At 36.2% G+C, this 144,179-nt stretch overlaps 1 protein-coding gene across 2 annotated transcripts; it reads right to left on the bottom strand.

Annotated features, from left to right (window-relative positions):
* Nucleotides 1-27,632: 27,632 nt before the first annotated feature.
* GABRG2 (gamma-aminobutyric acid type A receptor subunit gamma2) lies at nt 27,633-96,648 on the bottom strand. Of its 2 annotated transcripts, XM_055719171.1 has the most exons (10): nt 95,822-96,647; nt 72,984-73,132; nt 71,282-71,349; nt 70,029-70,249; nt 65,619-65,701; nt 64,795-64,932; nt 35,262-35,414; nt 33,054-33,259; nt 31,145-31,168; nt 27,633-29,629 (listed from the first exon to the last, which is right to left on the bottom strand). In XM_055719171.1, the coding sequence occupies exons 1-10, from the start codon at nt 95,926-95,928 to the stop codon at nt 29,354-29,356; spliced, it is 1,425 nt and encodes a 474-aa protein (XP_055575146.1). In that variant the 5' UTR covers nt 95,929-96,647; the 3' UTR covers nt 27,633-29,353. The 2 variants fall into 2 exon arrangements, with proteins under 2 accessions (XP_055575146.1, XP_055575147.1); XM_055719172.1 differs by lacking the exon at nt 31,145-31,168 and having other exon boundaries at nt 95,822-96,648.
* Nucleotides 96,649-144,179: the final 47,531 nt, after the last annotated feature.

A 144,179-nucleotide genomic window follows, 5' to 3' on the forward strand; every position in this document is an offset into this window, starting at 1 on the left:
GAAGTATACTAAGAGCATACTTACAATGATTAATAGTGGAGCATAACTGATTAACTGACATATTTATTTCACCTCTGTGCAAGGCATTTTATAAAACTAGCTATTTTCCCAGGCCCACAGTTTGCAGTGTTCTCTCCATAATGATTTGGTTTTTGCTTTTAGGGTTTTTTTAAGCAGTACTATGTACTATGATTCACTCACCGATTTGCATTTGCATGGTTGCAAAGATCTCATAGCTGTTAGATTTGAAAGAGACTATAGCAAATCCTGTAAATTTTTTGTTTTGTTTTTCTGGTCTGTGTCCTTTATGGTAGCTTGTTACATATGGTAAAGTAAGTTGCTTGACATAAAAAGCAGCCCAGAACTGAATGAAGTTGACTTCATAAGCTAATAAATAGTATACGGATTCCAACATCGTATCTTTTTGAAGTTGGATTCCCAATTAAGAGTTTACTGTATTTTTTAATGTACGTATTTTCTATCTTTTGATGCTAGATACATATTTTTATCTGGAAGTTCTTGACAGAGAATAAAGTGAACTCTGCCTTGCAAATAAGTAGGAGTGTAGGCTGGAATGACTAATGACTCATCTAAGTACTCAAAGACTGAGATACAACATTGACAGCGGCAAGTATATTTGAAAATGTGAACTATGTATAGATGAGAAAACGCACCAGCAAGAACTGTCCTGTCCTGTTATGAATAGCATAATCTGTGAGCAACAGTTATCTCCATATTATTCTGCTGTGCACATTATGAAATAATATTAACTTGAAGAAGTCTCACAGCTGGAAGTATGCAGCCTTGTCTGTACATGCTCTATAGATAATTGTTAATGTGCAGATAGATGAGAACAAAAAAAAAAAGTATACATCAAAATATTTTGAGGCATCCATCAGTTTTACACAGATATATATATATATGTATTTTAAGTCAGTATGAAATGTGGTGGGCAGGAGGACTTAAACATTTTTATAAAACATTTCCTCTTTGGTAATCATCTTGAACACAAGTTCACTCTGAGAAATACTCCTTTAGGCAGGCAAACAACTGTAAGCACCAAAGAGATTTTTATAGTGACCAAGTTGAGTCCCATTACTAAGAAAATGAGAATTTGGCTTTGCAGTCAAATCAAAATGTGCTTACTGTAGCACTGGCACCCAGATTTACTGAAAGACTTTTAAAGACAAAAAGTTTAAATAAGTTTGTAAGTTATCTTCTTGTGTATGCAGTATCTCCAGGCAGATTTATCCACTTCAAATTAGATGATCCCCTTTTAGTTCTTTTCTTAATGGGAATGGTTTTTATTTTTTTTTTTATTTGGTTGTGAAACATTTGAATTTAACTACTTATAAAACAGGTGAGTCTTACAAGTAAAACTCACAGTAAGATTACTTTCCAGCTTGTGATGGCTATGGGTGCTACTCAAGGCATAGATTTAGACCAACTCCATTCCATTACAGAACTAAGAATGGTGGATGTATAAGCTAAACTAGAAATTATAACATAAACATTATCTTTCAAGTTGTGTTAGTGTAAGGTGCTAGAAAAGTGACTGAAGCTTTTATTTGTACACAGAAGATTAAAAAAAAAAATAAAGCTTGCAAGCTCAAAACTGCATTCTATAGGGCAGCTGAGGAGGAAAAGGTACGTTATCTGGTAGTGATAGTAGTTCTGTTAGGGTGCTAATTAAAAGTGGTTTATATATACTTATATAGACAGATCCTTACTCTTTTACAAAGAGGAACTGTATTTTCAATGGTATTTTGTTTTGAAAAGAAGACTACCTTATATTTTTCCAGAGTAAAATTCAAAAAATTATTTAGAGAAGTAATGGGCTGGGATATAAATGGCCTCAAACTGCACAGCAGAGTTTTTGACAGATATATTACAAAATAGGCATGGTCCTGACCAAACAGGATTTATGACTGTGAAGGTCAGCAAACTTTGTAATAGTTTCTCTCTAATTTGAAATTTATTGTGCTTATCTACATTGTTCTGGCTTCCATATAGATTATAAATGGTTAGTGTACAGATGTTATCACTGATTGTAATGCACATTATCTCTGAGATTATTCTAATGTAATTAACAGAGGTATAAAACTATTACAAGATCAGTATGAAAGAGCATTGATTCCAGAATTTCCTTCCTCCTTGGTCCAATTACAGATTAAGAAGGTACTCTTTTTACAGACAGATGAAGAATAGGAGAGTAAAGATGCATTGACTTGATGTTTGAAAGTATTTTATAATGTGTTTGCAACTGGTAGCCTTGTTGGTAACCAGGTTTCTCCTAGGCAGCCGAAGCCTCTAGTTCAGTTGCCCCAAAACCGTTCAGTTAGAGAAAACTGGCATCAGATTAATTATCTGTGACTTATGCGTCCAAATGTGGATTTGCATACCATACTCCTTCTAAAAGGACTTGCAAGTGACTGTTTCCATAAGCAATGAGCACCCAACTATTCTAATTCAGGTCATAACTGCTATCTGAGAGCTTTATCTCATTTGCATATTGTTAAATCATGAGATATTTTTTAATGCCATAAAATTCATCTAGCATGTCGGGATATTATCTGTTCACAATCACAATGGCTTTGTTATAAACTCTCAGAAAACAGCTAAGGAAGTGTAGGATACTCAGCGTTGCTTCTCCTAGTGAATTGCTTTCTTATCAGCTGAAACTGTGTTCTGGCACCACTGCCCCTTATGGATCAGAAATAGTGTGGATTATTGTGCTGCTTTTGGCTGGGATAGAGTCAGTTTTCTTCGCAGTAGCTAGTATGGGGCTGTGTTTTGGATTTGTTCTGAAAACAGTGTTGCTAGCACAGGGATGCTTTCATTATTGCTGAGCAGCGCTTAAACAGCATCAAGGCCTTTGCTGCTGCTCACCCCACTCCATTAGTGAGTAGGTTGGGGATGCGAGATAAATTGGGAGGGCATACAGCTGGGACAGCTGACCCCAACTGACAGAAGGGATATTCCAGACAGTATGACGTCACACTCAGCAATAAAAGCTGGGGGATGGAGAAAGAAGGGAGGGATGTTCAGAGTTAGGGTGTTTGTCTTCCCAAGTAACCATTAAAGTGTGATGGAGCTCGGTTGTCCTGTAAATGCTGAACACCTGCCTGCTGATGGGCTGTAGTGAATTAAATTCTTGTTTTGCTTTGCTTGTGTGTGCAGCTTTTGCTTTACCTGTTTAACTGACTTTATCACAACCCACAGATTTTCTCACTTTTACCCTTCCAGTTGTCTCCCCTCGCCTCACTGCAGGGGGAGTGACCAGTGGCTGGTGGGGGTGTCGTTGCTGACCAGGGTTAAACCACAATGTTTATGCAGGTAGCTACCTTGTGCATATCTTTCTGAGAACCCTGGGTGGAAATAAGTGCTATTACATTGACTTGCTGGCAATACTGGGAGAGTTATGACGACTTTCAGAGCCTGACAACACACGAGCAATGCTGCAGCTTTTGGGACCAAGATCTGCTTAGACTTCCAGGGAATCCCACTGCACCTGAAAATAGAATCCAAGCTTCTCAGCTGTAACCTAGCAGTCTGGCAAACAGACATCACAATGACCTTTTTTTTTTTTTCCCATTTGGAACATATAAGAGGATGAGTTTAAAGACAGAAATAGTTAATGATTGGGATAATTATGAAGGTTAAGATAAGGTCCTATAGAAAAAGTTGTGGTCCTCCTGTAAATTCTCAAATATTTCTTTTTCAAACAGGACAAGTAAGGGAGATATTAAAATAACACGTCATATGTTATTCTGGCAGCTCTAGCACTTACACAGTCTTTAACAGTCCCTCGGGTATAGCACTGGGATGGCAACAGCACTGTTTTCTGTTATGCACTATCTAAAGAAAAAGAAGAAATTATGTTGGACTTGATACTGCATTTTTAAACACTGGAAATAGATTCTTTTCATTTAGAAAATAACTGCAAGACTCGAAATATTTGGCTAGTCATTTGGATCAAAGGTTTTATTAAATAAATCATGTTGAATAAGCAGCATAAAAATAAACAAATCTTACATCCTCACAAAGAACGCTTCAGAGAGGATATCATTTTACAGCAGTCCAGAAACACCTTTACATTACTAAATAGGCTACTAAGGTGAGAATTGGGTGATCACCTGGAATCAGTAGAGTTGCTGATGGCTTTTGAAACTTTTCTCTTTTCTGCCTCATTTTCTGGTTTTTATATAGCCTACCCCTTAAATGGTCAAAGACACCTTCAAGGACTTAGCAATAGAATGATATGTTTGTCAAAAGCATCTTTCAGAGAGGTTGTCTGTTACCTCTAAGGTTGAGGATGTTTTAGTATTAGTCAATAGCTTTTTTTGGTAGCTTTATAAACTATCCATGTAAACTCAGGATGTTTTGATAATATTTGAAATGAGGTAATTAGAAAATATCTGAATACATCTTCAGAGCAAATGTCACCATTTGTAAAAATTGTATCATATTATGTATGTCTGTCTCACATTTTTATTCATAAGAAAAAGCTCTGTAGAGTTTTTTCATTTGCTGAAGTGCATAGTGTAAGGAAATTTACAGAGAAAAATGAAAATTGAGCTACATGTCAGTTTTAGCAATCAGTTTTCATTAAAAATAAACATTGAGTCCTGCCCAATATAGGGCAGATCTCTCTTTACTTGCACAGCTTTTTTTTTTTTTTTTTTTATTGCCTATTTTCTTCCTTATTTTAGGAAAGAATGGCACCATGGGGATTCAACAAAATGTTACGTTTAAGGGTTGTAATTAATAAAATGCAAGAGAATTCTGGCATTTGAATTTTACTGATCTGTTTTCCAAACACAGTATTTCTTTCTGTGACAGAGGAGTCGTTTGTCTGTTCCTAGTTAGTAATATGAAGAATTCACTTCTGCTTGCTTATTACGGTCTGAGTTGCTGGTCTGGTTATGGAACAGACTGAACTACAGCTATGAAGTATACTATCATTTGTCATATGAGTAAAAGCTGCAGTTTGGTAATAAAGTTGAGTAAAAAAGAGAAAAGTAGAATATTATTCCTACAAGTAGAGTTCAATCTCTACAAGCTGTTTAAAAGCAATAATTATGTATTTATATGTACTTTGAAAAAACCTGCTCTTTTTCCCAGTATTCAGCAAATACTCTTCCCAATGTTCAGCAAAGCAGAGAGGAAGAAACACAGGTAGACATGGTGAGCTAGAAGTGATAGTACTGAGGAATTATAAAGTTTTATGGACTACAATGATAAAACTAAAATGCAATTACTACTTTCCTAATATTATTTTCCCAAATGACACAGGAAAAATAAAAGATTATGAGCAATGGGGTAGTGGTTTATTGGGTCACATGGGCTAGACCGCTGCAAGGCAGCTCAGAAGTAAACACACACACAAAGAGTATCCAAGGAGTCTTGATGTGAAGTGAATGAGCAATATTAAGTAGATTTGGACAAAATCTACTTACGCATAAGAAGCACTTAGCCATGATAAATTTTCTGTCCTGATTTTCATTAAATAGGGGGCAGTATGGGAAAACACTTACATACTATAGTTTGATCCAAGAGAAATATCAGAACAAGTTACAGAAAAATATTGTTATATCTGATGTTTTTATATTCCATATCTTGTAAGTAAAAGTTTATTGCATTTTGAATCCTGCAGATATTATTTAGGGCAGTTTTCCTAAAAGTCCTTTAATACCAGCACAAATCTATTTAACTGTAAAACAGTTCCAGAGAACACACATTTTACGATGATAGTAATACCTAGACATGCCAAAAAATGTTAATGTTGTTATAAAACATTTCTTGACTGTTATTTTTATGATTTTGTAGGGTTTATGTTAATGCTGCTCTACCGGGACACTTCTGCGTACAAAGAGATTTAGAAACTTACTGACTTAGTGTCAGAGTAAATATTCGGTGGTGAATGAACAGGTTGGCTGTATTCTTTTCATAACAGGTATCAGTAACAGTGACAGACGAAGTCCAGTATTTTCATAGCACAACACTGAAGATTATTCTGATGTACGAAGAAACTAATTTTTTCCTCATTTTCAAAGCTTGAGCTAATTCATAAATTACAGAGTGTAAGGAAAAAGCAGAGCAACTGAAGAGGATAAATAGACCGCACTGATGTGCAGTAAGAATGCTATGGGGCTGCTATACAGCCGGGGCTCTAGCAGAAGGAGGTTTCTGACTGAGAAAAAAACCACCACAAAACCCCCAAACTGTATCCTGAAGAGAGTACTGTGATAGAGGGATTGGAGTCTCTTAGTAACATACATTATATAGGTAGGACAAATAAGTAATTTTATGATTTAGAGGTAACGCCATGCTGCTTCTGCAAGCTAAGATAGAAATCAGATTCATGAGCACCTATAGGCAAGACAACACATAAAAGTCAATCATTTTAGTGGGAGGCTGTTGCATCACAGCAGTAAAAGCATAAAAAACAGCAGCTATGAATAACAAAAGGAGGAAAGGGGATAAATCATATGACACGTTATAATAGTGCAATACTATCTGGGATTAGGGATTATACTGATGTTACTATCTCAATTAAAATGCCCACAACATTCTTAACTGGAAAAGCTACACTAGTGCAACAGTTAGTACCTTTCCAGTAACAGGAATATCTTCTTTTTATTTTCCTTTCTTTATGCTTTTTTCTTAGTACCTTTTCTAAATGTAGTACTAATGATAGAATATACTTGAGTTTATTCCAGTGCTCATGATATGTACTATAAATCCTTTATTTTATTTTATTGCATTTAAATAAGCTTGGTTTATAGAAAAGCCAGAGGTGCTGATTAGTATTTTCCTATAGGTCCTCCCAAAGTAAAAGAAATTTTCTCAAATTCTTCAAATACCCAGGGTAGGAAGCTTCTGAAGTCCATTCATTATACCAGTCTTGAAAGGAGAGTGCAGAGGTATCTTTTCCCATTAGAGTCCATTAACAACAAACAATTCAGGGATTAGGACAGACTGAAAAACTCATCTTTGTTGTTGGGCTGAAAGCAATGGAGCACGGAGTGGGAAGGAAGCAGTGCAATACCATTGCACTGAGACAGAATAAAAGGTGAAGGATGTGAAACAGCAGATTGAGAAGATATTTATTGTAACCGTGGAATGGCTTTTAATAATACAACATATCTAATGCTGCTCTGCACTGCTAAACTCAGCACCGCGTTAGTACTGTTGGTACTGTTCGCATTTAAACAGGAGATTTCTAGCAGGAAAGTCTCTTTAGGCAATCAGTCTCTCATGTAATGGGATAGGAGTTTATATTGTGACAGCGCAACTGGGGACTCAGTTTGATTTGACTTCCTAAATATGTTGATATGCTTTCTCGTAACCAAAAAATAAAGTGAAGGTGCACCAGATGGCGTTTAGACTAATATTAGTTGCTACTTGCTAGAAATATTTATGCTTTGTTATTGAAAACTAAAGTCCCAGCTCAACTTCTGTTATTTAACAGAGTTCTCCCCTGGAAATTGCCTGACACATGGCATTTTCCAGAGGCAAAATAGTTGCTCTTTAGAATTACTTTTACCTGCATCAGGAACAAAAATCATTAGTGGCAAAGGTGAGTCAGTACTGAAGGCAATGACTGAGCAGGTATTAGGAACTGGGAATTTGCCACAATACTCCCTTTTCAGTGTTACTTTATGTTAACAGAGGATGCTCAGAACTTTGCCCCAGCACATAACTGCAGTTCCTGCAAGAAGATTTGGGACATTGTCATACCTTGGAGTTGATCCAGCCTAGCCATCCCAGTAATCTAACCAAACATTAAGAAACAAACTATTTTGTGTTTCAGAATAAGAACTGGGAGCTTAACTTGAAAGAGAAATAAAACCAGAAATGCTTTCTCATATTTCGAATGCTTGCCTACTGTTTCTTTTTTCTGTTAACTTTTCTCTAATGCTCAAGATAAGAAACTTAATGTATACTCATTAGATCTAAATGTTAAACCAAAAGTCCACAGAAATGCATTTGCAATTGAAATGTAATTTGTAGCAAAGAGAACGCGCTCACTTTAAGCAGTATTGGTTATTTTTATAAAGTACCTAATCAGAATTTTAAAAAATGACATTGCATTACTTAGTTTATTAACACCTCATACATATTTTGAACATGAAGCACTTGTGATAACTATGCCAAATGAGATTCATGGACTCAGAATGCTAAGGGATAGGATCAAACATTTCAATTGATAAAGGAAACCAGAGGCATCTTGAGAACAAAAAGAGAAAAAAGTAGTTGACTATCTTTACAGTTCATAACAACTTTTAAAAAAATGATTAAGAATTTACAAGCTAAATGTCTACTTATACTTGTTCGTTAGGGAAACAGGAAACGTGCTTATGACAAGGGAGTTGGAACTAGAAGATCCTTAAGGTCCCTTCCAACCCAAACCATTCTATGTTCCATGAAACATCAAAATAAAATTTGCAATAGGACCTCAAATCCCACATTAGACTGAGGTGGCTGCTAGCAACTTTTTTTTGCCATCATTAGGCACGAGATACAGTTATAGGAAATGCTCTGCCAGGACAGAGGAGAGAGCCAGCCAAACTGCTGCCAGTGGTCATGCCTTTTTCCTTGACAAGAAAGCAGAAACCACTCGTTTGCTCCTGCTGCTTAGGAAATTATTTTTTTTATTATTTTTTTTTTCCCCTTTCCTTTCTACTACTACTATTCTTTTTCTCAATCCTCATGCTTGAAGCTCTGAGACCTGACTTTGAATTTGACCTGTGATTAGGGTTAGGGAAAGAGTTGGTCTTTTCTGTGTCCAGGCAGCCTGTATTATAGCTAGCTGTCAGTCTCTCAGTTGGAGGACCATATCCATATTTAGCTACTCTCTATCAGGGAAGACAAAGAGGAAGTGCAGAGATCTAGGAGAGATCTTAGACCTCAAGAAAGCCAGAACTTAAAAACCTCACAGTACAATTGGGAGTGATTAAATGGAAGACTAAGACATTTTTTTTCAACCTAAAGATTAAGGTGACAAATTCTGCAAGGTCATGAGGAGTTATGAGCTTAAAATATGGAGTGGAGTTTCAGGTTTGACAAGAGAATTTTTTTTTAAGACCAAAAAAATGAAGCATAGAAATGCAGTGTCTTTGGATTCTCCATCACTGCCAATCTTCAAGAACAAATTAGATAAAAATTTTATTTGAAGTATGTAGTTAGGCATAGCTGAGCCTGCTTTGGGGCAGGAGAACAGACTATATAATTTAAAGGAATCCCTTCTTCCCTTACTTTTTTTTTACTATGTTATGACTCTAAAGTTGACTTTGCTGTCATTGTTCTTGTCAGCCCAAATACAGTGGGGTGTTTTCCTACTTTGTTTCACTTTATTCTTTATCAAAACAATAAAATGCTTTCTCCGTGTCTTAAAGGAAGCATGTTTCTAGATGTTTAACAGAGGTTTGAAATCTGTCAGAAGAATTAATCTAATATCAAAGGAAAACTTTACAGAAGGAGTTATGAGCGTACATGTTTGTTCAACCGCATAGAGAGTTTTCGAATGTGTGTCACTGAACAGATTATGTATCGTATGGAGATGTAGATGTTTTGAAAGGAAACAATTAGTATTACCAAAGACACTCTTTCTCCCAAATGAATAGTGATATTTATGAGGTAAAGGGAATAAAAAATGTTTAGGTTTTCTTTCTGACATGTCTGTTTGCCAGTAAGCAAACTTTAGTGCAAACATAACTTCTCTGAAGCTGGCAGCTACATCTGTCTATTTATATACTGTGCCAGCTATGGTCATCTTGATGCTATGCAAGAAGATGTGTGAGTGGGCTAGCAGAAAGCTATCTTTTATGATAATGAAGTGTAACAGATTGGGAAAATGCCTTTCTGTGGAGTTGGGTGGACTGAAAACAAGCCAAGTACATCAAAGGAATTAAATCCCTGACAAGGGGGTTGAAAAATAGGTCTGGGCACACAGAGGACCAAGAACCTGGCAAACATGGAAAGGAATTAAAGTCTAATGGATAACGTCCAAAAAAAAAAAATGTTTGAGAATGGAGATCTCTTTCTAAAATTCAGTTACTGTTTTACTGAATGCTTTCTCTTAGAAGGGTTTCAGAATTGGTATTTTCTGTCAATGATTCCTCATATACAGCTGCCCCTTTCTCTCTATTTATTTCTGGTTTTAATTAATCTTTTTGAAAATACCTTTTGAGAATTAGACTGTCTTGTATAGTTTGTCACCTTCAAGAGAATAAAATATTTTCATGTGTTAGGAATAGTAATAAAGGATGAAGGCTAGGAATTGGGAAACTGGTATCTTTTTCTTATTCGTTGTTTTCTTCGGAGACTTCAGAAACAGAAACATTTATGAATGGGCATGGAAACTGGTAGGAAGAGGTCTAGGAGCAGTAAACCACTTTACAAGGTAACTCTAGTAAAATAATTAGATTTTTGGTCAAGGAGTTGAATTTAGTATCATTTTGGGGTCGTGCCACAGTATATTTGTCTGAAAGTAGAAGTAAGAAGTGATACTTGGATTGAAAATACTCAACCAGTAGCAGTGCAATAAGGGAGACATCTAAATATGCCTCCCTCCTCAAAATTAAACATTAAAAATATACATACTCCACTGGACTTGGCTTTAAATCTCCATTTCATTTTCTTGTGGTAGTTCTGGCAAAATGGATGAAAAGAGAACTTGAAAAACAAGTTAGAAAACTGACTTGCTATGTTATTTGAAGTAGTTCTGACTGCAGAGACGCAAACAGGAAAACTGTGTCCTTATTAATCCAGTATATTTTGCAGAGTTTCCATTTAGATCTACAAGCCCTTGTCTTGAAAACAGTGTATAATCTTTAGTGTGTTCGTGTTTATGTGTAAGGGCATCGTACTTAATCATTTAAGGAAACATGATTCAATCTCAATCTTCCTGGATTTTAAAACTTTTTTCTTTAAATATGGTCATTGTGTCTTTTTCTTTTCTCCAAAATCGCACTCTATTCTTTTCATCCAATAGTTTTTCATTCATATCCATTCCATTGTGAAAGTATTTTAGGCAACTTCCCAGAAAGTTTAAGATTTTTTTTTTTGCAGCACTTATTACTGATAATTTCTCCAGCAGATCCCTTGCTTCTGTCTTGCATCAGTAATCGTTTTTAATACCTAACATTCAAATTCAAACCTCAAGGCAGTAGAAGCTGTGGGGCTCAGAAGCTATGAAAAATGAAGACAAAATTAGCTAGGTTGAACATAGTCTTCTTAGGCTTTTGTCTGCAAAAACAATTTCAATTTTGTCTCCAAAAAACACTGCAGTGACTTGTCTTTCTGACTATGATCTGCTTTGTAGCGCGAGTTCCAGGCAGGGCACCAGCAGACCTGTCAATACTCTCCTGCCCTTTTTAGGTCACTGACAGCCCAGTAATTTGTGATTTTTCAGTCCCCCTCTAATGGATTTGTACACAGTTAATTACAAAGGGTGATTTTCCTGGACTACAGCCAGAGTGTAAAGCTTTCTGAAAACGACTTTTCTGTATGTGTCTGAACTTTTTGCTCCCAAAAGGTGAGGACTCTGAAGTTTGCTGTTCATCCACAAAGCAGATGATAGCAGTGGCAATTTCTATAGGACCAACTTAAATGAACCCTGACATGGAGGATCAGTCCTTTGGAATGAAAGGTTAATTAAATGTCTTAGGCTTTTGAGTCCTCCTTTTTCTAATGATAGTGCTGATTTAGTCTCACTGTAAATTCGAATAAAGCCAACTTGCCTGCAGCAGCACTTACGTTGTATCTCCATTATCTTTCAGAAGTCTAAGAGTCAGGCTTTCCAATTCTTCTAGACCTATTTCATTCTATTTTCTAGTGAAAAGTAGCCTTCAAGTTTGAAATATTCACACTGCATGAGGCAACTTTGGGCAACCAGAGATGCTATGAGAGGCATGTCTTGCATCAGCAAAACACATTGTCTGTAGTAGGAATTAAGGAGAGAACATGGTTACAACCTTTTTGAGTATAATTTTTGTCTTGAAAATGGAGAAGAAAAGCATAGTAGATTTGTGTTCAGTTGTATTTACTTACATAATTATATTTTGGAGAGAGGAGGCTGAAATGGCTATTCCCTACAATTTGGTTTTTATTTAAACATGTTGCTGGTTTACTGAGGCTAAGGCTTCTGACAAGAGCATAATTGTTGCTTAAGTTTTCAGCAGTAAGCCTGTGAAAGACCTGTGGTAGACTCCCAATGCGCTTTCACTGGCTTGGGAGTATGGGGACACAGCTGAGAAACCTGCCCATTTTCTTTCTAGAAATGTTGGGAATTATGACAACAGAAATTAAAACAAGTCTCTAAATTGTAAGTTTCGGTAAAAGTCATAACTCTTTATATCCTGTTTGTTTCTAAAGTGAGCTTAATCTTATGAGAGGTGATGGCTCATCTTATGACGGCTGTAAGACCTTTCTATCTTGTATTTCCATGCACCTGCTGAGATTCCCATCTCCCCTGTACCTGTTTGTGTAAGAATTGCCATTGTTTGCAGCGCAGTGCATTAAAATAACCCAAGTCAGAGCCTATTTGCTGTGTGATGATTCAACAGTGACTTCATAAACAGCTGAAAAGTCTCTGCAGGGGGGAAAAGAAATTTTCAGAGACAGGTAGAGACAGAAAGAGACAGGGTAAGCTTTTCCTCACTGGTAAGCGATAGCCTTGAGTAACCTTTTGATCTTGGTGTATGTCAATGCTGCTACCATGAAGCTGTGACTTATGAATTCTCAGTAAATCCATGCACTTTTCCACTCCAAAACAGTCCCTGATATTTGGGCTGGAGTGGTGATTCCAATTAATTCAAGACTAACAGATTTTAAGAGCAGAATGGACTACAGTGAGCTGATGAATGAGATCAGATGCTTTTCCTAAATTAATTCATCAATAAATTTGGGATAACTATTTCTTCAAGAGGGGGAAAAAAAAAAGGTGTCCTATTATTCTGGTTTAAAGAAACTTAAAATATATAGAAAATAGAAAAACATTGACATTTTCAAAATGAAACATTATAATTTTTTTTCTGAAAACAATTGAAATTAACTTTTAGATTTGTTTAATTAGTGTTTTGAAATATATAAAAATATGTGTACAAAATATTTAATACTCACACATACTGGAGGTCTAAGATTACACATTATGTAAAAGAACCTACTGTAAATAATTTACAGATCACAGAGACAATATTTGTCTTCCTGTTGATTTGGTTGTGAATACAATTTGCATACTTTCAACCTGAATAATCATAAGAAAAAAATTTACCTTTGGAATTTGGACAAAGTGCTTTGTTACAAAAGTTGCAAAAAGTTCCCTGTTGGCTTTTAGGAAATGTTTTTTTGTTATTCTTTACAACCTCAATGTTAAAAATTGGTTGATTTTTTTGTTTGTTTCAAGACTACTTAGAACTCCTACAGCCATGCCTCTTATTCTTGTTTCCAAACAGCTGTTACAGTAGGACTAGGAAAGTCAATAGCTGAATTACATTTTGGGGATGAATAATGAAGTATTAATCCTGAATTTAATAGATGTTTTATTTCTGTATTGGGACATGCCGTTCTCCGGCCTAGATAACTTTTAGTATTTCAGAAGTTTCTAATAAAAGTATTAGGAACTTCTTTGTAGGGTAGAAAGGGATGTAAAATATCAAGTCACTGCCTTCCTCTGGCATAACAGATAGTATTCTGAAAGGGGCACTAGCCTCAGAGTAGGGAAATAATAGGGCTGTATGGTGTACATTTCCCTTTTGAGAAAAAGGAAACTTTGAGCTTTGTGAGTACAGCTAATATATAATGGAGAAAAATCATTTCTAAATATTTTAATGTTAATTAGGATACTATATGCATCGTATTTGCCTCTCATATACTGCCTCTTCATAATCTCTTCTGCAAATGTGATTTGGTTTGTGTGAATGCTGATTAAACACAAATTTTGATATAGTACTAAGAATTGTGTAATCAAAACATGATTTTAAAAAGCAGAAATATTTTACAAAGGTCAGATCACACAATCGGGAACGGATTCAGTCTAATGATTACAGTTTGATGATCACAGCGCAAGGACTGAATACTTGAATAATCCAGTATGCATTCTGAGAGTTCTGTGTAGGTTGGAATTCACTACTTGTAATAAATTGATAAAATATAGTTTTGAGAGAAAAAAGTTAAATCAATTAAACTAATTGTTATCACAATGTTTGTGTATGCTGTTCCATTCATAATGTCACCACAGCATTTGTTTAATGATGTGTATTTAAGGAAAGAGATTTTCAGGGTTTTTTTCGGTTGTGACTTTTGGATAAAGTTGCCTGCATCAACATCAGAGAAGCTGGAAAAAAACAAGCTGTCATGACTTTACTAAACTTGTTTAAGAGTTCAAAGCAAAATATTAATGTCCAATACACATATAATTTTAGGTTAATCAATAAAGTTAGAGAGGTTAAATAGCAAGCAGAATGTTTCCTGGTGCCAGAATATTATATATGAATATTCTGCGTTGCTGCTAGAACACCCAACAATTTCTTGTTGGTAGTGGATGTTGAAAATTAACACAATAATTAACAATAATATGGGAAATTATTTCATTAATTTACATTTACAGTGGCAACGGATGCTATTTAGTTGCTTCATTAATCCTATGTAATATAAATATAACCTGTTATAATCTGAAAAATATGTTAATTACATTTATAGTAATTATTTTTCTTCAGGACTTGTGTATTTAAATTTAAACTCAAAAGTTTAGACTCCTAATTGCTACCAGACCTGGAGACTCAAAAAGGAGAATCAGTTAAATAGCAATCCACTAATCCTTCAAACTGGGGACTTAGGACAAAGTCTGCAAATTTCTGTATTCCTAATAATAGATCAGAGTGCTGTCTATACTAAAAACCTTCAGACATATGTGGTCTTTTAGTTCGATTCAGATTAACCCATGATAAACTTAAGACATCTTAGACTGCTAAGGAGTGCTCTGTGTGTAGGATGACGATTAAGGGTACTGCTTCAGCCAGAGACCTTGGAATAGAAAGGCATGTAGAGTTAAATAGCTCTATATTTAGCATTGTTAAATTACAATACAATGGAGCAATGGTTATGACCTGCTGACATATTGTTCAAGAGAAAACTGAAAACAAGTATGTCTGTAATGTTAAAAATTGATGTCAAAGCTTCAGGGAGCTGCGAAAGTATATATATAGAGAGATGTACAACAAAACCACAGTATGATCTTGGGGTCTTTAAAACTATAACTGTCCAAATGATGCTTTGTATTCCTGTAAGAGGAAACAGTATTTGAGACAGTGGTGGGTAATGTGAGGTCTCCTCCCAGTGTTAGGAGGCTGTCAGCCCAAACAGATGAATACCATAGTGCAACATCTTTTCCAAATCCCAGTGGAGGAAATAAGAGGAAACATTCCATCCAATCTCAGGCAACAGCTATGTATGTCAAGAAAACAGAGCCATGGGATCAAAAAAAATAAAAAAAAATGGTCTTGCCATCTTCCAACACCCCTAGGGTTTTTTAGCACCCATACTGTAAAGTGGAGAAGCAACAAAGACCTACAACTTGGAAACCAAACGATTAAAATAACTGTAGACAAACAGAAAATGTTGATTTGGGACAGCTTACCTTTCATAGTGTGTGGCCACAGTACACAACTAGTGATGTTCCACTGCATCTTCCAAGCTTTGAGGTGATATTGAGTAGAAAAGAACTTAGGGATTTGGGCTGGTGAACATATTATCAAACCTGATATATTTTATACTGTTAGTGAGACTTATTAGGATTCCATTCTGACCTAGGGTACATGCGGGGCTGAAGTACACTATCGGCAGGTCTGATAAGAGCATAACGTGGTAGAAGTGGGAACTCTTGGGTTTCCATGCTTTGTGACAGACCACTGTTATGGTCTAACGTACGCGAGAGCTCCTTATAGTTTTTAAGTGTATTAGTTGAGGTACGAGGCTCTGTATCGCGTTGCCTTTAAGGTGCTTCCTCTCCAGATTTGGACATTCCGGACATGGAGTCCTAACACATTTTATCCATGATAGATTTGCTTACACCTTTTCCCCCCTCCCACAGACTCTATTAAAGCTCTATATGACATTAAGGTACCAAGAAAAGGAAATGAACTTGCACTGCCTAATTGATATCATTGTGAATAATTTTAGGACTCGCACTGTGTCATTCTTCCCTTCATGAGTAGTCCCAGGGTAAATTACAAGAGGTGTGGAATTTGTTACAAACCACTCATTTATTCAGGAACATTTGCAGAAAATATTAACTACTCCTCTGTGAGGGATAACAAGATTTTTCACATATTTTTAATTAAACTGAAAACTTGCAAGTCTGCACCATAGGCTGGTTTGCTTGCTTGCTTGGTTGGTTGCATACTCTTTTTGCTCTTTTTAATTATTTCTTATGCAAGAATCCTCTTCACACCACATCTTTGCTCTCTTTAAGCAGTTTGTTGTTTTCCACAGTTTGATCTCCACTGACAGCATTTTTTTGCTGTGTTTTCAGTGAATAAAGAGCAACACATACATTTCAGTTTCAATGACTTTCATTTTAGATTAGGAAAACTGAAATACAAAGTGAGAACAAATATAAAATCTTCATGAGAAAGAAAGCAAAGAATCTGTAAGATACACAGTTTAAAAATCTCTGTAAAACCTTTCATCTCTAATCCTCTTATAATGCTGTCACTGGCTGACAGGCAGGTGGACAGTTTTTTCATTTTATGCATAAAAAGGACAGATTTGTGATTAAGGCATAGATTGGGTCTCAAAGGATTCTAGTTCAGTTTACATCTTTTGATGTAAACTTTGTACAGTTGTCGGTTTAAGCTTCACATTGCCTGTATCTTTTCTTTCTTTTCCTCTTCTCTGTAATGATAGCATTCCTCTGTCTATTTAGATGTTGTAATCTCAAAAATGTTGTTTGTTGCACTGGAATTGTTAACTTTGCTATAATCTGAAACTTAGACCTGATAAATGCCATACAATAACCCCAGTCCAGGGATGCAATTTTGTACATGCCTAATCCCTTTGGAAAGTCAGACCAAGAGCGTATTCAGTGTGTATCTCCATATGCTTACCTGGACAGATGTTGAAGAAGGAAAACCTATGGTAGTTCTCAGAGATATTAAATGTACCAAACAATGTGTCTATTAACAATATGAAATCAGCATAGTACAAACATCAAGCAAATTTGTCTTCAGCGATGTGAGAAGGATGGGGATATGTTTATTTTCCAGTGTGTTGCTAACTCTGAAATATAAGCACAAATAAATATTAATCTTTTTGATGCTATGCAGACAGCAATGGATATTTTAAGGGCAACTTCAGTAGAATTTGAAATGCATATCAACGTTTTAAAACACTTTTATTGGAAGCTATTACTATTTACTAGTGTAATTTGACATAAAGACAATTTAATGTTGTTCACATTTAGTTGTTATGGCTTTATATCTCATCTGACTTTTGTGCTGTTCGATGCATCATAAAGCCAGCTAAAGCTAACATGCTTGGGTTGATTTTAGCCTAATTTTTGTGCATTGGGAAGCTATACTAGCACTTCCATTGTGTTCAGTCTTGTAGACTTACAGTATCAGTCAAGTGAAGATTTCTGCACCAGTAAAAATGAGTTCGTGAGGGTTCAGCAAACAAAACAGGTGTTCTTTTTGCAACTTATGAAAGTCGCAAGTTGTTTTTTAATTACACATTAAGCAACCTTAAACGGCTCCTTGAAAACCATCTGATCAATCACAATTTTAATATCTATAGGAAGAGAGAGCTGTGACTCAAGCTTTTTCATCCATTGTCTGTAAAATAGGCCCAAGAGGAAAAGAATCAACCAGAAGAATGGAAAAGGAGAAGCATGAAGAGGCTTGAACAAATGGCCATTGCATTTAGCACTTCCCTCAAGAATAATACCGTCAGAAAAGTGCTTGGTAGGAAGAATTGCTTGGCAGTGTGAACCCATTTATCCACTTTTTGCTTACAGATTGTGGAGTCTGTATAGGAATATAAAAAGAAAGTTCTGTGCAGGTGTCCAGAATGGCTGCAATTGCGCTCTCTCCCTGATTCTTGTCATTCTTTCTTAGAAGGTATAGGTATATAGGTCATCTTCCTATTGTCCAGTGGGTTTACATTCATTTCGTGGTTTTATTCTCCTTCAAAAAAAAAGCTTTCAGAAATAAATTTTCTGTTCATCATTGCCTCCAAATATAAATTTAAGTCTTAAAAGGAGCAAACTCAGGAGATGTGAAAAAATTTCCAGATCAGCTGTAGAGTACACATTCTTAGTTTCTATGGTAGCAAAAGGAATTCCTTAGAAGATTGCCTGTAGAAGTTAATTCCAGGTACAATTTGTGTTATTAGCTGACTGTGATTGCTTAGAGGAGTCTGGTTTTCGCTGTTGTTGAAATAGAAAAATCTTGACTTTAAGTAACAATATTAGTCAATGATTAGGGAATGGTTATGGGATCACAGAGACTAAACCTTGGGATTTTCACTGCCTGTGGGTGTGTTGTACTGACATGCGAGATCATACTTGCCTGCTAGCAGCCAAAAATTAAGATAACTAATTTTATAAGAGTAGTAAGTAAGCTGAAAGAGCCTGACCATAGGTTATAGATTGGCGTGGGTTTTGTTAACATGAGGTAAAGGGGCTTTTTAGATTCAAAAGAAGGATTGATACAGTGTATCTTTATATCATTCCCCAACCTGTGAAAACAGCCCAAACCAAAAATAATTTGAGACAAGTAAGGGCTGCAGCTGTCTAGAGGTGACATTCATAGTGCTTCCCTCCCTAATGGGGTTAGGCAATTTTGAAAATGTAAAGCAGTGCTTCACCTATACTCAGAACATACCTAGCTAGCATATTTCCCAAAGAATACTTGAATAGCGTTTATGAATCTCATAAAATGGAACACTTCATTGTTTTCAATTTATTGCAAAATATGTAGTATGACAAAATCGAAGATTACTCAAGAAGATGGTATACCAAAATGGTATTTGTAACATTAAGTGGTAAAGCAAACACTTTAAAAGTGTGAGTGAGACACACGCTATTGAATATTGTTGCCTTTTTATACACCTTAATAATGCTTTATATAAGAATATGTGACAAAGAGAGAATGTGTCGCTGAACTGATAATTTTTTTGATTCTGTATATACCTGTCCAACAATCTGAGAAGAGGTACTCATTAACTTATAAAGAACCTTGTAACTGTCTCCTATGTTTCTCTTTTTATGCTAATCTATATATCTGTGAGCTTCGGTGTAGTCAGAAAAATCCCCAACAAAATTCAATAAGTCACTTCAAACAGATGGTTCTGTAGTTTTGGGGGCCACTTTTGCTAGTAGGTTAAAATATTCACTGCACTCATGTGCTGTGTAGTAGATGTCAGCAGGGATTTCTCTGGTACCTCGAAGCTCATACAGATGGACATGTGGGATCTTAGGCTAATTATAAAAATAAGCATGTAGCAGAAAGTAAATAGGCCCTTTACCAGTTTAAAGGCTATTCCACACACACCCCACACCCCCAGGTTTCCGACATAGGACAATGAAATGTCAATGTTTTCTCTATTAAAGCTCTGGCTAAAATGTCAAAATATGAATTCTGAAGTTTGCATAGATGGCAAAGTGATAACTCTCAAAATGACAGGATTTTTTTAGTGTACTAACTTCTTTCCTTAAGTTTTGGTTGTCTAAACATACTAAGGAACAGGTAAAATGAGATCTTTTTTTAAAAAAATAAAGTTTAAGGAAAGCTTTGGAGAAAGAATCAGCTTCTCCTTCTGAACAAGATATAACTAAATGAAGATACAGATCTACAGGGCTAAGTACAGATGCCAACTTACCTTCAGGTGGAGATGTATTCATTGATATCTGTGACATAACTCTTCAATGGTTCTGATTTTAGAATAATAATATATTTCAAACTAGGGGAAAAGAGGAATGTAAAGTTTTTCATGTATTAACTCTTCAAAATGCAGCTAATTATTTTTTAAATTTACGTAATGTTCCATTTTTTTACCATATTTTCAGAAATACAGTTCTTTCGGCTGCTTTCTTTTTATTTTCATTTCCTATATAATTGTTTTAATCTTTTTCATGAGAAGTAAAGGACTGCTTTTGTAATTTAACTCTCTGAAAAACGTATTAGTCCTCATAACTGAATAATTATTGCTGAGCATCTTTAGAAACTGGCTGTTGCTGTTTATAATAAAATGCATTCTCTTCTAATATATCATGAGTGATTTTGATTAGTATTTTGCCTACTACCTATGAATTAAACAGAGATTTAAAGTTAATAAGATTTTTTTTACTAAAATTAAAGAAACAGGAACTTTTGCTTTCTGTTTCAAAATGTTCATTGAATATATTTTCTAGGCAACATCAGGACAGAATGTCAATCTGCTTATTGGAACTGCGACAAATTCAGACAGGTTATAATTATTTAATTGTACTAGTACTTAAAATGAGATAGTGTACTTCTCACAGGATTGGTCATGATGGTCTTAGTCTGCCAAGATACGTTTTCTAAAATACTAGCACCTTAATTTTCTAAGATTTTTAGTAAGACAAATAAAACCCAGGAACTAGGCTAGCAATACTTTTCTCTTTCTTTACTTCGAAAACATGATTACAGAATTAATGTAAAGTTATTCTATTTTCCAAGTTCCCTAAATATGGCTTTTCACCTCTATGTATCTTTCCCTCCCTAAAGATCAGAGTAAAATATGGGCATCTTTGAAAAGAGGTATCTTCCCACATTGTACACTTCTTTTGCACCACGTAAGAATTCAAGTGTACTGAGGGCTAGCTCTTCCTTGTGCCGAGGTGCCAGGAATAGTGGGAGGGAAGGCAGAAGGAGCAATAACAGAATATTTTGTATTTATTTGGCAAAATCCTCAGAAGAATTTTTACAGTTATCTCAAATGTGCATGGTATGTGGACTTCAACTTGTTCACATAATCAAAGCCCATGTGTCTGCAATAACTGCTCAGCGTTACTGGTTGTTCCTTTTTGTATGGGTAGGAAAAATAAACTCTAGAGATTAAATTATATGCTCACACAGTGAGTTTGTATCCATCTCATCTCCTAGGAAATTTTACCATAACATATCTTATTTCAGGTTTGGGATGAAATTTAAGACTTCTCAGAAAGATCAGTGTTTTATCCTTAATTTCCCTGTAAAGAACAAAATCATGCAAAAAAAATGTATCACATTATTCTCAAATTTCAAACATCTTGACCAGATCTAGCCACTTAAATTTTGTGGGGCCAGTATTCTATGTTTTTGTTCACTTCACAATAGCTCTAAAATACACAGTTGCAGAGCTGATGCATGTTACCATTTACCATTTGGCAATTTTGGACCCAACTGATACCATTACTAAAAAGAGCAGCCAGAAGCTAAACAAGAGTAGTGTAGAGTAATTAACAAAAACTTACCATTCTTAAAATTATGTGTACGAACCAACTCAGTTTACAAATAACTATTTCTAGATAATAACATGGAATCATTAATAATTCTGTTTATCGTTGATGCTGTACCATTCTAATTATATTACTCTTTACATGTTGTGCTTTTATGTGCTGCCTAGAACTTGTGTCACTGCGTTGGTTTAGGAACACTGGACCAACAAACATGAGTCAGAAGGCACCAGTAGCACTTGAGTAATAATTTAGTAAGGCAATGGACAGGATATGCTCATGGAACACCCAGCTGCTGCAGCACACTTAATGAGAATCATTTTTTCATGATCTAAATTCCTTCATGGGCCGGTGAGATGGTTCTTTAGAGAATTTTGGAAGAAAGCTATGATTGTGTTTAAAAAAATATCTCACAAATTTTGGGGGAGTTTTGTTCAGTCGTACTGTGATATAATTGGGACTTGGTTTGTTTTTTTGCACACAAGTGATAGGATATGAGGGCAATGACAGCTGGGAGGAGGAACTGCCCTACTTTTTCTTTAAAATGAATGCAAAGGACGGAAAAGTCTTCCAATGCCTAAAAATGTTATTTTATTAAAACACAGACTAATGTACTAAAGTAATATGACTCTTAAAACAGAGAAAGTTCTGATCAGCTGTGGCAGGTCAAATGGAACATACTGTAGTTTGAAACAATTCTCTCCATGTGTATTAGTGGTTTGCAGGGTGGGGTTTTTTTGGACACAGTTTTGCTTTCTACTACAGATTTTGGATAGATTTGTGATTTGAGCCAATGTGATTCCCCACATAGCATTCTTCTGGGGAAAACACCTGTTTTGGTGATTTGGACCTGTCTGTCCAAATGCTCCAGGAGATCTAGAGGGGAGCAAAACAAATAGACAGTCACACTCCCTATTGCTCACCCACCTTTCTAACAAAGTCTAACTTAGGAGGTTTCTACAGTAAATTTAAACTAAACAAATTATTCTAATAAATCAGAATTAGAGAGGTACTTGATATTTGTTGTGGGTTTTTTAATACAGATTTTTTTTTCTTTTTGCTCTGGTATTTTTTCAAAATGATTGTATAAACAAAGGAAGAAAAACACTTGTGTAACTAAATGACTTTTTTAAGATGCTCTTGTAATTTCATTTTGTTGAGTGTTTTTATTCTTTAGACTTGATATTTCTTCTATAATCCAAGTTTTTGAGCTGAAGAACAAATGTTTTGTTTTGGTTCAAACATAATAACATTTAGTACTCATCCTTATGTAGCATGTACCTGTTATTCTTGGACATTGAGACTTTCCCAAGGGCCATCCAGGGTGTGCTCAGCTGGTGTATATTTTTCCAAAAGAGCTGCTGAAGACTTTTAAGAAGACAGCAAAGCTACTGGAACCACAGAGGGCAGACAAGAAATGCTCATGAATTGTTACACTTGGTATTTGAAGAATTAATGACAGCTATTTCAGAGTGACCATTGTCTTTGCTTTCAGAAATATTCAAGGAGCTTCAGTATCTGTAGACAGCATCCCCAGGTGCTTATTACTAGCCGGAGTGTTGCTATGTGGGGAGGGTACAGCTTTGGTGAGATTTATGCCACACCTAGATATTGTCAGGGTTTGCAAATTGTGTGAATGCGGGTACCCTCTGGGCTACAATTCAGTGTAGAGAGACTGGACCTTGATGAAAGCTGGCATCAGCTGTCCTAAAAACAAGTAAAATAAAAGCAAGATTGAAGTTAGCACTAGATCTGTCTTCTCTCTTTTTAGCTTAATATTGAGTCCGTTAACCTTACAAATTCACCTGCATTTTCTTTAAAAGTGATAGTTTTCAAATTACAATATTTTTTCAGAGTTGAAATGGAATTTCAAATTTGGGTGAAACTGTGATGATGTATTATACATGCAAGAAAGATCCAGAGCTGCTAGATCAGCAGGAAAACTATCAAATTCAGGTGAATGTTCAGTAAGGACAAAGGACTTGGAAAAAAGAAAAAGGAATATGCCTTTTTCTACAAGAAATCTCACTGTGGCAGCAGATTAAAGAGCACTGATCTAAGCAGAACAAGAATGAGAAGCAGGAAACTCAGTGAAATCTGAATAGGTTTGTGAGATTATAGAATTGCTGAAATTGTTCATCTAGTCTTTCACATCTAGTCTTAAGGGAAACACTGAAATGAATTCTGAGACTATCAATATGCATTATTTTGTCAATACAAACATGCACATGACTTTGGGGTTTTTTTGGTTGTTTTTTTTTTTTTTTTTTTTTTGTAAAGGCATGGTAAATTTACGTGGGTTTTTTACTTCTTTAATAAAGCAAATTATCCAGCTATGCTAAATCCTCTCTAGGTCTGTCTGACTTTAAAGCAGTTTATAGCCTCATCTATGATTTTTATAGACATCTTATAAATATATTATTAGCTGGATAGATGTCTCTGTGTGCTTGTGCCTCATCTTAGGAATGAAATGAGAAGTCTTGGTTTGGAGGTTTTTTTGTTTTGTTTTGTTTTTCCTTTCCGTGGGTAAAGGTTAGGCTTGTCACAGCAAAATGACTGAAACTGTAGCATGGCTTATAGCACATATCTGAAAATTCTGAAGAGTGATGGCTGACTAACCTCATCAGATATAGATTTCAATATGCCAGTATCAAAGAGCATGTGTCTGGTGGAAGTATCAGTGTTTCTAATACTTTTCATACTGGTTGAATTAATGCTATATTAATATTTTCTAATTTTGTATTTTCCCTTTTCACATTTTGATAATCAATATGAATTTTATGTGAGTCCAAATGAGAAAAACTTATCATCTTATCATACTGTGCTTTTTTTTTTCCTTACAAGAAAGACAATCTTTTTTTATATGTTTTTCTGAAGTAATTCAACATTCTGGAATGAATTATTCAAGTGGGTTTGCTGATTTGTAAGCAAAGCTTTTAGTTCATGTCTGTTACCCAAGATCTTTTAAAGGTCATGAACTTTCTTATACATATTCAAGGGATATGTTTTTCATAGTAAATCTTGACATTAAAAAGAAAAACACAGTAATGCGTAAGTAGGAACTCTAGATCTTTTCATCTGTAGGATCCCTCTAAATAAGGAGGGAAAGTGCATTGGCTTTCAGTTTTTATAAATGGAACAATAGGTTTCCCAGAGGTATAATAGACTGATTTACCTGTGAAGCTTTTCATAAGATTTAATTAAATTCTCTTTGCAAAGCAACTGAAATTTTGTTTGAAAGACAACACTTGCTTTTTAAAACGTCACTCTTTCCCCTGGGCTGTAATTAAGTTTAATTTAGATGGCTCTTTTATATTTTTACTTTTCTTCCTGTGTTCATACTTACTATTGGATTCTGCCTTGGATCCCTTAGTTTAAAGTAATAGGCTTTATTTTTCCATCTGCAGAAGCCTGTGTGAACTGGCTTTGTTTTTCACTAAGTCCTTATCTGGGACCTAGCTATTAATTTCCAAATAACATTAACTTTCTGCCACAGCATCACCAAAATCTGGTTCTTCATCCATGTAAATGATGATGAACCCTAAACATGCTTTATGCAGTTCAGAGAACTGCAACCTTCATTATTCTGGCCTTGAGACTTATATTTTCTATGGATCATGTTACCTCTGAATTTCTCTTCTTAGCTTATTGCTTTAGGCTGCCTCTTTAGTCCATTAATGTACATAATTCTTACATAATTCAGCAAATTCTTTTGTTTGCTTCCCTAGTTCAGTTCTCAGCTGCAGGGTGGATAGAGCAGATCAGGTCAATATTGACTTCAACCGATGTCGTAGTCATGCCTTAGTTACATTCCTCATCTATCAGCTTCTCCCACAAGGACTTTCTTGCTTAATCCTGTCTTTCCTCTGTAGCATGAGAAACACTTCAGCAAACCTGAAAAAATCCTTTCTTAACCTCTTTTAAATCCCAATTTACAGCTCATCTGTACCATGGTCCTACAAAGCCCAGATTTTGTGGTCAGGCAGATAATCTCAAACTGTTTTTTCCCAATTCTTTTTTTGTTTCCATGTAAAGTAATGCCACCTACTAAAATTTCTGCAGTTAACAAAGCTTTCTTATTCCAGGTCTCACATTATTTTGCAAGTATTCTTTTTCCTCCTTCTACCTGTATTTTCACACTGAAGGGCTTTGGCAGGACAGGAGGAAGGAGGTCCAAATATTTGGACCTGTAATATATGCCAAAATTCGCTGCTGTAGCTGTGGCATTGCAACTGGTACATTTTAGTATATTTGACTAGTCCATTCATGTTAGATAGATGTATATAATTGTATGAAAACTAGGTAGACATGATTGGATTAAAAAAAAAGACCACTTGCTCCCTCCTGGCCCCACTTTTTTTTTTTTTTTTTTTTTGTGTGCGTGTGAATATTTGCTGGAAACTGCAACTGTAGGAGTTTAGCACTTTGTATTGTACAGAGGCTAAAATTATTCAATACTGGCTAGTTAAAATACAGCCTTTCGCAGTTGCCCAACATTAAAAACAGGAGAACTATTACTGAGCCACAATGTGTCTTGGAATACCAGCTATTTATTTACAAACCGGAGATTGTAAATGTTATAAATATCTGAAGATTTATAAATGCTTTGAGAGGGTGTTCTCTTTTGATATGTACATATGACATAATCGCTGGGACAACAGTGCCTTGTCTCAGTCAGGGCATCTTGGAATATAAATAGCAAGTAAATAATTGTGCCACTAGTGTATACTTGAGAAAACTCTGAATGACCATCTGAACATATCCCAGAGCAGTAATAGCTATCTGCAGTGTTATGAGCTTGAAGATGTTTTAGTAAGTTTGTTGTATCAGGAATGAGCTTCTTCCCTAGAATGCAACTGGGAGATTTAATATGTAGAATGTATATATTAATGTAATATTTTATATAATATGTTTATGGGACTATGTCTGTATAGATAGATTTCTGAGTTTTCTTCTGAATAATAACCTTCATCATACCCAAATGGTATTAAGCTTACTATTTTGTTTGCTGTGGTGGCAGCCTGTCTTTACAGTACAAAGGTCACCTTTTGATTCTGTGCTGAACAGCTAATAGAACCTCTATTCAGAGGACCACTACACTTTTTGTTTAGTTAGTACTAGATTGTGCTTTGGTGTCATTTTCTCACTGGGAATGACATGTTTCTCCATGAACTGTCCTTTTGAATCTCATCCATTTTCCCCAGGAGGAAACGACGAGTCACCTAAATAACTGTGGCAGGAGTGGAGGTGTTGGGTAATGACTGATTAAGGGCTTATTTTGTTTACTTTGTGTAGTGATACGTAATGAGGAAAGTTCACTCAACTCCTTAACTGCTGGTGTGGCGTGCCCTACGATTTTGTGTGGTTTGCATTATTGAGATGGGGGTATATCTGTCTTTAAGTAAACTCCTCCTTTGCTGGAAGGAGAAGGCCACCTTGCACAAGTGAGGGATCTGACTATTCCTCATTATTGCATCTGATTCTTCGGTATCGTAGGCTTCCTATAGGCACATGTAATCTGATGGCTGAACTAGGGTAAAATACTTGGTGTCACCAAATCCTTAATTTTGCAGATGTTGACCAAAAAAAATCTATGCTATCTGAAATTCTGGGGGAATTAAAGAGCTAGTTTGGGCTGAGATTCATAATGAACAGTATAAAACTTATCTGGTAGCAGGGAAAAGATCCAGGTAAAATTTGAAACCTTAAAAGTACAACATCAGCAACTCCTATAAACTGCAAGGAACTAATAGAAAGCTGTTAAATCACTGACCACTGAAAATAAATAAATAAATTTACAAATTAACAATCTGTCTGGCACCAGCTGAAACACATTTCTGTATGAAAGATGGTTGACACTTATTCAGGGAGCAGAGACTCTTTAGGTAGATAAAGGTTCTCTCTCTTCATTAATACTTCTAATTCAGCGATTTATTTTTAAAATTATTTTTATTTTTAAGAATAAGATAATATTCAGAATTGTTTTAAAGAATTAGTCTCCATCCTTGAAAGTTATGTGGATGAGCCATTTGACTGTAAAATGAGACAGTGCAGAGGGTTATGAGAATTATAATTACTTATATTAATGGAGCTGATGAATCAAACTAGTCAAGCAATCTAGTCCTTCAAGTATGCTTTTAACAAACTAATCACAAGAAAAATGGAATTAAGTGCAGCAGTTTTATTGAAAAAGTCCACAGGTGTGTGCAATTCCTTTATTAAAATGTTTTCAAATACATTGGACAAGGAGCAGTTGATGATCAAGTTATTCCTTTTTTATACATTTTTATTTCCAAAACTATACAAACGTTGGAAAACTTTCCTTTTCCTCCATTTTAACTATTAATAATTCATTAATGATAAGTTATATATCTCCCTTTTCAATCTGCAAGCCCACTTTCCTGGAGGTGACATTTTACATCTTTGACAATTAAAAAAAAAGTCAGTCATATTTACATGTGCTTAAGGTTGCATAATTGAGCATCATACAGGTTCTGAAAACCAGTGGATAAATGGTTTCAAGATTCACCCAGGTGGGTTGAAGGATTTAAGTACATATAAACTGCATACATGTGATTCAGTAGCCAAGACACCCTTTTCTCCCTTTTATTTTCAAGGCTATGTATAACCTGTGTGCTAGCCATGGTAAAGGTTTATTTTTGTAAAGGTACTCACCGAGTGAAAAGCAGCACTGACAACACTATTGCTGATCAAGGACATGAATGGGCAGAGAAGTGTATGTGTATATTTAATACAAAATCTAATGTTTCAAAATTAACTTGAAGCTCTTATGTAAAAATAATGTCTAGAATAAGCTATTTCCTGGACTGGATTAAAGAATTAAAAAAACCCAACAACAAACCAAAACCACAAACACTTGTGTAAGGAAAAAAGTAGAGCTTAACATGGGAAAAGAACAATAGAAGCACATGGATTAAATTCGGAAGCTAATCTTGCCATGTATAATTACTGGAAATTCAATTGAAATATAGCAACATTATCAAGGGAAAATGAAGGCTACAACTGCAGCAGACACATACAGTATACTTTATGAGCTATTATATTGGCCATACATATTTTTCTACATGTTATTTATTTGAATCCTTAAGGCTTCTCTAATGTCTTACATGAAAGTGCTGTCTGCTTGGATCTTCCATGCATGAGGGAAAGGGGTAATTTTTCAAGGAAAAAAAATAAAATTGTCCACATTTCAATTACAGTAGCACATCCAGAGACACAAAATAAAAGACAAAATTTTATGGTACCTTTGTTTCATTTATTTTGGCCCCCAAAAGATGCATGCACTAGACTTTTATGTACTACAAGGTATTGAAATATTTACAGCATTGTACATGTGCTCTTAAAGGGATGGCAAAGGAAAAGGTCTATTTTTATCTTGGTGGCAGTAGGGGTTAACTTTCCTAGCTTAATAATACCTATTCAAAGTGAGAAATGACTCTTCCAAAAAGAAAAGCCCACAGAAAATAAAGCTATAGCGTAATTATAGCCAATGTTAACAAACTGTACAGCACTTTACCTGGGAATTCTCCTCTCTCACTCCTGTTTGAAATAGCAGTACCAACTATTTAGTGATGTTGTCATGCTCCCCTTGCCCTGTCTGCTCTGTTTCTATTCCAGCAGGTATAGCTGTATATTACCTTTTTATATGATTTTTATTTCAAATTATTTCAGCATGTTGAATGAACATTTAATTCACAATAACCTGATGGCAATTTTTGGACAAATGATATGATTGATATTTACCAGGTTATGGCACTAAAGAATTCAGACCACTATAAAGCGTGTCGTAAATACTTCAAGTGGACTTAGGGAACCATCTCTCTAAGAAACTCAGTGAGTAAGGCTCATATCACTGATTTCCTTCTGCTTTTAAAGGTAAAGATATGATACCCAATACACCAGGTTAAACAAACAGAAGGCAGTTGGGAAGAAGATGCGGGCATAGGAGTCCATTTTGGCGATGCGGATATGTATTCTTCCATGCCTCCACGCTCCCGTTCGACAATCCTCAAAGCAGCAAAAAAAACTGGCACAGTCCTTGCCATCAAGACACTCATAACCATATTCTTCATCCCTTTCTTGGAGGTGTGTAGCATTGTTCATTTGAATAGTAGCTGATCGAGGGCGGATGTCAATTGTAGGTGCCTAAGGTGGAGTGGCAAAAAAAGAAAAAGATGGCAGGAGGGAGAGACACTGTTATTATCACCAGACCAACAGAAAGATAGAGACTAATGGTCAACATGTGAATGATGGTTCTGCATGGGGTACATGGGAAACTGCTGAGGCGTTCTAATTGTAACGTTACCTTGAGCTTATTAAAATCAGTTGCGTCACACACTTCAACTTTACAGGAAAGCAGCACAAATCAATAGAAAGTTAACAGCTGTGGACAATTAGCTTTTAAGCCAAACTAGGTAAACATTAGAGGTTAAAGGAAACATTCAGGAATGTAATTGATGGTGTTTTGAATTTTTTTGTGGTTTATATTTTAAATAGCTGCTTGATATCTGAAGATATTTTGTACATTACAAGGAAGGAACTGAAATAATCTATTGGAAATGCAGGATTTTAATGTAGGGCTGGTTCGTGTTGAGACAGGAGCATATATACAGGAAAAAAGGCAAAAAAAGAGTCTTTTGAATAAGGTTAGGAGAATCTCTATAAGACTTTCCAATTGTTTTAATATATGCAGTTCACCATCTACTAATGTTCACCAACTAGAAGGTTCAACACGTTCCAAATTTTATATAGTAAATATAGTACATATTTATACATATATATATTCGGAATGAATTGAGCAATTCAGCATTTAAAACACGTTTGAGCACTTGGTGAACACTAGGGTAACAGGCGTTGAAATTTCCTGCTGATAGTTATTAGGGTAAAATAACAACAATTCCATTCCACAAGTATATGAATTTCTTGGCTTTTATTTTATGTGGTTTCTATTTTTCCCTGGGTGGTTGGTTTTTGTTTGGGTTTTTTTTGGTTGGTTGGTTTTGGTTTTTTATAAAATCTCTGCATTTCTGAATGAAGATAAGGTTTAGACATGGAACATAGCTAAATATATTTGATAATTTACTAAAAGTGTGTTGATCCACTGATAGCATTAAATATATATATGTGTATATGCATGTTAAACCCTTTCAAAACTCTGACTTTTTTGCATAAGGAACAGCATTTGAGTAACTGATGATGACACTGAATTTTTTTCAGGTCAACATCAGAACAGATTTGGTTTTATAATTTGGAGTGAAATCACAAAGGTTAAAAACGGTGGGGTCAGAGTTGAGTTCTAAAAGGGTGTATTGCAGGTTTCTCGTGCAGCTAATGCTATCGGATCCCATGGCAAAGTGGGAAAGAGAGGAGCAGAAATGTTTTAACATTAAACTCTCTTAATTCACGTGATCCAATATTGTTAGTCGCTCTTGAAATTAATTAAGTTCAGAGCCATAGTGAATCAGTATTTGGGCTGCTGAATCAACTCTACAAATTGTTTAGAAATATGTAACCATTCTACTTAATTCAGAAGTTACCTTGAGTAGAATGCTTAGATGTTTCATTTTTAAAAAAGCCAACAAAACACCACTTTCATATAAGCTCTAATAGTTAAATTCAGCAGTTGCATGCAGTGAATTTCCATTCCAAAAAACATTATACCTTGAAGGAAAACATCCGAAGAAGCTTTCATTTTGTAGACAGAAAAGAGAATCAGAGGGTTGTTTTAAATTAAAGAAAGAAAAGAAAGGAAGAAAGAGACAAAAATAATGTAAATTAAAAATATGTTTTTAAAACATAGTAAGTCAAAAAGAACTAAATTTATAGAAAGGTTGGGATAATAGCAATTTAAACAAGTATCTGTAATATAACCCCCCCACACACATTTTTGACTTGTCACTGCCTTGTAACTTTGTCTTGTATCTGGGCCAAAGGCATAAGATATCAAACTCCATTCAGATCTTTTCAAATTCCCGAGGGATTCCAATCTTTTATGTTAAACTGTTTTGAAAGACACCATTCATTATAAAAAACATTTTTAGAAAAAACTGTTTTTACTTACAAACTATGTCCTGAAAACTCTGCTTTTAGATTTTTTTGGACCTGTGATTAGCATCCAGGCAATCATTTATAGTTCTGTTTGTCTACAAACGCTCACATACAAGCAATGTAAAGAACAAGTAATCTGCTCTTATATGGACATCGTTAAGTGAGACAACTAAATCTGAGGTAGTTAATCTTTGCTACTTTTATTGACTGTGAAAGACACACACTCACACAGAGAGCCTTTTATTTGGGCCTAAGACAGGCCAGGACAAATCATCCTCTTAAAATGTCTCTTTATTTTCATCTGGAGAGAGGCCTGTGATCAAATCCAACTTTAGCATACCTAAAGTTAAGTGAGAATTCTTCCTCTATACTCTTAAGTCTTACAGATGTTTTTCTGGCTGTTTATTTTCTGGTTGTTTATCCACTAAAAAGTACATATTTTTTTTTTTTTTAGATTCAACTTCTCAACAGCTTTTAAAGTTGAAATTATAGCATTAATGTGTAATAAAAGATTATTCAATTACTATTTTTATATTCTTTTAGTACTGTGTATTATAACCAAAAAAGGATATCTTCAAAAGTCCTTGAAGATTTTAGCAGAGCAAATCCAAGTGAATTCATTGTTTCCTAGATGCCTGAAATTAATTTGAAAATACTCTCTATTAATGTAAAAAACTTGTTCTTCACATTTTTCACAGGCATATTTGGGGTTTTTTTGTAGACGATTAGGTTACTTTTCCCTCTAGGATTTTATACCAATTCATTTTATCTCAGGTTTTCTAGACAGCAGACTTTTCAGCTAAGTTGCAAAAGGCAAGGAGAAATCTGTCCTGGACAAAATAAGAAACAAACTTTTTCTCTATCTGGGAAAACTCCCCAACCCCTACTGAGGGTATTTCCAGGATATTTTATTGTTGCTATTATATATGCTTTTTTAATCTGTAGTATGCACCCATAAGTAACATCGTAAACTGCTAGCCAAATCTCTTTCTAAGGGAGAGAAATAGATAAAGAAGGTAAGAAATGTAAGAAAAAGAAGATAAGGAAGTGATGAAAAGGAAAAGATGCTTGAGGGGAAATTAGAAGAAGTACAGTCCGTAGTTTGAATATAAAAGTTTAACTGTAGTCCTGATAATAAGAAATACAGTCATGTCAATAATATGGGCAGAAGTTACTGGCAGAGAATATGGCTAAAGATAAGACAGAAACTGATAGTTCTTCAGTAAAGGTCACAGCAAGAGCTCTATCTATGATATAAACAATGCTTTTGGTAATAGTTGTGATTTGTAGAACGAGGTTAAAAGGATCCTTATTCTAAGAAATTGGTTTCTCTGGCAACCAGACAACTATCATATAGGAGCTTTAATTCTCAAGGTGAATGATTGCATTCTTATTAATAAAAAAGAAGAGTATATATGTAACAGCAAAGTCTGAAAATAAAGTACAAGCATAAAGAGGGATTTAAATGCTCTCTCAGAAAACCTAATTGAATTTTAAACCTTGCTGGTAAAAAGATACATACTGGATTTTTCTTCTTTTTGTCTTTATCCTTGCTTGGCTTTCTGTTGCTGACAAAGTAGTGCAAAGTTCCATATTCCACCAGGGCAGAGAAAACAAAAATAAAGCAGACTGACACAAAAAGATCCATTGCTGTCACATACGAGACTTTGGGAAGAGATTTACGAGCAATTGTACTTAGGGTGGTCATTGTCAGGACAGTTGTAATACCTGGTGGATAGAAAACAACAGAAATGTTATTACTTAAGTAACGAACTCGTTTTGAAGTGTTCGTGGAGTTCAAGTATATAGAAAAGATATTAAACAGCACATCCCAGAACTGAAATGTGGATTCAGTGACAGCTTTGAAGATTAACGTGTGGTATGAAATATTTTTGCATGGTGACTGCAAGTGCTGCTCTGCAAAATACTTTGGTTAAATGGATTATAATTCTAAGAAATTCAGGTTTTTAGTTTTGTAGTTTACTTCTAGGGGGGCTTTCTTTATTTTTAATTGAGAAATTATTTTTCAGAGTTTATGTGCTCAAACCTTTAACCAGAGCTAGAAAGAACTTGTGTCAGAGTAAGAAAATCATGGTGGAGTATAAAAATCACTTTACTCCATTCTTTAAAGTAACCTCAAGACCAATATCAAACTTTTTGTGCTGTTGGGATAAGTTTTGCTTGGTTTTGGTTGCAGAGTAATGGTACCAGTATCATAAAGTCATAAAAAAAACTTTTGCAGCCATTTTATAAGGTAGAAATTAATGAAAATTTTGAATAAAGCATGTAATCCAGCAGGAACTTAAGGACAAAACATGTAGATTTGTATGTGTGCTACATAAATAAAATTGTTTCTTTTCTCTTGCAGAAATGCATTCTGGTTGTATGCAAGAGATGCTAGCCCCATACAAATTGTCTGCTGCTTGTTAAGTGATTTCTTGCATATAAACTGGAAGGGAGAATACCTCAGGGCTCCTTACATGTGTAGCACTGTGAGGTCAGATGTGTCTGTGTGCCAGAGCAGTTCTCTCTTCTGCCTTTCATAAGTGCCTGTAGCCTATAACTGAGTAGTATTGTGACATGCCACACCGCCCCTTCTCCTTTCAGAACATTAGTCCCTGCACTATGATGTGAAGAACATTAAAAATGCATCAGAACAGTTAAAATCTATCACAGTTTATATGGCAAATTTCATACCACCGATTTTACCTCCTCAGTAGTACAAATAGAGTAATTCTCGACAGAGGGGCCAGTCTGTTTTCTGTCTCCTAAGTAAAATTTAAAATAACAGCTGAATGCCTTTATTAATTTTGTACTTTTTTAAAGCAGATTTTATAACATTTTTTTAAAGAGGGCATGAAAAAAGCAATGAAATGCTTAAAACTTTCTGTCATGGGAGCCACTGGTCCTCTATTCCGGTGTTTCTTTCAAGGGAGTTCTGGAATGAAAATGCTGTCCCTAATTTTGCACTTCAGTGCTCTGTGCTGTAGTTCTGTGAAGAAATGAATATGCAGAAGGAAAACCTAAAATAATTCTCACTTGTGTGGATTTAATGCTGAAGCAGAATATGTGTATCACTTTCTCTCATCGAATGTTTCTACTTTGCTAATTCTTACAGTTCCAGCTGCTTTGCACAAACAAGGTTAATTTGGTGTCTCAGTTTATTTGTGGAACAGTTGCTAAATGTATAAAAATTGCTAACTTTGATTAATTGCATGTCACATTTTCATGTATAGGATTTTGATACAAACAAATTCGGTTGATTTTGTAGCCTGAAAGCTATATTTGATTGTTGGTCCCTAAAGTAGAAGTCAGGGTACTTACATTCTCCCCTTTTTACCCCTGTGGCACACAGCCAACTAGAAAGATTGATTCCATCTTGGTATTTATTTATTTAGTATTGCTAGTCACCGTGATATGGAAGTAAAGCAAATAAAACTAATGTCCCTGCCTCTAATCCAGCAATGCTCCAAATCATCTTGACGTTTATTAAAAATATGCAAAAGTTTTTATTGTAGGCAATCTACCATACTAAGAGCTAGGATCTGACAGTAAAAAGAAAAGATGCGAGTGTAGTTGAGGCTGTTACATTCTTTGGAAATGACTACATCCTTTTAAACAAGGAGAGCTTGTGAAATTCTCTCTCCTTTTACATTTACAAACTAGTGATCTGCAGAGGTGTCAATTACACATCATAATGCTTGAATAAAAGCAGGAGGAAAAAACTTACCTAGTGATGTTCTGGCTGGAACTGCATCCTTGTTAATCCAAAAAGAGACCCAGGACAACACAACAATAAGTGTGCAGGGAATGTAGGTCTGAATAGTGAAATAACCCATTCTCCTGCTCAGGTTAAAGTAAACAGACATGACTACATAGTCCCCTGTAAAACAAAAGCATATTGAGATAGAACAATACGTTAAAAACCCAACATAGAATTTCTTTGTAATAGCTAGGGTTTTCCTATTCTCTGTCTGAGATATATATATTAAACTGATTCACCAGATACGCTGATGGCAAATACTCCTCCTAACACTGGTATAGCTGAAGAACTGGTGGATTTTACACACTATCAAAGTAAACAGTCTTGCAGGTTCACTTAGGTAACTTGTACTTTAAGACTTCAAGGGTAACTTCCCTTGCATAGCACAGCAGGCTTCTTTCTCCCCAAGTCATTCCTTATTATTTGCAAACACCTGGTATAGTCCTCTTACAGCAGCTAAGCACTCGAGTCGTGGTGGTGGTCCAGCAAACCTCCAGTCACCATGCTGTCCCTGTTAGCGTGCTCTCAGCTCTGCTCTCAAATAATGCATGCTTTCAGATGTACTTTCTAAATTATTCACGTTCTTAACTATTCTTCAGGGCTAGGTTGTGTCAATAATTAATTTTTTATTTGCCTGCAGATCTTCTGTTGTATTGTGGCTTCAAATCCTTTTAGAGGACGTATCTCCTAAGCACCCCAAAATATGTTACTCTGGTATGCATAACACATAATTCCCATTCTATAGTTTCACGATTCTTTTTCCAGGTTTTTCCGCTTTCAAACTATTAAGTAAATTCCATCTGGATTCAGGAATACAGCAAAGCTTCAGTTTTTGATGTAATTTTTCTAAACTAAAAAAAAACCCCAAACCCTAGTTCTCATCTTTACTTCAGATTACAGCACTCCTGGGAAATCTTGATTGCCAAAGAACTACAGAACCTCAGGCTTCAAAAGACTTCATTGCAATTCAGTGAAATGCAGTCCAGAGGAGTCTCAAACTGAAACAGAATAGGATTTGCAAATTTAGTGTGAGATAGCTTTCCAGTGTTACTAAAGAGACTCTGTGGCTAATGTGTATTCTGCTTAGATCAGTACCTTTAGTTAACATTGAGTTCTCTGTTTTCAGGCATAATTTTAATTTTCCCCAGAATAATCCTCTGAACCTAGTCAAAAGAAACTTCAGAGATAATTTTTCAGCTGGTGCTCCTTTGTTATATTACTTTTTTTCAATGTGAACATCCATATCACAAAGATTAACTGGTTTTAATTTAATTGTTATAATTAAACCAGAAACTTATAAACCAAATTATATATTGGTGGTTTACAAGGTGATATGGCTGAATACGAGCAGCCAATTCTAACAACTACAGCCTGATTATCTTCTTAATTCACATATAAGTTTGCATTACGTGTGAATGTCCTTTATATATCAAATAAACCCCAAACCAAAAAATCACCACTGATCAGAAACACTAAAACCTAAGCCATAAAATTACAGTATGACTCATTCTTCTCTGGATCATGTATTAACTTCCTGACAAGTGAATATTTTGTCAATTTTGGGAATTCACTTTTTTATTCATTCACCTTCATATACGCTATTAATAGCATTGGAGCTTTTTTCCTGTTACCTTATGGTAGAGGTTCCTTTGGAGCAGTAGCTGTACTACTTCTGTGGAAAAATTTTGAAGAAGGCTGTTTTCATGCTCAGTGTTACTATATTACTTTAATGGGGCAAAAAATTACCAGAACAAAGAGATGAAATATAAACCTGAACATAATTGAGAATGTAAAATGTAGAAAAGTTTAGCTCAGAATTGAAATTAAAACTGGATGTTTTCTTTCTTTTATTGCTTCTTTTTTCTGAACCTGCAACTGCTATAGACACTTCTGGAGTAGCTGAACAGATATATCAGATCCTAGGTATCTATTTTCTCCATATTTTTTGTCCTGTACTTGGATAGGTCTTTTTGTCCAACTCTTCATAGTTCTAGCAGTCTTGCCTTGTAGGATCTTCTATTCAAAAGAACAGAAAATATCAGAACCTAGTACAGAAGCCAGCACTTTCTTACAGGCATTACAAACCCAAAACTCAGCACCTGTGCTGAGAAAACAAACACATAAATCTAGATGACCTAGACCAAGGCATACTGCAAAGACTTCATGTATTGTCCATGTTCAAAACCAGTGTATGTAAACCAAGCCAAATGGTGGTTTGGGTAACATATGAATAAGCATACATGTGTCTAGAGAGATAGTAGCCTCAGTCCTTCCAGTTTATAGACCATTTCCACATATGTTTTTTAATAATGTTTTTTCTAGAAAGCTTGGTGGTGATCACCTGGTCTCCATTGAGGCTTGTGTGGATTTTTCCTCTAACAGAGTGTTTTTTAAACAGTAAGCTATTACAATAATATTTTTACAATATTTTATGCACTATTTTAAAATTCAAATATTTTTTGTTAAAAATGTAACGTATAAGAGCTTTTAAAACATTGACTAACTTATAAAGGCCTTGGCCCATTCAGCAGCAATGAAACATTATTTTGAATTCTCTATCATCTCAAAGATGCGCTTCAGAGGACAATCTATTTCCATGGAGCAACAGCAGTGTCCTGTCACAAAGTATTTGCTACAAAAACTGGAGACACTCCAGGTGGAAGTGGAAGAGTTTTATATCTAATTGAACACAATGCCTTCTGCTTTAGTTTCTCCACCCAATCCCCCTGCCCCGCTCCACCCCTCCCCGTTTTTGTTTTTGTTTTTTTGGTTTGTTTGGTTTTTTTATACTGGACTGCTTAACCAATTATGTTTAGAATAGCGTATCTCTACTAATATGTTCTAAAAAGTGATGTAATTGTTCTAGATTTTGTTCAGCTCTCACAAATATTATTTCACCTTCCTTTATGCAAAGATTTCCTTTCCTAATGGATGTAAGTATAAAAAAATTGAAAATGCTCCAGAATGATATTCATAGAAAACACTGTATCAGCTCCTGATATTTATAGAAAAAGTCCCCAGAATTGTCCTAGCAGACCTTATTTTACTGAAAGCTTAAGGAAATAAGGTACCGTATATACTTTATATAGGCTTTAAGGTTTCTATTAAGGGAGAAGTTAAATCAGAGGAAGTAAAAAATTCAGTGTCAACTATGACTTGCCAGGCAGTATGGAGTTGACCAATCTGAAGAATCATTCAAGGATGCATAAATTGTTTTAAATTAGATGTTGCATTCTAATCTGAAAGCCTGCTGGTGCTGTAGACACTGTTGCATCATGGAGTAAATTCCATTACTTCAGAGAATCTTAATGAAGGAAGGAATAATGTTAATACCCCAGAGAGGTGTTTTATTTCTTACCTTGCTTGGTTGGCATTTTAGGAAGTGGGATGTACTGATGATTTTTTTGCAAGGTAAGAGTGAGAATAACATATATAATTTAGGAAATGCCAAGACAAGGCAAGCAAATAATTCTGTAATGCATTGAGGTGGGTGTCAGTCTCTTCCTGGGTAACAAGTGATAGGATGAGAGGAAATGGCCTCCGGTTGAGCCAGGGGAGGTTTAGATTGGGTATTAGGAAAAATGTCTCCACTGAAAGGGTTGTCAAGCATTGAAACAGGCTGTGCAGGGAAGTGGTTGAGTCACCGTCCCTGGAGATATTTAAAAGACGCGTAGATGTGGTGCTTAGGGACATGGTTTAGTGGTGGACTTGACAGTGCTGGGTTAACGGTTAGACTCAATGGATGATCTTAAAGGTCTTTTGCAACCTAAATGATTCTATGACTATGTCTTCTAGCCTTGATGTAATATGAACAATTATACATAAAGCATTAAGGAAAACAGGACTAAGTGGTGGAATGTTCCAGAGAAGCTGTTGTTACCGTTTGTGTAAGTGATGTTGGAATGATGTAACAGCAGGCCTTCTGAGGTTTTGAATAAGAAAAGTATCTGAGCATAAAAACTGATGCAAGACCAAAGATGTGCAATTTAGGACCTAGTATCAGTTGTCATAACACGTACGTACAAAATGTAAAATGCATTAAGTCCTCTGTGGAACATGGACTTGACAGTACTTTGCTTAAATCACACCTTTCATGATGAATTTTGCCTCAGCCCTGTTTTTATCCACATTTGGGTTTTTTTCTGACTCTATTCATGGACTTCTCTGCTCTTCAGCTGGGACCAGCTTAAATACTCTCTGTTTTTTTCATATTATCTCTGTGCCTGAGGTGATTTTTCACTCCTGTGGTGATGTCTGCATGAAGCTGTCAAACTAAGACATTCTTTTAGTAAAAAATAGCCAGACTTGATCCTTAGCACAGTGTCATTCATTAGTCCTCACTTGGCAAATTGATAATCTTTTCATTATTACTTCATCCTCTTTCCCTGAGCGCTGGCTCTTGTTTATCCAATATTGTCTACTGCAGCAAGAAAGCTTCTCAGACTGCCAGACTGATGTTTGGAGGGCTAATATACTTTTGGATTTTTCTAGAAATGAATGATAATATAACCTGGCAGTATCTTTGTAAGACAACATACTTAAGTACTTAACATTTGGCACCCTAATTAGAAGATTTGGGATTACTTAGCCTTTCACCAGAGACCTTACAGTCCTGCCGCCCATTCTAAGATATATATAACTATTACATATGTCTAGAAAATAATACCTAGATAATTTTCAATTTTTAAAGAAATACAGAATTTCCCTGGAAAAAATAATCTTATTACATTGAAGAGCATAATAAGTCATCCTTAATGTATTAGCCCTCTTCTCTCTTTCTCTGTATGAATATATTTATTTTTCTTATTCCGTTATATTCATCTACGTTTGTAGATATAGATAGATAGACATAGTCTTCTTCCTCTGAAGATAATATAAACAGTTAACCAGTTTCTTCCATGACATATATTTAACCCCCAATGCAGTCCCTTAGGAAAATGCTATCCAGCTCATGTTTATCCTCACGTATAAATACTCATGTCATGTTTTCTACTAAATGCATATTCCTGCCAATTATGTTTGGAAGATCACAAGACACAGAGCAGGGTTCTGACTTGAGCTACAGCATCTTCATGCTACTCTGAACGGGAAGTCCCTGCTGCACACAGAGAAAGTACGTGGGCCTGAAGTGTCTTCTGGAGTAGAAGATATTTTGAAAAGGAGATGCATACCATCGGTATTCAGTGATCGTCACCTTATTAAGCCCTTACAAAAGGTTTTATTTTTAACAGTCCTGTGTCATTCCAATTAACCTATACTCAAAGCAGTCTATGCGAACTTTGGAAATTGGGAAGCTCGTCCTACCATACATTTGTGTGATACAGTAATTTGAACACCAGGATTCTGACTCTGTTAGACAGTCAGGAAAGTGAATTCTTGATCTGAGGAACCATCTGTGCGTACGTCCTGGCCTAAGTCCCAAAGGTTCAATAGAAGGAATCAGTCGTGCCAGGAAGCATAGCCAGGGGGAATGTACACTGTATTTAACTGATTTAATCAGCACAGTGGGTGTGATCCTTCATTGCTTCCTGGTTGTGGAATCATTTATACCTGTGCGAAGTGAATGGGAAATTATACCCATTAGTACTCTCTTTATGCATGTCTAAGTGACTGTGCAAAGTGTAAGTTACCGGGGAAACAAGCCTCTAATTTGTACTCAGAAGTGATTTGGAAGCTAGTACAAATGCTAGAGAAAAGAACAGCTTTCTAACATCACAGGAAATTGGTGTCTTAATTATAGTTCAGGTAGCAACACTTATAGCTGAGATTGTCTCACACTTGCTGTTATAAGGTTCTGTTTTCTGTTGTTTAAACCACTGCTACATTTAAATTATTAAAAGAACTGCAGAAAAGCTTCAAAAATTATATGTTGGCCACCTGGTCAAGTTATTTGTATGGCCTTTTTACATGTTAGCATTTCTGTGAAAATCTTTTTGGCTAAGTTAAAAGTTTTGGAAAACAACCGATGTGCACATAGGCATGTGTCCATAGAGATAAGAGGGGTTTTGAGACTTTATAAGATGACTTTATTCTGACAAGCCCTGTGCTATCTCTTTTTCTTACAAAGCTATGCATCACTGATGCATAGACAGATAGTAGAGATGGCTCTGTTCTTCTCCAACTTTCTTTGATCCATTATACAGTCCACTACCTAGAATCTCCAGAATTTCTGTATGTGCTGAACAACACATGAGCTCCTCGCCTCATGCTGGCTCCGTGTCAGGGAGCTTCATTGCGGAACTGTTCTCCTCTAAGAACTGGATGTGTTCTGTCCCAGGTTCTGAACAGGATTTTCCTTGATTCTTTGGTAAACTTAAATATTTTTGCCAGTGTTTTGTAGTATGAAAATCAATGTGTGTTTTAGTAATTCTGATAATATTTATAATGTAGCCCTTTTATGCCTAAAATGTAAAAATCTGTAGAGAAAATAAATTACATAGAATAATATTGATGACAAATTAATGGTTGGCAGAAAAATGCTAGCAAATATCTTTATTAATATTTAATATCTTTTTAAAATTTAAAGTTTTCCTCTACTAGATGGATCTGTACAACTGTCAAGGAAAAAAAAAAAAGACAGGAGTAGAGTAACATACAAGCCAAACTCTCCCAGAATTTCAGGCCATCATTTGTTCTTTAAGGACTGATCAAATGACCAACAACTAGGATTAACGCAGGTCACTGCCTGTTAGCACAATAGTGTCAGTGTGGCCAACAGCAGCCACATGGTTCATACAACCCAGACATGCACCAGCTGTCCAGATTTCCAATGGGTTTTTCTCTCCTAATTTTACACAGAAATCATACAGAAAAAAAAACCAAAAACCAAGTATTTGTAAAAGATTTACTTAGAGAACCATATGATGATATAGATGGAAATTAAACGTTTTTTCAAAATTAACTCATATAAAGCAGTACATAAATAAATGTCTTGTTCATGCATGGGAAACTCTATCCAGTTCATCCTTCTGGATGGAGTATATATGGGGAAAAAAGCAATAAATAAAAAATGTGCCACAGGAGGGCACTGTCACCTCAGAATAGAAATCAGAAATGATTGCAAGTTTGCCAGTGGAAAAGTGAATCTTAAAAATTTCTAATCATTCTTCCCGTGGAGTGTTTATGCAAACACTCAAATGGCATAACTGACTTCTATGGCTCCATTAATAGAGAGGCACTTGTAAGAACCAAACCGATTTGTATGACAGAAATATTACCAAAGTAACATCACCTTTGTGCTGTAAGTAATGAGTAAAAACTGCATAAATTGTTAATGAACAGCAACTGTGGCAGCAGAATTTATCTTCTTTTCCTCATTAATAACTAATAGATACATACTTGTTCTCTCTCTCTTTTACTGTTAACATGTCCAACAGTCTCATTTTCTGTTAGGCAGAGATCACAGCTAGCACTGTTGTTTGGGTTTTTTTTAAAAAGAATGAATATGTAAAAGTAGTTTTGTGGGAAAATAAGTGTTTTCTTTGGTTTTGTCACGGTACATGGAAACACTATTAAAATAGTAACATATAATTTCTGTAAATACCTCCCTTAAGGAGGGCCTTTCTTGTAAATTCGCTGTTATCAGTACTCTAAGTAAACTTTCACTCTGAATTAATCATATTTTTTCAAAAAAAGACACTCATGATGAATTTGAAAAAAAAAATTTAAAAATGTCTAAAATAGTTTAACAGAGCGGAAAGGCTTTAATCACAGACCAGTTTGTTTCATGATGTACCCACACGTAAAAAGTGATGATCCCAGACCCAAAGGTTTTGTTGGCTAAGTCTGCAGTGTTGAGATTTCCAGAATATGTGAAAATTATATTGTTTTTCTAGAGCTGGCATTATTGCATCTTGCTGCGTATTAGTTTAGTGCCTTATATTTCTGGGTTGGAGCTAAATACCGTAATCCCACTCAGTCCAGGTGAACTTCTAATTCTCTCTAGCTCTTAAAGTGCCAACCTACTGAACCAACACTAACTGTAAAAATAATAGCAAATAGGATCAAACCACTCCTAAATGTATCCTCCTTCTTTAAAAAGGAGTTAGGCTTGGTGCCATTTTTATTCAGATATTCTGTAATAATAAATGATAACTAGTTGGTAAACTTGTGGGGCATTGCCTGTAAACAACCAATTTCCTTCCCGTTGTATGCCCTTCTTCCACTTCTGGCACACTGGAGGGCAGCAGTGTTACCCAAAAACTACTATGAGTGGAGAAATAAAATAAAATAAAATAAAGAACGGTAAAATATGGACAAAGTCTTTTCTCTGTCACATCAAAACAGGTGATGATACCAGAGCTCTGGTACATGCTCTGCTCAGCAATGGCTGCATGCAGATTACTGCCCCCACGAAAGGCAGGAAAAGGGGAGAATGAGGGACTGGAGTCAGACCTCTATCTCCCAAGTCAGACTCTGGACTACATTGTATGGTGCAGCTCTAATCTAGGATGAAAAAATCATGTAAATAGCTTAAGACTGGTGTATTTGTCCTGATACATTTTCATTTGGCTTTTGTCCCCATCTCTTTTCTCGCCTTGACAGGGTCTATATTTGGAAATCTGCTGGTATTTACTGTCTTGGTGAGTGTACTGAGTCAGCCTGAAAATGTGGTTCAGTGAGATGTCTTGCACTGTTATGGTGGTAGGAGGAAAACATAATAGTTGTTCTAAACACACAGTTTTCTATGAGGATTCAAACTTAATCTCTTCAAATTATTAGCTTGTCTAAAACCTAAAGTGACATATTTTTAATGTATATTTTTCTTCTTCCAGCAGATCAGAAAGTTCTTAAGTCTGTCTAGTTCAGTCCTCATGAAACAGTACTTCTAAAATTGGTCATTTATCACATGAAGTGATGATATTAGCTCCTCCGGTGCAATATGCTTTTACATATATCACAGGAAAATAATTTTGGCTGGAGTATTTGATCACTGCGCACATGAGTGAATTTTCATAAAGACAGAAGAAAAATTTGATGCCAGTGCTGATCATAAGATGGTAAATTTATGAGATTGATTGGTATCCACAGCCAGAAATCAAAAGTCTGGGGAAAAAACAAAATCAGAAATTACACTGTCATCTAGATATCTGACCATGAGGCCTTCTTATTATCTCATTCTTTGCCAAATGCCCTTTTCATTGCTTCTGTCCTTCACAGTTTTATGTTTTCTTTGACTCACTTTTAGACTGCATAAGGGGCAGACAGTTTCAAAAAATAAGTACGTCTCTTCTTTTTCAAAAATGCTCAACAATCTCTTTCCCTCTGAGGTTTAGCAGCAAAATACCACTATTGTGTCACAGGGAAGTCATGATGTGACATCAAATACAGCAAATGTTTAGCCTTTAGGGCAAAGAAAGAAAGAAAATCTGCCATAGCATTGTAGATATTTGCTTGCAACAGACTTGAAGCACTTGGAAATGGTGCCACTCTCTACTTGACTGTTGGCACTCTGTCCGGGCATTACATAAAGAATGGGGCTATTCATGGTCATTGCTGATACAGCACAGCAACTGTACTAAGTGATTTCACCCCAATTATAAATATCCGTTTCTAAGCCATGATTATAACTTGATTATGTAATGAGGTAAACCGATATTAAGACTTTGACAAAGCTTGCACTATAGTCCATTTATATAAGATTATCTGTGGGATTCAGATAGCTGCAAGCCTGGTTTTCAATTTACATTCCAAAGCATGAATCCTAACTACATTGCACAGCAGGACAGAGGGCAGGGGATGGGAGGATATTTTCTCCTTTTTTTTTTTCTTTTTTTTTTTTTTAAGAGTAAAGTGTATGTCTGTGTGTGAATGTGTCTGACATCAAACACCTTGATTTCCTGTGGGAGCAGGGAGAAGGGAATTGGAATTAGTTTATGTTTGTGTGAAATGACAACCCCAGCTGATGAAACTCCTGCAAAATGAGATGAATCATTATAGCTATCCAAGCAAATGAAATTTCTTTATGTATGACATGACTTTCTGCCCGACAGTTCTGGATTTTGTTGGTCCTTGGCCGCTCATTCCATTTGAAGTGCTGTTTTCTCAGTTCATTTGACAGAATGTGTTCCACTTCTCATTAGTTTCTAATTATAGGAGGAAAGAATGTAATGACACTAGACAGTAATTAAAATCTATTACTGTTTTTCCCAACTTCCCTTTGAATTCAGAGAGACAAGATTCATCCTAAGAGGTTTGTGTTGCTTAAAAATATCAGGATGTGGAAATGCACTGAGGGCTTGAAGGTAACTTAGGTGTGTTTGTTTCTAAGGTTCCATCTGTGAATACTAGGTTTTGAAGGGAAATGAATGTTACTGATTTGCATATGATTTTTTCCTAGTTTGGGACATAATTACAAACAACTGATGTTTTTTCTTTGTTTTTGAAAGCAGCTAAGCTACTATATTGGCATTAGCAAACACAGGAGGACTTTTAGTGTGCAGGGTTAGTGTTCAGATGTGGCAGCAGCACGATGTTAATAGGTTGCAACTGCTGTTAGTGAACCATTAAGCTCCAGTGTGTAAATAATCTGCAAATTATAGAACCTTCTGCTCCTTTTCCCACTCCCCTCCTGCTTAGGAAGCATCAAGCCAGGATGAAAGCTCAGTGTCTCATCTTTGAGTGATTAGGAGTGGTTAGATTTCGAAATATCTTGTTTGCTTTACTGTGACAGAAAATTGGAACAAAGATGAGAAAATGTGAAGATGACAGAAATCTCAAGTAATGTGCAAAACTAAAGAGCCACAATTTCCAGGCAATACAACCAGTTGGGGTGCTGTTCTGTTAGACATCTTGCTGTGCCTGACAGAGTCAGGTACCCTGTGTCCTTGGCTCTTTTGGATGACTGGTTGTTATCTGAATACCTGAGGAAAAGCTGTCTGCTTCAAAAAAATTATGCACCTATAGCTAAGGGCTACGCGCATGTTTAAAGCAAATGTGAGATGTAAAGGTGGGTATGAAGTTAAAGGTGGCACTTTGAGGCCTAGGTTAAAACCTGCTAACATTAAGTACCTGAATAACACAGTTAAAAGCCAGTAGTCATTCAAAAGAGGCAAGACAACTCCAAAGGGAGTCAGATCTTAGGTGGACTAATTCCCTTCGTGGTGTAATCTCAGCTAATCTGATATTAGACGTTAGGGCTCTGGTTGTGGTCAGTGGATGAGTCTGTAGGCAGAACTGCCCCCATACTGGCTGAACAAGAGGCTCACATGCCATCTATGTACTCTATTGTAGGTTCCGTAAAATTTCAGAAGTGGTTGAAAACTAGATACTGGCCTATTTGCTGAACACCACAACAGAAGAAAAGAATTAAATGTCTTTGGTCTAAACAACAGTCTTACACACATGTTAGAATACTCCCTTGAAATTAGTACTGTTTAATGAGCTTTGTACATGTCCTGGTTGCTGCACAGTGTGACTGCACAGAACTAACGCAGTTCATAAAACACGACTTCTCGGATTTGCTTTTGCATCATTATAAATTGTCTTGCATGGCAAAGGTCATCCTGGAATTCCTCTGAAAGCCTTTCATTCTGAAAGAACAGGAATTTGAGGGTACAGTGCATCTATCTAATCTTTGATCTTGATGTTTCCAGTTATTTTCAGAGTCAGGAGACAGTATTACATAACCCGGGGCTGCAGTAAAACTTGATGTTTTCTTCTACTTCCTCTCCAGAAGAGAGAAGCTATGACTGCATGGAGGCAATGTTCTGCAGGGGAGCTACAGATTTCACAGATTCATTCTGCCTGAACCTCCCAGCAGAAGAAATATTTGTAGAAGAGAGTACCACTCAAACACCAGCATCTTGCTCCCACTGAATGCACAGGGAGATTATTGGAAAGACAGTACCATAAACAGAGCCCTGGGGATGCTTGGAGGAATACAACATGCTTTATTGCTCAACTTCCAGCACTATTTTTTTTTTCTTTAGGATTTCAAATCCATTTATTTTTGGCTTCCTTTAAATATTTTAGAAGATTTCATCAGCGACTATTTAGTTTTAACCCCCCAGGAAACCAGTTTAAGTAACCAAGAAAAGACTAAAACTCACCCAGGTGTGAGATCCTGGAAGGCAAAACATCAAGGAGGAAAAGCAGTACAGATCAAACCCAACTTTTTTCAGAGCTCAGTGTGATCAGCTACCAAATGTCATGGGCTTCAGAGAGCTAGGACAGCTCAGTAATAAAAGAAGATGACTTTGAGCACAAGAATTTTCAAGTAACAAGAAATATTCATTGATTTTTATTATTATCATTATTATTATTTTGGTGATTATAATAGTGATTACTATGATAATCTTACTATATGTGCTTAGCACTGTATGATCCATTTTGCATATGAGCGAAGTGAGCCCTATGCTCTTTCTGCTAATGTATGACACCTTTCTGAACCTGCAGCCAAATGTAGCTGCTGCCAGGGTTCCTGACATCAGTACTACTAGTTTATGGGCTAGCTCATTTTTCTTTTCAACTTATATCTAATGCCATGTTACTGTTTATGAGTGAATTATTACTTTTCTTGAGACACGAACACTGGTAGAATGACCCTTAGAAACAGTTCCCTAACAGAAGTACTGATTTCTTACAATATCAAGCACAAGGAAGCTTCTCACATATGCCTGTAACCTATAAAGCTACTTTGGTTTAGAGTCCCTCCCGTAGATGTTTTACAGTGACAATATGGATAAGTCTATGTAGATTGTCTTAGGGTCTTTTCAGAGGTGGACAAAAGTGTACTTGTTTTCCTCTCATTGTTAATATGTGGCTATCGAGAATTGAAGCTGAGATAGCTGCATTAAATATTACAAATAGGCTTTCAGTTGCATTTAACTCACAAATAAAGCCATGGTTAGTCCATGCTCAGAGCTTGGTCATTCTGTATAATGTATATTCTATTTTACCAACTTATGCATATCTGCAAATATGTATTTAAGCTTGTTTCACAAGTCCTATCTAGAATTTTGGCTTGTAAAATTCCTCCATAGCAGAGTAAACCCAGTCTGGACTGGTTGGAAGATCACCTTTTGACCTAAGAGAATGTGTAAATCAAAAGAAATCAGTTTCCTAATCTGAAATATAATCCTAGAAAATATAGTGTGTTTGGCTATTACAGAGGTCTATTGCTCAAAAGAACAAAACAATTTTCTTTATCTTGCATGGTCTGTTCAAGACATGCAAAGAACAGCCTTCTTTCTATCTCAGTGAATATATATCTGTTGCCTGCCTACTTTCTGAGCAATATGTGCTGTCTCACACAAGTACATTCTTTCCCACATGATCTGTACTTTTCTCCTGCTGTGCATGTAAATAGCTATAATGGAGCTGGTTACTCCCATTAATGTACATGTTTCAGGAAGGTATGTATGCATCTGCCTCAAGATAGTTGGTGACTAATAGGATTTAAAGATCTAGAGTTATAGTTTGCCATGAACTGAGCTTAACCAAAGATCACTTATTTATGTAATGTGCATGACACAGTCATGTATATTACATAAACAAGTAATATACTACGTACATGACTGTATGTTATACAGTCATATATCCATGACTTAGAAAGATTTTAAAATACCATAAATCCTACACACAAAAGCTTAGAATGATTTTCAGGAGAAGAATCTGGATATGCATGTACATTCATTTGTTTGAGATTAACTTTTTTTGGTCAACACTTTGTAAATATCTAAAAATTATTAGAATTATACTATAAACCTGTAACATCTAGGCAAGTCATTTACCTCTAAAAATTCTATTTTTCCAATGAGAAATGTGGAAGGATTTCAGAGACGTGTTCCGTATTCTTAAGTTATCCGTTATATTGCTGTAAGAGATTGCTAAATTACCTGGAAAAGAGTGCTTCAGAGTTTTCATCTATGACTATTAAAAATATAGTATTGTGACTCATACTTGTGGGGGTTTACAACTGCTTAGAACAATTTCAAATAAAAGTATTACAGGGGTATTTGTTTGTTTTCCAGTTTGGGACATTCCTGTAGAAAAGGCTATCATGGACTAATGTTTGAGAGGTAAACAGTGTCCTCATTCTCCTGGTATTGGTTTGCCTGAGGACAATGCCTGCTCAGTGTGCAGATTCCAAATTGTTTCTGGTTTCTTAAGCATTTTGTCTTGCAGGAGCCAGGTGCAGACCTTCAGTAATATGTAAATTAATCTTGTTCGCAATCACAGCTAACATGTAACAGCAGAAACATCTGCTGGCAAAAGTAGGTGTTGCAAAGTAGTCTGAGGAGTGATCAGTGAGGAAATGAAATGGAAAAAACTAGCTCTAATAGAACAGTTATTTATATGCTAAGAAAGGAGATGGCAAATGCGTTTGGGTGTATTTTTAACCTTTTGAGCTTTCTAGGAGGATATTATTGACATCAGGTAGAAATGAAAATCATTGAAGGAAAGAAAAAGAAGCTGTTAAACCCAGAATCTCTAGCTATTAGAAAGGGGGGGGGGGGGGGGGGGGGGGAATTATTTTTTAAATCAGGCAAGAAGAAGAAATAAAAGCACTGAAGCAGAAGGAAGTAGGTTATGGTTAAAATAGTAAATAAATGTAGAGTTAAAAAAGTAGAGGGTGTCAGAGATAGTGAGAAAGACAGAAATGATGAAAAATGGCAAAGAGTGAGATGATATTCTAAAATTATACTTAGTACCAAGAGCAAGAGTAAGACAGGCCATAGACCTGCATGCAACAGGCTTGAATGGAAGAATAGCAACGGAGAGGATGCTTAGTTTGAAGATCATGTCTCAGAAGAGACAGCTATGGATCATGAATAATTTATAACCAGTACTGCCATTTGAAGTCAAACAGATCAAGCTTAGGATGTAAAAAAATTCTTTAAAGTCTACAGATACCATCTTGAAATTTCAGTTACCAGCTTCACAGGAATAAAGGTAGAGCTTCTAGGTGTATGTAATCACTGTAGTCCAAATCCTACAAGGTATTTAAATGACTTGCCCTTTTCAGAAGGAGACCTTTGAAGAACTATTTATTTCTCAAATAGGCATACTCAGTATAACGTTCGCAGCTACTACAAAACAGGTTCCCCTGGGAGTCTCCATTCCACGTCGCAGTGTGAATACCATCACGTTGTATGTTTTCAGGCCAGGAAGTGCAACCTCTTAATATTTTTTTTAAAGTAAGGTTATAACACTGTGAATCCCAAGGGTTATGTCTTTTAAAGACTTTTCTCTTTTAACATTTGAAATGTTACATCCTGGAAAGCTTTTAAAAATGAACTGGCAATTCTGGGACTGAAACACTGTGTGGCGTACAGAGAAGGATGCATTTGGAGTCCCACAGGACTGTGATGAGGGAATCGTGGGCTGAGCTTTACCATGTAGGTTGGAGTGTATCCTACACATCAGTGATGTAATATAAAGTCACTGGAAGGTAGATCTCTGTAAGGTCTCCTACACGGTTTTTTAGAAGTTCAGCTGCTGTGTTTGCAACTCCACAGAGAGATAAGGCTGCAGCTGGTGCTAGGCACCAGAAAAGGTTAATATGCTCAAGAGAGTCATCCAAATCTTCCTGTGGAGGTTGCTATCTTTTATAAGACTTAAGGGTTAAGATGATAGGTTGGATGCAGAAATGATGCAGTTGTCATTCATATCTTGCAGGTATAGCTTGTTGTAGAGATTCTTTACGAGACAGTCATGACGTTGCCTCAGATACTGTAAGGCAGAAGGATATTCAAAGCCCAGGAGTTGAAGCAATAAAATTACCGGCAATAACTTCTTACACCCAACAAAACAATATTTGCTTTAAAAGGAGCTCATGAGTTTCCTGGAAGGGATGTGGATATGGAAATGCCATCCAGTTTTCTTCAAGAAAACAACACTCCCAGGAGGCAAATGCAGCACTACTCCTCCACGGCACTGGGCCCAGCAGCAGGCCTCCCTTCTGGTTCAGCTCTGCTGGCCCCCTTCCCTCGCAAGCTCTTTACCATTCATATGCACATACGGCAGGTGGGAGAGAAAGAGTAGCTAGAGCCAAGAAAGCATTTAAAATGACTTGGTAGAGTGAGAAAAAAAGAAGTCGGAGGTTTGGTTTTTTGTCATGACGTTCAGGTTTCACCATGGAAGTGACAGCAACGTTCCCAAACTGCATCCCGGCAGTCCCTAGCCAGATGAATTTTAAACATTTTATCATTTCTAGAAGTAGAATAAGTTCAAAAGAAAATGACTGGTGGTAGTTTTTGAAAAATACATGTTTTACTGATGTAGTTTCCACCCTGTTTCTTGATCCTAACAGCTCTATGTGAACACCTTTTTAAGCAAAGTGAACGTTTGCAAATGCGAATGCAGGCGTAAACAAAGTTCTCCAAGAATCTTTCAACCTGAAACAATTTATTTGGTTTTTAGTTTGTATTACCATGAGCTAGCAACTGTGATCTTGGATTAAAATTCCACTATCATAGAAATCATATCTAGAAGAAATAAAAAAGATTGTATCCCCCAAGTCTGCATTCCCCAAGTAAGTGAATTACAGAATTAGAACTTTGTCATATCAAAAGTAGTATTTCTCATTGCCCTTCTCTGAAAGGCTACTTTTTCCGTTATTTTTATATTGTATTTCAAGTTTTGTGCATGAGTAGTACCTGTGGTACTTCATTCAGATAGGCATATTAACAATCATCATACATATCTTTGATTTTAGCTAGTGCAGGTGGAGTAAGTCTCCCTAATTTAACTAACCTAGTCTGAAGTGTAGGGTCTGTATATGAAGAACTTTAGCTTTGGCTGGATTCCCTCATTGTTTAGAGGTGCTAGAATAAAATAATTACTTTAAGAACCTTTCTATGTACATTTTTTTTCTGAAGCCTGCTATAGAATCTTCATACAAAAGTTCAGTATATATTAGAAAATTACTGTCTTCTTAATTCCACACACCAAATCCAAACTGTTTATCTGAACTGTGCATAAAATAATTGCTATTCTTCAACCTACAAATATTAGGATGAACACTTCTCAGATTATTTATTTCCTGATTTCAGTTTATTTCTCAATATTCGCATTATGATATCAACTCATAGAGCTTGAGTCCCATCTGGAGGTTAGAATTACAATGGCTTGTAAAGTGCAATGCAAAATGAAACAAATAATGAATAGCCCTTTTTTAAAAGCCTCAGAAGTGGTACTGTTTAAGCTTTTGTTAAAACTTAGAGAAGCATATTGTTTTTTATCCCGTTCCTCTAAGATAAATCAAGGTTGTACTATCTCAGGCCCTCCTTGTTTATAATTCTGAAAATATTGATCAACTATAACTGTTTACAGAAGTTGCAAAGTGTCAAAAAGACAGGTAGAGTGATGTGAGGGACTGTCATAAAATGCTACCCTACCGCTTTCCACAACATCAGCCACTCCATACACTCTTCCTCCCACAGAAAGTTAGGGTGTGAATTTGGTTGTTATTAGACTCCAAAGAAATGGCTTAGGGAACACCTATGAGGAATGCTTCAGCTGCTGAAAAAGCTTAAACTGGCGTTTACATTTTCATTAGACAGTAAAGAATTCTGCCATGAGATGCAAATCTATAAGAAATCAACCCTTTTGCTCACAGAACTATTAATTTTTTGTACTTAAATTATCCCTAGAGAAAATACCACATCAGGACAAAATGTCCATTTAAAACTTTTAAGGATGTGAACTCTAGGAATGAAGTGGACCAGAGAAAAAGAAATAGATATTTTTTTCCTCGTAACTCATCAGCCTCATCAGCACAGCACTGTTTAGGAGGTATGGTTAATTGCAAAGCTACCTAACGAAGAAGAGGTGAGCACCAAAGCTGGCAAACTCAGCAGGGGAACATCTGCTTGTGGTTGCTTTTATATTGACTTGTTTCAGAACGTAACCTGAGTGATGGTAACTATTGCAAGTATGAAACGATTCATCTTCCGGCACAAAATAGGCACTACCACTCCTAATCACATGCCAGCTGGGTTATCCTAGATCAGCTGGCTGGTAGGGAGTTCAACATCAACAGTCTTAGTCATTGCAAAGCTCTGAAACACTACTACCATCACCGATGTGGCTATGTTCTAACATAAATTGCCATATCGTCTGTGGGAGGATACTGTGGTACCTTTTCTCTCTGGGCTACTGGTGGGATTTGCTCTTGACATGTAAAATGAACCAGTTCATGAGTTCAGAGAAATGTCGTACTTCCATATTCCAGTGTTCAGAGGGCTGATCTCCTCTTTCACTTTTCTTCCCTGATCTATAGAGCCATAATGGGGTTTTGATATTTGCACTGTTTGCTAGTAATAAATTCTCACAGTGAAATTCTTTTCTTTTCTTGTCAACAGAGATATGGTGTCTCTCTCTGAACTGAAGGTTATCATAGATTTCCTATACTTGAAAGCCTATTTCTTTTTTTCTGTAGTATTGTTAAATCTAGTCACACAGCTTTTGGCAATTATTATTTTTAAAAACTAATAATAGAAAAAGAAAAGTAATTTCTTTTCTTCATATTCAATAATGATTTTGCTTTTCCCAGGATGACAATAAAAGCTGAGAGTTATTAGAGAACTCTTATTTCAGAGCTCAAATCCTTAGCACTCGAGCAAACATAGCTGCAATTACAGTATGCTGTCATGAATTGCCCTGGTTATTGTTATTGCACTTGTACAACCAAAGTTAAGATATGCAGCTCCATGACATTGCTGTTTCACTTTATGGTTTTGCAACTGGAGCAATCTAATAGCTCTGTTCCAGACTGGTAGTTTACCAGTGATATAAGAAAGGAAATTTTGGTGAACTACAAGGGTGGTTGGAAATATTCAAACTTGGTTTATATTGTTTTAAAATAAATGTTACTGGATAACAGCAGCAAACATTCTAAGAAATCACCACCAATCCTTTATTGACTATATATTTTTGAATTGTGCTGTCTGTAATTTGAATGGACAGGGTGTGAACTCATTTTAGGGTTTTTTGGAGGGGGGAAAGGGAAGAGAGTTGTTTGGTTTTATTTTTTTTAACCTATACACTCAAAACAGAAGCAACCTTGTATGACTGTTATCCATACAGCATGACTGTACTCCCTCTTCAAACTCATAGTCTCAAGATAAAAAGAGAAGAAATTGAGCTACAATTAACAAGAACATATTTGCAATAGTCAAGTTTTTTGATAATTTTCTCCATTCTTAGAACTATGTATAAGAAAGAACAAATAGCAATTTGGTGACTAGTTTCATTATCATTTTTAGTCACTAGCATTAAGACACACAAAGGGTGTTATGGTACTTTATGCATTAAATCTTGAAAAATATTTCAAAATTCTCTTATGTAGGACATGATACAAGAAATATTATAACATAAATTTTATCCCGCAGCTCTTTAGCCTTAATTATGCAGTCTTCTTGAGAGAGTAAAGAACTCACTTAATAGACTGTATCACTTTTTGAGATAAGTGGCATATTTATAGCTTCCATAACGTACATCAAAATGAGGGCAATTATGCCTTGTTTAAAAAGGCAAAGTTAAAACACATGCTATTTACAATTAAGAATTTGTTTTAACAATAAAAATGAGGAAGTTAACGTTTGTGAAACATAAAATGATGACAAATATTTGAACATTACTACCATGCTTAACATTATGCTACTATATTCTTCTGTGGGGGTGTGTTGTCAACATTATAGGATGGTTTTGTGGAACTGTAGATAACATATCTAAAAATGTAAGCAGAAGATTTTATAATCACAAGGTACTGCAGAGAGTTTTAGAAGTTTGTACATTCTGTACACATTTTCATTTAACACCCTAGACTTTTCTTTTTGTTTCTACTGGTTTATTTAATACAAAAAACTAAAAATCAAAGCTCACTGGGAAGGTGTCTTTAAATTTTGTGGTGTTAAATTAGTTTGTTGGTTGGTTTGTTTTTTGTTTTTTTTTTCACATGGGATATTTGGCTGGATTTGAGCCTTGTTAGCTCCCATCAATGCTGCCTGACTCAGATACTTTTATTATACAGATTTGTATATCTTACTTCCACTCAGCATTTCAATTACATCTATTCAAATACAATGACAACCTCCCTCAACAAAACAGTATCTTAGATAAGTAGGTTACTAAAATGCTATGTAATGACATGAGACTGAGAGGCTAGAAATTGCACTTGTAAACTAAAGGGATTTAAGTGTGTAATAACAGCCTTAGAGGCATATGTTTATTAATTAGGACATATATGTGCCTCAGGCAAATCCAAGCTTATTTCTAATGAACCATCCCTACGTTATACACATCGTGAACATTAAGCTACCATCACCTTCAAACATCCTTAATGAATTTATTTTCTCTTACTGAAAGACTAGGAACGTGATGAGTAAAGTAATACCAAGGGGGGAAAATGTGAAAGAAATTATCTTAAAATTACTGTACTACAAACATATTTTTTGAACATAAAAAGGGTCTAGAAGTGAAATGTCAGTGAGGAAATTGACCACCAGTGTTATGCTGATCAATTAAGAGGTTACAGAGATTATTACCTTGTGACTCTATAGCTGAAAGGCTGAAGTGCTCTGGAACCCTCCAATTTATCACAGGATTGCTTGAAGTTTAATTATTTAAACAGCACAATAAAAAAATTATATATTTGCATTAGTAATTTAAACATATTTATTATGAAGAAAATTCTTCTTAGAAAAAGGTTAATATTCAGAGTTATTTTAATGCTAAAATAATTATGAATATACACCGGTTTTTAACTACTAGAGTCATTGTGTCTAATGCCTTTGAACCAAAGATTTCTCACCACAATTCATTATAATCAGATCTAGCTCCAGTTTCAGAGTGAATTGCAGTGATTTTCTCTTGTGATATTGCAAGCTTCTGTGAAAGCCAGTCAGTGGGTGGGTTATGATGATTTCATTACACAACAGGAATTTAAAAAGGGAGTTGGGATGTTAATACATTTTGTGTCTCAAAGAGTCATCAGTACTCACAAAAATATATTCATAGGGACATTAGAAGCATCACAAAAATTTGCATGCTTAGCTATTTATAGGAAAGTCTTTAAGACATAAATCTCCGAATTTGCTGATTTTATCATAAAACTAATAATATTCAAAATTATTTTCCCTTTATTTTTAAATAATTTAAATTTTCTAAGGGATCTAATTATTTTCTTCCTATTAAATGAACAAATATTATTTCTTAAAGCCACTGTTCTGTTATATCCACAAAACTATATTTATTACAAAACCAATCTTGCCTTTAACATCTGTGCTTTTGCAATTACCCTGCATTAGGTTCAATGGAAATGTTTGTAAGATTGCACATTATCCCCTATTCTTTGGTTAGTTGTATATTAATCCTTTTTATCCTTACATGACCTTTCTAAAGCTCAGTTTAAACTGTAGCAAGCCATGCTTTCAGATGCGACAAACCTTCAGAAAGACAAACTCAGAAAAATAAACTTAACCTTCAAGAGTTTTTGTTCGATTGGGAAGTTATACTGGGGTGGGTTGAAAGAAGTTTCAGGACACATCATCCCTTTTCTTCAGGGACAGTCATGATTTCGCTTTGCTGGGGTAACACAGTTGACAATGAGTCTCGTAAAAACTGTCAGTAAAAAAGGGCTGAATTACTGAATCACTGGAATTTTAAGAAAGCCTTTAACCCCTCTCAAAAGATAAAAAGTAATCATCAAATTGCCTTTCAATTCTTTAAATGATTAGTTAGAAGCAGGTGAACTTCAGTGCCTAAACTTGAAGCTATACAGATACAAGCCTGAACAGAAAAGTCAGATTCTTTCAATGTATAAGAATTTTGAACATACTGAATCCACAGGAATAGTGGGGTTTTTTTCCTGCCCGTTAAACCACTAAGATCTAGCCAGTCACTGTGAAAGAGTGTTAAGGGGTTAAGTTGAAAGTAAGAAAGGGTTAAGTTAAGGGGTCCTTGTGCTCTGGATGCTTTTTTGCATTAACCCCAAAGCAGCAGATGGCCCTTCAATCCTCATTCACCGCCTTGGTTTGGGGTTTCTCGCTGCTTGTCTTCAGGCGCTTTCTGAGGAGTCTTACAGCAGCTAAAAACGTTAGGGAAACATATTTCCTATGGTTGCACTGCACTTTACCCCATAAACTGCAAAGATCCTTTTTCTTGTGGTTGTAACTGAGCATGCAGCAGAAAACCAGGCCAAAACTAGCTGTTAATTATATGCATTACTTGGATCCACAGGCTTTCTTGTTGGGTATGTCATTTGTGTTAAATTCCCTGTTCCTCGCCTATACTGTTAAGGTGGCATGGATTTTCCTGTTCTGTGCTGTCATAGGAATAAGTCCATAGTGAGTTCAAAGACAACTACAGACCAGATGATGAACAGAGAGGTGTTTGGATGAATGGAGAAAGTGGGAAGGTAACTGTGCAGATTTGTTCAGGTCTTTTGGGATCTTGCTAACAGCTGAATGAGCCAGTACAGAAGAGACCCAAATGCAATTGCCTCGGGTCCTTCCCAGCCATTCCAGGGGAGGCCTCTGTCCCTCGTGTTTGCAACGCATTGTAGTTTCTCAGGAAACCTTCAGATTGTTCCTGTCATCTTGTCTGCCTCACAGGGATTATATAAGGATAAATATTTCTAAGGTGTTTTGATTTTGCAGTTCTGAAAAAGTGCATGTACATAGACCTTAGGTGTTCTGCATGACAAGGAGGATCCAAAAAGACTGCTTAGTGAATTAGTCCATTTATGCAGCCATGTGAATTCATCTATAAATACACATTTGCCATACAATTAACCAACCTGGATGAGAAAATGTGCAGTATACAACAGGTATGGGAGGGAATTGCACCATATCTTTACTCTTTGAAGACGTGATCTTGAAATATACACTGATTATTTTGAATTAACAAACTTTTCAACATTTGTAACTTTTACAAACATTCATTAATTGCTATGGTTTGATGAATGACAACGCGAGTATCTGGATTTGAGAAAAGTTTGTTATTCATATTTGATAAATGCTTGTTTTCCGTTATTCTTCAAAAAAATGTGTAGGAATAGTTACCTTAAACTGGTTTTATTCCCTGACAGCAATATCAAAATGCTGTAAGCTACCACCAGAACACAAATCTTCCTCCAGCTCACAGTATTGTCTGTAACCCTTTATAATTGTGGTATAGGAAAGTTAAATGACTCAACTCTTCCTGTATTTTTTTTTTTCAAATAATGATATGTTTGGCACAGTAATGTTAAACAGTGATTCATGTGAGTTAAAATAAGGGAGACTTTAAATAAAAAATAATAGTATGTATATATATATATATGTAAGCAAAAATACTCCCTGATGTTCTCTTCTGGACAAGTGATAAGAATATTTATATTAGCAGTAAAGTCTTAAGGTATAGCTAATATATTTTAGGGTTATCATAAGGATATTAGCTTAGAGCTGAGGATTTCCTTTGAAGGAGCAAACATAAAAATATGCTTTCAGTCCATTGTGTTTTCCTACTGCTCAAAATGTTTCACTGTCCTACAGAGACAGTATTCTTTTAGCAAGTATGTTTAAGGTAATAATTTAATACAGATTTTCAAAAAACAAAGATATTGGCATAAATACCCTCCTAAACCATAAATAGAACAATAAAGATACACAGAACAATTTAATAGTAAGCTAGGTTTTTATGACTTAAAGCTTATGTCATATGTGCTCCTCTGCAAAGAGGATACAAAGTATGTTTAAATACTGACAAAAGCAAAATGCAGGTACTAGTATCTTGTACATAATCACTAGGTAAAAATTATAAGATAGGAAATGTTTTCAATTCTCAGAGGGATCTCCCTAACAATACCATACGCTATAATCGACCCATACCAGAATCTAGAGTTGTGCATGGGGCTGTCAGGGAGTTTTAGGCACAGTGGAAACCCACCGTAGCCATTTTTTAATGTCGGTTTGCCCACACAGATCTTCAAATATGATATGCACCTGTCATGTCATATATTTTGACTTAATAAAGAAGCATAAGACGAAGACTCTTGGGTTTTTTATGCATTATGAAACCTCTGGGGAGTGCATGCCTGCCAACAGTTCAATTCATTATGATACAGCATTAAAATAAAGTACAAAAGTCTGCAGATATGTCCTCTTCAGAAAAATAATAGCCTTGACCACATTTTCCTGACAAAACAGAAACCAGACCTAGATCTATTTATGTGGCTTAATAGATGCATAGCAAGATAAATATTTAATTACCAAGTTTATCAATTATGAGCAATATTCTGTCTCTACTGCACAGCTCTGATTAGCTCTGTAAAACACAGAACAGGAAGAAAATAAAAAAGAATTTATAGTTATTGGCTCACTAGTTTCATGAATCCTGTGCAGCTTGTTGAATTGCTATTTATTGATTAGTCTTATAATGCCTTTGTATCTAATTAAAAATTCAGGACAGGCTCTGTGAATAAGCAATAGACAATGTCTGGTCTAAAAAAGGAACTACCCAGTCACAAAGAACTGGGAATACTAGAAGCTCCATCTGTCCTGAATAATTACACATTCACAAACAATTTTGCATAGTACAGTTTTTTGTATGTTCAAAAACACTGGAATAGTAAGTAGAAATTGAGTTTGTCTAGTAATTTTATGAAATTCATAGAATTGATAGAATTCATAGAATATTGATAGAAAGAATGTCAAGATATAAGCTAGTCCTTTCCTCCTGGTTTGAGGTATGATTTCATAAAACCTCTGATTTTAGGGTTTCTACAATCTTCCTAAATAGTATGTGTCAGTGACAATTATTGTTATGGTTGAAAAAGAGTATGTTTGGTTTAATCCTTTGATCACTAATTATATTTTCTTCCAGGCTAGTTCCATACTTCCAAATACTTCCATAGATCAAGTTTTCCAAACCCTTTACTTGTTTTTTGCTTTACCCTGTCTTTCTTAAAATGTTGCACTTAAAATGAACCTTTTTTAATCAAGCAGAATGCAGCAAGTATTTAAAATCAGTTTTTCCTATTTTCCTGTTCCCAAAGTGCAACATGTCCCCGGTTGGTGTCATCCACTTGTGCATTATATTTTTCAAATCTTATACTTGTGTCACTTCTTGTGTTGCAGCAACAATCAGCAAAATTAAAGCTTATCTTTCTTGCTAGTCAAATCTGTGTTGAGAGTTCTCTAGAAAAACTTCCCTGAAGTGTCTCCTAAGCAATAGGCACTTTTTGTTCTATAATGTGATTCTAGCTAAACTCTATAATGTTTTCATTTTGACATCAAAAAGTGAAGAACAGTAGCATTTGCTGATAAGATTCACAAGTGGTGGATTTGCTGGACTCTTTTCTCACCTAATTTGTTTCTTATTTTTATCCACAGTGAATATAAAAGGTCAGAAATTAGATATAGAACAGTTCTTAAAGCAAAAAAAGAAAAACTGACATTCATTTGAATTAAATGTATTGTGAGATACTAAATGAGAATATGGAGGATGGAAAAGTACATCCTGTGCTGGAGCAGTCTTCTGGTGTTCTTCCTTTTATTATTGCTGCTTATTGTATGATACAACTCTTTCTACGTGGTGTCCACTATTTGCCCCGTTTGCCACTAGGTGTACATTTGTCCCATGTATAGACCATGTCTCTAATAAATCACACCCCCTTAAACAACTGAAGACATTGTTAGTAAAACATGAACTCTGAATCTGTCAGTAAAGCAACAGATTTTACTATGCAACCTCAGCATTAGGTCTGAAGGAGAATTTTGTAAATTTGATGCTTTCTTTGTAAGGACTACTCACAGCAGTATCCATCTAATTTTCAGAAGTTGGTGAATTTTTATTCTCCTGACTTTTCCATTAGTTCATGTCTTTATTACTGGAGAATCTCACTACCATTCAGTGGATGGGACTTTACACTGTGTGTAAATAGGTCACACAAGAGAAATGGTCGTTTCTTAATAAATGAGAATTGTTTGAGCAGTGATTATGGACATCCTTCAATAATACAATAAATCTTAGATCCATCTCATTCTATAAGTGTGTGAGGTCAACTGTAGTAGCTTATATAACTCAGATGATATTGTGTCTTAATATGCACTTTACTGCAAATAAATCTGAACCAAACCACTGTTATTTACACAGCACAGGTTGTAGTGAAAAAGCAAAAAATATACACAGGTAATATATTATTAAATGCACAGACTATTTAGTAATTTTAATTAAATGTTCATAGGGCAGAAGGTTGAGTACTAACTGTTCTTAACAGTCCCCACTATTAATGGACAGTGGATTCCATTAGCTAAGTCCGTTCTTATGTTGCTTGGTCCGTGACTTCCGAAGAAAATTAAAGTCAGATGTTCATGTTCAGTTTGGAGAGAAACAAACTGACAGTTCAAGATGACTCACTTCAGATAAGAGAAAAGACAGGAAGGTTTGTAGTATTCCAGTTGCTTTTTTCTGATGTTATTGGGATTTGCTAACTGATCAGAGACAGAATTCCGACATCTGGCCCTTTCAGTTAATCTCACATTTCTGCAGGGCATGCAAAGGAAGAGCAGCAGATAAATGTAGTCAATTCAGCAAGTCCGTCAGATCTTATGAAGCTTACACTTGACTCAAACAATCCTTGTTCTCCTCTGCCCATAAATCAGCCCAGATCTCAAATGTTCAGCTATGGCGTGACAGAAAGAGAGGTAACTGAGTTTGTAATGACCAAGTCTCAGCCATCCTTTCTGATTCTCTTCTCTGCTCCAGTCACCAAGCAAGCATAGCCCTCAGGAACTAAAGTGCGTTAGTTACTAGGAAGCATGAAGCTGGGAACAAGTATTTGTTTTGAAATGGAGTAAATGCAGATATGGAAATTTTACTCCAGTTTCAAATACATTAACACTACTCCCAGTCTCCTGTTCTGTAACTGTTCAGTCTCATATTCTCTAATTCCCCCTTCTTGTGTTCAGGTTTCCTTCGTTTGTGTTGTCAACTAAATTTAGTTTTGAGGAAGAGTTCTTGGAGGTATAGTATTTCCAACATCTCGTTTATCTTTCCACTGCCTCCATTGTACGTCAGCTCATACCCCGGTGAAGCACTGACAGCGATCAGTTTGTCATTAGTCTGTACCTAGATTGTATTGTACGCAGCACTGCACTTAGATGCTTAAAGTCTCGAGATTTATTTTTGCTGTACGGGCATTCAAACATTGAACTTGTGTACTCAGGCTGCATATAGGTTGCTAATAAATCTATAAGCTTGGAATACTTTTCTTTTGGGCAAACTATTGAAAATGTGTGCATGAAAGAGAGTAATTACAGGTAGAGTAGGGGTCTGGCTGAGGAATGCTGGACTTCATGTAGCTCCCAACATGCTAATAAGGCACTTAAGTAAGCAATGAACACTCTTCAGCTCCACCAGCTTTAAGAAAATATTTGTAGGAGATAGACCAGATTTATGACAATCTCTATTTTGTTGTTTTGGGGTTTTTTTCTCACCTTCTAATTATTTAGATACTGCACCTAGATCAAAATCAAATATAACTTTCTTGCATATCTGTGGTCATAAAAACAAATCAAACAGAAGAAGAAATATATATGCAGGACATTTTTCCAATTTTTTTATACTCAGCAGGTCTTTGAAAGCAGCTCAGCAGGTGGAGTAGCTTTCACAAATATTTCTTCTTATGAATTGAGTGTTTACTAGAGTGACTCTTTGCTGCTTTAAAGTGCGTGCTAGCTGCTGATTTTTTTAAAAGTATATTAAAAGGGCTGGTGTGTTGTCATATTAAAAACTACTGATGCAACATTGTGATTAGTACTTCATTAATAAAATACTAAATTATATAAATATATTTTTATAAATACAAATAAAATACTAAAAATACTAGTATCTTATTGCTTTCTGTGTTTTACTATTTGTTTCCCAGTACGTACTTTCTTCACGCTAGCAGAACATTAGAGTGATTTTGATTCACCAGTGCAAGGTGAATCAGTGGATCTGAAGCTTGTAAGCACGTTAAGATTTTATTACTTTCTATCTCTGACAAAAATGTTTATTAGAGAATGGTTGAAGCAGAAAAGGAAAGAGAAGAGCAAATAAGAAATCCTCAAATTAAGGCTGAAATAAAATTAGTTTTCAACCTGGGCAGGATGAGACCTTAGACCACACTTGGGTACACTGCTGCCTTTTGTGCTTTGCCTGTTGCAGGAGCAGTCTTAGATGAGATGTATTGCTGTTTATATTTTTTGCGTTAAGAGCAATTTGCCACGTCATATGTAATGGTGGTTATTAGCAGCTATGGCTCCCACACAAACTGCTCTCTTTTACACCTTTATTTCTGTTTTCCTGGGAAAATGAGAAAGGTCAGGTGCTTTCTTGAATAGCTGACTAAATATCTTCCTCAGCTAAAATGGCAGAAGATGCCATAAGACAAATGTGGCTACAGCTGGGAGGCTTCATCCCATTTTTGCCCTGGTCATAAGACTGAACATGTCATTGGTGCTTAATGTCCAGTGATTCAGGAGCTGGAACTTGAACTAATGCTCATCCTCCTTGTTTGCACTCCAGTGCAATGCACAGCAGGCTCCTCTCAACTCTAGAATATCTCACTCTCCCTCTGAATACAATAGCAACCTGACCTTTTAGAAATAAAATGGATGGGGATATTTTTGAAGTCAGAATTAACACAGATGTCTGAATTTAAATCAATATATTTTTCAGAACAATAAAATAAGGTAACAATCAAAAGCAACCTGAAAAAAAAAACCAACACCTGCTTTCATTTCACTGGTCTTTTTGAAACTGAGAAATCAAAAGCAAAGGGATATCAGGCACATACCAGAATATTAATATACAATTCCTCTTTGTGTCCTTTCTCATATTCACTGATTTTCTTTCCACCGAGTAATAATATATATGTCTAGAAGAATGTATTTTCCTGCTTAGTTAGTAGGGTTAAAATTGCTATTTTTATTAAACGTTGAGTACTTCCTCATTTATCATGTTAAGTTCCATTACTTGTTTCCAAGGAGATAGAAATATGCAGGAAAATCACGTGAGACACTGATTTGTAAGGCTGTTCTCTTTAATGAGAGTAGAATGTGCCCTGTTTTCAGGAACAAAATAAACTTGGAGCTACTGTAGTAAAGCAGTTGGGATTTTGAATGTCATTTCTGTGCAGGCCTACTTTCTGCTTCTGAAGGGTGGAAGAGGATTGTAAAATATTCAAATCAGTATCAGATTGCCATTTAGTGGCTCAGCTGTGCTGTTTTCTATACTGAAGCAGGATAGAAACTCCCCTCACCACCACCACGACCACCACCACCCTTGTAGTAGTGGCTTTCTCTTGACAGTTTTAGGTATTTCTTGAAGAACAAGAGTGGACAATTTATTTTTTCTCCTGTGAGTTTTTCTTCAGAAATACTAAAGCCTGAATGGTTCCATAAGTATTTAAAAACCTGTAATGGTTCAGTGAAGTGCCAATGCTAAGTTTTAAACAGAGGCATCTTTTTTTTCTTTCTGTAAATAAAATCCTAACTTAATCTGAAGGTAAACAGATCGGTTGTCTTACCTGAAGTAGTCTTCACCACCTCAGTTGTATTCCTTAATCCTGTAAAGGAGAACTGGTAAAGCCTCCAGGACCTGGTGTCCCCCACCTCCACTGAGCTGCGCTTCCACTGGTAAATGATCTCTTCTCTTGGGTAGCCATCTTATTGCAATGGAAAATACAGAATGCTTTGTTTCGCAGTCATTGCTGGGATTTTAGTGTACTTTGGGGAGTAAAAAACCTATTTCCTATTTCTCAAAAAAACTGATGAAGCATATTGCAACTGAATTATAGATATATTTTTCTCAAGATACTTGGTAGTGTCTTTTATTTAATGTTACATTTTATTTTACTTATTATAAATTAAAATAACACTTGAGGTAATTTTTCAAGAATTAGTATTTTAGTTTTGCAGACTCAATAGGATACAATTTTGCACATTCTTCAATTATGGCCAAAAATTCTGCAACTGGACTGGGAATTCACACCTTGACCTGACTGCAAAATGCCAAACTCTTGGCTCCAACTACTGCAATAGTAAAACACCTCTGTGCAGAGAGAAAGTATCAGGCCATGAGGCTTTGACGCTGAAAGCAAAAATTTCTACTGTTATGCTAAGATATAAGCATAAATTAATCACGTAGATCCCAGAAATTGTAGCATTCCTTAGTTGTATTTGTGAACATACATGATTCATGTACTTGAAGATGAGGTCAAAATAAAACTGAAAACCATTGGAGTATATCTAGTTAGGAAGGTAACCCTCACTGATTGTAGGTATGTAAATATAAATGTATAATTGGTTCAGTATGGATCAGAAAAGGGGTATTTCTAGGCATATTACTTACAGCTTGAAAATTCCAGGGGGCAGGAATGGGCATCCATTGGGAAGTTGTGTAACTGTAGCTGACACTCAGCATCAATTGTCAGCCTGAGGAGAAAGAGATCAGGATATGCAGAATGTACTTGAGAAGTTTGTCCTGAAAACTACATCAAGGCAAGCAAAATGAGATTCTTACTAATATGGAACCTGACTATGAAACATGCAAATATAATATCTATATAAAGCAAAATGATATGTATGTCTTAATTTGGGTATTTCAAGCATAGGAAGACTTCATGGTTACTGATAAGCAGTGTTTCTTTTTTGGTTACATAGGCCCTGATCATCTATTTTCTGGATTGTGTGATAGAATAAGATATTAAAGTTCTGTTCCCATGCATCTGAAATGGCAGCATTACTCATGACTGGCAAATCCATAAGTAGATATACAGGTCATCTCATGAGCAATGACAAATCTCTGTGTCACAACATGCCATAATGCACTAGAGAAATGCATTTTACGTGACAAAAATTCTATTTCAAAAATGATGGATGGGAGTCCAGATTTAGACATCTGCATCCAAGACAGCCATCTAGATTGCCTTCATACCAGTGGAAAGGTGTTCTGAGGATATACTTAATTTCACTCCAAATTAAGACAGTTAAATGAAATCTGAGGAATGTACTGAAAGGTATTTCCACTGAATATCAGGAGAATCTCCATGATAACTCAGGTGGTGTAGGTGCTGTAGATCAGGTAGAGACATGTACTTTTAGAAATAAAAATTTATATGAGATGTATCCCTTGATTTGCCTGCTAAAGACTCTACCATTTTCCATTCAGTCCCTTAACTGCTGCTATCCTACACTTCCCCAGCCCTGCCATGAACTGCATGATACTTGGACTTTGGAAAGGGGGGAGGAGGAGGTGGGGTGAGGGAGGAAAAAAGGAAAAAGAAGGGGGAAGGGGAAGAGCAGAGTGGTGTTTTTTAGTTCCATGAGTCTCTTGGAAAGCTGTAGAATTCTGGTCTTTGCTGATTCCTGAGTGTCCAAATGAGCAACTGTGTGAGCTGGGTTTATCTGGTGGCTGTTGCATGTAGGTACTGCATGCAAATGACTCCCTGAGTCTCATACTGTGGGATGCAGGGGGATGCTGTGGTCACTAGCTATCAAGTTAATGAAGTCAAAAGGAAACTTTTCTGCATTAGGGATTTAGGAACAAATCTGATATCCTTTGAAATTAAGGGAAGTTCTGTTTGTGACACAGAAGGAGAGCTGATTCTGTGCACTAATATCATTGCCCTTTATTTCTCTTCTCATTCCCATCATCTTCAGTTTCATTTCAAGAAAATTATAGTATGGATCCAAAAAATTATTAAGTTCTGCCTTCAATATTGCTTTTTCTCTGGTGAACGTATTTAACACTTTTTGAATTTTGGATAGGCTCAGATTTACTGCTGGTTTTTATTTGTTTTCTCTTGTGAAATTGAGTAGATTTCATTCCTCAACACAAAGCATGATCCAGGCTCTGAACATCTCCAAGTGTGGAGTTTTCTGGGCAATCTCTTCTACTCCTTGACCATTCTCACAGTAAAAAAAGTTTCTTCTTATATTTAAACAGAATTTCCTGTACTTCAGTTTGTGCCCATTGCCTCCTGTCCTGTCACTGGATACCAGTGAGATTATGTCTCTGCCTTCTTTACCTTCCAACCCCTGCCTTCTTTACCCCCACCCACATTATCCACTTTGATAAGATCTCCTGAGCCTTCTCTTCTCTAAGCTGGATAGTCCCAGCCTCTCCCAGCACATCAGATGCTCCCAGCCCTTCAGCATTTTATTGGGCCTTCACTGCACTCGCTCCAGTAAGTGAATATCCCTTTTGTACCGTGTAGCCTCACACTGGACCCAGCACTCCAGATGTGTCTCACTAGCGCTGGGCAGAGCAGAAGGATCATCTCCATTGACATGCTGGCAACGGTCTTCCTAATGCAGTCCAGGACACTGCTTGCCTTTGCTTCACCAGGATCCCAGATCTTTTTCTGCAAGGTGCTTTTCACCTGATCAACCTGTACCCTGTACTGCTGCATGGGGTTATTCCTCCCCTGGCTCAGAACAACATTTTCCTTTGTTGAACTCCATGAGATTCCTGTTGGCCCATTTCTCCAGCATGTTGCAGTCCCTCTGAGAGACAGCACAAGCCTATGATATACCACTCACTCTTCCCAGTTATGTATTATGTGCAGACGTGCTGAGGGTGCACTCTGTCCTATTGTCCAGGTCTTAAACGAAGATGTGAAGATGTAAATTATTTGGCCCGGTACAAAACTGGGGAGTACATCACTAGTGACTGCTTCTCAGTTGGCCTTCATGCCACTGCTCCCAAAACTTTGAGCCTGCCAGTTCAGGTACATTTAATCCACCTTAATGTCAACTGTTTTAGCCCATACCTGATCCTCCTTCCTTGCTCCACTTTCATACTGATCTCAGGGGCATGGGATTGCTGAAGGCAGGGGTTTACCAGTAAAGACTGAGGCAGAGAAGGCATTGTGTACCTTGGCATTTTCGCTGTCCTTTGTGACAAGGTCCCCATTCATGTGAAGCATTGCACCCACATTTTCACTGGTCTTCCTTTTGCTGAAGGTATAAGTGTAGAAACCCCTCTTGCTTTCACGTCCTACGTCAAATCTGACTCCAGACAAACTTTGGCTTTTCTAACCCTGTCCCTGAGTGCTGGGACAGTATCTCTGTATTCCTCCTGGGTCACTTGCCCCTGCTTCCACCTCTAGTACATTTTCTTTTCACATTTGAGTTTTGTGAGGAGCTTTGTGCTGATCCATCCAGTCTTCCTGATAACTTTACATAAATTCCTGCTGGTCAGGATGGACTGTTCTTGAGCCTGGGGGGAGGTGATTGAGAAAATAAAGCGGCTTTTCCAAAGCCATCTTCTCTTCAAGACAGAATCCCAGATCCGTGATGATACTATCAAATTCCACTTCTGGATTAATGTAGGTGGAATCCTTACTGGTGCTTGCTGTGGCTCACTAGAACTACTAGGTATAAGTTAATAACAGATAACTGTTTCTAAATTCTAGCAGATATATCTCTTTCTAATGAAAGAAACTGAGGGGTTGGAAGTGAAAGGTAATGAAATCCAAAGACACAGTACTGTAGCTAAGTCCAAATTTAGCATTTCAAAAGTGGACCGAGGATCTTCTGTATCAGACTGACTTTGATTTGCACTGTATTTTAATTCTGATCATTCTGTTATCTCTTCTGGTGATGCAATATGTAATGAATGTAAAATAACTGTGAAATAAAACTTATTTTTGTCTTTCAGACAGTTGCAACATTAAAAGACTGTCTTAACCAAATCTTCAGATCTATTCATTAAAATTATAATGAGTATACTTTTTTTCAAAACTTTATTTTTGGCACCCAGTAAAAAAAAAAAGTGAAAAAAACACTGGAAAAATGCAGTCAAAAACTCAGATGGTCTTATATCAAATATCTTGGATTCTGTACTCTCATTTTAAATGATAAAGTCTCTTGAACAAATATTGTCTTTACATTTTACATAGAAGCAAATACTATATTACATGTAAGAAAAGGTAAAACAAAAATGCACTTAGGATTTTCACATTTAGGAAGTATCATGGTCATAGGGAATATGATATTTGAGTTGTTAGATACTGCATATGTTACACTTAAATATAGGTATATGCATAACTTAATTATTGAAAAGATAGTTTTTAAAGGTACTCTTTAAAGGCACTCAAAAGAAAAGCTATACATGTGGCTAAGAAATCTGGAGATGAGCATATCAAGTTCAGATTCATGAAGGTTTTAGTGGAACAGGGCTTATCTGTAGGTTTTGGAGTAAACTTTAAATGACCAACGCTGTGACGATAAATCTTATTTTCATAAGATATTTGAAGAAGGAAATGCTTTTGCAGGGTGGAGCTTCACCTAGCTAAATTGTAATCAATTCAGAAAAAGCAGCCTTGGGGGTATATAATATTTTTATACCTCTTTTTATACCGTCTACTTAATTCAAGGATATTTTGAATTAGTCAGTTTAACCCAATAAAAAGGTAAAAGGTAATATAGACCAAACCAGTGGCAAACAATACAACGTACCTGAAAATGAAGATTAATTACTATAACAATGCTTATATTCATTTTAGCATAGGAACATGACTGTTGTGGAGTGAGATAGTACAATCTATAGCAAGAATGAAAAACTCTTTACTGTTTCTATATAAAATAAATTGCATGCAGACATTCTAAATATTTCCCTTTTTCAGGGTTGTATGCATAAGTAAATAGGAAAAAACAATGTTTTTTCCTTCAGGTTAATATCAAATTACCTAAATTCACAGGGCCTTTCTCTTTGGCTTTCCCTAGAGAAACTGAAATTAAAGTCAGGTATAAATACCTCAATGTGTACAACACTCTGCCGTCATTCCAGATCCTGAGCATCCTGTTAGGAGTTGTTATCCAATGAGCATCAGCTTTCTTGGAATTACGGAAAAATGTGTCTGGTATCCAGATCTTCCCAACCATGTTGCTGTTTAATCTGAGCACTTTTATAGTGCTGTTGAACTTCAGACGTCTGTCATACCACGTTTGAGCGAAAAATATATCAATTGTATATTCCTGTTGTGTTAACCAGAAATACTGATGAAAACATAGCACTGAGCATTTCACGCAAGTCCTGATATGCTTTACTTAATTTCATACCAAAAAAAAAGAAAAAAAAAAGAACTACAAAAGGTGATACTAGAACTCATAAAAACAATTTTTAAGGGCATGGTTTACCAAATATTATTGTTTAAAAACAATTTATTCTGTTATTTTCCCACTGCCCATTAACAAGTACAACTAAGATGCAGTTGAGTGTTATATACACCTTTCTAATTCCATGTCCCTGCACCTCAACCCACACCTGATCAGGTCAGAGAACACTGGCTTATTCTCTTGGATCTAGGACAGGAAAAATTTGAGCTGACTTCTTGAGTGCCTTAATTGCCTGTGCCCCCCAGTTAATATCAGTAGTGGTGAAGTCACACTTTCCCTGGCACCACTGGGCAGCCAGAAGGTGCAAAGGGAAATGTTGAATGGAAAAGAGCAATATGACATTTTCTACACATGAAAACCACAGGAATGAAGTAGACATTGTGCTAAGGCTAGATCACTTTCCCTCGCCTGTATAAAGTTATAATTAATTTTTCCTGTAAGAACTCTGGAAAGAGAGAGGAGAGAGGATTTAGGCTTTTTTCTTTTTATATCTTGGTGGCAAGAGTGGCAATGTCACTGGTAGATGGCTTTCCTTATTTTGTATCAACCTGGAAACTCAGTTTTACAGGAGTTAAACTGTCAGAAAGTGCTTGGAAGTAGAGCGCATAGAAGTGTGAGGATATATTAAAAGTATTATTATTACATTCTTTTCAGCATATAGCTCAGTTTCCCTGTCTTGTAGAGATTCATAGTTCATATAATCCTCACATCCGTAATAATAATAATAAAATAATAATAATAATAATAATAGATTTTAAAAATAATATAGGTATATCACATTAAAACATTGATGTTTTGACAACATTAAAACTAATGGAAACTTTGTAATGTCATGAAGGAGGCTTTATAACAAAGTGAACATTATAGGAAAATTGGCAACCATTTACCTACCATATTGATAGCATTCACAGGCCCAATGCTATTTACATACATGTCAGTGTGAATTACCGTCGGTTTAACTGTAAGAGAAACAAGAATCAGAAACATGAGTGAAGGTCAAAATCAACTACATAAAAGTCAAACACAAGCAAAAGATTATTATAGTATCTCTTTTGTGTAGCTATGTTTGCCTCACATTTAAATGTGTATATACAACAAATATAAATTTGAATGATGCCTCCAGTTTGAAATTAATTAGAAACAGTCTGAGACAAATTTTATATCTTTTATTCTATCAGAGTGATTTCACTTATACTATGAGAACAAATACTAAACCCAGTGTCCTTACCTTAGACTGAGTCATATCTGACTGAGAGTATGTATATTTTGTGTCAGGTCACAACAACACACCTAACAAAACACTATCAATGAAAGCAAACATATCCTTACATATTCTTATGATGTCTTTCTTGCATCACTCATTTTACATTATAATGCCGAATGCAACATGACTGCTGTTGCCTGCAGAGATGGCTGTAGGTAAGTAACAATTTCATGAGCCCAAAGTGAAAAATAATACTCAGGGCTCTAAAACATGAATGAAAAACAGTTGTTAGATTAATTTACTTCGAAATTACTCAATTGTAGCTTTATTATTCTTATACACCTTGACTAAAACATGATTGTTTTTTTCCCGGGTGCCTTTATGAAGGCTTAATTCCTCTCTGTTCTCTAAAGTCTTGGACTGGGAGAGTAAGACAAATTCCTCTGCTAATTTACACTATATACATACATCGAAGGTTAAATACTCATCCCTCACTGTGAAAAAATCCTTAGTTTATAAACCTCTACAAACTTGTTTGAAACAGCTTCCTTCATTAACCTTGCTGCTCTCTGCTTTCCTCTGCCTGCCACATCCATGAATTCTCTTTGTGTATTTCTGTAATCTTATTACTACTGTATCCTCTTCTACAGAGGTATTGCCTGCCTGTTCTGTGCACACATAGTGCCTTCTCAAACTGACTTGCAGCAACGCAGGGAGATTTCTCTCTTTGAGCTGCCTCAGTAATCGGTGGAGGGGAAGATCCCTGCAAAAGTCAAATGAGACTGCCATGAGAAGTGCAGGCTTTGTTCTATCTACTTATTTTGGCTGTGGGGGAAATCTAGGGAAGTTGGCCTTACTCGGCTGCAGTTATCTTTCGTGGACCGCTTCCTCTGTATCGCATTCCCCAGTCACTTCTTGCCCTGCTGTGCAAGTGAGGGCCCCTGCTGCATCAGTCAATGCAGACCTGCTGCTTTTAGAGGCTCTGTCTGTGTTCATCGCATCATGCCAGGACTAGGCTGCGTTATTCTCATTTTGATCTTCCTTTCCAATATGTTATTTGTGATTCTGAGATATAAAAATAAGATAAAAACTTGCTTTTCTATTTCCCAGAAGTTAAATTCCACACTTTCTATGCAGGTGCATTACAAGCAGTCTGATTCAGCAAATCACAACAGTCTTATAAGATGTCTGAGGATAGATTTAGCAATCTTAATTTATGTCAGCTTCTAAAATCACAACGACTTTTCCTGAAACTGATGTTTTACTACATTGATTTTGTTTTAATAACTATTGTGAATGGATTCTCCTTCCTGTGTAGCATAATATGGAATGAAAATTCTTTCTCTACACTGCTCAATAAAAAGTGGTCTGCAAAGAAACTCAACATACCTCCTATGTCAGGTCTCAACTTGTTGTCATATCCTTCCAGCAGGCCATTTAAAATAAGAGTGACATCACTCTCATGGACTTTGGGAGTCAAAACCCAAGTCTTATTTGATGTGTAATCTTCATAATCATCATCTCCCTTTTGGGTGGAACTGTTAAAGATATAAAAATGAAGAAATGGAAAGCTTTGAAAAACATGAGTTTGTAGGCAATCTTTTTGGAGATAATACACACATAAATCAGGTTTTAACAGTACTGTACAAAACATTGAAAAATTGCTTGCTTTATGAAAGGACACTCACAACAAAGATGTCACATAACAGTTGAGGTTACAGTTCACTTCAGCAACATTTCCTTTTAGCACAGTTGAGATCATATTCTGTCTATTCAAAAGAACATCAACGCTTATCACCTTTGGCATACCTACTTTTTCTTCTCACTGACTCAGGTGGGACCTGCTACGAAACAAATCTAATTGTCACTTAGCTTATGTAACTCTCCACCAAAATATCACTTAGTATGTACACAGTGTTGTTGCGTTACTTCTCTTTGAAAGAACAGTTTTGATGCAAGACATTACTGACAAGACCAATAATTAGAGTCATTCAAACAAGCAGTCACACAGCTTTTCTCCACTCTGATGAACTTGAGCTTATTGTACATTTAGAAAGTTCAGCACATTTTTTTGCCAATGGTTTTCATTTCCACTTTTGCTAACCAAAACCCAGAGAGGATATAAAGTCTGTCTACCAGTTTTCTTTCTGCTGCTGGGTAGTATGACAGATCTAGTATAATTCAACCTGTTTGGCACAGTATAAAGGGCAAGATAGGAATAAGAAATGTATAGACTAGCCTTAATAATGTTCTGTTTTCTCAGAATCTGTGCCTCCAGTTCTAGAGAAGAACATAGAAACTATTTTAGAATATGACATCATCAGATTCACTTCAGAATGTCATCAGAATGAAATCAGATTAATTTCAGAATGTCAGTGGTAATCATCTAAGTAGTGCTAAGTAACTATAAGTTTTCTCCATAATATGCCAGTGCCCTTCTTTCTTGACCTGCTTCTGTGACAAAGTTTGAATTCTGATGGATGTGAAAAACCTAATAATACTACAAATGTCTTCAGCCAGTGGGTGGAGTTTGTATACACATGGGTACAAAGCAGAAAAAGTAACTTTTTTCCTGTTTCAGCTAGAATCTGTACAGAAATGGGAAAGAACAGAGAGAATTAGATTCCCGTGGGGGCTGGAACTCATGATTGGCAGGCAAGACTGAAAGCAGATGCAGCTGACCATGGCCATGGGTGCAATACTGAGGGGATGACTAGTCTCAGAGTGCCATTCTGTTAACAGAGATCTTCGCTCTATGAGGTCTGGCCCACTCCTCCCTACAGTGCTGTCCTGCTGCATCCTGCTTAGACCTACCTAGAGTGGACGGCCTGAAGGCTTTCCCATGCTGGGCATTTGGGAGCTGTAAGCCAACTGTACAAATATAACTGAAATATGAATGAGGCTTTAGCTCCTTTCTTGCCCATGGCACAGCCTACAAGGAAAGAGCCATGGCACATCTGTGCCTCTGTATAAGGCTCTGCTTCTGAGGAGATGCTGAAGGTACAGTGAAATTTGAAGCAGCCTGAGGCTGCGCATAGGGCTGTAACAACTAGGAATACACAGCACGCACAAGACAGCCAGTCTTGCATAGCATTGAACTGAGCCTGGAAGCTTCTAGTGAAGCTAGATTAATCTGTGCCTTCGTTACATATACTGAGTACCACTGACTGCAGCCTCCAGGTACCACGTAACCCATCCTGTGCCATTGATATGCCTCTGGGAGCTTCAGCTTCCCAGATTGGGAATAGGCAATCTGACCTCCTTCCTCTGGCTACACAGGCCTGAACTTGTAGTGTTTTAGAGGCAATCAGAAGCGGAGTTTTAATTGGCCATGTGCTATATAGTATTCTGCTGGTACTGACAGGCCAGGATAATTAAATTGGTGGGGGAAATCTGTTTATTCAGCTGTCTGGAGTTCAAAGATCTAATTGTAATTCAAGGGAATGTAACTGAAGCAAGGTTTTCCCTCCTGCAGGAAAGGAAATCCTTCTAAATAAAGTCTTTGCAAACAGAAGGTACTAGATTTTATGTTTTCAGTCTGTGCAAAGTGAATGAAAAAGGCTAGATTTCAGTATAAAAAGCCATACTTCTGTTTTATAACAAATTAAACATCCATTCTCTGGAAAGAATAGTTTTTTCTGAATGGGGAAAAAAAAGTAAATCAAATGCATTCTTTCACAAAGACAATGTGTTCCTGAATACTCATCTAATAAGAAAGCTTCAGAAGTCAAGCAGCTAGTTAGTAGAGTCCGATGTGCTGGATAGTGCAAGATTAGAAGATAAAAAATTACATTTGTATAGCACTTGTCTCAAATCTCAAACAACCTTATTGAACAGCAACCCACAGTCAGTAAAACTTCCATTTCTTCTTGCTAATTATTTGTAGGAAAGAAATAGCTATTTGTTTGCTTATCTGCCATTGTAAGTCATTTTGGTGCTCCAAATCTTAAAAAACAGCAAATGCTTTATGAGATTAGTGTGATAGAGGGGGAACATAGCCAACGTAACTAGGGAAAAAGGGCTCTGAATTCCAGCTTTTATCCAAATTCCAAGCGGATCATAAGTTAGCATGGGTATCCAATTGTCTAAATGTCTGTCTGTGTAAAACTGCACACAAGTCTGAACAATCAGAGGTGCATCTTTATCTAGATAAGCAGGGTTTTAGCTGCTTTAATTTCCATTAATGCTAATGAAAGTTATAATGACAAAGCCCTTTTCATCTCCTCAAGACTTTCAGACCAGTCCTTCTGATTATATGGCCTACATTTTCCAAGTGCTTTTACTGTCCAGAACAAATTCAATAAAGTCCAGATTATACCCAAATGCACATTAAAGTCTGGTTTTATTTTTATGACTGCTAGAATTTTTCAAATCTAGGAATGCAGGTATGCAAAGAAACATATATTTACCTATTTGCAGATTACAGTATAATTTTTTGAAAGTCAATGTTTCAGATACTGATACAAAATCTCATTGTGTGAAATATTCCCACTTCTGGCAATGCCATTCCAAGATGTCTGCAAAATTGCTCTATATAAATCCTGGTTCCCTATTTCAAAAAGAGGTGGCTTAAGAAGGTCAGAACCCAAATGTGAAACTTCAAGTCATATAGTAATTAAAGTCAGAAAGCACTTTTGAAGGACATGTGGTCCAATCCCTCCTCAATTTGCCAGCTAAGCCTGAATTAGGTGACTATGGTTGTAATTACTTACATATATATATTTTTTTTAATATATATATATATATATATGTAACAAACATGAGTGTGCTTAACATCTGGGGGGGCTCTTTGTAGGTGTCAAATTACTTGAAATACATGTTCACAAAGCAGATAGAGGGCAGAAATCTCTACAGACTAATAAGCGTTTACTAATTTAGGTCAGAAAGTGCAATAATTTAGGCTACACAAGTATTTGAGGGGAATGACAGCACAAGATTGAGTCATATTTTGAAAGGTTTTTTTGAAAAAATCTGTAAAGATCCATGAATTGGCATCTCACTCTACAATTACATACAAACCTCATTCTGCGAATGTGGTTTTTACCACAGCAAGGGCTAAAAAGAGTTTTAACTCATGTTTCTTATCTTTCTCACTATGAAATACACATACAAATCCTAATTCTGCTTTTAAAAAGTTGTTACTCAATTTACAACGTTTATATATCTGTTTTGAGCGCCCATTGGTGAAGTGTCACTTTAGCACAAACTGAGATTACACAAACCAAATGTTCAGGACCAGATTCTCCAGATCTTTGCTGGTGCATCATCCATTAAGTTTTTTGCAATACCATCTGGGCAACATATAATCATTGACGGAGCAAGGGTAACTTCTGTGGGCAAAGGTGCCTACTTTTTAGTAGTTAAGTAAAGTAGTTAAGCCTACAGGTTAAACTGGGTTCAAGCAAAGGATGAAGTACTAATGAAAGATACCCTATTTCATTGGCATAGCCTCTTTTACAGACTCCCTAATGTAAAGGCGTTATTTCTATTCTAGAAATATGTTGAAACATATTGAAACAGCAGAAGATTAGTTCAATCAGGCCAAGAGGATATCTCTGCTGAGGAATCATTGATGTGTTAGGAAAATAATTTTTTTTCTGAACCTTGTCCAGAAGACACAGCAAAGCCCATTAGTTACAGGTTTCATTAATGTAGCAATGCACTATTCTCTTAGCAGTCCAAAACCATGGAAGTCCACATTACAGTTTGGGAATCCATTCCTGTTTTTAATAGATTCAGTGTGATTTATAATTTCTTTTTTGTTTTGGCTTCCATGAAAGTAAGATTGATACCTATGTAAAAATAACCGTAACTTTAGTAACATTTAACAAATAATTATATTAATGTTATTTAGCTGTCTTACATTAGTATCCTTTCAAGTCCTTTTGTTTAAATTTTGTTTAAATAAAGCATGGATTATCCATTTCAAACTACTGTGTTTGTTAATTTTTAACAGAAAGTCAGCATTATAAGTTTTGATGATCTCTGCTGTTCTGTGAGATCTATATCAGAGACACTCTAATGTAATTTCCAGAAGAATCATACATCACATTTCTTGCAAAGACACTACCATATGTTGTTAAAGATACACTGTACATTATTTAAAATCACGGACAGCAGCAAAAATTTTTCAGTCTAAGCTGAGGGACAGATTGTGCACATCTTATTTCATTAGTGAGCAATAACTCACATAGGATATCTCTTTCAAAAATTTTGTAATCCACAGGGACATGATTTTCACAACTTTTTACAAGTAGTAGAAGGGAAATTATACTCTTTGATGCAAAAATCTACCAGGACTGCTCAGTCTTTCAACATTCAAATGTGAGGTCATATATTTAGCTGGTCAAAATCTCTATAATTCCTATGATTTTAAATAAGATATACCATTTTGTACTTGCTGTGGCTCAGTCCTTTAACTTTTCTACGTAGAGAATTATTTTTAACTATTTCCATGTGTTCTATTAAGAAACTTCACACAAAAGTCCATTAACCCTCCTGGAATCTGCTTGTTATTACATTGCTGTTTATAAGCAGAATCTGAGTAGCCACAAAGTGCCTGAAGAAAAAGACCTGTAGCGGCACTGAATAGCCAACAACTAATTAGTTTAACCCTAATTAAACACTTAAGTTTATTTGTCAAAAAAATCAGCCGAAACACTAAGATGGCATAGGGACTGAGCACACAAGTCTCAAAATGGGTATTCTAAACCCAGAAATTACTAGAGTAGCACAAACGAGTACTCCCAGCTGATTACTTTTCAGTCATTATAGCACATGAAAGTCCTAGATTGGCAGTAATCAAACAGTCATTTCTGAAAACAATGCCTACAATGAGATTTAAAGACTGGCTAGATTCCTGTGAATATTTACGCTGTTTTCCACTGAACAGGATGATACGCAGCAACACAGCAGCTAAGTATCATGCTGTGGATTTTACAAGCCTTCTGCTAGTCATTGAGCAGCTCTCAGTCTCCTCGCTGGTACTTGTCAGCCATTTTGAGTAAAGCATTCCAATTCTTAAACCTCTTCACAGCCTTCTAAAATATTACATGGCAATTATTTTTTTGTATTTGTCGCCATAAAACTTTCAATCATAGCAAACTGGTTTATCCTACAGCCATTCTACACCTTCCCCAAGACGTGCACTCACAGTGGCTGCACATTATTACTTCATAAATTTTAGCCCTTTGTAGTTATAGTTAGAGCATCTATTTTCCATACTTGCAGATTCAGATGAATGTGGCTACAGCAAGTGTTTACACAGAAAGGTTGAAAATTAAAAATTTAACTTGTTTTTTATTTCCTTTCTGTAAGTTTGTGAAAACTCTTTTTAAAAAAGCCCTTTGGAGTGCATTTATTGAGAGTGTTTTCAATAAAACCAGTTTATAGTATTTACTGTGTTTTCTAGTTCACTGTACTGAAAAATCGCAGTGCAGATTTTGCATTGCACAATTGATTGGTTTCAAGTCATGAGTGAGCATGAGGATTATTGTCCCTTTTTAAATATTTCCAGGAACAATAAAATGGGCTCATGGCCAATTGTCACCAAATTTACCACAAACAGGGACCAGCGTTAGCAGTCCTGGCAAAGAACCAAAAGCTGAAATGTTGCACCTAGTCTAGAATCTGTTTCTCCAGCAGAAAGTTCAGGCACGTTGGTTAAATAAAGGATTTCCATCTTCAGATCTATGAGAAAAGACCAATGCAGTTGACAAAAACTGTGTTATACCACAGTATAAAACTTGTGGGCAGAGAGAGGAAATCTATGCTACCCCCAGGGAGGACAGGAAAATGTAGAGGGATGAAACAAACTTGTATAGCCAGTATGGAACAAGAGAGGTAATTATAGCAACAAGCACACATCATTCACTTTGAACAGCCTGAGCTTGAAGTGAAGCATTTATACTTCTGAGAACTCTGGAGGAGTCTAAAATGTGATCAGATGATTCAGATAAGCCTCCATAACTTAAGATGATTATTTCAATTTTTTTTTTCTTTTTTTTTTTTTTTTTTTTGAGCTGGAACTTTGTATAAATATGTTTTCTTACATTTTGTTTACTGGAAGTTATATAATTACGTATCTCTTTTTACTAATGTTATGGCTATTCATTTTAGTGGCAAGAGAAGGAAAGGATTAGAAATAAAAGAGAGAAATAGATTCAGATATTCTTCTGCATCATGGGGTTAGTTAGAGTTAATTTTCTACTTTATTTTAAATTATCTAGCTATATCTAGTTGTAAAAAGGTATAACGAAATTAGGTGAACTTCAGTTTTATTTTTTGGTTTACCTTCCTCTCCCCTTCCATCTGCTTTTCTCCTCTTTCTTTCATTTCTTTTAAAACTGTTCTATGCATCTCTGCGTGTGAAATCTAAGGCACTTGGGGAATCATTTTTGCCTGTTGCTATTATTCAGCTCCTGCAACTTTCTGCTATAGCTGGGAGAGCTCAAGAGATGGAGTTAAGTTAATGGCCATTACTGAAATGCAATCCGACTAGGTCTTTTTTAGTGTGAACTCTCTTCATTTTTTCTGGCTGTATTTTATTGCATGTAATTGTCATCTGTTAACACTATATGTAATCTCTCTTCCCCAATAACGTACATCGCTTTTAGAAAAGATTGCTCTAAAATCTCACTATAAATTAACAAGAGGAGCAAAAAGCTTAATTCTGTTCTCAGTGAGTAAGATTAGGGAAACATGGATGCCCTCCAGCCTTCTATTTAAACAACATTAGCTCTAAAAAACCAATCCTATTGCTCCATTAGATTTGAAAAATGAAAGCATAAAGATTCTTGTTCTGTAATACCCTATGAAGCACTCATATTCATGGCTTTTCAGAATACTTGCACAACCTTTTTCTATGTTTTGCCAGCATGGCAATTTCACCCAGAAGGAAGTCACTTCTGGAACCGATCATTCATGATATAGTCAACTTCACATCACTATCTGTCAATGTTTATAAACAAACAAGTGAGGTGCTAGAAATGTTAGCATTTTGTTTATTGAGTAACCCTCCTGAACATATTTTTGAGGTTTAGAATAGATTTTTTTGGTCTACAGGTGTGAGCTTTAAAATTCGAGTTGAGCTCAATATAAATCCTCATTAGAATGAAATCTGTCAGGAAATGTTTTCATTCTCATCTTCTATGTCTTAGTACACAGCAAAACATTATCAGGTGGTGTTCCCAGTGTTGGGCTGGGAATCAGGAACATTGAATGCCTACCACAGTTAAAGGCCTAGTGTCCTACTTGCTATGCCAAGCCAAATTATATCATCTCTGCATGTAAGTGTAAACCATTTTTACAACATAAATAGGCACATAAATGTGCCTTATTATCTGTGTCTTGTAAACCATCTAATTATGGAGAAAGAAACGATCAATAACCATGCCTTAGGAAATGATGTTGCATTGCTGGGAATCACACTTCCATCGCACTTACCAGCAATGTTATAACCTGTATCTCTGGTAAACAAAATGGGTCAGTTAAACCCTGAATAACTAGGGAGTCAGTCAAAAATAATTTTTAAACCAGTAGCGGTTTTTTCTAAGTATATTCTTAATTCTTGATTCTTTTAGATCATGGAAATACCATTACTGAAATGTTTATTACATAGAAATGTGTCTTGAAGCTGAATGAACAGCAAATAGTTGCTTGATATGCATGTCTTTAATTAACTCATCATGAAGCTAACTCATTCACAAAATGAGTGTAAGCAAATGGTAGAAATTAAACTATTTTTTGCTGTTTTTTTTTAAAAACAATGCTTCTGTTTTAACTTCATTTTTAATGCATGGTAACCAATAGTAACCCATGTGTTCCCACATAAACCAAGTTAAATCATGCAAGACACTGTTTGCACTCATGCTCATAAAACAGACTGTGCAGGGGTGGATGTGGAATTTAGCTCTGATAACAGGGTAGATGTGTGATACATTAAGAATGTAAGTGGCAAGCTAATGTCTCTGTGTCAGCTGAGTAGAAAAACTGTCAACAAGTGTGCCTGAATTTCCCCTACAGAATTTATTTATTTTGATGAAATGGCCTGTGTTGGTTTTCTTGTGAAATTCTGATGGACTTTCCTCGGTGGTTGGTACTACCAGGATGGTTTCATGTGAGGGACTCCTTAACTCTGCAGGGCACATTAACATCCTAGCTTCTAGATAAGGATCGTCAGCACCTCTGCTGTAACATGCACCCGGGCAAAGTAATTCAATGGCAATATCACCCCGTGCCTATGCCCCTCCGTGTCCAATGTCCACTTCTCAAGGCTTCTGCTGTCATACTAAGATAGTATTTCTCCACACTACATAGCTATGTAAATAAGCCATTCTTCATGGAGTCACTGCTTGTTGCTATTGTGTGTATAAAACTATGGTTGTACCACGCAAAAAGTCACACAGATTAGCCATGGATACCTGGCCAATTACAGAAATTGCTGTGGCAACTGAAGAAATTAAGTAAAACAAAGCTCTGGGCAGGTCGAGAGAAGTTCAGACCCAGCAGGCCTGACCACCTCTGTCCTGAGGCCTAGCAAGTTCAGTGCAAATATTATGGCCTGCCATTAGCAATGCCGATGTTGTGTTGCAGGGCTACAGGCCACAGTTCACAAGTGTTCCTTCCAAGATAAATACTGATGCAAAGCTGCTACATCTTCCTTTCCTGTTCATGCCCCACTATAATAAATGTTTTGGAATACAATTTCAAAAAGAAATGCCTGGGTACAGAAAAAGATGTAAAACACATAGTTTGGATATTCATTGCACAGAAAGAAAATCTCACTATTAAGTATATTCAGCTTTTTATGCAAGAACTTCAAAATTCTTTTCTGAAAAATGGTAAATCATTTTAATGGTTCTAAGTAATAAATAATGTGATAAATATGCAACTTTATTTTAGTGAGAAGAAATTGTTTATGGGTTAACTCAGTGTCTCGTTTCTCTCTCTTTTTGGCCTTTCTATCAGTTTCTAATAAGTAAAAATGTAAGGCACATAACATGCAAATTCTACCTAGCTCTGAAATTTTTGACATTTGAGTGGGCTAGGCATAATGATCACTGCAAAGCCTATCTTCCCATCTCTTATATTTAAATGTGACTATAATAGCTAGTCAAAACACCAGGAAAATAGGAGCAATTTCTATTTCACACACATACAAACACATATCTCTCAGACTTTTCTTTTTCCTCCAGAAATATTTTGGTATACGTTTTCTGCCTCTCTCTCACACACATATATATAGAGAGTAGAATTTTATTTTGTAAATTATCATTGTTCTGATTATGATCAGAGAAGTTTGCTTTTGTAAGAAAAAAGGAACTTTTAAAGAGAAAGCTATTAGAAACTTATTGTATATGTAGATAGTATTCAGGGACAGAGAAAGGTGGATCCCTCATAACTCAAAAATAAGGGCAAGACTCAGAACAATAACTGAGTACAAGCAGAAGCTAAGAGTGGGTTTGATTAATGTGTGGAACTGACTACAAGGGTCAGAAATAGCAGTAGATGTAGCCATAAACATATTACAAAAACTTTATTTTGGAAAACTGCATTGGGAACCAAGTTTATAAGGTACAACTATTACCAATTTATTTCTGAAATTCCTGGAAGGGAGAAACCACATTAAGGTCTGGGAGATGTAGACTCATGTAACTGAAGTTTCAAAATACGTTTAGCAATGGAATAAAAATAAGATGCTACAGAGAATGATACAGAGCACAGAAAGACATACAGAGGTGGAATACTTCCTTTGGTACAGAAGATTATATAAGAGGATATGGTTTTTTTCTCCTCGCCTTCACTGCAGCTCTATGCTGTGGCTAAACCAAAGATCCACTAAATATGTCGCAGACACAGTTTCAGATGTAAACCAAACCTTCAACATATTCAGACCAAAATGTCCAGATCCCCAGCAGGTTTCCTTGGCCCCTTCTCACAGCTCTGCAGAGCATCCACCATGTTATGACAGCAAGAAGCTTTAAAGGTGAATCAACACAAGACCAAGCAGTGATAGGCAGCTGCTACCAGCGCCAGCTACATGTGGTGTCATTTGTGGAGATTTTACTCTTTGTGAGGACTGAAGCAAGATCCATGAAGATATTTAGGGGTCACACAAAGCATCATGGCAACTAAGAATAAACTAACTGGCAAAATACAGATGGTTTCGGACCCCATTTTCTATGGGTACAGATAAGGTACCATGATGCCTCAGACATTTTGCTGGTCCTTTGTGGACCTTATCCCAACTGCGCTATCAGGAACTTATTAAGAAAAAGAAAAGTCTTTTCGTGACTCGAGAAGATGCCAGATGGGATCATCAGGTGAGGATGGAGACCTCAAAACCTGGAAAGTGGGCAAACCCCTGAAATTCATGGAACATGACCAGAAGCTAAGGAAGGATATTTTACTAATCATAGCATATCTCCCACATGGATAAATTAATCTTCAGTTTCCCTTGCTACAGCTCCAGCAGCTTTTTATCAGTTACAGACTTATGCAGAAAAACTGACAGAGTATTGATGAGAAGAAATTCCACTGTAAGCCACTGAAGCAAAAGTTCTACGTACAATTTATCCTCCTGGATCCCTGGGGAATTTGGGAAACCTACCTTAAAATACTTTTTTAAATAAAGAACAGGTGCTATTCCAGGCAGTACAGTTTTCTAGGTGACATTACCAGTGAAATAATTTAGAAGAGAGGACATAATTGGAATATGCTTGCTGGCAATGTTGGCAATTTTAGCTTATATCTGTCAGATTTTCCAGAATTACGCTTTTCATACTGCCAACTGCTCAGTATTCTGATCCTCGTGCAGAAAGCCATGTTGGTAAACATTTAAACACAAGTGAAAATGCTTTCCTGGATCAATGCTTGAATGTTTAAAGCCTTGCAGAGTTGAACTGCGGTTCAGCTGCCTCAGCCAGTTTCCCAAGGTGTCATTGCACGTCTCTGTTAAAAAAATAAATTCTTCACATACTGTTCGGAATTCTTGCAGGTAAATTAAAATGAGAAGTCCTATTTAAAATATGTACTGTTTATGATTGGACACAATTTGACTATTAAGCTTCTGGCTTTTTTCATTAAGTCATTTTAATCGCTATTTTATTGAGGAGCTCAGGACATTACATATGCAGGTAACAATAGCAGATAATAAATGTTTCTCAATTTTTATTATGAATATATATTGCATGGAATTTAATCACCTTTGCTGCTTCTCTGCTATAGATAGACACATGAAAAGAGATAGTGCTTTGGGGACCATAACAGAAGAATTAATAATACAGATATAGTATGTTTCCTCTTTTTTTATTTTTTTTTCTTAACAAATTGTATAATTAAAGCTGCAAACGATTTTATCTTCTAGTACTCTCCAAGAGCCTTCACATACTTAGAACTTTTTCAAAGTTACCATGTGAGCTAAAGTTCTTGGTTACTGGCCAAAGATTAATTTTATTTCAAAGCTTAAAATAAAATCCACTTTTTGAAATCTGTAAGGCTAAAATTATTCCTATTCCCTTTTAAAATCAAATCTATATAGGGTTTGTTTTCCCTAGATGACTGAATAGTAAATTCTGGAACTCTTTATAGAAATAATCCTTATTAAGAAGTATATCCAGAGTAACAGTGATTGGATATTAAATGGTTAAAGTGTATTAAGGAGGTATAAAAGTCATTAAAAATGGTTGGATATTAATAGAAAATAATTTGGAATTGCTTGATTTAATTTCTGAGAAATTGCTCTCTCTAAAGTCAATGGTGGCGTGTTGTGAGAGGAAACACTGTCCTCACCTGGGCAAAATAAAGGTATCTTAGTTTTACAAACTTTTGACATCAAGGAAGCGGAGTTGTAGATTTGTTTCACAATAACTAGTGGCAGAGAAGAATATTTTCATGTTGGTCACCATTGCCTCTTAAATATGATCAGAGCCTTGGAAGTTAAGAATTTGCCCCTAAAAATTTGTGGTGGCTCTAATCTCATGGGCTGCATTAGAGCTTTATTAAGGTTTTAAGTTATTTTAAATGCATGATTTAAGTCTTTAAAGCGGCTTAGTGAGGTTTTTTAGCATTTCCATTAGAAGCCAGGGAAATAAAATGAAAAAAACCCACATTCTTAATGTAATGATGATTGTCTTTGCCCCAAAGAGCTTACAAATATCTGATAAGTTTATTCAATGCAATGCAGTCTTTGATGCTAGTTAATTATTTTGGTCCAATAAAAGAGCAGCAATATTTGTGGTTGTATTCTAAGGTTCTCCCAAGTGTTTTACCATTGGTAAGGTTCCCCTCTTCCAAATCCTTACTTTGCAAGAAAACAGTGATTCCTTTACTACTTTACAAAACAAAATTGTGATACTGAAATGTATTTGGGTTCACAGCCCTCACAGTCTGTAGAAGCAGAATGCATCATTTCAGTTACGTATATAGAAGCCAGAAGGTATCTTTTCAGTCTTCAAGTACAGCTACTAAGACATTTCTTGTCAGTGTTGATAATATTACATGGATCACACACCTCATCTTCTCTTCCAAGCCATCTTAAAGCATGACCACTCCTGCAACCAAAGTTACTTATTGTAGTAAGGCAGCTACTTTCTCTGCTTCTCTCCTGTTACTGCATAACTAAGAACTACTACCCGCTTTCTCACTTGTGTTCTTATTTGAGTGTGGCATTTCCCTGGCCTCTAACTTCCAAAACATGCACACAGGCTATCTTCATTTTATGCAAAAGGTTGCCTTTCATTTATCATCTTTGTTCATTTGATCATTAATAACTCATCTTTCTGAATCCCTGTGCTGATTTTCTATTTGAAGTAATAACAAGCTTGTTGTCACTATGTTAAAAAGTTGTATAATTCCAGCCTTCATAATTCACTTCCATATCTCCTTCAGTTCTGCCTTCTATTCACACTAACTGTGCAGCGTTTCTGGGCTCATAGCTAAAGTCCTTACTCTCTGTACTAAGTAACTCTAAGAGCTAGCAGTGATGCATTTATAGAAGGTCAAGCTGACTGTGATTTTAATTATGTATCAATTATTTGGTGGCATTCTTCATTCACTGGCGTTTTTGTGATTGTTTGCCTTTGGTGTGGTATCTTATTAGGGCAATGGTTTCACAGTTGTTTTGAAAATATTGGCCATTACCACAAATAAACATGAGCTAATGATGTGCATATAGAATTATATTATGGATTTTTTTGGGTCAAGTGATTACTTTTTGGCACACAGAGGCATTCGCCTGAATTTTGGAAGAATGGCTCTTAGGCCTATCAAAATAAGCACCAGAGACGTTTGGGATAGCAGAAAGGGAAAGACGTTTGTAGACTCCTTAATGAACTCTTCTCCCTTGCCTGCATCAGTCTCTGCTGTACACCTGATTTAAGTTTTTTTAGTGTTAATCTACAGTGTGAAGAATTTTGTGTCTTCATCAGTTTATGGAGAGGAAAAGCAGCATACATCCTATACCACCCTTTCATAGGATGTACAAAAAATGGCTAAGAGATGACTGATTACTTTATATGACCATTAAGAGTATAATTCATTCTGGTTTGGTGACACACTTTCTCCAGCTTTATCAAACATATGCACAGATCAGTAGGTTCCAGAAGTACATTATCACTTAACAGTATATTGAATAATACATTGATTAGTTTAGTAAGGCTTTGTAGCATTTTCTCATTACCATTAATTTCTCTTAATTGTTTTCTTTCTCATTCTTTCACATTCCATCTTTTTTTCTCTCTCTTGAAAAATAATCTAGGGGGATTAAATGAAAGTGGAATTCAGTAGATAATCCTCAGTCTGTTGCAGCAGGCAGATTTCTGTTTAGATCTGAAGATATCTTACTACAGATTAACAAAACCTTCATATGACCAGAAAATATTATTTGTGTTACACAATACAACATTGAATCACTATTGAAGGAAAACATTCATTTTCTCGTATCACCCACTGTTTTTCAGGGAACTCTATCAGAAGGTTATTTTGGGTATGCATGAGATCCTCTTTAAGATGCATTTCTCACCAATGTATAGAACCATAGGGTTTTTTCTGTAGAATATGGAGCATTCAAAAAGCTTAAGATGATAAATAGCTTAGAAGAATAGCTAGCCTTTCATCTCAAGGGTTCACACCAAAGTCCAAGATGACATTCAGTATAAAATACAATTTCATACATGATTACCTGCATCATTTGGAAAGAGCTAATGCAAGCATAAAAAAGTAGATAAATTCTTCTCCTTCCATTCCTTCCAAATGCTCATTACGATCCTTCATTTCTTTTAAATTTTTTTTTCCATGTATTGATGTTGTTTTATTTCTGGTAATAATCTGGGTTAGGATTTGTAAAAATTCTATTTCTTTAATATTTTGCTGGCTGGCTGTAAACAGATGAAAGTTCTGTCTTTTAAGAGTAATATTTAGTTTCATACACAATGGCCAGATTTCACAGCTAGGCCTACACATTGTGTTGTACTTTACTGAATATATGTGAAAATGTCTTTCCACTAAATCTGAAAAAATAGAACTGATTCTGTAGGTAAGAAAATCTGACTTACATATTAGTGATATTCTTCCTTGATGATAATCATTTGTTGCATTGAGATTCTTGTATAAATTACTGAAGTTCTATTACCTGTTATCACTTTACAGTAATTGGAATGATTATTTTGGGTCACATCAGCTATGTATTGTGCCATGTATTTTGCATCTGGCACATGCTAATAGTGGAAGCTAAGAGCAAGAAATCAGGAGGAAAACACAGCAATGCTTCTCTGGTAAAATGTCTCCACTTTCAGAGAAGTTCAGGTTGAGATTTCCTGTAATGAAATGTTACCACTGAGTTTAATGGATTTTGAAGTATTTTCTTTTTTTTTTTTCTTTTTTTTTTGAATCTTTGAGTTCTGTGTTACTTCACTGATTAGAAAGAGAACTATTTTCACGAGTTTTGAGGCAGCCAATGATAATTTCATTGGGTGCTCTATCCTATATATAGAAGACAACAATAATGCTTCTGCAGTCAACTTTTTCCATTTGCTTAGGGCATCACAAAAAAAAAACCATTATGCAGCTGAGGTAGTCATTTACACAAGAAGGTGTTTGCTGCATTTCTCTTCTGCTTATGCAGTCACTGGTGGTTTTCAAAGCATTAAATCCTCCCTTTTTGGACAGTAGTTGTGGTAAAATATTACCCAGTTATATAAATAAAAGGATATCACTGTGTGTCAGACTGAATATCCAATATTCAGTCTGACAAGACTCACATATTAGTTTCCTGTCACAACTATACAAATACCCCAGAATCACACTAGATGTAATCCTCACTGTTCTCTCAATGCTTTCTTCAACCTATCACTTTCTCCCCTCTTCTACCTCAATTTGTCTCAGACAGTTGGCAGGTGCTGGGACTTGTGAAAACATGTACCCACTATCTCCCTCTTCCCACTCTTTTTTCATATGGATGGGGGGAAAAAAAAGATAGTTTTTTGTAAATTTCTCACATTGAAGTAGATGGTTACACATTCTGATATAAATGAATATCTAACCACTTCATATGACAAGTTTAAAAGCAAGTAATATTATTTTCTTGTTTCCAAAGATAAAATTTAAAGTTTTTTTCTCCACCTGGTTTAGTGCAAAGCTGAATTTCTTTTTAATTGGAAGAATCAAAAAAGCAGGTTACTTTTGGACATCACAAATACAAAACTGGACCCAATTCAAACAGTGGCAAAGCTTGTACTTCACTGGAGCTCTTCTGAGCCAGGAGCTCACCTAAATAAAATGCCAGTAAAGGCAATACACCTCTACTGGTGTACACTCTGGGTGAATTCAGACTGTCATGATATGCTTTTCATTAGCATCAAGACAATTTGGGCCATAACCCAGTATCAAAGGAGGCATGCAATGAATGTTAGGTCATCAGAAGTCACTCATCATATTGAGTCTAAAGTCTAAAAATAATCAGTACATTTAGAGTGGACACTTTATGCTGTTCCTTTCTCATCTCTCCTTCAACTAAAACAACTCTTCAGCCTGTTTTTGGTGCTTTGGATATATTCACTAGGGGCAATTATGGTCCCAAATTTCATTAGTGCTCAACAAGTTGTTTCTAGTCTCATTCTATGAAATAAGTTCTTCTTTACCTAATAGTAATTATAGTTACCTGACTATGGTGATGGACTTTTTTTCCCTGCGATTTATGGTTCTTCTCTGATACTTTCGGTCATCTTTTTATTCATCATATAATGAATGTATCTTGTTCTAAGTAAACAGCCTCCACCTTTGAGCACAGAAGCATAGCTCTACTTACAGTGAAGTTACCTGTACATCTATTTCTATCTTCAGTTGTCAATTTTTTTTCTAAGAAGACATAAACAAACATGTCTCTTTCTCTTTTACTGCCACAAAGTCTCCCTAGTTCTTGTTCAGAACTCCCATTCACAGGAAACCACCTCTGTCCTTGAATGGATGAATTATATTATGTCCAGAGGGCCAGGACAAGACCTGTGCGCCACTTAAGATCAATTTACGTTACAGTCTGTGGACTGAAGTGGAATGTAAAGTTTAAGCTGATCTTCTATACAGAATGAAAAAGAAGAAATGAAGAAAAAAGTGTTTAGAGGTATTGTAAATCAGCTGGAATATAGGTTGAGAGCTCTCTGCAAAAAGTAAAAGCATTATGCAGTGCAAGATACAGTTCTTGAAGATTCATACTGAGTTATAATTTATCTTTGGGTTATTTCCCAGTTCTTACTTACGAACATTTAACTACCTGTAAGAATTTATAGTGTATAGGTCCTGGCTTTTCTCTTAGCAACAGACTGACTTCAGGGGCTCAGGGATTACTGAGAGGATAAAACGAGGCCCGTCATGTGAGGAGATTCCTAAAACTGCTGAGATTTAGGTATTAGCATTACGTATAGGATAGGGTGTTGATTTCTTAGCAGACATAACCGGGAAAATGGACAATCAAACCTTACCATCTGTGTTAAAGGGAATTTATATTGCAATAAACGTCCATAAAAAAAGTACAACAGCAGACAGGCTATGAAGCATGAAAACGAAAAAAAAACACCCTTCAGTTCTAACATCCCTATGTCAATCATTTCTTTATGTCTATATTTTCTAAGCCCAAATTCACACCAAGCAGGCCCCCAGCTAGTATTGTATCCTTCACTGCCGTTCTCACATAATCGACCTCCTTTTCCGTATGAGACTGTGAGTGGGGCTGCAGATAAAACAGTTTGAAAAGTAGCAGTCCAGACTGTACCAATGAAGCAAAGAAACACAGTACACTCGAGTTATTCTGTCGAATGTTTAAAAAAAAAATATCAAATTATCACCCTTATAGAATCTTTTTATCTAGGAATATATAGAACTTCTGTAGCTAGAGGGGCTGAACATAACAAGGGAAAGAGTAAGAGAAAGGGTACTGAGCTAGCTTCAAATGAACTAGCGCATCACCACATTGCAGGACAGTGCCAGTCAGAGGTATTGACCTTAAAACTGCCTCTGCTTTTGAGCTTACTTGAATGGATCTCCACAAGGTACTGTACTGAGCAGTACAGATGTACTCTAAGCAGGCATAAGAGGCAGATATGAAAAAAAAATAATCAACCTTCCTGTAAGCATGTCCGTTTGTTATTTCTCACTTGTGTCTAATGCTTTATCTAATAATTTAATAATTCATGCTTTCAATTCACAATTCAGTTCTTTGTTGGAGAAAGTGGTGGTCATTACTTAAGTATATGAGAACTTAATTGTACAGGGACTGAGACTTGGAATGAGTTTCCTGCTTCTTTTCCCTTCATCTGTTCACTCCTATCAGTCTTCTCCCTTTTACATTTTTGTGCAACTGTTACAGAATTTCTTGACATATGTCAACAGAGCAAATGTAGCATAAAGAGGAAAACAAAGAGACCACAATCCAAATTGACAAGATTTTTTTTTCTCCAGACCAGCACTAATCAAGAACAGTTTTAACTGAAGCCCGAAAGTATGGTTTGGGTGGCCATGAAGAAGACGTATAATATTAATCATATGGGAAATAGTACATTAAAACAGTAGATTAATTTCCTAAGCTGTTTTTAGTTAGTTTCTATAGCTTTTAATTAAAAGTTTCACTTCTCAGATTTTCAAAGAACCAAACTTTTTGAAAGACTTTCTAACATCACTTTGCATATTCATTACTGTATTTTGGAATACTTGAGTTTTGGCATGGAGGTTACGGCTAGGTGGTACAGTCACTAAAGCAGAAGTTAGTTAAAGGACTTAATCCACATCTTCACATCATTATATACTTGCAAGTAGGGAAACAGTGTCTGTAATCTTTTTTGCCCCACCAAGTTGTTAATAATGAGATAGTGAGAATTTTAGGTAATTGTTCAAATCTCCTTCAGATAAGTGGTTTTGGTAGTCTTTTTATTACAGTAATAGTTGTTCCAAGTTTGTATCGCAGCATTACAGCTGATAGCAGTCAGGAATGCAGCATTGCTGTGTAGAACTCAAAGGCAGTCTAATCCTCCTTGCTACCCCTGAAATGTTCAGCTAGGTCCTGTGTCCATACAGCCTCAGCTCTGCTGAAACAAACACTGTAGTACGTAGGCCAGTCACCACTAAATATTCAATTTCATACTATCATAGACAAGGATTTAGTCATCATTTAACAACACCTAGTTTCACATCTTCTGTGATGACACTTCTTTAAAAGGGACATTCCTTGTTAGTTGAGAGATTGTCTCTTGCTGAGCAACATGTTATTCCAATAATGCTCCAAGTGACTTCAGTGGGACCCCTAACTGAATATGAGAGCTATACACTGTGTGAAAGTATTGGAAGATAGTGTATGAATAACTATAGCTGCAGAATTAATAACAAACTGATGTTAGCTACCTTTACAGTAATTCTACATGACTGTTCAGCTCAGAGATATTCATGCCCCTTCTAATCACTGTTATTATATCACTTACCACACAGTGCGACAGCCCAACTGACACTGCTAGTGCTTTGCAAGAACAAAACAATTGTATTTACTCCTATGTTCAGTCATTTACTAGTAAAAATAGATGTATTTTATATGGTCCATATATAAACTATTTTAGTGCTTTATTCATGTTTTTTTTCTGATCATCTTTGACAGTTTTCAGGTTACGTATCTATCTGTAGCATAAAAACATTGCCATGACACTACTTGGGCACTAATCAGGGAAAAATAAAAGTAGCTAGTGTTCAGCATTTCACATCTGGACATTACTTTGCACTGTGTTCATGTGATTTTTGCTGACAATTTATTAAAGCTAAGGAGCATGAAAAAAATAACTAATTAAACCTATATATAAATAGTGTGTAGAATATAGCTTTAAATCTATTTAAAACTTTGCTGCTGGGTGATCTTTATACATGTAACATGTTGATTACTATTATATGTTCAATAAGTGTAGACACATAATTCATTCCAATTAAACCCCATATTGAGTGTGCAAATATTAAATTATTTTATTTACATTTTAAAGTGTTTCTAAAAGCCAAGATTTTGATGCACAATTCCCAGAATTGTGGAGTTTGGTTTGACTCATTTTCGCTGAAACACAGCTTCTGTCAACGTGATGGACTGCACAATGCTGTGACACTGGTCTAAGTGATAAGGTGATGGGGGAACTTTACTCAAGAAGTTTGAAGTACAGTTATGAATGTCAAGAAGCGAATGGGAAGAAGGCTCCTCCTAAAACTTTAGTGTGCACAATTGTAAGGATGTACTGTGTGCATGTAATAAAACTAATACAGAAAATTGTTGTAAAGGTAAAATACTGCAGTGCTGTAGTATGACATTCATTCTGAATTTGTTCAAATCATGGTTTGCAGAAGTTAGTGCCAAAATTTTAGCTGCTTCCATTGCTGCCTGAATGATACCTTGACTTTCCTCTTCTTTCTCTAATCTTCTAAATATCAACAATTGTGCAACAATTAATTTCTCTATATACTTATTTTTTGTATTAATAGGGGAAAAACTTTTGCACAATATTGGTGATCAATTGTTATGTTCAATTTTTTCAATCAGATTCTTCAAATACTTAAAACTCTGTGTGCATTCTGATTGGTGTCAACACATTTATTGACGTGCATAACATGGAGCACATACATCAGTGTTCAGTTGCATTGGCTGTTCAGAATTTCAGCATCCAAGACAAGCAACACATAACACAATGATATTCCCCTCTTCCTGAAGTGTGTAATGAGTTTTTAACAAAGAATAACTTTCATCTTAGCTATAAATAAACAGTATCTAAGTTAAACCTTTGTTAACTTTGGCTTGGACCATGAGTTTCCAAAACTAATAGTAAGATTTCTTCCACAACAGAAGGAAAAAAGTTTTCTCCTGATTATTAGAATTAAAATAATATTTACGTGTTGACTTGTTTAAAATATTTTCATAAAGCACTAAGCATAATTTTCCCCTTGTAGCTTTTTAATTTTTTTTCTCTGCCTATTATTTATTCTTTAAGATTATGAGGTCAGGAAGGTGTCAGAGGAAACCACCTTGGCTATCAGATGGCTATGAACAGAAAACAGAACCTTTTGCTGAGACAAATCTTTAATTCACATTAGGAAGAGTTTCTTTTAAAGCTTATGAAATAATTTTGACAAAATTCTTCTCAGACATCATATATATGCCTGGGAATTCAGAATAATAACAATATTATTCTGAAAGATGAGTGAAAAGAAGGAAGTGTGTTAAAATAAATGTCTGGAATTATTTTAGTGGAAGTTTTATGTCAAAATAATCCAGTGTTCAGGAAATCGTGTAAAAGCTCATTTTCCAGCGTTGTATTCACATAGTAATCATTAACGATTCTCCAAGAATCAAAGATACCTTACACCTGCCTTACTCATTGTAACAAAGTATCCCTTGTGGTAGGCTCACCAAGTTTTATTTCACTTTCTACTCCATTTTCCAAATTTTAGTTTCTTTTCACAGGAATTCTTCACAACGTTCTTTTTGTGTGAAGAAAGTTACCCTAAAACCCAGCAACTTTTGATTTTCCTGGCCAGCAATTTTGGCCTTTTATTTTGCTTAGAATTAAAATGCTAACACTGCAGCTACAAAGTCTGATTTTTTTCTTAAACAATCAGAAAAGCAAACAGAAAGAAGCCACTTTTTGTTTGGTAGTGTCCGGGTAAAAGGAGGGGAGAAGAAAGAAGGTAAATATGAGTGAGGAGCCTGTATGAATACGGCGTTGGCAGTAGGGAAGAAGTGGGCACTAACTTCTCTGCTGTAGCAATGACAAAACATGGCTTGTGCAGCTGTGAGGACGAGTGTGGTACCACTTGGAAGGCCAGGTACTTTGCAGTGCAGTGCTACCTTCCCATCTCACTCCTTAAATGCACATTCCACATTTTTTTTGGTGAGAATGTCTGGTTCAGCACAATGCTTGGCACTGCAGCAGTACTCACTCCCCCCCTCCACTTTCTACTCATCCACATATAAACTCCTTCTTGCTCTGCTGTTAAGATTTTTACCTCTTTACATTTCTGTATACAATACACATACGCAGCATGCACAGGTTATCTTCACCCAGTACGTGTGTCGGTAGGGCGGGGGGAAATGCTATTGTAAACATTCCTCTCGTACGATCGGCGAGCACTATCGCATCCCACTGCTTGTTCCCTCAGCATTAAAGGCATTTCAGCAGCCGGGAGATGCGGGCGGCACCTCGCTGGGTGCCCCGGGAGGGCTGTGCCGGGCGCTGCAGCCCCGTCCTTGGTTCCATCGCCCGGCACCGGCGCCTCCCGGCTGGAGCCAAGCCCCGGCGCTCCAGCGCCCGCAGCTCGGGCACAGCCATGATGTGGCTGCTGGGGTGAAAACAAGCAGGAACGCACTGACATTCTGTCCCCAAAACACAGCTGCATTAGAACTCCATGCACTGTAGCAAACACTAATTCGGAGGTAAAAGGTTTCGTTAATACGGCATGGAATTCTGCGGAACCCCCGGCACGTACCACCATCGCACACAGCCGCTGCTTACCCTCCCTGTCCATTGCAGAGCCACAATTGTAAGAGAAATAAAACATTTCAAGATCTCAGCTGCTAGAAGACAGATGAATGCAATACACTGTCCAAACCTCCGGCATTCTCACCACAGCTCTGCAAATTTGCCAACGGATTCTTCACCCCCCAGCCCTCCCTCCCGCCGCCCCCCCCCCCCCCCCCAACAGAATCAGAAAGCACATCTTACCACTGGATGAGAGAGAGGAACAGAAGTCCCCACACCATCATTTTGAGAGAAAATGCAGGATTCAAGAATGCAGTGCTCCCCAGGCTTGTTGGATTTGGAGGAATCATCTCTTTTTCTCCCCCCCCTCCCCCCCCCCCCCCCAGTTTTTTTCCCCTTTCCTCTTGGTTGAAGATGGATCCGTCCCCTTCTTTAATTTTTTTTGGTAGTGGTTCTCCCCCCTCCCTACCAAGTCCCGTCAGTGGGATGATACATTGCGCCCAGCTGCGGGAATTAATATGCAGGGGGACAGAAATTAGATCTGCACAAGCCCTTTGCAGATATAATCAGAAAACGTCAGCTCAGGCAGCAGGCAGCAGCTTCCAAATCTACGGGAATAATATAATTGGGAGAAAAGAAAAAAAAAACCTGAAAAACCAAACCACAGACATTCACAGTCTAAAAACAGTCAAGGAAAGAAGAAACACATAAACATGCACACATTTACAGAACCACTCACACACATGCAACAAAATCTGTTAAAGCAATAGAAAGAGCAAATGAGATGGGAAAAAAAAAAAAAAAAAGGAAAAGAAAGAATAAAGCAATGGAGCTTCTGCCTGAATGCAGATTAACTCTGAGGTCAAAGTGGAAATGATGCACTCTGCTGCAGCACAGATTAACACATGCGTGGTGTCAGCCGGGGTGCTTTTTAACCTTTGATTACACATATGCAGGCAGCCTGGATTTTCATTTTGGAGGCAAGAAGGATTTGGCAGGCATAAAAAGGAAGGTTGGAAGGAAAAGCTTGCCCTATGCTGCTGAGCATCCTCATTTTTCTAAACAGCCCGGAAATCATGATTGCAAAGGGGAAAAAAATGAAAGGATGGATGGGGGAGTGGAAAAGGGAGGGATGGTTGTTGCTAAGTAACTCAGGAAATGGGGAAAGCAGCATTGGTGGATGAGGTGATTTAGTATGTGATAGGATTAGGGGGAATATGCAAGGTTTTTATCTCCCCTCCCCCTAATAAAACCAGTCTACACAGACACAGGAAATGCTTCCTGGCCAGAGGGGAAATGCTAGATCACTATAAAAGCTTAACCTTGCCAAATTTTGGAAACAGAATCCCAAGTCTGATTGTCCAATAGTGCAATTTAGCAGCTACTAATAAAGTAAAAATTTCAGGGAATCTCATTATTTCCCAAAGTTATAGCACCTCAGTCTAAAATATGTACTTGGACCATGACTTACAATAACAAAACTTTTATCATCCCAATTTTTTCTGTCTAAAACCAAAGCAAACATAGAGATAATCAAGTCTCCCCAGTGCTTTTATAAACTGGGAAATTGATGTCCAAACATAATCATCAGGAACCGGGAGATGTGACCTGACACTGTTTCAGTTCAAATCCCAACTTTGTAAAACCTAAGGGAAAAATAAAGAAATTATTCTTCTAAGAGTTAAATGGACAGAAAGGGAAATGCTCCTGATAGAATAAAAGCAGCAAATTTTCCCTCTAGACTGAATCTAGTCTGAACTAAATTTGACACCTGGATCTTACTCAAACCTGCCAATACCAAGGCCAATCTGGTAATTCCCAATGTCCAAATACAGAATGAAATTTATCCATCAAAAATAAATAGTTACAATAGTTGCTGTCCCAGATTCTAAAAAACTACAGATCCCGCCTTCAACCGTCAGGCTAATTTTTTTGTTTCCAAACACAATACCTTTGACTTTAGCTAAAAGAAATATGCCTTGGCCCCTGGATAGTTCTGTGATAACTCTAACTAACTGTGATAATTCATAACTAAACTAAACTGTATTTTTATCAGTGCTTCCAAAGTTACAAGTTATGAACCTGGTTCTTAATATTTCCAGTCAAAGGTCCTATTCTTATTTAAGTCATTTCACCAACTTCAGAGATAAAAAGTTATAAAATATTCCAGATGCTCTTCCCATCTCTCTCTTAGTGTATATGTATATATATGCATATTCAAATATCAATATATGCTCGTGGTTCACTTTGTTACCTGTGAACATGACACTTCTGTGATTTTATCTCTGTAATCTCTCTCATCACTTATCAAAACATTCCTTTGAGGGTTAACAACGCTGTGTATGTTTTAATGAGGGAATCAAAATTGTTGATAGCTAATAATTTGAACTGTGCAAATTGTTGTCTTAGTTACAGTACTATGTCTGCTCTAACACGGTGAATATCGGTTTTATACTGCACTTTATTATCTGAAATCTGTCCCATAGCAAAATGTTTCACATCTTTCTTGTCTGAAAATAGTTCATGGACATCCTATAAAATTCATATGTAATTTCACTGTAAGGGTTCAGCTTATTATGCTTGCTGAGAGAGGCAAGGGGTTTGCAATAGAAGAAAAATATGCTGGTGTCAAATCTTGAGAGTTTATTTCCAGGCTTCCCACCACATAGAGGATATTTCTCAAGGAGTCAGATAGTGTAATACTAATCCTTGACTTCTCAGAGGTCATTAAGAGGTACAGAGACATAACCCATTGATAATATCATTCCTGGAGGTATTTTATTAGGTGTACCTTCTATTTACATTGTTAACTGGACATCAATGGTTTTCGATGGACAAGCATACACTGATAATTGTGTAGATTGTTCTGCATAGTAAAACTTTAATTTTATGATTAAATTTTCATCCCACATGCATCTACTTTAATTTTATTTTGAGATTTAGACACCAACTTAGGTAGTGGAAATTAGGGTATTCAGCCTTTGATAGTCAGTGGACCACACAAAGGCCAATAGTAGATACCAGAGCTAACAACATTTAAATATAGAAATACTGACCATGATACATAATACTTATCCACCAATAATCAAGCAATAGCAATTTTGGCTGTAACTAATTAAAAATGCAAAAATTGTCCTTGCAGTTCTTTGCAGCCTTGGCCTGGAGGAAGTGAAAGCAAACCCAGAATTTATACTTAATGCATTTCAATTTTATGTTATTATTTACATATATGTATGTTATTACAATAACAAAATCTCTGGTTGTAAGGATAAGCTTTGCTGGGAAAAAAATATGTTTACCTGTAGCAGATAAAACTGCTACAGAAAACAACAATGTAATAGGTTGGTTTCTATTTAAACACATGTTGTCTTTGAAACTCAGGGTTCTGGTTTTTGTGCCCACGAGCTCAGATCAGACAGTGATGTTTTAGAATTCCATCATAATAAATGATCACAAAGGACCAAATTCACATGAGGACACTGCCTAGTGTGAAATGTTTTCCTGACACCTTTTGTGTAATAAACCAATCCCACATAGTAATTTGCCCCTGAGCACGAATGTGGTATCTTTACAACAAATGACTTAATGTTTTTTAATGAAATGTGTCTTATGAAGAATAATTAAACACAGAAGTGATTGTTCCAAAAACATGCATTCTGTATCAGACCAGAATAATGTTCTTAAGACTATCTTACTATACTTTGGCAGACAGCTTGTCCATTTACAAGGAAGTTCTCAGTTGTCATTTATTTCTGTAGGTGTCTGTATCTGTATAATAAACCATGGCTCTTCCAAACTCTAAAATTATTCTTTCCTGCATTTAAAATATTACATTATACATTAATAAAGAAGGCAAAATATATATCTGTGAAAAAGTAAATGCAAAAATAAATAAATAAATATTGAAAAGATAAATACATTAAAAAAATATATTATTAATGTTAACATGTTGACAAGTAATCCACAAAAGATTAGTTTGGGTTTTTATCACATTTTTATATCTGGAAGTTCTTTCTGTTTCAGCTTGTAATTTCTTGCATTGCTTTAGACAACCCCCCAAAATTAAAACGCTAATTTCACTATCTCTCAAATAGCGTAAGATCTGGGTAAGAAGTAACTGGTTTGTATGGGTCATGGTAAGGATGGTTGCTTAAAGGCAAAAGAAGGAAACATCTAGGTGGTTAAAGTGTCTACTGATGATTTAGGAGACTATAAATTAAATATCAAGCAATGTTTTGATACTTAGAAAAATACATTAAAAGTTTCAAATTATTTTTATTGTAGTTATAATTATCATAGTTATATAGAAAAGCCTTTTTAACTGCATGAATCCACATATTTTTTAAAATGGCTTTTAAAAAGCGATATACAGATACATATTTTATGGCAGTAGTCATAACATTGATAACATTTTTGTCCCCCAACATTCTTCTAGTGTATTCTAGGCCTGGGGATGTATATTAATACTGAATTCCTGAGGAAAATAGCATCCGATATAACACATTTCTTCACTGGAATTCTAGGATTTGATACCATCTCTCACTTTTCCCATGGGCTAGATTCTAATACACTTTCTGCTTATCAGTAGGGGTATAAACGTATATTAAAAAGTGGAAACAAGTAAAAATGAATCTTGAAAAATGCCTATAAGAAAGGTAGCTCATGTTTTTATATGTCTATTAATGTATGAATGTGATTGTAGTTGTGTATGAGAGGGGGTGTGTGTTTTCCTATTAGCTTATTAGTTTATTATCTCACCGATCAAGAAAATTCTGGACTAAAGCAGGAACTCTCAGGTCTGACTATTTAAGGCCAAGTCAAGGGACTGTGGGTAGACATTTCATTTAGAAGACCTAGAGGTCTAGTCCTCTGTCGCAGCACTCTCCAACCTATCAAGCTGCAACAAGGTCTTTTACCATCTCATACCAACACACTCCTCATGCTCTTCTCTTGCTTCTTCCTCTCTCTGCTTCTCCCTCGGCTGCCTCTCCGCTGTGGCTCTCAACCACGTAACAGAACCAGCCACAGCTGCACCTTATCTACATCGGCCAAACCGCTGCCCCTGAAGCCAACCCACAGCTGTATATTATCAGTGTTAATTAGCCCAGCTTCATTCCTCTACATTCCTCTTTTAATATATGTGCTCAAAATACATACATGTTGTAAAGGAGTGGTATGGAGGTGGACTGAATAGAAAATACACTCTTTAATGCTAGACCGAAATTGTAGTTCAGAGATGATTATTGACTTCTCAAGGGACATGAAATCTAGGGGTTTTTTATCAAGTCTGATTATTGTAACTGCACAAATTTGTACATTCATATCAGTACTAAGTAGATGAACTCAAAACTATAACGCATAGTGTATCCAAATACAGATCTCTCTATTTTGGCAAATGTAATTTGAATCTATTTATTTGTTGCTATATAACTAAAAAATACTTACTTAATATTGAATCTCTCTGCTCCTTTACCCTGGTAAATACTGGATGAAAGAATCAGAGAAATTGCATATCCTTGTGTAGAATATGGATATTCTAGATTGGCAAAGTAAGACTCCAGATGTATTTTATTATTTAACTGAAAAAGTATCACTTAAGCATTGTTTCAGTGCTATTTATTAGAATATGATTCACTTGAACTGTCAGGATAAAAGAAAACAACAGACTAAAGTGGCAAAAATAATAATTCTTTTGAGAAAACCGTCAAGGTGAGGCCAGTTTCTGAGAGGAGTCAACCTATTGCATTCTTTAAAAAAGTCACAATCTTGTGCTGCTTACAAAATTACTGTTTCAAGAATTATTTTAGAGCTTAGCAATAGAAAATGGGAATTTTTGCCTAAAATATGTATACAGTGGTATTTCAGTTTTTTATTCAGAGTGAACATTTTTTCAGAAAGATTTTTATTTAAACTGTTTCACCATGTTTCTGTTCCAAGCAATCACTTTCTGAATATTTGACTTACAAGAAAAAATGCTGGTAGCCTAAATACAACCAAAACACAAATTCAAAATACTGTGTTTGTTTATATGCTTTGATCTTGTGCAAAAACAGGAAAGAAAACAAGTTTTTGGCTGAAAGCTCTCTCACTGTACTTAGATTTACAAGCTACTGCCAGCAACAGACTTAACAAATACTATTTTGTGCTGTAAACGTCTAAGATTCTCTTATCACAAAACTCCACAAACTGCATTCCCCATATCCCTGCCACTGACCTAAGAAAGCTTTGTTGCCCCATAATATAACCTAGAAGACTCAGTTCCATTACACTAAATTCCTATGTGAAGAAATCACTATGCTAAGATCCTTTCTGAGGAACACAACAGTGGTTGCTTTCTGAACGGTTTTATTAGTGCCTAAAAGAAGTCTCTGCTGCACAAGAGTCTTAAAAAAGCATGATTTTCAGAAGCCATATATTGATATATATTCATATATATTAGTCTTTAGCAGGGTTTCTTTTGCACAGGATTTTGAGTGTGTTTATACTTCATGAAGAGCTCAGGTCAAAACCCGTGTTCAAACTATAGCTTTCTCCTCATACCTTGTGCTAAATCGCTAAGACCACTGGCTTTTGAAACCATCCCAGGAAGGCAGTCCCTGCTTTCTGTAGGCAAGCACCAACCTGAAGGGGAAAGAAGAATGCTAAAGTTGTCTTCCTCTCACTCCTGAGAGTAAAGAATGAGGGACAGCAGACAAGCAATGCTGTTGTCACTTCTGGGATGATGCCAGAATCTTTACATGGAGGAACGAGGGAACCCTGTTCACATAATCTGTACTTTCAGTGGGACGACTTTAGTTCAACTGTTTCAAGTGTTCATTATTTCACAAGTTCGTTCAATTATGATCAGTGTTTGTTCAACCTACTTGGATACTTCTCCTGGAAGTTACCTTTCAGTACCTGCATGGAGTAAACAAACTTGTAACTGCATATATTCTCTATTTAGCAATGACAGAGGAAGAAATTCAACATGTGCAGAAACAGTACTGAATACCAAAGGGAAAAACACATCAGAAATTTGAGGAAATAATTCCGAAAGGGCACTTTTCGATAACTATGTTCTGGTACTTGAATATATGTGCATTGGAATAAAACCAAACAAATATTCTTTAAATCATCTAAGAAACAGCAAATTTGGTGGACCAATATGCTTGTAAATATATTTTCATCTGTGTATACTCACAATGGGCAAGGATTAATGTGTTCTGTAAATTATTTCTTACTGTTCTAATGCACTGTATATATAGCAGAGAGCTACAATACTCAGGTACTTCATACTGCTAATGGCCAGTTTGCCCTTATATTAAAAGCATTCACTATCTTTCTACTTTATATTAAAGTATAGGTGAGAGATAAAGTGGGGAACAGTGTCCTGCATTTTTTATTTAGTTGTTAAATTCAATCTTTTAGTTTTATTTATAGAATGTGATTTTTTTATACTTTTGGAAAGGTAAAAAGTTAAGAATTTTTCTTGTTTACTCTTACCAAAAATTAGCATTCTTGAGGATGCTAAATCTGTTCATTTAAATGGTGCACATCTACAATATCATTTTTATTCCCAGGTGAAGAATGAAAATTCTCATAGACCAGGAAAATATGGTTCATTCATTTATTTGTTTCCCCCTATCTATAATGTAATAAGAACAACATCAACACCAGATAGTTGGTTCCTGCACAAGAAAAAGACCTCAGCTATCTTAAGAGTGCTTACTTCCTTCAGAGGGAAGTATTTTATCAGTTTTCCCACAAATATATATATTTTCAGAAGAGTAAAGTCTGCAGATTCCTCACAAGAGGCCACAAGAAGCAGCTTGAAATGCATGCTTAGAATAAAGGCCAAACCTAAGTCTCAAAAACTTTGATGAGAATTAAGAGCATGTTTAACTGCTGTATATAGCATCCCAGTAATCTAAATTCAGGTCTTACTTTGCACAAGGAGGTGCAGCCTTTTTTTTCATTAATGCAAGAAAAGGCCACTACTTGACAGAAAATAGTTCAGCCTCAGAATATCAGTTTTCACAATTGTAATCACTATTTTCTCAGTAACGATATTTTTTGCCTTTTCTGATTTTCTCTCACACCAGGAAAGTGAGATCTGAAAGTATAAAGGTGAGATTTAGTAATACAAACCCTGACTTTGTTCATCAGTGAGTATTTTAAGACACTAGTCTCCAATGTCTGTGTCATAGCAAACATTCAGAGCATGCCACACTTTCTATCAGACCTAGGCTCATTGACTTTCTGTGGCTGTCATCCCTTTTGTATAGAAAATCTGATTTGACATACAATGTAGGTTTGACATTTCACTTAGTGTTCACTAACACAGCACAAAAAGCTCTGTATTTCCATGCCAGATTCAGTATTTCCTTTAGACAGTTTACATAATCTTAAAAATCTATTTTGATGTATCATTATCTCCTATGACTGCAATATTCGACGTCTATTTCCATCAGCAAGGCAGTATCTCCTCCCCAAGTAAAAGTGAGGAAAGAAATGCGTTTGGGCACAAATATGTTTTTGTGCAGGTTGAGAGGAGCGGGAATGCCTACATCAGTAAGGGATCCAGGATACTGAGCTCTGTGCAGCCTGTGCTATGGAAGTCTTACAGGCAGCCTTGCCAAGAGAATGTTATGTCCATTCTGTGTATCATTACAAATGGTTTTCGATATCTTTCTCCAAAACTTCCTCCAATAAATGGAAGTAGTAGGCCATAAAGAATGTTTTTTCTTGCAGAAAGGAAGCAGTCCATTCTCTCCTTTTAAGAAGCAAGAAAAACCAGAAAAAAATCTGTGCTAAATTGTTATATTAATTATGCAAGGGTAAGGATACGTGACAGAATAAATAGTTATTAATACAATATTCACATCTGTTTGTCACATCTACCTTTGAGTTATAAGGTTGGCTTATTTTTTGTTCATGTTTTTGCCTTTATGTAAAGCTGAAGAAAAAGTCTCACTGTATGACCATTTTTCTGCTCAGGGTAAGCTCTTTTGATCTCTGTAAACAAACTTTCAGCATTTTGAAGGGTCATGTTCCATACAGAGGCTGCAAATACACATTGTAGGTGATACCTGATAACAGCCCATGTGTGCTAACAGGCAAGGGGTACATATTTTGACTCTGGATATTTGATACTGTGTTTGATAGTCTCATAAGAAAACTAGGAATATATGATCTAGTTCTAGAAATTTGTTCTCAGTTATATTCAATGGTTTGCTTTAAAAATACAGGTGAGCACTGAGTAGGTTTCATCAGGTGTTTATTCTGGACTCTATTACTAAAATATTAAGTAATGTTGTGGATGATAGTATGAATAATATCCTTACCATATTCGGTAAGGATGCCAAGCCAGAGAAAGTAGGGGGCTGGGCATGGTAGGAAATAGGGTTAGACCATAAAAAAGTAGAAATAGATCTGAAAAAACATGATTAATTTCACTACATTCACAAAGAGTGGCCAGAAGTCTTGAAAAACATTTTCAAAGGAAAAGTGAAAAAATGGAGTAAATGCAGTCTAGTCTGAGAGGAATTCTGCCCAGTTTTCAAATATGTACTGGTGGAATGCGGAAGGGAATAGCTGGTATTTCTGTTTTGGAGGATGATAGTGGGATGTATCACAGCTTCTCAGATTGATTACTTTTGGATAACTCAGAAAAAAAATCCTATGATAGGAATCTGAGAGCACTGGAACAGTTTGCTGAGGTCAAATATGTAAAAGAGGTCCCTTCAACGTTGCTTTCTATGAGCGATAGGTAAGTGCTATGTATAAGTTAAATAACAGGCTGAAATTAAACAGAGGATTGTTCAGTTACGCTTTTAAACACAAAAGTAAAAAGGCAGTCTCCTACATAACTTTTTATCTGTAATAACTAATAGAAATCAATTCATTTAATAGGTTAAAGGGCAATGAAAATGTTTGATACCACAAAAATAAAGGCATGCATTTTTCATGATTTAGATGAGAAAAAAGTAGTGAAGAGAGCCATGTGTATTAAAGGTAATGAGAAATCAGGCATATGAGGTAAAAAGCGAATGGAGAAACAGTAATGGGATATTAGGAGTATTGCTTACAAGATCAAAAGAAAATGAAAGAAAAGAGTGATTTGCAAGGATGTTATATGAAGTTTATAACATCTTTTCATCTTTGTCTCTCAAGTTCAGTTTTCTGAAGTGAAAGTCCACTGCTAAGTAATGACCTTCAGGAAATATTCCTAAGAAAACCCTGAACCTTACTACATTTCATGTTATTTGGTCTTGTATTACTTACAACATACTCAGAACTGTAACCACATTGAAAATCTCTTCAAATTGCTGGGGTTGTGAGAGACCTGAAAGGCTTTTATTCCTCTTTCCTGTTTGTGTGCTTGTCTTTTTTGTGTGCTCATTTTGTAAACATTGAAGAGAAGCATCATTCTCTTTTGCACCTATAAATAACATGGACCATATAACAACAGAAAAAAGAGATCTGGATAATCCTTCCCCACTGAAATGTAGATTGTGTGAAGGTCTCAGCTGCAGACTACATCCCAGCTTTTACCTATGTTAACAGGTTCCTGTTTCAATGTTTCTTTATGGTTTTAAGTTTTCAGGAATCCTAATGCCCCCAAAATATAAACTTCCTAACATATTTTAAACAGTGACTCATCAAAGGAAAATGAAGTCATGTAGCTCTGTATCATCTGTATCTGCCAATTAGCAGGTAAAGTGTGTACTGAAAGAAACATTTTCCCTGCTGTGAAGCTTATATGCCCATCTTTGTCCTTAACTGGCTACCCCAGTTTATTTCTCAGATGAAATGTGGCTTCAGGATCTACTTTCAGGCCACAGAGTAACAGGAAGTACAGAAATTGTAGGAATTTAGTATTTTACTCTTTTCAGCACTATAAAGCTCTCAGAACTGGGACTGAGAACACAAAATCTCTTCAAAAACCTGTCATAGAAAAATGCAACTTATTGCCAGGCTGAAACCTGGGGCCTGGGTACGTTGCTGGTATGTGCTTATAGGATCAGACGACAGGCAGGGACTGCGTGAGGTCTCCCATCCCGCCTCCTACCCAAAACCAGTGTCAGCACTGACTGAATTTAAGCCAGACTTTGCCTGACCGGGTCTCGAAAAGCTTCAAGGATACAGATTTCACGGCCTCTCTGGGCAATTCATTCCAATCCTGAATTATGCTCATAGTGAATAATTTTTACCACACTTTGATTAATGACTCTTTTCCCTGGCACTGCCTTCTCAGCCGCCTTCCTGGGGGCCCTGGGGAGCTGCTTCATGTGCAGCCACTTCCATGGCCCTCTGTGGAGTCACTCAAGTTTATCAATAACTTTCTTGTATCAGGGCCCGCAAAAAGGATACGATGCTCCAGATGTGGTCACGACAACAGCGCTCCCATTTCTTCCTGGTTCCCCCTCAGCCAGACCCCAGCCCTTACCCTGGTGTGAAATTAGTTTGTCCCATGTGCAGTACTTTGTATCTGTTCTTCCTGAATTACTTGGCATCCCTGTTGGCCTGATCCTTCAGCCTACCGAGGTCCCTCTGAACGGCAGCTCTGCTCTCAAGCACATTGGCAGCATGTCCCAGGTCAGTGTCATCCACAAACTCAATGGTGGTGCGTCCAGTCTCCTCTAGTATAGAAGTTTATTAAAAACAAAATGTAAAATGTAGAACTGCTAGGTAAACCAGACTGTGAATAACTATAATTAATATTTTTACAGTAAAAAAAAAAAATGTAAAATACCATCACTGACAAATTCCCAGGACTATATTTCATTTTTCTTATTTATTTGTGCTTGCTTTATATGCTAAGTGCTTTGTGCACCTTCTCATGGTAAAAAAAACCAACCAACAAACAAACATTAATCTGTAAACTGCTTTTATTTTCAAATGAAGCTAGTTTAGTTTCCCTGTTCTCTTACAGTAAAGGTTTTATTAGCAGAGGGGCTGCTACAGCTAAATGAGTTCATGTTTCACCACAATCCCATTAGAACTTCAGTAAATTAAACTGTATTTTAAAGCAAAAATAAATGAAAAAATATCTACGTTCAAATAAATTTAAACATACAAAACACTACAATGCCTAGTCAAGTTAGGACACTGATTATTATTAGCAATGGTAATTATTAAACAATTGTATTATTATTAAAATTGATGATGTGATAATCATGGCTAGGCAGCATTGTCCAGTCTGGAATGTGAAGGCCTTGAGATGTGTGTGCAATTATTCCCAGGGGCTTGGACTAACATGAATATTAATGTATATATTGATAAAAAATAGAGCAAAAAAAAGAAAAATGGAATTAAGCCAACTACTATGAGAAAGCTTCATTTTGAGTATTCCTATATCTACTGTCACTGTCACGTATATAGAACCAGGTAGAAATTAAAGTGGGAGAATCTGAAAATTTATCCACTTGAAAATGAAGCGTACTGTCTTCTGACACAGCAGTACATCCACTAGTGACCTGATACTGCAAGAAACCATTAGAAGGAGACTTTCAAGTACTTTTTAATTATTGGTTAAATTCTACACACTCCTCTTTCTTTAGAATAGTGTCTCAGAAGCTATAAACCAAGATTTATTATCCTGGGAGTTTTGGTCTTTTTCATTCAGCAAATATTGATTTAATTGTTCATACTTTTCCCAAAGAACAAGCCGGAAAATAATGGACTGTACACTTTCATCTCTGTCAAATGATGTCAACAATAGTGGTGTCAGAGTGAATCCAGGAATAAAGGCTAACCTGCTGCTTTTATATCTGGATGTTTAGCAGTAGGCACCTGCACCATTATTTAAACTAGAATTCAAAAGGAAATGAAATGGTTGGCTTTTTCAGATGTGTTTCCTAACTAAGCTTTGTATAATTTCAGAGCGTTACTGAAGAATAACAGAAGCAACTTTTTATGCCTCTGAGGTAGCATGTTTGCATAACCAGGACCAAAACATTTATTTATTTATGTATTATTCATCAATGTCTGTGAAACAGATTCTAGGAAAACCAGGGAGGTGTGGCAAATCTCACAAGTTTAGATTCAAAACTGAAATTTCACGGACCTCAGTGGAGATATGGGAAATCAAATATTCAGAAAATTTGACTTGGTTTGAAGCTGATCATCCTACTGGCCCTGAAATCGTTTTTTACATGTGAAATTTCATTCTTTCCACTCTTGACATAGATAAACTCACCCTAGTGCCCAGAGTTTGATCATGAAGGACTCGGAGAGGACAGCACGTAGCTACCCCAGTGCTCTTTGGACAATTTCTGCCTGAAGGGTGAGGAAGAGCGCTGCCAGCTCCCACTCCTCCGCTAAGGCTCCACCAGAGTGGGGAACAAAAAGTTCCTGCAGGCAGGGTGCATTGCTGGGATATAAGGGGATTTAAGCCACAGGTCACAGTGCACTACTAGGTGCACTCTTTATTTTTATGAGTATAATTTTCTATCTGAATGTCAGACCATTCTTACTTTCAATTACTCATTGTTCTTTGAGACAGCTTCACTCAGCTGCATTTCCTAGGTGTTCGTTCCAGCCTGCTGCTGCACAGCGGTAATTGAATATTTGGACAGTTTTTTTCAGGGAGGAAAAATACCACTTAACACTGTTTAAAAGAGGCAACAGATGGGGAGACTATTTCTCAAAATAATCCTCCCTAATGGACATTTCAGTAACAATCCTGCAGAAAGAAAGAGGAGGAAAAAAAAATATCTCTTTGCAGCATCTGTGAAAGGAAATCCTGGGAAAACAAATAAATTAGGCTCTTTTAAATGGATGAATGACTGCACAAGGACCCAGAGTTGTTTATACATAACATGTTTGCTTAGTTATTTCCTTCCATTTTGCTTATGGATGGTTTAACTGAATTTTCAGATGTGTTCTGTCAGATCATATCCCCCACCCTGGTTCTTTTACACTACTTCAAAGTACTGACAGAAATTTGCTTAAACAGCTGGGGAATTCTTGGCATCAGGATCCCAAAGGTAACGCCAGCCAAGCTTAGGGCAGGTTTTTTGCCACTTAGTCTTGTCCTTCTCACCAGCACAGAAAGCAAAATGCTGAAATAGAAAACTGTCCCTTCTTTTACTTGAAATGCCATCCATATATGCAAATATTTCTCATCACTTCTGTTCTCCTTTTGGCAGTGAATAAACTATTAATCTGTAAAACTTCACAGAGTTCTAGTCCTGTCCCCATCCATTTTTTAGTGTAATTAAATCATATTTTCTTCATTCTATTTGTTGATCTGGGCAGTGTCTTGTACATTGCTTTGTAGTGTCTAGGGGCTAATTGTAATACTTGTTCTGCATTGTAACTTCATTACAGCTGCTCTCTAACATTTCAGTTCTGTATTTGTAAGTAGACATTTTCTTTTTTTTCAAATGTCTTGCTATTTCCAGAGTTTGCATATTCATTGTTTGATTGGGTCTATTAAATTATATGGAAATAAACATGGATTTTCCCTGTAGCAAAATGTCACAGAATGAGCTCCAGTATTGCTAAAATGAGTTAAACTAGGGGAATGCAACAGAAAAAAAAAAAAAAAAAAAGAGTGCTGGAAATAGGAATAAGAACAGATGGCCTAAGTTAGCATTTTTAGATATTATGTTACATAAAGTGGTAGGAGGGAAACTAAAAAGGTAAATAGCAACCTTTTTAATAGGAGAAATGTGCTGTTGATACTCTCTTATCCAAGCTCATCTACAGTAAGGAAGTAAATAGATAGCCTTATTAAATGGTAGTTATTCTCTCTGCCTTGTATGGATATGAAAACTGAAAATCACACTGCTGAATAGTACTAATTTCAACACAAAACTGGTTAATTAGTTAAAATGGAATTGCAAGGATACCTACAATAATTTTGAGTATTTATTTTTGTGGCTTGTTAAGACATTTGCATTTATTTGAAAGGAAATATTTATTATTTTACATTATCAGAGCTGCACAACTCATTTGCAAATTAAATTCACAGTAATATCCACCAGAGACACTCTGCCACAATGTGTCTCCAAAGGACAGAGTTTTTCTAGTTTCTGGCTTGAAGCTGTCTACCAAACTTCACACTTGATTTCTCCCATATCCAACTCTTTATTTAGGTGCTCAGTTACTACCCAAAATTTTGTAACATTGCCAAGAAACATCCAGTTGAATTCAGGCAGCACTTCTTATTTTATTGTGTGAAAAGAAAAACAAAGTAGACTCACTTGCATATTCTGCGCCGTGAATGGTTATTCAATATAGTGGCTGGGATTAGACAAGAGCTATTTTTTTGTGTCAGTATGTAAAATGGAAACTGGACAGATCCTCAGGTGACTGTTAAATTGTCACCGGCATCATATTAAACTACAATTATACCTATAAGATTAAACAAGGTAGGTCACATTTAAAATGTAAAGAGTAGTACCGGTGATGCAATGATTCTGAAAATGATCTGGAATAGTGGTTAATCATTGTATCATGTCTGAGAAACTTACAATCTAAAACACTGAAATATTTTGAATACTTAGTTTTTAGGCAACTGGTTAAGATATGCTCTTTGAAGGTATGCAAAGTAGATTCAAATTTACTTAAAGCAGGTTTTTAATGCAAAATGCAGGTGTGCCTGGTTTAAAGCAGAAATCAGCCATATCTGAAATTTGTCAAAACACTCCTCATTACTTACGCTCCAAAAACATTTCCCAGCCTGATTAGCTAAGATAGGACTGGCAGAAGTACATAAAGTGTACTACTGATGATGTTTAGGAAGGCTAGGTACATAATTGATCAGCATGCTCAAAACAGGTACTGGAGGTAAAAGCAGAATCAGGAGCATCAGGAATCTCTTGCTGACAGCATCTGGGCTCCATCAAGGTCACACAGAAGCTGAATGACTGGTGTCAAGAGTCACACATCAAAACATAGATGCCTGCACCTAAAATTAAAGATCTCTTCAAGTCCTTGAATCCTTTTCTGGTTCTGGACAAATACACTGAAGATACAAATAAGAACAGAGGATGAAGAAAGGATAAAATTAAACAGAATTTTAAAAATACACATTTACCTACTAAAGATTTAACATTTTAGTGAATACATTAAAGCCGAAACCCAGTTACACCTTTAGATGGCAAAATTTAATATTGAAGTCAGATGTTCTTCACTGATTTATTAGCTAAGAAACTTTTCTTACTTACTCAAGAAATTCTCTTTTCCTGTCTAAAGCAATTTTTAATATAAGTACTAAACACATTTTACTGAGCCATTTAGTTTAGCTACAATGCATTTCTCCAATTAGTTAAGACATGAGCAGCTGTTCAGAATACAGCCATAAACCCCTTTATGACTGTGCTTATTTCATATGGAGAGTCAGATAGATTCATGATTTTCATGTCTTTGAACAAAGTAGTACTCCCCTACATTATAAACAGCCATTTTCCTTTATCTTTGATGTCTTTGCCATTCAAAGAATATGTCATTTACAACATGCTAGTGAAGATGTCATAGGAATCAAAATTCTTCTGTGAGCAACTGTGGTGGGTCATGTTCATCTGTGCAATGAGAATGAATTATAAATGATTTATGTAATTTCTTTTGTAATTATATTTAATATCATGTTCTTACTGTATATCCTCAAAGAAGTATTTTCCAATAGATAATGGATAATAAAATTACATGATTTGTTAAGATAACATGATTTTAAAGAGTGCTATGAATGAGATGTATCGTTAACAGATCTATCTGCCTGAAGAAACTGCCTCTTCTTCTTTTAGAAGATTTGTCTGCACCAGGAAAAAAAAATCAAAAATCCTTTCCTCTGGATTCGCTTCCCTTTATGCCAGCCATGTAGTGATAGGACAAGGGGGAATGGGTTTAAACTGAAAGAGGGTAGATTTATATTAGGTATTAGGAAGAAATTATTTTCTATGAGGGTGGTGAGGCCCTGGAGCAGGCTGCCCAGAGCAGCTGTGAGTGCCCCATCCCTGGGATGCTCAAGGCCAGGCTGGATGGGGCTGGCAGCAACCTGCCCTGGTGGAAGGTGTCCCTGCCCGTGGCAGGGGGGTGGAACTAGATGATCATTAAGGTCCCTTCCAACCCAAACTATTTTATGATTCCATGACTCTACAATTCTATGAATATTTCTTTAAAGGCATAGACAAACACTGAGGAGAGCATGATTCATATAAAACATAGACAAAGACGTTTATCTAGAGGAAGTATTCATTCTCCTTGATTGAGTAGACATTATAAGAAATCTCATGAAATAAAACTAGGTAAAAAGCATGCCAGGAAAGTTTTCTGTACTGAGTATTTTCTGCTCATGTGTTTCTGGAAACTTTTCAAACTTTTTGCTGTATGCATATACATCAAGCAGCTGCTAGAGTTAGGAATATCTCTGTTGCCAAATCAACTAGTTTTTTCTTTTCCTGCAGGCTTGCATTGACTCAAGGTAAATCATACAGTTGTAAATATGTTTATCATGGATTAAAAGGTTTGTAGGAACAGTGAGAGTAAGTATGCATAGCTCTGTATGTATTAGTTGATGATTAGGCTGTCTACTATGAGCAAGAAAAGTGAGAGAAATAAATATACTGAGTCTTTGAATATTCTTGGACATTGATAGCATAACACTGCTAACATTTTACTTCTGTAGTTGCTTTTAAATTCCTTTTTAGCTTTATTTTTGCTCTCATCTTTTTTTATTTTCCCTTGGTGTTAATTCAGTTTCATTAGAAATAAGTTCTTTTCCACTATTTTGAAAATAAGGTTCAATAATGAGAACAAGGGAGACATGGATTAACTCCAAGGATTTTTCATTTTGGTCTAGTATAATGAAGCTTAGCAATAAGGTGTTTTTTTCCTGTGATTACTTACCATTCTCACATGAGCTCCATTAGAAATTATGATGCAAATGGCTGATATTATGCAGGAGGGTAAGAACTGGAAGTTTCAAAACATTTCAAAGTACCCTAGATGAATCAGAATTTTTTAAAAAATAGTAATATGAATAAACTTGTGTTTATGTGCATTGGGAATAGAAACTGGGTACAGCAATTTTCATGACAAATCGTATGCTTCAAGAAAAAAACAAACTATTGGTAGGAATTAAAGGCATCAGAATATTTTATGAACCAACTTTAAATCAATATTAACATGAAACATTCACAATGAGTAGAAAGGAACATGTGAGTTGGTATAAAACATTCATCTATTAAATCATCTACAGTAATTTTTTCCCCCTGTTCATCTATTCCACTTTCAGATTATGCTTATACTTTTTTATACTTATTCACTTTTTTTAGTAAATGACAGAGAACTCCTTTGTGTACAGGTTTTAATACTAAAACTGTATAAGTAAGTGATGGTTTCAGTTCAGCTGTCTAACATAAAAGAAAATCTGAATTAGTCCAGATAAAATCTTTGTATAACAAGAATGTTTCCTTTTTTAAAAAAATTATTCAACGCTTGAAGCAATTGCAAAAGGCAACAGGAAGTTAGATTCACAAGTTGCCAAAAGCACAGGGAAGACCCTTACTTTCTCTTCAGGAAAAGAGAAGAAAAAGCATGTCTAAAATTGTGATTTATTCAGCATTGTGTAACACCAATGTTCAATTCCTTCTACTGCATAAAGGAATCTCAACCTACAGCTCCTACAAAAAAGCCTTCTAACCAGTGTGTTGTGGAGTAAGGTGCTCACTCACCCTTTCCCGTGTGATGTTATTGATTGTTGTATATTCTTTTAAACAAATACTAAACTGCAGAAGAAGAGATCTGAGGTGTTACCAGAAGTCTTTTTGTTTCTAATCCCCAGCTTGAATCAGGTAAAACTAGAAAAACTAACAGAACTTGGATCGCCTACCTTTTGTGAAAATATCTGGTAAATAGCATTTTATCCTATTAATCAATAGGAACAAAGATGTACTTCTAGGCTTGATCCAAGACTAATACGTGAAGGAGATAATATAGAAGTAAGTAGATAATATGGGTACCACCTCTTCTACCACAGACTTTGTACATCTCATTTCCCGGTCTGTAAAACACAGGGTTTTTTTGGTTTTGGTTTTGGTTTTTGTTTTTTGAAGTGTATTTTAAGATCTCAGGAGAAATAACCAGTTCCTGAAGTACTGTTCTTCTGAATGCGCCATTTCTGTTCCCAGCTGTGAGCACTATTGTAATATAGATAAATTAATTAGCAAGAATTTAAATCAGATTAGGCTTCTAAGTGCTGGAGAAATCTTATTCAACCATTTGTATTTTCCTTTTGTGCATAGGATCACAGTGGCTCTCTCTTTAGCTCAAAATCAAGCTGGATCTTCTTAAAGATCTTAAAACTATGATATCATGACAGGAGTTAGTGTATGCAGATTTGCCACTTATAATCAAATAATCATTTCCTATATCAGTTTGGTAGAGTTATTAAATGACACAAGTAATCTTGATGACTAAATGAGCTGTTCTTCACAACAAGCACGTAATTTTCTGTTTTCCATGAAGAATACAAATCAAGACATAATGACAGAAGTTCTGTACTTGGCATAACTATACCAGGTGTAAGAAAATCGGTTTGGAGTTTTACTTCCTTCTTTACCTGCATCTTAAATGTTTCCATCACTTGTAGTATATCTTCATGCTTTTATTTGATAGCAAGGAATTATTTTGCTCCCGCAGGCAATCCTGACAATAACTGTGAGTAATGATTTTTGCTTGAAAAATGGGAAGAAAAGGAAGGTGAATATGCTGCTTCAATTGGACCTTTTGGTTTCTTTTGGAGTTGTTAATCATCATTGTGACATCAGATGATATCTCAATTTTTTAAATTTTATTCTGCCAGCCTCATGTGAATAAAGGGAAGTGTTATTTTCACTCAGGCCTCCCACTCAAATGTTATTCACACTATTTCTAAATGCCATTCAATGTAAGGAAAGTCTCTCTTGCTACCCTTCTTGTTAAATGTGATTGAGGATATTAAGAAATTAAGAAAATGTAAGAGGTATTTGATATTATGATCTTTAATAAATCATTACAGGACTAATTCTCATTAAATATAAAATATATGGTCTCTTAACCGTCTTAGTCATAGATATGTGTAAGAAATGGCAGTAACACAGTTTATGAAGGACTTTTAAAGCATAGATTTATTTGTTTTGCTTTAATGCACAAGTGTTGAATTTTACTTTCTGCACATAAAGGGCTTTAGCTACTACAGCGGTAGATTATATTTATTAATTTGACACATGAGACTTAATCATAGACGGAAGGAAACCAGAGACATATTTTGTTAGCAGGAAACCCTATTTACAGCTTCACCTGTATACATTTTATGATCTTTGAGCACTATATTTCTGCTTTGTAAATGTTTATCTTGCTCTTTGTTGGACAGGCTAGAATTTCTGATTTTATACAAAGAAGTAATTCCAAATTCTCAGGTCAGTTTGAGAACTGATCGCTACCATATGAGGGTAACCTACCTACAAAAATGCTAGGAAGTTGTTTGTACATAGGTTTTCAGAACTCTAAATCCTAAATGACATGCCTGTAGCAATTACATCTGCAACATTCATAAACTCAGGTTTGTTTCTGTCATTCAGTATTTATATTAAAATAATAGTCTGGCTTATGTGAGGTACTTCCTATTAAAACAAACCAACAATGGAACATGTGGAGTAACATTCTGCCTTGTTTGCACTAGCAGCAGTTTTACATGTCATTCATTGCCTCTTTTCTAGATCCCTAACATCCCAGTCACACATTACAAGACTGACAAAGGCAGTTGTGATTTGTGATCAGGACAGCAGTACTGACTGCCGGTATCTGCAGGTGGTGGCCAAGGAGTTAAGAACATATCAGGTTGTGCATCCTGCAGGGAAGATGAATGAAGTACTTAGGGGGCAGTGGTCAGCTGTCAAGCAGGCAAGCAGAGGACTATCAGGCTATGAGTGCAGCTCTCCTAGCCCAGAAGTACAGTAGGTAGGAATTCCAGATTTACTAGGTCAAACGCTTGCACACAAGAAAGCAATTCAGCCAGCCTGGTTAAGAATTGAAAGATTGTTACGTATAATGTTATAAGTACATAAAATTGAATGGATTTAAGACAAGAAGTGATGTATTTACTAATCAGTGAGATTTTTTTCTCTTACATTACGTAATCTTAAATTATCTATTTGCCTGCACGTCTTTACTCCTGTTTATACATTTCAATTATAATATGTTTGGTTTTCTGTTGTTTACTTAACCTTTGTTGCTTTTTTCCTTAAAGACAATGTCATGTTATTTTTAATAATGCATTTCAACACAAGCTTTTGGAAGACTCCAAAAATGACGGAAGGAATTTCCAAAATAACAAGTGCTGTCATACTCATCAAAGAAAATTTCTAGCAGTTCTAAGTGCTTTGTGTCTTCTGAAATGACTGGTCAATATCTAACTACATCAGGTCTTTTAAAAATTAGAGAAACATATACATATTAAAAATGCTGTTAAGTTGGCCGGGAACATAGTATTATTGTTCAAATGACTACAGCAGTATGCAAATTGATTGTTCTTTTTGTAGCTCAAATTCAATTTTAGATTATGTTTAAAATTATCTGCTGTATTCTTGGTATCATCTGCCAAGCACATGATATTCTGGAAGCTGAAACTGCTAAACTTCTTATGCAGATTTTTTTTTCTAAATGTTATCCCTAATTTTAGCACTGTTAACATTGTCATCTTGCAATTATACAGGGGCATGTGCAGCATGACCTGCAAATAATGTATCAGCAAAGGGTTTTCCCTCCTACAGGCTTCTATTTCAAATGCTTCATGAAATCAGAAGGTATGTAAAAGTTATTCTGAGCTACTAGCCCACCTACAACATGTCACTGTGGATTGCTGAAAAGTGCTATTAAAAAAATTAATTTAAGAAGGTGAAGAGGATAGGAGTCATTATTACATTTGTTTTGACGGAATTTGTAAGCTGTTCAGCTTTATGAGTCAGTTAAAACCAAAAGAGAGAAAGAATACAATATTTCAATCCACAGCTTCACCAAAGTAGTTTCATGAGTTGTTACGTTGCCAAGTGCCAGATGGTCAGTGACTTATTTGAAGGCTTAGATAACGTATTGAAAACCACATTAATTCATTTCTATCAAATTTCTATTTATGAACCTTTTGAGGTCTTTCTGTCTTACTATCTTTCTTCCTATGCAGTGAGTGAGTAAATGAAGAGATTTGACATGTCCTTGATGCTTCGCACTGTCCTTGGGCAGGAATTCAAGGGGGTAGATTGAGCTTCTGGTAGATGGTAAGATAGCCTAGGTTGAATGCACAATGACTTTTCAGTTCTGAGTCATTAGACCTTCAGCTGAGAGTAAAGAGAAGAGTTAAGCTGGGTCCAGCTGGTACAAAATTCAATATCACATCATTCAGCAGACATTGGAAAGATCAGAAGTTTGCAGTTGAATAAGGAAAACTTGCATCTGTGAAAGGACAGTTACAGTATCCCAAACAGTGGTCCAGGTGACTGTGAGAAGAATGGAGGGAACAAAGAGGCTCTGTGTGAAAACTGACCTTATTTATCCTTACCCTAGCTTCCCCCTTTTTTTTTAATTTCTCAACTCTTGCTGTTTAAAATGTTTTGGGGTTTTTTTATTATTTCTAAGAAATATGGGACCAGCACTATCGATTGCCAAAGGTCTGATACAATGACATAGTATAAAGTGGCAGTTTGGAAGTTCTAAATACCTGAAAACTGATGTCCTGGAGTAGGCATAAACTTTAAGAATTGAGCACAGCTATGGAAGGAATTGGCAAAACTCATTAACTTTGATTGCTTCAGATTTTACTCCTGAGTACTTTCTTAAAAATTTTACTCTACAATAATGAACATTGGTTAGGTTTTCTAGATGAGATTTTCTTTAACTAGGAGATTTGAATCAGAAATTATTCTTACAATGCTCTGAAACAAGTCCAGCCCACAGAAAACATGATTTCTTCATATCCTTTACAGCTGCTCTCTCTCTCAATGAAGCCCTTGTTGCCTGATACTTGCCCAGCCCAGGTGTACTGCACTCAGATGATCTTCAGTCTTGCTTGAATTTGGGATGTGATGTCAAGGCAGGCAAATGTAGAGTTAGGTAATCAATTACTCTGTTCCTTAAATTGCAGGTAATTTCTTTCAACTGTTTGCTCTTTGATACCTCTAGGTAAATTATTGTTCTTTTTCACATTAAGAGGAAGAAGAGGGAAAGAAGTAAAAGATATCAGATTAAACCAAAAAAAGTAACAACCATCAAAATAAGAAGGGAAGCCAAATAACCAAGAGATAAGGCATATTAACAAAGAAGGTGAGCCTGACTAGTTTAGAGCCAGTATTTAGGGCTGGGGAGGAAGGGAAGTTAGAAATAGACCTTATTTTTATTTCATTGCATACTTAGGACATCTAAGAATTTAAGACACTTAAAGTTCTTAAAGTTTATTAAAAATATTTCAAGGCATAATATCTCAGGCCATGATTCTGTTAAGGCAGAATCTGTCTTTTATTAGGCTTTTTCACTGCTTTGGATTTGGGACTAAGTTTTTTCTTTAGGTCCCAGGTACTAACATAACATGGAAAAAATAAAAAACTGGGAAAGTAACTACCTGAAATATTCACTGGGGCTCCAGTACTCTAATAGATTGTATGTGCAGATGGGATGTACTGTCTGTCACAGGAAAAACAGGACATTTTTAACCTTAGCTCCATATTCATGAAGACACCATCATCTGATAATCTATTAATCTCTTGAAATCAACAGGAGCTAGAGCACAGTGTAATAGTGGATATTTGGGGCCAGAATCTTGCCTTGTCACCAGGAAGTCAACAGCAGAGAATGTGATGGAAATGGGTCTCCTCAGGGCATAGACCTAGCCACTGGCCTGTCCTCTGAAGTCTAAACAGCAAAACTGCAATGAAACAGTCTTAGCATGACAGAAAGATGCTACATATTACTAGTGGAGACAGATGCAACATCTAAATCTTTGCAGTATTCAGGTCTGGTAGTTTTATTTATGTTTGCGCCACGTTGCTCAGTTCAGTGTGGTTGTCATTCCATGGTGCTGGTGTTAGGCTTGCACATAGAGCAGGAAGAGCAAGAAACTTGCTTATGCTCTAGAAAATTAAATCCTTCACTTATCCAATAGAGTACTGAATGAAAAGTGGAATAGTTGAATTAATTAACTCTATTGAATGTCTCATATCTTAGCAAAAAAATACAAGCAATCAGAAGAAGAATCCTGCAACCTTGACTCTAATAGAAAGAGATAAGAAGAAAAAATATGCTGGTTCTAAAATTAATTTTTCCAAGGGCAGGGGGGCATAAATGGAAGCTGTACGGTGTTCCATAGCAATATCACAACCCATATGACACTATTCTGCCCAAGGATAACTTGGACAGACCATTCATTAGATATGTGAATAATGAGAAACACTGATAATACCGATGAATCTATCATACAAAAGGAAAAAAAATGAAACGGAGTTATCCAAATGAAAAGAGAAAAATAAGTAAAATATTTCTGCTCAGAATGATGTATTAATCTCCCATTCTGTTGAATTTGTATTCTAGTAAAGGTCCTATTAAAGCACTCCGTGCCAGTTTGGGATATTTAGTGTGATATTTAATTTAAAGCTCTGATTGACTTCTGGAAAATCTAACAAGCATTTAGTTTCATTTATTAACATCTAAAGATGCAGTATTCATCATCAGTGATTTTAATTAATGTTCCCCTTCAGCAATGATATACAACAGTTAGGTGACCTTGATGAAAGAACATTCCACACTATTAAATAATAGACGTCCAAAAGATTATTTTGATTTCTGTGTCTGCCTGATTCATTCATTCCTTTGGCAAAACATGTTCTTGGTAGAATAAAGCCATGCATGCAATGAGACAATTCTTTGAATTTTAACCCATCTTGCTTTAACTTTTAAATTGAAGTTTAACTTCCTTTGGGGGGGATTATCATTACATATTAAAGGTCACTTCCTGATGAATTGTTTTTGTCCAGTGACTGCTTGTGCCTTGGAATTTTTCTTATTTTTTCTAGATAATTCTTATAATATATAGACCAAAGGTTACAACTATTAATAACTAAATAGTACATATTTATAAGACAACTTGCATAAGTGCTCCTCTAGGATACTTTGGATTCACTGAACTTAATCAAAAGACTTCGGGGAAAAAAACCTTTCATCTGCCACTTAACATGGAAATGATCCAAAGGTAGGAAAAAGTTCAGTAAGCTGAGAAACATTTAAGAAATGTATTTTTTTGGTTAAGGATTTGATTGAAGAACTAATGATTAATAATAAAGAACTTCAAGGAGGCGTAAATTATTAACTATTATAGGAAGATAATATTTTGTCTTGAAAATTTATTCTTTAAAGTCTACAATTTAAATGCATGGTCAGTTCCAGTCATGACCAATATGGGACAAATTCATCAGTTATTATTGCTATGTTAGTCACAGGGAAGACAGAAACCTAACTTTGGACACAAATTCACTGGGCATAACTTTCCGCTTAGAGTGGACTCTCTTCTGTTCTAGTTCATTGAAAGGCTTGTAATGAAAAGAACGCAAATAAGGAGACACAGCACTGGATCCGTTGTGCTGAAAATAAATTTCCTAAGCCTTCCACTTTCAGTTTGCCCCTCACCTGCTGAAATAAATTCATTAAAATCACACACACACAAAAAGAAAAGTTTTAATATTTGCCTTTACCACATTTCCCAGGAATCCATTTCTTAATTTGCTTCAGAAATACATAGGTTTATTAACAGTTGTTATTTATTTATTTATTTGGAGCTAATGGGGAAACAGTAAAGAAATGTCAGTGGTGGTATTCACTTAATACCAGAATGGACTTGCCATGCGGCATGAAGCTGCTGATGCTGACAAAGTTAATAGCAACCACCTCACCTTATTCTCTCTCAAAACAGAGATGACAGAGATTTTGAATTTGGCAGTGGATAATATGGCCTTTTTTCCTGTGTGTTTTACCCTGAAAAATTACTGTGAGCAAATGCTGAAGCCCTATGAGCAGAGAAAACTATGGTGAAATCAGTAGTTTTTTCTACATGTAAGGTTTTCTTGAATTTGATCAACTGAAATTCTTTTTAATCTTTAACATGTGTATGTGATTACAGAAGAAAAATAAGGAAAGTTTATTAGACAAATTACCATTAGAGGGGACAGAGATATCCAAATTCAAAACATGGGGAAGAAGAATAAAATTCACCAAAACGAAATGTAGAGAAATTGACACCTTTTCACTTATACTGTAACTATTTGCTTTCTTTTCAGTATCTCATTAATTGAATTTGCTCAGGTCATGGAGTATGTGCTCCTTATTGTTGAATTATAAGGTCAATATGAAATAAATATGAGCCTTTTTAGCTTCTAAGGTCTTGAGAAGGACCTTTCATTAATATCACTTGTTTGCAGTTACCTACATACCAGTCCTTGATTTTGCTGATAACATAATTGATGATGCAGCAGGTGGGGGAAAGTACTTTGGAAAGCCCAGTGAATACATATTTATGTTCAGACTCCTAAAGACCTTTAAAATCCAGCCTCTGGTCACTTGCATTGGAACTAATTTCTGTAGAGTTCTGGTTTATAGAAATGCTTGTGAGAAATGCCGAGCCTGTCTTCTCAGTAGTAGTCTCTATCAGGAGATCATGCCTGCAGTTGGTTGACTGTATCCTCAGTGAGAGAAAGAGTGTGCTCAGGTGTGGGTGCTCTGATAAACGAATACAGTCTATAAGGGACTGGTATCAGAACAAGCTGGTTAGTAAGTAGACATCTGGCTTTAGTTACTGGGAGGTGAGAGGTAAGTGCTGTGAATGCAGCGTGGGGTTTTGAAGAGCTTTGCTATATGGGTGTTAAAAGGAAAGAAGTGTTCAAGCTTCAGTTGTCGAGCAATGATGTTTATTAGTCACAGTGTAATGGAAAAACTATAGGAGCCTACAGTAGAAAGGCTTTATTGACATATTTACTTGTATTTTATTATTCTTTATGCAGAATACAGGTCTATTCTTTCCCCTCATACAGAGTATAGCTAATACTTCTTGGGTTGGCTTATTTAGAAAGTTATGTATTAATTTTCACTAGCTTCTCAAAAATTGTCTTTAATTTTATTTCTAAAGATAATTGCCCAGTTTACTGTGACTTCATGATGAAAGAAGGTTCGGTAGTACCATATCTCTGAGAAAACTGGCAGCATAATTACTGTTTCTTTGGCATTAGTTTGCAAAGTGTGGTATTGGTAGCTTTTTAAACTATTATTTTGAGAACTTCGCATAGCGTGAGCAAGTAACTTTCTATGGACCTGAGGCTGCCCAGGGCTATTTACATGAGCAGTAGCCAGCTCGTTGAACAGAAGCGGTCATTACCATAGCAGTAGATTTGCATGTTAAAAAACCTGGTAGCACATGCATTCAGAAGATGTACAGACAGTTCAGGTATTAGTTGAAAACCCTTATATGGATGGCTGAAACCAATCAGTACTATGTTATATGGAAATTTGACTATAGGTCTTACGACTGCTTTGTCTCCCCATCCTTCGTGGCAAAAGGCTGTTTGGGAAAAATATAGACAGTATGTAGAAAGTATTTAATACCTGCCATTTTGAAAAGTAAAACTGTATGATCAATGTTAAATTATGGCAAAACTATTTCCTTGAAGCTACTATTATGGGGGTGGGAAGCACTGATTAAATGAATGGAAGTCATAAGTGCATTCTCACATTCTAAAAATGAAATAACTTCATTACATATTTTCAGAGGTAATTCTGTGCTTGTTATATTGGTTTATGTCTTGTGTATTTTTTTTATGGTGAAACCTAATCTGATAGGAAAGCTAAACCAGCTTTGTTTCATCTGCTGAAGATCCATGAAAAGTTTCCCCAAATACTATCTTTCAAATATGTCTAATCTCTTCCAGTGTTCTCTACTGTCTCTAATCTACCATGAGCTCTCCATTTCGTATGGAGGCACTCAGAGTATATGTGAAGGCTTGGTGTTCCTTGCTCTTGAGATGTGGGCCACACAAAGGCTGCCCCTTTGATTTGTAGCAAGCCAGTGGAATTACTTAGCCCTCTTAAAAAGTCTTACTCTTTATTATTTGTTAAACTTACAGCAATAGTTAAAGCATTCCTTATCGTGACTGGTAGTTTATACTCCCTGACAAGAATAAAAAAAAAAAAACCAAAGAAAAAGGCTGCAATGACTGAATTGCACATCGTGTGGCCATGCCAGGGTGTCTAGCCAAGCCCTTATGTGCAATCAAGTAGTAGAATGACTGACTTACTGTGGCAGATTGACCTTGGCCATGTGTCCACCCAACTGCTCTCTTGCTCCCCCTCATCAACTGGTCAGAAAGTGAAATATGTTGGAGAAGTTTTTGTTAAAATAAAGATAGAGAGACTGTTCCTACCGCAGGCAAAGCACACTCAACTTGGGAAAAATTAATGTATTGCCAATTAAAATATATTTAGGTAGTAGGAAAGGAAAAAAAGCCCACCAAACCAAAACATTACCCACTACTACCTGTCACTGCTTTGGCACCTGGAGCTCCGCTGGTGGGCCCAGTGGTGTCCTGAGGGGCTCCACTGGAGCTGGGCAGAGTTGGCTGCATCCAGCTTGGGGCAGACCTGGCCCCCTCTCACAGAGGGCACCCCTGCTGCCAAGCCCTCGACAACTACACAGAGCATGGTTTTTAAATAATACAGGTAACCTTGGACAATAAAATGACGTGGGCTTTTTTTTTTTTTTGATCAGTGAATAGGGTAAGTGTTTCTCAATCTTAATTTATTTTTTTGTACCAAGTCCTTTGCTCAGAAGGAATATTCAATTGGGAAACAATAGATAATAACTCCCTCTGTAAATCTTCCTAAATAATTCTCTCTTGCAACTTACGATTATAAAAGTTAAAAAAGAAAAATAGCCAAGTTTTAGCATTAATATAGTAAATCAAAGAATGAGTAAAAATAAAAATAGTCTTATAGAATTCTGTATCTGGTGGTTTGAAAACAGAATGGCCAAACATATTTGCTGAAGACATGGGAAATGGAAAAATAACATACAAACCAATACAAATTAGACTTGTGATATTACTTAAAGGATTTAGCAACACAATTTAACCAAAAATAAGGGAACTTTTGCGTGAGTTTTGCAGGTGATTTACAGGGCATAGACCTGTTGGGGTGAATCCAGAGGAGGCCAGGAGGATGCTCAGAGGACCGGAGCACCTCTCCTGTGCAGACAGGCTGAGAGAGTTGGGGTTGTTCAGCCTGGAGAAGAGAAGGATCCAGGGAGACCTTACAGCGGCCTGCCAGTGCCTGAAGGGGGCTTATGAAAAAGATGGGGACTGATCTTTTACAAGGGCCTGTAGGGACAGGACAAGGAGGAATGGGTTTAAACTAAAGGAGTAGATTTATATTAAGTATTAGGAAGAAATTCTTCACTGTGAGGGCGGTGAGGCCCTGGAGCAGGCTGCCCAGAGCAGCTGTGGGTGCCCCATCCCTGGGATGCTCGAGGCCAGGCTGGACGGGGCTGGGAGCAACCTGCCCTGGTGGAAGGTGTCCCTGCCCGTGGAAGGGGTGTTAGAACTAGATAGATAATCTTTAAGGTCCTTTCCAACTCAAACCATTCTATGATTTTTACTTTTATCAGTCTTTCCAGATTCCTGTAAAATGTAATATATAGAAAAAATCCATTTTCCTCTATTTAAAAATATATATATTTACTGAAAAAGACAGGTCTGCTGTTGATCTAGGAATCACTTGAACTCTAATGTCTGTATACAAGCTGTCTAGCACGAGTGCTGTTCCTGTTATACTGAGTACCCTTTAGCTATCCGAATGTATGAATGTTGAAGTCACTTGGTAATTTTGTTGTCACTCTTGATGTAAACACCATGAATGAAACTTCCATTTAAATCAACACCCTTTCTGCTCCCATTCCTATTTTTGTACTCACTTTCAAGTATAACTTATTTGAAAGTAGATAGCTCACCGAGACATGTTTAGAGGTCTAACCTTTTCGTTGCAACAAGGTCTTAAGTAGCAGGATACTTGAAGGACATGTAGGTGAGTGTATTCAAATGTATGAACCAGCACTACAGCAAATGTTGGACTGTGTTACTGTTATTATTTCCTGGAAGAGCAGTTGGCAGTGGAAGTGTGGGAGGAAAATCACCAAGTTCAGATTCAGCTCCAACTTCAACTCATTGGTTAGCTTTAATGTAACAGTGAACAGCTGCTTTAGTTAGTCATCTCTAAGGTGGACATGATAGTATTCGTCTTACCAGGGTTTTCTGAGGCCTCATGAAAAAGAATATTTAAATCTTTAAAACTGTTATAAGGCTGTGCAGCAGCAGCATTACCCAGCAATGCTGCAATAATTAGATTCAATGTGAAGGACACTTTGTATCCAAGTGGCTTGTCAAGTGCTCTGCGCAATGTAGAAACTTCAAAATTTAATAATGTATCTATTGGAATGACATTTGGAAACAACAGGAACAGGAATACTCCAATTATAAACCATTTAAGGGATATTTTATTAATTAGGCATTCTTCTATATTCACATAATTAAATTGGCTTATTTCTAACAAATTTCAGATTCAAACTTTTGTTTTTAAATAATTTCTGAAAAGTACATGATATTGTCTCTCTCAACTTTAATAAAAAACTAAAAATTATTTGCTGTACAGCACAAACTACCCATCCTTTTAAAACAGAATCTGAGGGGAGAGGGAAACCCAGAAAAAATTAGAAAATTTATCTTTTAATGAATAGATAATAATTTTTGAAATGTGTAAATCATTTCTATACGTAGGTTTGGAAACAATATTGCAAACTTGGATCCCATATGTGTTCTAATCATGATTGTCTCCAAAATATGTAGAGTTGTGCCTGTTCTCCTTTTTGATTGCTTTCAGCCTGTGGTTGTGCTGTAACTAGACTTTCTTTTTCTGGTTGCATTAGGTGTTACTGGATTCTGCAGTAAGACTTTTGAGACACCAACCTGTATTTTTATCACTCTGTTCCAAACCTAGCATGTGTATGAGCTGGCCAGCATCATGGAACCACACTTTCTAAACGTTTACATGTGGTGATCAGGATCGAGTATAAGATGGGGGAAATACAAAGTAATATAACCAGTGTCAGAGAATTCATGCTGATCTATCACTCGCATCTAAGGAACATATTAGCTGTTGAAGAAGCAACTAGTCAACTGAATCTGATCTGATCCCACACATCCCCTTTAGATTTATAAAGGATTATACCTTGCTAGAACAGTAGTTTTGTGGGGGTTTGGGGTTTTTTTACAAAAACATCTCAGTGTCTGAAGAAGTCTACATTCATTTTCAAAAATGATTTCAGCATTTTGAATTATAATTCAAATAGGCTAGCTCTATTATACTAACAAATGGGACTCCTAAGAGATTTCAAGTTTTTGTATTGTTTTAGATATTTGTATCTAAGCCTTTCAGATTTTGCTGTAATGGGACTCAATTGTTCATAAACTTTTCTTGGAGTATTACTGGTTTCTCTTCTATTTTTAACTTAACCTGGCAATTGAATTTACCAACATGATTTTTATAGCAAAAGAACTCTCAGATGTCAAAATATTTTTCAAGTGAGCAAGTGTGCAAACAGACATTCATGAAACTCAGGTCTCCAGTTATCATTTAATTTCACTAATCATCTTTTTCCACTAATATCAATTTGACCTTCTAGAGTCTCCCATTGAGTTAAGGAAGGAGATTTTATTGGAGATATTTTGGGGCTACATCATTAACAACAGACTGAAAACCTTTTTCCCAAATGCGAAGGTAGTCATATGGGATGGACTTTGGGATGGTTTTGCTGTTTTTCAGGAATGTGAAATAACAAAGTATGAGTTTATGTGAATATCCATTTGGGTGAGCAGATTTGTTTGGGTTTTTTTTTTTTTTTTTTTGGAAGCCTGGCCTACCACTGCAAGCCCTTGTTATTCCATTTGCAATTAATATCCCTTGGGCAATGTCCTTTCCTTAGACTTGAAGAGAAACACTCAGTAGAATGATCAGACAGTTATTTCTTATAAATGTTCAGAATTAATGAAATGGTTTGAAATAATTGGTTTGATGGTTTCTGTGTATTTATCATGAGTAAGTCTGCTCATCTTGTATAGATGAAAGCAGCTCATATATACATCTACCAGAACAAATTCTGATGATACCATTATATGCACAGGGACTAATGATACATTGTACGTTGCTATTTACTATAAAACAGCATAAAAGGTTTGCTATCACGAAAGAACTTCTTTGATTAGATTTTTGCAGAAATAGAAGATCTGGCTTGGAATTAGTGTCATTCAATAATAATTAAAAAGAATATAAAAAAAACGCCAGTTGCTAGAAAGAAACTTCTCTTATAGTCAGCACAAGTAAGCGTCCCAGCAGATTAATATAGAAATGTGATAGAACAAAATATTTCTTATGTTTCTATGTTTCCTTGTAATAAAAATTCATAGTGTTCTTTTTCACTGTCATCTTCTCATGACTTTTAATCTGCTGTCACTTAATTTCCTTAGCATCTTTTTCGTATTTCCCCAGACTTCTGCTGTTTTTCTAGCTTCGTGCCGTATTTCTGGAGGCTCTTATTTGAGAGCACAAACATTTCACCCCACCTCTAGAATGACACTGTAGCAGGAGTCCACCTGCTCAATCTGCAATCATAATGTTTTCCTGACTTGTCCTCACAGATGAATCCATCTCCTCTTTAGAAAAAAAAATGTTTTACCTTTTGCTGTTTCCCTTCTCAAGGATTACAGCTTTCATTGATCTCCTGTGCATCACTTTTTTGCTCAGTTTGTGTCTAGGCCTTCACATCCAGGTTATCACAATGATTATCATGACCAAAGATCTGTAAGACAGGTTTTTTCTTATCGAGGCAGTCATTAAGGCTCTTTTCTGCTCTCTTCCCTGGCATCTGGTTGCTGTAATGTACTTTTTCTTTGGCCTAAAACACTTAGTTGAGTTCTCCAGAACATCATTGTGTAAAGTCATTTGCTTCACAAATAGCTTTCATCACCTCATACCTTCCTTGATCTGCTTTTGCTTCCCTGTTTCACCAAATATAAGCTACTTGTTTCTATTTTCACTTTGCAGTTGCCTTTTCCATAACCTGTCAGTCAGAACCAATACATCAGTCACCGCATGTCAGGCTGACACCCTGATGTCGGCCTCTAATCTACATGTTTGAACAAGCAAATGCTCTGTTGTATGGCTGGCATTGCCTCTGGAGGGGAAACTTTCAGAAATAAGTATCATGATTTGAATACGAAACACTGGCACCTTCCTTTCTACTGTCACCTTCCTGGTATTTTGTTGGGTTTGATCTTATTTGCACAATTACTTCTTCAGGCAGAGCACTTCGGGGATCTCATGCCTCTGTCTAAACTCCTATTTTCCCATTTGCATGATTTTCCAAATATTTTCAAACTTGGAGACAGATTTATTTGTCAAGTGTTCATTTTAAAATTTTACCAAATCACCTCTGAGGTATGAAAACTATTGTAGAGGAAAATGTCATGGTTAAATATCTTTAATTTATTTCACAAAATGGTTAACAAGAACCACGAGGGTTGTTTGCTGAAATGCTGTGAGTACTGATGAACTTGCCAGGGTAATATTATCCTGCTGTTCTTCCTAAAGCGTTTTAGGCTCGGAATGTATGAAATATGAAGCATCATTACCTAAACTTATTTTGAACTAAGTTTTAAAAGATCATCTGTAACCGTCTCCAGCCTTGCTCTTTGAGACAGTTATTGAGTTGTTCTGTTCCCTGTAAGTGCTAAACTGTTTTATTCTAAGTCTCTGCAGAGGTTCTTAAGATACTGTGCTTGATCATTCTCTGGCAAAAGCTTTTAATTGTCAGGAAGCTGTAATGTATTGCTGTCCTGTTCATTCTGGAGCTTTTTTGATAAGACATTATAATTATTCTAATTCTCCTATGATTGCATGTTTTACTTCCATAGTACTAGATATTTTACAATGGCACAACATATACTATATATAAACCTAATTGGAGAAGACCCCTGATTACAGTAATGGCTGGGCTATTCTTTTAACTTGTCTTTAAAGATGCAATCTCTCATTAGGCTTGTCTTTGTGAAACATTTATTTAATTAATGAAAATGATGGATCTGAAAAATACTATCAAGTGTAAAATTACCCTGGATTTTCAAAGGAATAGTATGGACTCAAGGAGGAAAAATAGCACCTAGGCAATTCCCATTCTTCATAACTTGTCATGCAAGAAACTATGTTCAGATTCTTGAATTACATGAATAATTTATATCTAGTCAATGTATTTGGAATTTTTAAAATGAATGGGGCATCTGAAAGTAATTAACATTGTTATTTATAGATACTAGACAACAAAGGCTTTTATGTTAAAATTTCATTAAAAATTTGCTATGAACCAGCGAGAGTAAATGAATTCAGTGGTAGGGCTAGAATTTAACTAATTCTTTATTTGTTCTTCCTAGCCTAATAACTGAAGCCCTTTAAAAAGGATTTAGTATTATTGGTTTTAGAACTTCATATATTCTGCGGGATTGTTTATAAATATTTCAGATAAAATATGAACATTCTTGCCTTTTGAAATTAGTATTTCAGTATTGCAGACTTTGTTTTTAGAATTTCCTTGTAAATGTCACATTCACTTTAGTCTGTAGAAGTGAAGAAACGTGTTTACAATATCTTTTTATAAAAGTATATATATTAAAAAAACCCACAACTTATTTACCAGGTACCTATATATCTATCAAAATAAAGAACAAAATAATCTGAGACTGGGACAAGTTGTCAACACAAATTTTTGCCTTCCATCACATTCTTTTTTGGATTAAATCATGGGAATTTGAAGTCTGTGGAGGTTTACTAAAATGCAGCAGATGGCAGGAGCTGAAGAACGTGACAAGTGCTGAGAGGATACTTGATCTAATTTAGTTCTCTATCTTAGCCAATAGGTATTTCCTAGGAACAGTGTGAGGCATCATTTGAGGTGGTGTGGAAGGGCTGTTGGCAGGAATGACAGGCAATAGACCTTGCTGCATTGCACACTGAGAAGGGTTTCTGTGTCCCAAGGGGTATTGCACAGTGTGCACTCCAATAATGCCTAGGAAGACTACATCTAGATCATATAGCTGTTAGGTATTTGTCCATTCATAAGTTGTCAATTCTTTCTTTATCAATTTATACCTTTGCAATTAGGGAAGAGTAAGAATAATGTTACAATTTTTTTCCCTCTAGAATTACCAACAAAAAAAAAGTTAAGTTCTGCAAATGAATCTGACATCAATTACAGAAAGCACACATGTTCAGGCTACTGAACTACACCATAAAACCTCACCTGCAATTTTCTCCACTTATTTAGCACTTAGTTAATGTAGCTCAGGTTTGTGTTTCAGTATTTATGATGAACCTTAATCCTGAAACTGAAATTAAACTATCTGTTGCCTCAAGAATTTTCTGCAGACTTGGATACAGTATCAACTTTAAATAAACCCAACCAACCAACCAAAAAAAACCCCCCAAAAACAACAAAAAAAATCTACAAAGAAAACTTGTGAAGTTAAATTTATATAACTGCTTCCAGCACTAAAAAATGTTTTTTTCACACTATTATTCCTTACTATTCATCCTTATTCTGACAAATTTTAAATTTAAGCTGCTTCAACTGGAAAAACTTTGAAAACTCAAGCACTAGCTGAAATGTCACCATGTTGGACGTTTTCATCAGACTGGGCAGGTTTATGGTACACTGTATCCTATTTTTCTCCGAACATATAGTAAATGTTATTTTATTGAAAGAGCTAATGGTGCATGACTATCAAGTGGACTGTATGTAAAAAGAACCACTATGGAGATAAGTACGTTGATAAACATAACCACTGCCAAAAGTGAAATATAACAATTATTTTAGAAACATTGAATCAAATTTAAGTAACTTCTGCTGCATCCAGGAACTTTGTAGTTTGGACTCAAGAGGAGGTTCACCTGTCCTTCCTTAGGTCATTTGAGTCAAAGCATGTACTTTAGTGCTATAAAGTGGCATTAACATATCTGTCAATTGACTGTTAAAGTATCTTAGGCTTTCACCTTTTGTCCTTCGATTTATACACCTGAAGCAACTTGCAGTAGGTGCTCAGAAGCTTAATATTTTGGATTTTTTTCCCTTCATCAAAAACTATCAGGTTTTGTGTTAGTCAAATAAGTAGAAGGAGGTATGCTGGGTAGTACTATATTACTTAGTAAGTCTACTGGAGTCAGTGGTACAGAAATAATTTGTTCTGGTACTGAATGTTGTCTCATCACTACATCCAGTGTGTAGTGATCCCATGTGCTAGTTAGTGCGTGCAGGAATTGCTCTTTGCACGTATGTTCCTGTGCTCTGTTTGGTAAGAATGTTGGATTAATTCCATTTCATCTCAGAACCACCTTTATATTGCTGTCCATTGAACTTTGCCAATTCAATGCCATCAAGGAATAAGATAGAGTTAGCAAACGCACCAGAAACTGCACCATGCAATACCATAGTATTTGCTGCAATGCCAGGATGTCACTTCTTTTGTAAGGATATATTTTCAGTGTGCTAACACAAAGGGTATGGTTTATGAGTGACTGCCTATATTTCATAACAACTTTCTTCTTTGTTCCCAGCAAATATATATATACATATATATATATATGATGCTTCTTAAAGGCTGCTATGTTGTGGGAATGTCTCAAGATTGGCATATGCCCTGAAACACAAAAGTATTAGCAGTAATATTTGTTTATGTGGGGTTTTGCTTTTTACTAGTCAAACTTATTGTCTGCAAGTAATACTAATGAAAGCTGTATGGTTGAAGTCACACTTTCTGAATGTGTTCACTCTGACTTTTAAAGCAGAGTATGCCCTTGTCTACAGGGTAATGATTAGTTTGAATGTTACTAGATAATTCATAATCCCATCTAGGCCAAATACTGCAAGAGCTCCTCCTAATGGAGCTAACAGAAAGAGAAAGAGGGGAAGAAAAAAAAAAAGTACAAAAGAAGGTGCAGGGAAGCCTCCCTGCCTTTGTTGCTCTGTGTTTCCTAATTTGAACGGTCTCACCATGTTACTGAAGGGTATTGGTAACTATTTATCTGTTAAAACTTTGGAATGTTTCAGAGAAAACTAGAAATTTCTTCTTCAAATTATTTTAGAGAGTGAAATCCATACTTGGATACCTGGAAAAAAGTGTTCTAATATTCTTCAAGTGTGTGCAAAAGGTGGTGCAAATTTCCTTGGAGGGGCTGTCTCTGTGGAAAGCCTGAGTGACATATTAAGATGATCACGAATGCATCCTCTTTCTGACTGTGTTAGCATGCAACAACTTAAGTGCAAAGCTGTGCTTTTTGCAAAGGCAAATCTGTATGCAGTGAGCATTTACACAGTGAAAAGATGGCTAGGCTAAATTCAATATTTAGCTTATAATAAAGTCTTATAGATTCCAGTCCTGTAGATCCCAGTCCTTTTTAACCTCTTCAGCTGAATGCACGCCTCTACTCACTGGTCTGGGTAAGGATGACAAAACAGAATCTTAATCTAAGCTGACAAAATGTTCTCAACAAACAGATGAACGTGTTTTAATTCGAGCTGTTGCCAATAAAAGAATGGGCTGGCTGGAGACAGCAGCCTGTAGCAGGTTGATAGGGAGAGACTGTTAGGCTTTTATTCTTTTTTTTGTTGTTGTTTTCTTTCTTTTTAATATAGAGCAAAGTCACCTTGAAACAAATTTGAAATAAGCACAGCGTGTTAAAATAAATAGTTATGTAATCTAATGAATTATCACTAAGTGGTTTCTACAAGCTGCGACTAAAGACTTTCATATGTTGTACAAAAGAAGTACGGTAAGTTTTCGGGGCTCTTTGAATCGGTGGAACTACACTTGGCAAAGAATCAGACAGCAGTTATGGGGAAGGCGGTTTCCATCACAATGCTTCTGCTGGGCACTTCCATCCCAGGTGTAAATAAGAGCTGCCTGGGGACTGCTGCTTCCCATCCAGCCGTGATAATCTCGGAGGGGTTATTTTAGCAGATGGACATAATCACAAAGCTGCTTATACCTGATGTCTCTGGGCTCAAGACTGTCAAAAGAAGCGTCTCTGACTTTATATTGAGATACTCCACCCCTTCTTGGAATCCTGTGATGTATATAATTAATTAGATAATCACTAACTTGCATAGCGGGAGCTGTGCAAGACGAAAAGCAGATTTAACACAAGACAGATCTCTTTGCTAATTTTTTTCATGGTTGTTTTCAACTCCCTGGTCAAAATATGTACATATGTTTGGCTCTTGAATATTCCAGGAGGGTGGCTGTCATAAATAAAAATGGCATATGTTGCTAACGTCAGGGTTTGAAGACAGTTGGTGATTTTCAGCTAAGACACAGTAGGCCCAATTCTATTTTCATTTTTCTTTGAAATCCGGAGAACTGACTGAGCTACAGCAGTGTATGAGGGTCTGGTTGGATCTCTAATGGTCTAATATTTAAGTAAATAAATTGGAGGACAAGGTGATAAAGTACTAAATCAGGAACAGGCATATTACACCATTCCACCAGCATGTGGTTTTTCAGCAGCCATAACAGTGTACTTGAGGAGTAGTGATGATAATATTTTTTACAATCTGAGTAAGAAACGCCATAAGGGATAGTCATGAAGTATAATTTTTCTAGCATTCAACAAGGGTGTGGTACAACTGATATGCATTTCGTTAATGTTTGCTCATACCAAGTTTCAGGCCTTAGAACTTGCTAGATCTCCCAAAGAGAAAAGCTCTCTAGTCTTCAACATCTGTTCATGGAGGGAGTGACTTAAGTAGAATCCATTTATTTAATCATCTGTTTGAAAGGCACATAAGCTTCCTCTCTAGGCATTATAGGAAAAGGCCACTTCCAACAGAATTAGAATACATTTGTGCCATTCTGATTATAGAGTCAATATGTCCAAGGTGTCTAGATGAACTTAAACATTTACCTTTTATTCAGTGTAATTATAGTACATAAACCATTTGCTAAATAATTTAAAATGAGCAAATTTGTATAGCTTAGATATAAGTTCAATTAATTAATCTATTAAATTAATTTACAAGAACGAATTAAACTAATATTTGCTACAATTAACTTGTCCAATTCTAGTACTGAATGGGTCACTTCAATCTCTTCTAATGCAAAGCAGTAGATGACTTACTTTCATTTCAAAACTAATCATAGAGTGGGACCTACTAATTACAAACTTCTGTCAATACTTAACTACCATGTACTTCTCACTTGCCAGTTCATCCTATAACAATGTTTGTGTCTTCTACTGAGCAGCATGTGAAGTAAGGAGCATTTTTGTAATAATTCTTTCCTTTGCGCTATTCCATTCTCCAGCTGGGCAAAGGACCTTTTCCTGGTTTGCCCTTTTGACTTGATAATCTGTCTTTTTTTCTCCCTTTGTCACCTTCCTCTTTGCCAAGCATCAATTATTTCTCCTCATTTCCAAAGCACTTGTATAACTGATTCTTACAGCCTTGCAGCATAGTTTGGAGAAAACTTGTTTTATTTTCCACAGATGTCACTCCAGACTTTGCATTTAGAGCTGCACAATCACAAGAAAAAACATGGCTGTTGAGGACCATTCCAACAACAGTTAACGTTCTGTAAATAAAATATCTTTTCCAGCATACCCTGTAGGTAATGGTGTCTTTCCTCAACTAGCATCCTGACTGCAGAGACCAGCTTTAGGCTGTTCTGTTCTATAAAGAACAGAATTCAACTGGAAAGGAGCAGAGTCCAGCAAAATCTTCCAATTCCCACAAGCAGTGTCAAGACAAGGTATTTGCTGTATAAGCACTTCCTGCATGCCAATAAACAACATTTAAGGTCTAAATGTCACTGCTGTATCATTTTATAAATAGTGGTCTGAATCAGATTGGCCATTGTTTCAGTTTTTGACATGGTAAAAATAAAGCTACAGAGTTTTGATTCTTAGTATTTTGGACAAAACCTTTTGCCAAAACAGTATTTTGTGCAGTGTGACTTCTATCAAACTTCTCTTCTTCATCATTTAATTCAGTAGAAATATCTGCAAGGATAAGATGAGGTGGGCTTGGCTCATAAAGGGCAGTGCAATATGCTATATTTTAGACATATGAACAAAGATCAAATTATCTGATTCTCCAAAAAGCATAAGCTGATTAATGAAATTGAATTTTTCATATCTGTAGAAACACTTTTACTGAAAAAGATTATGTTGTTAACTTGACAAAAGCAGTGAACTTTTCAGAGACTCCAGGTCTGCAGTTTACCATGTACTCCTGTTGTGATTTGATGTGCACTCTCATTTCATGTCATTTTTGTTCTATTTTTACCACTTTTGCAGATGACTCCCGCACACTCCCTGCTCTCCTTTAAAGGAGCCCCACTTCACCCAAAGTGTTTAAATGTGAGATGTACAGGACAGAAAATTTTGACATAACTGTCAGAAGAATATTTTTGTTTCTGTCCATAGCTGATAGTGCCAGAAATACAGAACTGAAAGCATAGTTGGAAAGCTGCTGCACTTGTTGCTTAAGCCAACCTGTCAGACTTCCTGGGTTATTTGTCCATAGTGTAAAAGGCAACCTCATTTGAGAGCAGTGAGTGGGCATAAAGACACCATGCACTGAATTCTCACTTGTCACTTGATCTACAAAGACCTGTCTGTCTCTCTCACTTCTGTGTTCAACCATTCACCATCTGCCCTTTGCTTCCACTTATTTAGAGAGTTTAAAGTTGGAACTCCTTTAACTGTGTTGGTCTAGCAAGTAGCACAATGTTATTCTAGTTTGCCTTAGTTTTTAGTTGATTTATTCTCCAAATGTTTGTGGCATGCTTTCATGAGCATGCCTTGTCTTTACATTTCCAGGCATATCTTGGTTATCCTACAGAACAGTTTCTTATCAATGTTGAATTTTACAGGATTGCCATGTTTTAATGATGGTGTCTGTGCCAAGACTTGGTTTGGACAGAGCTGAGTGGGAGTCCCTAGAGTTAATCTTTTGCAGTGAGGAACTTGGAGAGACCAAAAAGGTGTGTAGGCTTCAAAACTGAGTTGTATCACAGTACTGAATGAAACTTCTGGGAACTTGGAGTGAGACATAATATATTTATAAGGCATATCTTTGCATACACTCATCCATTATATATTTTAAGTGTGTCTTCTACAGACTCACACTCAGACTGCTAAGTTGGTGGCTTTCTTGGTTAAAGCAAGTTCTGTCTGCTTTTGGATCCCAGGGAAATTATAACCCTCTAAAGACAGGCTGCACGTCTGCGCTATTATTTCTGTGGCACACTGGGCTTTTTTTTTTGCTTGCCGAGACTTTTTTTTTTAAGTCTTGAGAGCTCAAATGAGCATTAGGGAGTTAAATAACTTAAAGCCAGTCCCACACCTATCTTATAACTTGGCTGGGAACAGAGATCGTGATACTGCCAGTTTTTCATAAATGCAGCAGGAATTTGTGATGGAAGAACAAGTACAGCCGAAGTTATGCAAGACGTAGGTTCCTCAGGGCCATGCACAAAGCTTGGGGCTAGTTCATACAAAATCCTGTTTTATTGTTTTAGATGTTGGGAATAATTTTTTAAAAATATCTAAGTAGGGAGATAAACTATAAATTGCAAAGCAAGATTTTACATTAAGTACAACTGAATCTCAGATTAAAATATGAACTGTTGTCATTTTGAAATAAGTCATACTCATTTGTATCTTGACCCTGTTCTTGGACATTCTGAATGGCTCTACACGATGCCACTGGCCAGAACAAACCTGTTTCTCATTCTGATGCCAGTTAGCAGTTCACACATGATTTAGCAGATACTTCTGTTTGTAAAATAAATACAGCTATGGTCAAATTATATTAATTTACCTTTCTCAGACCAGCTTCTTTTAGGAACAACAGGCTTACAAAAGAACCAGGTATACACACAGAAAAATGTCTCAGAAAAATCTTTGGCAAACTATAGTAATAGCTACTTCTGGAGTGCCACACAAAGACTCCTGGTGTAATCTGGGAATTTTGGGGAATATGATCCAAAAAGCCTGGTATTTTAGAAGCTTGTCTGTTCTTTGGCAAAAGTAAAAACTTCCTTTCCCTGCCAAATTACGTATTTTTTTGTCAGATTCTGCTTCCATCTCATTAAGCTAAGGGAGGTTAGTCAGTTTTATTTTAAAAATTAAATTCAAGGCCACATTCAGCAAGACAAACTGCTGGGTTTGGGTGCTGCAAATACTTTGAAAAACGAGGACTACAGCAAAGGTGCTGTGTCTTTACTAAATATCTGAATATCATGATAGTTACTAGCCCAGTCATAGTATGGTGGAGCTTTTTTGGAAGACTAGGAAACGCTGAGGGACAATTCTGCAACAAGCAGTGTTTGAGCCAGTAGACAACCCCTGCACAGCTGCACGCTGGGCGTGGAGCAGGTGGTGTGTCTGTGCAGAGCACTGAAACAGTCACATGGAGGTTACTATCACATCAGCTAAAACCCACAAAATAAGTATTAGTCTTCCCCCCCCCCCCCCAGCACAGCTTACTCTTTTCTCACTCCATGAGATGACAGGTGTTTATGTTAGAAACAAGTCACGTTTCTGGTGGATGCCAGAAAAAAGCATGTTCTAAGAATGATTTCTCATCATGAGCAACATGACAACACCTCTCCAAACAGGGGAGCTCCAGCTCAGATACCTTTCTGGTCTCACTGTGACTTCCTCAAAGGAAGGAAATGGCACAGTCACTTGAAACTGGAAGCTGAAAGATCAGTTCGCTGATCTAAAGGAATACTAAAGATACATTCAGCGTCTTGAGTAGGTGGAAACATTTGGCATTTGATTGGCAGGTAAATGGGGTTGGACAGCTAATAGTGAGCTGGCAGAAATATAGTCACGGTACCAAGATGTATGTCAGCTAGAAAAGGGGATTTAGCAAACAAAGGAAAAAAATTCTGAAGTTAAACAAGGGTGTTATTTTTTTGTGGAAACAGGTGCACAACGAAGTGCCTCCTGAAACATTTTTTCAGTAGTTATTCTTATATTAAATCTTGTTCACCACACTTTATTAGAACTTTTGAGGGCTTTCTTTATACAACAAAAAGCTCAATTTATCTAACTTTTTTAATGAGAGAAAAGAAGTTAGGAAAGCTATGAGTTACTTCTGAAAATAAAAGCTAGATGGAAATATCCATGGTAGAAACATTAAACATGCATATAAAAAAAATCCAAATAGTAGGGGACTAGTCCACCAGAATTATCTTATGTGATAACAAATGAGAGGACACGATGACAAGCAACAGGAAAAGGGGAAACAGCCTCCAGTTGCACCAGGGGAGGCTTAGATTGTGTATTATAAGTAATTTCTTCACTGAAAGAGTGGTCAAGCACTGGAACAAGCTGCCCAGGAAGGTGGTGGAATCATACATTAAAAACACGTAGATGTGGTACTTGGAGATATGGTTTAGTGATGGACTTGGCAGTCCTGGGTTCACAGATGGACTTGATGAACTTCAAGGTCTTTTTCCAACCTCAATTATTCTGTGATTCCATGTGGACAATGTAACTGCATAAACCTAAGATGCAAATCAGGGATAACCTTTTAATAAGGTAGATAGGTTCTCCAGAGATTAATAACTTGGAAGACAAGGTGATTCTCCATATCTTACAGGTTCTGGGCTTTTCTCAAATCAGTAATCAATACCTGGAAGTTCTGGAGAAAAATCAGTGTTTCTAAACAAATTATGCGCTTGAGGCAAAAATCTCTCAGTAAGGCCCTCTCACATTTTATGTGAAGTCAAAACTTGAAGGTTATGGGAGTTCCATTGCACTCTGTGAAGTCACCTAGCAGCATTCATTTATTTAGCTTTCCTACAATTAAAATATGAATTTTAATAAACAAAGACCATCATTTAAATTCACTAGGACACAGATCAATAGAAAGCCACCGAACTGTGCAGTACTAAAATCCTTTTATCACACCCACCTGTGAGTACATCTAGAATTTTTTGACTGGTCTAGAATGAGAATAGTAAACTATATACCTGTCCCCAGAAGACCTGATTTGGGATATAATGTATGATGGTGCCAAATAGGGTTGTTATTGCTGGTTGCTTTTTGCTTCCAAATGGCAATAATTTCCCATTACAAGCTGAAAAGCTTTGAAAAGTACACATATAAAGTAAAGGCTGGATTTCTTTTTTTAACACTAGCAGCTGGCTGCCATTTGTTTGAGTGCTTGACTTGTTTCTTTAAAAATGTGATTTATTTGAAAAAGATTTTTCTGTGGCACTTTGTTTCCCCTCAGGCGATCTCTGAGTCCATAGCACTAGAGATGGTGGTTAATGAAGACAGATGACGTTCCCAGCCCCCAGGCTACTGTTTTCATTTTTCAATACCAGCCTTTGCATCAAGGGGTAAAGAGCAGCAGAGACTTTCTCTGCCCACAGCAGGGTCTTTGCTTTGTTTCCCAAGATTCTTCCTTAATAGTAATAGAAAAATTGTATTTCTGTAATTATCTGTGTTGTAGAAACTTTAAAGAACAGTATTAATTGTAAATGTGGTGTTGAGAACAGCCATATTCAGCCTAACTGATGCTGTTTTTTTCTTTTCTTATACCAGTCCTCTCATTTGATATACAGCAGTGGAGCAGAGGCTTGAGTGAGTGATTGAGCTTAGCTTCTTTGAAATCACTGAAACCACACAAATGGGAATTTTTACTCTTACGTGAATGCTGTTAATGTATTTTATAATTTTTTTTTGAGGGAGGCAGGCAATATGTGTGTTTGCACGGCAAACATCATGAGGCTTTGGGGCTTAAGTGAATGGCTGGAATTTGGCTTGTGGATTAATACACTTATGTGACTTTCAGGATCTCACTGTTGGCTGTTTAACTAGGTCATTTGGGTCTCTCACGTAGTGTGTTGCATTACTAGTACCTCAGTTGGGCTCAGATAAAACCGTGGTAGATTTCAAAAAAGGAAAAGAAAGTGGTTTTCTAAAAAAATTACATAACTATGCTGAAGGTCACTTAAGCTCCAGGTACTTTCTAATCTAACTGATCTAACACCAAATACTTAATTATCTTTTTGATCAGGAAAGATATGAATACCTATTAAAACAAAAATCTTCCTATATATGCTTTTATTGTCATGACTAAAATTTTATTAATACTCTGTAATGTTCATATTGGCAATGCAGCTTCTGCAATTTTTCTTCTATTAAGCTACTTTGCTAGAATATTTATGTAAGACAAACACAAAGTTGTAAGTTAATGCATTTAAAATATACATGTATATTCATTTATAGTCATTCAGCAAAGTTAAACTATCACATTTTTTTATACAATGCAAGGTTTAAAAAATCAAGACCGAAACATGGAACTCTGTGTTTAAAAATGGTTACGCTTTCTTTCTATTATGATTTTGTAGCTTTCTATCGTCTTCCCCTTTGAGTCTTCTGCTGTGTTCTAATTGCATATAATTAGTTTACTGATATAAGTAGAATGCTTCTAAAAAATTAAGATGGTTTTAGTCTCCCAGAGAATAGTCATATTTGCTCCCTAGAATCTAAACACTTCAAAGTTAAAAACTCAGATATATGAATTTTTGAAGAAGGACTATGAGAAATGTGAAGATCTGCCTACCTGTTCATGCTTCCTTCCTGTTCCTACAGAAATACAGGAAATTCAGGAATAGCATTACGCATATATGCATGTAAACATCTGTGAAACATGAAATCCTGTCAAAGTCAATGGGAATTTGTAGCTGACGAATATAATCACAACTTTCTCCACTTTTTGAGTTTGCTATTTGAAAAAGATCTGTGAAACAGGGAAAGTAAGGGAAAGTCTACCTCAGTTCTTTGTTGTGGAGTAAAAGTAGTAATACTTTTTCCTAAAGAAACTGAATTAAGTAATTTAAATATTAGAAACAAAAAACTTCATGGTTTGGGATCTTTGTTGCTTTGGTCTTTTTGTAATGTTGCATTGTCCAGTGATGAACTATCTACTTTTCCTCTAAATGACTAAAACTGAAAAAACATTTTGCTGCTAATTTTTATAAGGTGCTGAATTACTTAGGATTGCTATGCTGAAATGGTGGATCTCTTTTATTATATAGCTGTTTAAGGAATGTGGCAGGGTGAAGTAGGATTAATTAATAATGAACTGCTTTCTGCTCTTTGTCTATATCAAAGATAAAATCAGTGCTAAAAAGCAAAAAAAAAATCTGTTTTGGAAAAGGCTACATCTGGTTGGATAATGGTAAAGGTAGCAGGATCACCTTTCAAGTGACATAACCACTGGCAAACATGTTTGGAAAATAATTTTTTCCCTTCTTTCATACCTCAAAATCACTCTTTCGCAATGTGGTGACGGGGGTTAACACTGTTAACAGCTATAATCAGGAAACCAGTGAGAATTTTGTCTTGTTCTTTGAGATTACTGGTAATTGGACAGGTTGTTTTTAATTTGGAAAATGCTTTGCAAAGGAAATAGCAAATTTAAAACAGTTATGCATCAAGATGTTAGGTAAGTTGTCTTTAAGTAGATCTGCACAAATAAACTTCTCATTTATAAGGTATACTGTACTACTTTTTTGAAGTTCCTTCTGTAAACCTCTGTTTCCCACTGTTTTCCAATTCATCTGTCCCCACTATGTGTTAACTGTCTTTTCTTCCACTCTTCTTAGTCAAGGATAATGTGGGGATAGCAGCGGTGAGGTTTGACATGACCTTAGCAAGCTGGTGTGCTTGAGCAAGCTGGAAATGAGACACAATGAGGTGAGAACAGAGCTGACAGTAACTCATGGTTCCAAAAAGTCCCTTTCTTCAGCAATATTAATTCAGGAGATGAGGTTGAGAAAGGTTGTCCAGTCAATGGGATTTTCTGTACATTGGGATTGCAGGGAGCGGGGGGCCAGGACCAGAAGAGAATCATAGCATTTCAAAGAGTCACTGATTGCTTAGATTTGTTTAATGTATTCTACTGCGGGTTAGAAATAGAAAAATTACACATTAAACTTGTGGAACTGTGAGCATCAACTACATATTTGGGGACTTTTGGACCAGGAAAGTTCACAAGAGATAGCCTCAACCTTTTCCAAATCCACCGAATTAATTTTTCTGAATTGTGATTTCCCCTGGTCATCAAAGACAGTACTGAAACACTATATAATATTTCTTTGGGATCCAAGCAATAAAAGAGACAGATACATTTAGGTCTATGTATATACAGCACTGCCTTCATAAAAATATGACCAAGCTATTAGAGGTGTTATAGTTTGTTATTTTTCTTCTATTTGTTCCCTGTGTAGCTAGTTGATAATCACATATTTGATACTTACTATTTGATTTCACATAGTGGGCAAAGTTTCTTTCTTTTCTTCACTCTGACCTCCACCCACGCAGCCTCAGCCTTTCAGTCTTCTGTTCCTGACCCTGCCGTGGTTTAGGGAACCTTTTGAGCCACTTAATGTTCAGTGGGTACAGTGTTGGCTCCTGGGCACAAGCCTTAGTGAAGTGAAAACTGAAGCACCGCATTAATTTTGATTCGCTTAGCAGTGATAACTTGGTTTCATGGCATGCAGCTAAGTAAAAGTGGAAGGAAAACAATCCCTTCCCCAGAGGAAATAAACTGGCTAGAATAAAACAAAAACAGGTAAAAAAGAAAAAAGACTAGAAAGAATGTCTAATAACATCTCCCAGAGAAGAGGATGTCTTCCTATTCTAGGAAAAGGAAAACTGAGGATATTCCTTGATGGCACTTCTAAATCCTTAGCTTTTCACAAAGGTCCAGTGGTTCCTAAAGGGAGGCTGGTATTTTGTGTCCCCTTCTGTCAGGTTGAGTTTCTTATATTTCCGTATGGCTCCTGGTCTTCCAAGTCATCCAAAGGGTTAATAAATACTTTTGTTGGACAATAGTCTCACTAAACTTCCTGGTTATATCGGCTGGAACTTTTCTAAAATCAGCAACAGCAACAACAAAATTATTCGTGTGACTTCTGAATATTTTTTGAGCAAAGCCTTGTTTTAGTGAAATTTTTTTTAATCATGCCCTAGTTTTAATTCAGTGAGTGATTAATGAGATATGGAAAGTTCTCTCAGCCGTACTTTCTTTTGAAATTTGGAAGGATTCTAAGAGCTTAGCTTCTTTTACCACTCGAGTTGACATTGATTTGAATGCTTTAATAGTTGCTCAGATTTCAAATGAGGTACAAGTGCAAGTGTGCCAAAATGTGGTGGCTGGACCTTCCGAGGGGCTGCCCAGGTGTTCAGGTGAGCACTCATGAGTGTGGAGCAGCCTCTCACAGCATCGTCTCATCTGTCTGCAGTTCAGAAATATCCTTACTGCCAGAAAGAAACACAAGTAATTAATCAAAGTTGACACTGAGATACCTGATGAAGAGATCAATAATCTGTCTGGTTGCCCTAAGTGACAAGTTCAAAATAGAGGGGCATGGTGACACTGTTCAGGCTTGAGCAGAATAGATGATGACAGACTACTTATGAATTGGATTGA

The sequence above is a fragment of the Falco cherrug genome, chromosome 8 (assembly GCF_023634085.1).
Source record: "Falco cherrug isolate bFalChe1 chromosome 8, bFalChe1.pri, whole genome shotgun sequence".
NCBI lineage: Eukaryota > Metazoa > Chordata > Aves > Falconiformes > Falconidae > Falco > Falco cherrug.

Coding starts and splice junctions, on each gene's coding strand:
- GABRG2 (XM_055719171.1), bottom strand. CDS start 95,928: ATGATTCCTCCAAATCCAACAAGCCTGGGGAGCACTGCATTCTTGAAT. Junction 73,133..95,821: donor TTCCTCTCTCTCATCCAGTG/GTAAGATGTGCT, acceptor TATCTTTAACAG/TTCCACCCAAAAGGGAGATG. Junction 64,933..65,618: donor CCCCCTGGAATTTTCAAGCT/GTAAGTAATATG, acceptor CATTGCAATAAG/ATGGCTACCCAAGAGAAGAG.